Source organism: Cetorhinus maximus, chromosome 27, assembly GCF_964194155.1.
Source record: "Cetorhinus maximus chromosome 27, sCetMax3.hap1.1, whole genome shotgun sequence".
Classification (NCBI taxonomy): Eukaryota; Metazoa; Chordata; class Chondrichthyes; order Lamniformes; family Cetorhinidae; genus Cetorhinus; species Cetorhinus maximus.
The window spans coordinates 7,311,362-7,455,540 of NC_135905.1; the positions used below are offsets into that span (position 1 = coordinate 7,311,362).

Consider the following 144,179-nt stretch of genomic DNA (forward strand, 5'->3'; position numbering starts at 1 on the left):
CCCCCGATTCCTATTGACTTCAGTTTTGCTAGGACTCCTTGATGCTACACTTGGTCAAATGCTGCCTTGAGACAATGCAGCTCTCACCTCATCTCAGGAGTTCAGCTCTTTTGTCCATGTTTGAACCAAGGCGTTAATGAGGTCAGGAGCTGAGTAGCCCTGGCAGAACCTAAACTGAGCATCAATGAGCAGGTCATTGCTAAGCAAGTGCCGCTTGCTAGCACTGTTCATGACCTCTTCCATCACTTTACTGATGATCAAGAGTAGACTTGGAAATATATCACCGTTTCTTCACAGTCACTGGGTCAAAATCCTGGAACTCCATCCCTAGCAGCACTGTGGGTGTACCTGCATCACATGGACTGCAGCAGTTCAAGAAGGCAGCTCACCACCGCCTTCTCAAGGGAACTAGGGATGGGCAATAAATGCTGGACAAGCCAGCGAAGCCCACATCCCATGAATGAAAAAAAATGACTGATGGGGCAGTAATTGGCCAGGTTGGATTTGTCCTGCTTTTTGTGTACAGTTTTCCCACAAAGCCGGGTAGATGCCAGTGTTGTAGCTGTACTGGAACAGCTTGGCTAGGGGCGTGACAAGTTCTAGAGTACAAGCCTTCAGTACTATTGCTAGAATGTTGTTAGGGCCCATAGCCTTTGCAGTATCCAGTGCCTTCAACTGTTTCTTGATAACACGTGGAGTGAATCAAATTAACGGAAGACTGGCATCTGTAATGCTGGGGACCTCCAGAGGAAGTCAAAATGGATCATCCAATCTGCACTTCTGGCTGAAGATTGTTGCAAATGCTTCAGCCTTATCTATTACACTGATGTGATGGGCACCCCCATCATTGAGGATGGGGATATTTGTGGAGCCTCCTCCACCAGTGAGTTGTTTAATTGTCCCCCACCATTCATGACTGGATGTGGCAAGACTTCAGAGCTTAGATCCGATCCATTGGTTGTGGAATTGCTTAAGTAGTCCTGTGTTGTAGCTTCACCAGATTGACACCTCATTTTCAGGTATGTCTGGTGCTGCTCCTGGCATGCCCTCCTGCACTCTACATTGAACCCGGGTTGATCCCCTGCTTGCAAGGGGGAATATGCCAGGCTATGAGGTTACAGATTGTGTTTGAGTACCATTCTGCTGCTGCTGATGGCCCACAGCACCTCATGGTTGCCCAGTCTTGAGTTGCTAGATCTGTTTGAAATCTATCCCATTTAGCACAATGGTAGTGCCACACAACACGATGGAGGGTTTCCTCAATGTGAAGATGGGACTTCGTCTGCACAAGGACTGAGAGTGGTCACTTCTATGAATACTGTCATGGACAGAGACATCTGCAGCAGACAGGTTGGTGAGGATGAGGTCAAGTATATTTTTCCCTCTTGATGGCTCACTCACCACCTCCCACAGACCCAGTCTAGCAGCTATGTCCTTTAGGCATCGGCCAACTCGGTCAGTGGTGGTTCTACCAAGTCACTCTTGGTGATGGACATTGAAGACCCCACCCAGAGTACATTCTGCACCCTTGCCACTCTCAGTGCTTCCTCCAAGTGGTGTTCAACATGGAGGAGCACTGGTTCATCAGCTGAGGGAGGGTGGTACGTGGTAATCAGCAGGAGGTTCCCTTGCCCATGTTTGACCTGAGGCCATGAGACTTCATGGGGTCAGGAGTCGATGTTGAGGACTCCTCGGGCAACTCCCTCCCGACTGTATACCATTGTGTTGCCACCTCTGCTGGGTCTGTCCTGCCGATGGGTCAGGACATAACCAAGGATGGTGATGTCTGGGACATTATCCATAAGGTATGATTCCGTGAGTATGACTATGTCAGGCTGTTGCTTGACTAGTCTGCGAGACAGCTCTCCCAATTTTAGCACAGGCTCCCAGATGTTAGTAAGGAGGACTTTGCAGGGTCAACAGGACTGAGTTTGCCATTGTCGTTTCTGGTGCCTTGGTTGATGCTGGGTGGTCTGTCTGGTTCAGTTGTAGCAGTGTGATGCACCACATTAACCACATTGCTGCGGGTCTGGAGTCACATGTAGACCAGACCAGGTCTTCCCTAAAGGAAACCAGATGGATTTTTGTGACAATGATAGTTGTCATACTCACAATTACTGAGACTAGCTTTCAATAAATAAATTCCACCAGCTGCCATGGTGAGATTTGAACCCATATCCCACCACAGCATTAGTCTGGGCCTCTGGATTACTAGTCGAGTCACTTTACCACTACACCCTGTCTGTCCTTAATGTGCTCAAATGCCGAAGTAGGGCTTAAACCCACAACTTTCTGATTCAGAGGCAAGTAAGCAATCTCATGAGCCATGGATGCAAGTCACCCGTGGGAGTCTTCTGCCTCTGTCAGCATAAAACAACTCGGTAATATTCTCATTATAACATATACACAAGGTGACTAGCTGACCAATCTAGGCTGATTCAAACCCAGACTCCTGGGGTGAGAAGGTGGTGTTCAAAAATATGCTACACAGACTAAGCTTAACAAAATTCTTCAGCTCTCCAGGCCCAGCAATGAACAATGGTGATCAACTTGACTGACTCTGTGAGGCAAATAGACATGTTCAGTGAAAGTAGGTCCTTGGGGTTGAGCCACTACCTCCTATTCCTGAGGTCCTAAATGAATCACAAAAGTACAGAAGTGTGTTCCAAAGGTGCACAAGAGAGATAAAGTGCTTGCCAGTGGAACAGCCTTGACATGAAGCACACTACCACTACCTGGATTAGGCCAGAAGCTTCAGTGATGGGTAACGTAATATCGACAACAGTGGTCCATAACTGTAGCGGGTGACGGCAGTGGGGTAGATCAGCTTTCTGAATGATTAAATGAACATGTACATCTCCAAGGTGAGGGGAAGGTGGGGGTAAGCCCATGAGATTTTGAAAAGCGGCTCAGTTCCATTCAAAGGGATTGGAGTACATGAATAAACCAGTCTTGCTACCATTGTACAGGGTTTTGGTGAAGCCACATCAGGAACACTGTGGCGTGTTTTTTGTCCCCACATCTAAGAAAAGATATACTTGCACTGGAGATGGTATAGTGAAGGTTCACTAAATTGGTTCCCGAGACGAGGGGGTTGCCCTATGATGAGGGGCTGAGTAAATTGGGCTAACATTCTCTGGAGTTAAGAAGAATGAGAGGCGATCTCATTGAAACCTACAAGATTCTGAAGGGGTTTGATAGGGTGGAGGCTGAGAGACTGTTTCCACTGGTCGGGGAATTTAAAACACGGGGGCAACAGTCTCAGGTTAAGGGGCCGATCATTTCAGGCTGGGCTGAGGAGAAATTTCTTCATTCAAAGGGTTGTGAATCTTTGGAATTCTCTACCCCAGAGGGTTGTGGATGCTCCATTGTATTCAACATTTAAGGCTGGGATAGACTGATTTTTGGTATCTCAGGGAATTAAGGAATATAGGAAGCAGGCAAGAAATTAGAGTTAAAGCCCAAGATCAGCCATGATTGCATGGAATGGCGCAGCAGGCTCGATGGGCCATGTGGTCTAACCTTGCTCTGATTTCTTATGTTCTTATATTTAAAAGAAATGATCTACAGCTTTATAATCTCAAAAACCTTGCAATTAGGTCAGACTCAAATGACTTACACCACAGGGCTGCCAACTCTCCAGGACTACCCCAGAGTTTCCAAAAACTGACGAATAATCTTCTGAACACTGCCAATAAAATCATTTTTTTTTCCCCAGTTTCTTCAAACATTTTCATGTATTTAGTTCCAAAAAATATTGGAGATGGGGAACGGTAAGGCTGTTTGACTGACAGTCAAAATTGATCCAGTTGGGTAACAGAGAGTATTTTCCTTATCCAATTGGTGTGAATCTGGAGGATGGGCTAATGGTGGGAGTCTGGTGGGGCGGGTGGGAGTCTGGTGGGGCGGGGGGGTGGGGGAGAGATTAGAGGCCAAAGGTCATGCGATGAAACCTCCAGGAATATACCCAACCAGAGTTGGCAACCTTATCTTAACACCCCCTGTGTTTTAAGAATGTATACATTGGTAGTGACACTCCTCAGACCTCAGACAAGTCTTTCTACCTCAGTGGGACAGGTATCCTGGGTCTGCTATTGGATTTCAACCAGCTAACCTGTACCTTTCAGTCAAGACGTATATTTTGTTTTTCAACATCATTTTTCCTGTCAAAAGTATCATTTGTAACACACCAGTTGCTTCTGACACTTGTGTTTGAATGAGAAACTTTTTAAAGTGCATTGTGTTTTCTTTCCCTTAATTTACTCCATGCATTGCTCCGAATGACAGACACTCCCAACAGATCACAGCAATCCCACATGCCCAACTGGCATTGCCAACTCTCCAGGATTGGCTTGGAGTCTCCAGGAATCGAAGATCAGTCTCCAGGACACTGCTGTGTGCAACCCTGGAGAAAAATCATCGGGACGTTAAAAAAGATGTGTTTTTCTTTCGTTTTCTTTGAACATTTCTCTTTACCAGATACAATAATATAGAAAATGGGAAAACAGGCTGTTTGATTGACAGGCAAGCATCATCCAACTGGGTAATGAGTCTTTTTACTTTCCAATTGGCGTAGGAAGGCAGTGCGTCACAAGGATGGATGTGTTGGCCAACGAATGGCCGCAGTTGGCAACCCTATAGCCAAAAGAAGACTGCACTTGATGCGTGTGGGGAACAGAGATAGGTCTACAACACTGCAGATCTCTGACCTCCACTTCCCCCTTCAAAGGCATCTCGCTCCATGGACAACGGCAAAGTTTGTATCCTCACTGTATCAACTTTTTTACCTCTGTCCCTGCAGCGTATATGGGGGTGGGCTTGGCTAGCGCACATTGAGTGATCTTTCTGCTTTAACGGCCTGTTCTTTACAGAGTGTGGGCCGCCTCAATCCACGTTCACTTTCAGTAGTGTACCTACTGAAAGGAAAACTAGAGAGCAAGAATTAGTTTACAGTTCATGTGGGGTCTGTAAATTAACAATCGCATTCATCCTGGTTGGATAACTTTCACCAACAGAAATCTCAACTTGAACAAAGGAGTAATAGCCCAGTTGTCAAGTATAATTCAAGGTTGCTTTTCAAAGATTCCTTTAGCCACTTAAAATTATATTCATCACAATACATATTGAATTACACTGTTTAAGATTTGAAGGTTTGCATTACTAGTGAAATACTAACCGCAACGCCAATTGTTCCCAGCCCATATCCACCTCTGCTTCATTGCAGCGAATAGCCCAGCATTCTTGTTGCAAAATAGATTGTTCACAGGAGGCAAATGTGTCGTGTGGGGTGTTTTGCAATCGATGGTGCCCATTCCACAAACCATTCTTTTGTTATTTCCATATTTTGTTTGGCGTGTTTCCACTCTGGTGGGTACACAGGGAACAGAAGAGAGACCAACATGACTGAGGAGCCCAGGCTGAAGCATAGGTACCGATTTAGTGAATTGGAAATGCACCATAGACAGCAACAAGAGTACAACACAAAGAGCTGTCGATTGCCCCATTCCCTCCCGGGGGGGTGGGGGGGGGGGGGGGGGGGGAATGGAGGGGGAGGCCGCCTGGAGTGGTCTCGGGGTGGGGGGCACAGCTCAGTCAGGCCTGAGCTAAGTCAGCAGCGCCTTGTTTGAAATGTTGCTCCTTCCCAATCACCCCAAGGCTGCAGTGTTTGTAACACGAGGGCGTGTTACAGTTACACACACAACTCATGTCCACTACCGTTAACAATCACATCTTCTGATGACTGATTCGGTGTCTCAGGGTGGACATTTGAAGGCTGGATTTTGCTCAGAATTGGGTGGTGTTGCCCCCCCATGTGGCCTGCACCTGGCAAACTCCAACCCACCCCGGTTAAGTGTAAGATTGCAAGGTAAAAGTTACATAACCGGGATCCGTACAAGATCCTTGGTTTAATTCACTGAGGAGTGCAGGACAAAAGTAAATAAGTTATGCTAAATCTTTATGGTTGGGCCGCAGCTGGAGTGTTGCATCCAATTCTGTGCACTGTAAAGCCCCTCCCTCCCCTGGGTCTAGATTCTGCCTGGATTCTAGTCTTACTCTGGGTACACAATGACACAGAACAACCCTGTGGCTTAATCAAGCATTTTGTTATTGAGGAATACAATTCACTACAGGTATGCTCACAAAACTGGTTACTGGCCTTCCTGTGTGCTAGAGGCCGTCCCCGGATGGTCAACCGGCTGAACAAATCCTCTTCACGTCTTCAGTGGCTGACCAGGCCACTACTTCCAGCCTATGGCATTGAGACTCTTGGGCTCTTGATGTTTACAATGTGAAGCACGCCCCCTCTGGGATGTCAGATGGCAGTGGCACATAATCCCTGCTCACATTCATAGAAGTTCAACCTTGAGCTAAATAAACAACTTCAGCGCTTATACTCCCTAGTCTGCAGTATCTTTTAGAGGGTAAACAGTCTCAGTTCTTATCTTATCCAGCGCAGGGTTTTTGCTTGTGGGCTCTTTTGCCCATTAAGCAAAAAGCAGAAAAACACTTTTTCTCCGCTGTCCAACTAAGCAATCATGTTTTTTTCCTCCGTTTCTTTAGAGGGTGATGACAGAAGGATGCTTTAGTGACTGGAAGCCAGTGTCCAGTGGCGTACCACAGGGATCTGTGCTGGGTCCCCTATTATTCGTCATTTCTATAAACAACATAGATGACTATGTGGGGGGTAGGATTAGTAAGTTTGCGGATGACACAAAGATTGGCTGGGTGGTTAACAGTGAGGTTGAGTGTCTTGGGCTCAAGATATAGACAGGAAGATATAGACGGGATGGTCAAATGGGCAGATAAGTGGCAGATGGAACTTAACCCTGAAAAGTGTGAGGTGATACACTTTGGAAGGAGTAATTTGACAAGGAAGTATTCAATGAACGGCATGACACTAGGAAGTTCTGAGGAACAAAGGGACCTTGGCGTGTGTGTCCATAGATCTCTGAAGGCGGAGGGGCATGTTAATGGGGTGGTGAAAAAGGCATATGGGACACTTGCCTTTATCAATCGAGGCATAGATTACAAAGGTAGGGAGGTCATGTTGGAGTTGTATAGAACCTTGGTGAGGCCACAGCTGGAGTAATGTGTGCAGTTCTGGTCGCCACATTATAAAAAGGATGTGATTGCTCTGGAGGGAGTGCAGAGGAGATTCACCAGGATGTTGCCTGGGATGAAACATTTGAGTTATGAAGAGAGGTTGGATAGACTTGGGTTGTTTTCGTTGGAGCAGAGAAGACTGAGGGGTGACCTGATTGAGGTGTACAAGATTATGAGGGGCATGGACAGGGTGGATAGGGAGCAGCTGTTCCCCTTAGTTCAAGGGTCAGCCACGAGGGGACACAAGTTCAAGGTGAGGGGCAGGAGGTTTATGAGGGAATGTGAGGTAAAACCTTTTTACCCAGAGGGTGGTGACGGTCTGGAATGCACTGCCTGGGAGGGCGATTGAGGCGGGTTGCCTCACATCCTTTAAAAAGTACCTGGATGAGCACATGGCACGTCATAACATTCATATGGGCCAAGTGCTGGTAAATGGGATTAGGCAGGTAGATCAGGTGTTTCTCACATGCCAGTGCAGACTCGATGGGCCGAAGGGCCTCTTCTGCACTGTGAGATTCTGTGATTCAGTTATGGAGTTTTCCTCTCTTTCACCACCCTTTGTTCATCTCTGCATCCAGGACTGCCAAGTGCCATTTACAAGTATGACGATCATATCTAAAGCAACTTAATCTGCAAGCATTAGTAAAAATTAGATTAAAGGAAAACATGGGATTATAAAAAAAACTTAAAAGGACAATGGGTTGACTAAGCTGTACAGCACCTCACATTAGGATGGATGCCAAGGCATTGCAGAGGCTGCAGAGAAGGTTTATTAGAATGATGCTTGTGGAAAGACTAAAGAAATTGGGGGTGTTCTCCATAGATCAACAACAACTTATATTTATATAGCACCTTTAACATAATAAAACACTCCCAAGGTGCTTCACAGGAGTATTTTAAAACAAAGTATGACAGCGAGCCACATAAGGAGATATTAGGGCAGATGAGCAAAGAGATAGGTTTTAAGGGGGTCTTAAAAGAGGAGAGGTGGAGAGGTGTAGGGAGAAAATTCCAGAACTTGGGACCTAGGCAATTAACTGAAGGCGCGGCCACCAATGGCGCAGCAACTAAATATTGGGAATGTTCAATAGGCCAAAATTAGAGGAGCACAGATATCTCAGAGGATTGAGAGGCTGGAGGAGGTTACAGAGAGGTGAGGGGCCATGGAGGATTTTGAAAACAAGGACGAGAATTTTAAAATCAAGACTTTGCTTGACCAGGAGCCAACGTTAGGATTGCTGGCCCTCCAGGATTGGCCTGGATCTCCAAGAATTGAAGATCAATTTCCAGGGCTCTGCTGTGTGCAACCCTGGAGAAAAATTATCGGAACATTAAGATTTTTTTGGTATTCTCTTTGAACATTTCTCTTTACCAGGTATAAAGCCATTGAAAATAGAAAAAAAAAAGGCTGTTTGGCTGAGAGTCAAGCATCATCCAATTAGGTAATGAGTCTTTTTGCTTTCCAATTGGTGTAGGAAGGCAGCACATCAGAAGGATGGATGTGTTGGCCGACTAATGGCTGATGCATGGGGGCTAGTCATGTGATAAAACTTCCAGGACTACATTTAATCACAGTTGGCAACCCCAGCCATAGTAGGTCAGTGAACAGAGGGGTGATGGGGGAATGGGACTTGCTGCAAGTTAAGATGCAGGCAGATTTTTGGATGACCTCAAATTTACACAGGGTAAAATGTGGGTGACCAGCTAGAAGTGCGCGGAATTGTTGAGTTGCGGCGAAATGAAGGCATGAATGAGGAGTGAAGAGCAGAGACAATTACGGGGAGATTAGAAAGAGTTGTTCAAAATTATAGGGGGTCTCGTTAAGAGTACATAAGGATAAACTGCTTCCACTGGCGGGAGGGTAAATAAAGGACACAGAGAGTTAAGATAATTAGCAAAAAGAGCCAGGGAGCAAATAAAACATTTCCATAGTGAGTTATGTATCTTGAAGAGGGCTTTGCAGGGTCACCTCTTCCAGGATACTCCTCCTACTGTTACTGAAGAATGGGGCCCCTTCCTGCTTAATTAAGCCATAGGACAGACTAGGCACAAGGGGAAGTGACTTATAAGGAAGGATGGAGAAGAAAACGTCAGCTTAATTAGAAAGAAGGCAGGCGAATGTGACAATGAAGGGAAATTGTAGGAGGAGGGACTTAGCTGTCAATTAGAAGGGGGTGTAAGCCACAGCCCTAGGGGGATGAACCCATGGATGATGAATTGTCCATTGCAGAGAAAACTTGGCAGATTATATGTAGCTGCCTACTTAGCGGACAATAGGCCGATTGTGTGTGAGCTTACATATTTATTGGCCAAATTGCTGTTATGCTGCTCTGATAACATGCCTGCATTTTTACTGAACTAAGCCCCCTAGTGAGATCTATGCATGTGGCGAAATCCGATGCTTAAATGAACAATGAATTGTTTAAGGAAATCTATTTATTGGTGTGGTTAACCATGTTCAAACCTAAGGCATCACTCCCCTCTCCTGTAGTCTGTTTCACTGGGGATATAAATGAGTTTGAAGCTCTCTGGTCCTAAGCCGCTCCTTTGTGAACCAGTATGTTATCTATCCCTGATCACCAGTTGTTCACTTAGTTTTCGAGGATGCAGATTCCAAGGTTTTCGAACTTGTCCTGTCCCAACGGGGCCAAATATTCACATGCTTTGTCCACAATAATTTGGCAGAACTTCTGAAGAAGTGGCCTTAACGCTGAGGCTGCTGGAGTTTGGCCAGTCAATTGGGAACTCGCCACTCAGGGATCAGTCACAGGGTCTGCCCGTGCTCCCGAGCTTGAATGGTGCCTTGTGCCTTGACAATGAGATTGAGCAGAGTGCTCGAGGTACAACCTGATCACAGCTTCAGCACAGTTAACGACAGACTTAATCTCTGCTGCTTTTATAAGTGAGCTTGATGCAGCTTCATATTAGTGTCAGCACTCTTTAGATACTATACACAAAGCAGTCCACATCAACATACCATATTGAAATAAACATCGTAAATTATCTATGGCATTTACAAACAATGAGAAAGTAAAAACTTGTCACTGCATAACTGCCTGTCCCTCTATCTGTGACAGAGGTAGGGGTTGGGGGGGTGCGGTTTATGATGTTCACATGTTAATTATATATCCCTCATTTTATTAAAAGGTGGTTCCTTTCACAAACTCATTCAGAAAGGTCTCACAGATCTGTTGGCATCAAGAAAGATTTACATTTTTATAGCATCTCTCAAGTCTACTGGATGTCTAGAAGTGCTTCACAGTCATTTAAGTACTTTTTAAAGTGTAGTCACTGTCACAACGTAGGAAACACTTTGCGCACAGCAAGCTCCCACAAACAGTAAATTAACCATTTTGTAACGTTAACTGAAGAATAAATCTTGGCCAGGACGCCCCAGATAATTCCCCTGTTAGTCTCCAAAATAGTGCCACGGGATCTTTTATGGCCGCCCCACTTCAAGGCAGATGGGGCCTCGATTTAATGCCTCATCTGAAAGACAGTGAAGCACTCTCTCAGTAACGCACTGGAGTGTCAGCATCTCAGCTGAAATTCCAATAGAAAACAGTATACATCCGAAGTTTAAGTGCTTAAGTAAGATCCAAGCGTGAGTAAAGTATTTCTCCTCCATATTCTCTCGAAGATGTTGACTCACATTACAGTTTTGATTCGTGGTGTCAGTAATACTCTTCCCCCCACCCCGTCCATCCCCTCCAACCAGAGTTGCTACCCAAGTGTCAGTAAAGAGCAACGATAAGTACAAATATTGAGCATTATTGCTCAATGTTGCACATGTGTCCTCAAGGGACAGAGCAGAAGTCGAAGGTTGATGCGTGGGTGAAGGGGAGGCCAGAAACAAAGTCAGGATTTGGAAGGCTAGGCTCAGCACAGCACAATCATGATGACTTCCTTCAGTGTTCCACTGCTGTTTGTCTTAGAATCAGAACAGCCAGTATTTAAAAATCAAATAAATTTCTGCCGTCAGTCTTGGCTAGGTCTTGACTTACAATTTAGGCTGACCATAACATTATTAGTGGAGGGTTAAACCTGTGTCCCTCTACTGACTTAGCCACTGGCACAAGCTCAGATACAGAGTACCTCAAGAATGGAACTTTATTTACTTGCTTTCCAGCTGAATTACAACAATGACCACGCTTCACATGTACTTCATTGGCTGCAAAGCACTTCTGAGACGTCCTGAGGTCCTGAAAGGCATATTATTGCAAATCTGAAATAAAAACAGAAAATGGCAAAACTCAGCAGGTCTGGCTGTTTCTCTCTCCACAGATGCTGAGTTAATGTTTGGAGTGCGTATAACTCTTCAGATTTCTGAAGTAGAGTCATATGGGCTCGAAACGTTAAATCCTGATTCTCTTTCCACAGATGCTGTTAGACCTGCTGAGTTTTGCCAGCTATTTTCTGTTCTTATTTCAGATTTTCCAGCATCCGCAGTATTTCACTTTTTATCTTGCTGCAAATCGGTCTCTCTTTAGGTCACAAAAACTAGCCACCCTCTCAGGCTGGATTAGATACCTCTTTCTCTGTAATTATTGGGACTCAACAGATCCTGTGCTGGTCTTTATCACAAATACATAACAGTACGTTAAACGGTCGTTAACTCAGAAAACAGGCAAACAAACTTGACCCGATACTTGTTATGGCAGGCCACTTAGGACTGAGGTGAGGAGGAATTTCCTCAGAGTGGCGAACCTTTGGGATTCTCTGCCCCAGAGGGCTGTGGAGGCTCAGTCATTGAGTAAGTTCCAGACCAAGATCGATAGATTTCTGCAAATTAAAAACGGGGCTAGTGCAGGAAAATGGTGTTGAAGTAGAAGGTCCACCATGATCTCGCCGAATGGAGAAGCGGGCTCAAAGGGCTGAATGGCCTACTACTGCTCCTATTTCTTATGTTCGTAAATGTTTCGGTGCAGGCTAGATGCATGACATTATAGCCCTAGTCACCGAAAAGGGTGGTGGGGGGGGGGGCCCATGGGCATTGATATAGAGAACACACACAATCAAAAATTATTTAAACTGCCCATGTTAAAATATCTTTGAATACCATCCAGCAATAAGAAAGCACTTCCAAGTGTTCTTTCCCCTCATATTTTTCCTATTAAATCAATGCGACTTTGTCTGAGTTTATATTGAGACGCCAGCTTTCACAAGATCCACAAATCATCCCGTCATACAGCACCCGAGGAGGTCACTCGCCCCACCAGGTCAGTGCTGGCTCTTTCAGGGAGCTACTCAATTCGTTACACAACAAAAAAAAAAGCAAAATACTGCAGATGCTGGAAATCTGAAATAAAAATAGAAAATGCTGGCAAAACTCAGCAGGTCTGGCAGCGTCTGTGGAAAGACAAACAGTTAACGTTTCAAGTCCGTGTGACTCCTCTTCGAGCTCTGTTTTTCCAGCATTTTCTGTTTTTATTCAACCGGTTTCGCTCTTTGTGGCTCAAGTTAGTAGCACGCTCACCTTTGAATCACAAGGTTCTAGGTTTGAGCACAAAATTCAAGGCTGACACTCCACCATGCAGTACCAAGAGTGCACTGCACTGTTGGAGGAGACATTAAACCAAGGCCCCATCTACCTGGGTTGGGTGGGTGTAGAAGATCCCATGGTGCTATTTCGAAGAGAAGCAGGGGAGTTATCCTCAGTGTCCCGACCATTGTTTACCCTCAATTAACATCACAAAAAATGGATTATCTGGGCATTATAATGTAACCATTAGAATGTAAAGTAGCCACGAGATTTCCCACACCCGTGACTACACTTCAAAAAAAATTCATTTGAAATGTCTAGTGCTTGTGATAAGAACTATATAAATGCAAGTCTTACTTTCTTTATAGCCCTGGAAATTTCTCCTTTAAATGAATCCTCTTCCGTTATTGATGATGGACTGTGGAGCCAGCAGGATCCAAAACAGAACCAGGAAAGCCAAGGGTGAAGACATCCTGTTTTGTTGGAAGTAAATATTTTATTTTTTATATACGTTGACCCCATGCTTGTTCCCAGTTCATTCATACACAGTTCTTAACAATAAATGTAGGGGCGGGTTTAATGAATTAATACTCCAGGTCGCAGAGCTTTGCATGTCACCAGTGAGCATCAGGAATTTGGAGGTAAAGGGCAGCGAGCCCAGAAACAGTGAAGCAGAAAGGGAATAGAAACAGGTTGTGGACGTACCTTGAAGGGGGAAGAAGCCTTTCCAGGAGACCGTGTTGTTTAGGAAGGGTCAAATAGCACGTGCAAGTTGAACCAAGACAGGCAAGGCCCTTTGGTAAATTTGTGTGAATGGAGAAGGTGGCTGCACCAGCAAGTTAACAGGAGGCACCCAGAGGCTGTAACAGCAGCAACATTGGGGAGCAGGAGAGACGATAGCCTCGTGCATTCCTCTTTACCCCCACCCCTCCACCTCTCAGGCATGGCTAGTCTCACCTTAGGTACTGTGCCTTCAGTCTTTTTAAGGCTTGAATTCCTTTGTTAAAGCTCCCTGCCACTCCACCCAACACATCCTTCTTTGGCTTAGCATCCGTTTTTGAGTGATTACACCTCTGTGAAGCATCTTGCAAAGGCCTTCCACATCTTTTCTACGGACGCTATATAAATTCAAGTCATCATACCCTGCAGCTAATCGCTGGTTTGAAACCATGCCACTTACGCAGGTAGAGTACTTCCAAGTAAGGACACACTTTGAAACTGGACAGATAGCAAGTGCAGCTACAGCAGCAATTCAAAGTGAAAACCCCTACAAGGGAGCCACCAAGGTCTGAAATGTTACCTTTGGCGGGCAGGTGCGATTGGGGGGGAGGGGGCTAAGGAGCAGTCGGGAAACGGGCCCCCCCAAACGTGATTTCACGCTGGCCGCCCGTCAATTGGCCAGCCAGCGTGAAACACGGCCCGAAAAGTTCAGCGCTGCCGGGGCAGGGGTGGGAAGAGGGCGGGCAATGATGTTACCATGAGTGCGGGTGAGCGCTGCTAGAGAGAGCTCCCTGAAGGCAAACAGCTGCTGACCTGAAAAAGCTCAAATAAAAGTTTTTAAAAAGCTGCAAAAAAATAAAATAAAAACCCATGCATCACCATCACCTGAAAATATAGTTACTAAAAACGCTGCCCACAGATACTTATTTTTATTTTATTCCATGACGGAAATTTAATCCCGCCCTCGGATGAGGTTTGATGAAAAATGTAAAGGCCGCTTGGCTGATTCGCCAGGGAAAAAAAAAAATCGGAGACAATTGCACCGTTAATGGGCTTAATCACCCTCTTAATTGTCCACGGGCGCGCTTCCAACTTTTGCTTGCGCCCACCGAATGAAATATCACGCGCGCGGGCGCAATGACATTGGGACGCTTGCCTGACATCCTCTCGCGCGATTTTTATGCCCGATCAGGTCGGGCACGCACCCGCGGGACATAAAATTCAGCCCCAAGTGTGCCAATTACACCTCAATTAAGCCACTCCTCGGTCTCCTCCATTTCAAGGAAAACAACTCCAGTCTTTCCTCACAGGTAAAATTTTGCAGCCCTGGTTATTATTTTCTTCTCCTGAGACGGAGGGCCCTGTACCTAAAGGTGTGCAGGCTGAAACAGACCGAACGTGTGCAATCTCGACTTGCAACACCAATTCTGGGGGCAACAATGACACAGCAGCCAAGGCAAGTACACGTTGGGTTAAAATAGAAACTAGGTCAAACCCTAAAGCAAACACTTACATTTATTATTTAACAGAGTGCGCTCACGTTCATCTGTAAAATTCCCAAATCTATTTGTATATCTGGTTCATGAACTCTATTTAGAGGGCACGTCTCTTCAAACCTCACCACTGGTTTGAAGTTTCTCGGAAGTGATCGTTCTGAGCTGAGAGCAGCAATCCCGCACAACACTCCCATCCGATGTCTACCAGAGCTGCTTAAAGTCACTAGAAATCAGAAATACCAGAAACTTCAGTCCATTCGGACCATCGAGTCTGTGCTGGTCAACATAAAGCTACCCGGGCTAACCTCAATTTCTTGCGCTTGGTACAAAGCCCTGCAGTTCACAGCTCTTCCAAGTAGACATCCAAATGCTTTTTAAACATGGTGAGTGTTCCTGCCTCTACCACCCTTTCAGGCAGAGTTTTGCCAGTCACTACCACCCTCTGGGTGAAAAAGCATTTCCTCATCTCCCCTCTAATCCTCCTACCAATTACTTAAATCTATGTACCCTGGTTTTCTACCCCCCCCTCTACTAAGATACATAGATCATCCCCATTAATTCTATCTAAGCCCTTCATAATTATATGAAGGGGAGCCGGTGGTGCGGTAGTAATTCAGTGGATGAGTAATCCAGAAGCCCAGTTAATGTTCTTGAGAACAAGGGTTCAAATCCCACCAAGGCAGCTGGTAGAATTTGAATTCAATTAATAAATCTGGCATATAAAGCTAGTCTCAGTAATGGTAACCATGAAACTATCGATTGTCACAAAAACCCATCTGGTCCTTTAAGGGAGGAAATCTGCCATCCTTATCTGGCCTGGTCTACATGTGTCTCCAGATACAGAAATGTTCGATTCTCAACTGCCCTCTGTAATGGCCTAACAAGCCACTCAGTTCAAGGGCAGTGAGGGGGTGGACAAGAGATGCTAGCCTCAAACAAAAACAGAAAATGCTGGAAAAACTTAGCAGGTCTGACAATATCTGTGGAGAGAGAAACAGAGTTGATGCTTCAAGTCCATATGACCCTTCTTCAGAGCTGAAAAGCTGACCTCGCCAGCAACACCCAAATCCCACGGAAGAAGAAAGAATTATATGCACCTCAATTAAGTCAACACCCAGCCTCCTCTATTCCAAGAGAGACAGCCCCAGCTTTTTCCTCCCACCCTGGTAATATCTTCTGCACCTGCACCAGTGCAATCAATCTTTCCTGTAATGCAGTGACCAGAACTGTATGTGCACTACTCAAATCTGGCATAACCATAATTAGTGCCAATGCTAAAAGATCAAATTCCTGATCCAGTAAGTTACCTTCTTATCCAAGATGCCGGTTTGGTGAGGCAGTGGGTTAGCAGACTTCGACCCCCTCGCTTTCAGAGACCAGGGCTGGAATCCAGTCCCAATGGGAGGAACGAAAGTTGCAAGATCCTACCTGAAATCAGTTTAGTAGATTTAATCTACAAGCCCTTCATTTAGAAATGATAGAACCTTACAGTGCAGGACATGGTCATTCCACCTGTGCCAGCTCTTTGAAAGAGCAATCCAACTTAGTGCCGCTCCCAGCTTTTTCCACATAACCTTGAAAACGAATCCTCAAGTACATTTCCAATCGCCTTTTTCAATCTTATGGAATCTGCTTCTACCACCCTCGGGTAGGGTGTTAGCAAAGGTTGCAGGAGAAAAAACAATCTTTTCCTTCAATGTTTTTTTGTTTTGCTAATTATTTTTTATCTGACCTCTGGTTACCGACCCATTTGCCAGAGGTAACAGGTTGTCCCTATTTGCTCTATCAAAGCGCCCCCCCCCCCCTCATTTTGAATCATAGAATGACACAGCAGAGGGAGGAGCCATCCAGCTCATCATGTGTCAGCTCCTTATCCACTGCTAGACTCTTCATAATCCTGGGAACCCCTTCCCTTCAAATATTTATGCAAATCTCTTTTGAAAATTACGACTGGATTGTCATTGCAATTGCAATCACAATAACGGCAATATTTTTTCCCCTCATGTCACTTCTGTTCTCTTGTCCATCAACTTAAACTGTGTGCTCTAGTTACTGGCCCTTCTGTCACCAGAAACTGTATCTCACTTACTCCATCAAATTTCCTAATCATTTTGAGTGCTTCTATTATATCTCCCCCTAAATTTCTCTGTTCTTAAAGGAGAACAACCAGAGTCTCTTCACATAAGTAATATTCCTCATCCCTGGTACCATTCTAGTAAATCTCTTCTGTACCCTCTCCAAGGTTTAACACCTTCCCTGAAGTGTGGTGCCCAGAACTGAACACAATACCCTAGCTGAGGCCTAATCAGTGTTTGGTAAAGGTTTAGCATAACCACAGTGTGAAGGCAACAGTTGCACAAAAGCACTCGAGTGGTAGACGATTTCAAACTCTGCCCCAGTAATAAGGCAACATGGAGCCATTTGTGTTTGGGCCAACGAAAGTGAGGAAAATAATCCAAGAAAAATTGTTTTCCGTGAACTTCTTTAAGACAGAATCAAATGAGACATGTGCTAAAATTAAAATTATTTGTAAGGTTATATGCACACTGCACAATAGTTTGCTATTTTTGGAACAAATGTTCAAAATTAAACCGCTTTTTTTGAAAACCAGTTTATTACTTGTGGCTTGCTAGTTCTGAAGTGAAACAATACTTGGCTTTAAATTTTGAAAAACAAAAAGGAAAGCAAAGAAAAAGTGCTTTTGACTACAATGTTCTAAAAACAAACAAATATTCAGGAATAAAATTGTCTAATAAAATGTGGATGTGTCAAATTAAAATACTCTCTTGGGACTAAAACAATGGAGACAAATCTCTCCCTCTGAGTGGTGTTTGGATTATAAAAATTTGGACTGCAGAAACCCAGTATCAAATACTGACCCTTGTTGAGTTCAAATGCATCAAGTGAAGCCTGGGTGGAGGATCACGGCAGTATAGATATCATAGGGCAATCAATCATTCCAGGAACAACTACCCCCAAAACAGCTGTTGCCTCCTAGAATCAGAGTGTGAAGCCCAGAGACTGAAGGAACCAAAAAGATAGTATAAAATCAAAATACCGCACATGCTGGAAATCTGCAATAACAGAAAACGCTGAAAAATACTCAGCAGGCCAGGCAGCATCTGTGGAGAGAGAAACAGAATTAACGTTTCAGCTAATTGATCTTCCATCAGAACTCCTCCTACCAGGCATCCTAACAAATGCTATGGAGTTCCACCAGTCTTGTTCATGCTTTTTAAAGTCACATTAAATAAAAACGGTTCTGATCATTGACCTGAAATGTTAACCATTTCTCTCTCCACAGATGCTGCCATACCCAGTACCAATAGTTAAAGGAAACAGAAGGAAAAAAAATTTAAGCAGCATAGTATGATGTGAACCATACCAGCAATTACCTGTACAATGAGTGCCTTACACTAACCACACCAGAGGAACAGCGATCATTCGACACAAAGGCTCACATGGAGGGGGGAAAGAGAGAGATGGGAAGAGAAAATAACAGGTAGCTATTCCTGGAGTAGAATGAGTCGTAGGTTAGACCTTAGTATATTAAGAACAGACACAGTTAACAAGCTGTGGCCTGCTGTTACAGGACATCAAATGATGCAATTCAACGCAAACATTTAATACATCTCCTGTGTCACACATAATACTGCCACTTGCAATTCACAAGTATACCTTACTGCAACTGACAACAAAGTCTTTTTGAAGAAAATAGAGTTCAACTATATTTACAGGAGTACAAACAAAACAGTGACGAACATTACTATCATCGCACCCGATCTCAAAGTAGCAATCCCACCATCCACATGTACAGCCCTCATTGTCTCACCTTGTTAAAACTGTGGGCCAGCAGGTCTTTTAACAGCTTATCAAAACAGGTCAGAAGTCAGTTTGCATGAACCTCTGTAGAGAGAAATGTCCATCTATTTATTCCACTGTTTGATTCTCTGCCGTTTCTAGTCATGTCAGCCTTCAAGTAGTTCTGTTTTTTGTTGGTATCTTTCAATCCTGTTGACCATCTGTGTTGTCCCTTTCTCCCTCTTCTTTGGGACTGTATCTGTTAAACCTCATTTTGAGAGGCAGAAAGTCTGACTAAGAGTCTTCATTTGACACGTCAACCTGCCTTCCTCCTTGCGTACCAGTTATGGATTTCCAGCTAATTTTGTTTCAGTTACAAACCAAAGCATTTGCATCATTGGATTTTTATCATTTTCCTAAACCATAGAGTCCTGTAATGAACGGGATGGGCTTTGATATTAAAGCAAAGTACAAACTCAAAAATGCCATTATTGTTTTTAATATAAATTAGTTTAATATCTGCTAGGTGTTGCCTGCAAACGTTAGAAAAATTATACGTGCAAATAAATTCAATTTTTATTCAAATCTTGTTAACAGCACTCTAATTTTTATTTGCCAAAAACAAATCAACAGCACTGTGTAGAGTCTTACGTTAAAAAACTGAGAGGATACAAAAAAGATTCACTTTGCCAAAATGTGTTTGATATGGCAACGGAAGCAAAGAATTATGTAGCGGATCATTTTTGAGGATCGATCAAAGAGATAGACAAATGAGCTTTAAAATCACCTCACAAAATGTTTCGGTGAGGTGGCTGATAAACTTGATACAGTGCATAAAACTTGAAGGAATTTTTTTTTTTAAAAAACTACAGAGATATTGCACAACCAACCCAGTGTGGGAGCTAAGTGCAGTTGTCACTGAATCCTGTCATCAATGGTGTCAACATCTGTAAAAGCAGCAGAAAGGCAAACTTTTCACTGTGAAATAAATATACTTATAACAAGAACTTGCAATGTTAAAATAGACAAGTACTTAAAACGTTATACTACAAAGACGTAATGCACATGCCTCCTTCTTCAAAAAAGGTCCTCCTTTCCTTGGGGTTTTAGTCAAACAGTAGTGACAAGTTTTTATAAAGTGCATTCTTGAAAGATTTACTAGTGAAGCATTGTCTGCACCAAATATAAAGTTAACAAAACATCTGCATTCATTAGAAACCAAGTTCATCACAGCATAAATCTTCAGGAAATTCATTTTGTTTCTTCACACTGACAATTTACTAAAAAGAATTAAGATGCAAACTAAAAACCCACAATAGTGTTTACATAATACATAAATACCGAGCATCAATTATGTGCTTTTGATTGGCAATTTTGTCTTTCCAGACCAATGTCAAAATTAAGCAAGACAGTTAAATACTTCTTATTGTTCTTTTAGCACAGTTTGACAAGAAGATTTGCATGTAGCACTAATTGGGTCAGATTTTCGGAAGCTTTGGTGCACTAACAACAGGGTTGGTCTCCTGCAAGTATCTCCTTCCTGCTGTCTTGTAGTCATATGTGCATTCATGAGTCTCGGCATAGCGATGTGTTGCACAGAAGTTGTTTCCACACCTGCAATTTGATGAACATGATATAGGTCTTTAATGATGGGCCACTTCAGGCCCACATCACCAAACAGGCCACTTTTGAAACTGGAATCCGCTGATCATTTCGGGCCCCCACCATAGGGCAGCAGTGTCACAAAAACAACTAAAATCTGGGGGATCTTAACAAATGAAATCTGTGGTGCACTAAGCAAGCTCGTGGTCCTTGAGCAGCGAGAATGCAGGCCTCAATCCAGTCCAGATGGACTGTGTGAAAGCCTCCTCTTTCTGTGGGGTTTGGGGATCCTGTTCGTTTCATTAGTATCAGCCCAGTTTGTAAGTGAGCGCAAGGACACAGCACAAAACTGCTCTTAGTATGGGCTTGCAGAGACCACAAGGCTGCCTGGTACAGCGAATGGAAACGGCATGCTGCACAAATTGCGCTAAAGAACAAGCCTTGGCTCTCAACTAGAGGGAGCGCCAGTCTACAGTTGTCTGTACTGTATTCGAAAATGCTGGAAAGCTTCATGGTGATTCTGAATAGTTTATAGTGGGCGGATTTGCACCAATGTAATTTGCTCACTGTACACAATGGTTGGTATAACTCAGAGGGAATTAGAAAGTTTGAAATATACAAAAGGTAATACACAGAACTTGGCCAGGTGATATTTGCTCACTTACAGTCCCTCTTGTATTCAGCGCACCCTAACAAGATGCAAAATAGTGAGTAAGCACAGCTGTTTCTGCCCAAAATAAACAGAACATTTAAGACTCTACAACCTGTAACTTTAAAATTAATGCTAATGTAAATCAATGATGGTCAACAATTTTTGGCCAGTATAAGCAACTTCCCATTTTAAACATGGGCATTCTAAATGGTAGGCACGGTATCTGAAATGGAAAAACAGATGAGGGCTCATGGAGTAGGTGGTAATGTATTAGCATGGACACAGGATTGTATAAAGGGCAGGAAACAGAGAGTAGGGATAAACAGGGCATTGTCAAGTTTGCAAGCTGCAAATAGTAAATCAGTGTTCAGGCTTCAGCTATTTACAATCCTTAAGTCTTGCTACAACTGTACAGGCATTTGATGAGACAACGCCTGGAATACTGTGCATGGTTTTGGTGTCCTTTTCGAAGGAAGGATATACTTGTCTGGAGACAATGTAACTAAGGCTCACTAGATTGGTTCCTGGGGTGAGAGGGTTGTCCTATAATGAGAGGCTGAGTAAATTGGGACCATAGTCTCTGGAGTTTAGAAGAATTAGAGGTGATCTCATTGACTATGTAAGGTTCCGAGGGGACTTGACGGGATAGAATTGAATCGCTGTTTCCACTGGCTAGAACACGAGGACACAGTCTTGGGATAAGGAGTGGATTATTTAAGATTATTTAAATTTCTTCAAAGAACTCTTAATAAATTGGTTAAACGTGATTTCACTTTCACAAAACCATGCTGATTCTTCCCAATTACCTCATGTTTTTCTAAGTGCCCAGCTACAACCTCTTCAATGATTGAATCTAACACCTTCCCCATGACAGAAATCAAGCTAACTTGGCCTACAGTTTCATGTTTTCTGCCTCCCTCCACTTCTTGAATAGAGGGGTATATTTGCTACTTTACAGTCTGATGGAAACTTTCCAGAACCTAGGGAGTTTTGGAAAATTAACATCAATGCATCTACAACCTCATTAGTCACCTCTTTTAAGACCCTAGGATGAAGTCCATCAGGACCTGGAGACTTGTCAGCCCACAGCTCCATCAGTTTGCTCAGTACCACTTCCCCAGTGATTGTAATGTCACCAAGTTCCCCTCTCCCTTCCACCTCCTGATTTACAGCTATTACTGGAATGTTTTTGTATCCTCTATAGGGAAGACAGAAGCAAAATGTTTGTTCATTTCATCCACCATTTCCTTATTATCTACTATTAACTCCCCATTCTCTCTCTCGAGGACCGACACTCACTTTACCTACCCTTTTCTTGTCTAAATGCTTGTAGAAACTCTTGCTAATCGTTTTTACATTTCTAGCTAGTTTCCTCTCGTACTCTAATTTCTTTCTCCTGATTAGCCTTTTAGTCATTCTCTGTCATTCTTTATATTCTGACCAATCATCTGACCTGCCACTCATCTTTGCGCAGTTATATGCTTTTTCCTTAAGTTTGATGCTTTCCCTAACTTCTTTAGTTAACCATGGACGGTGGGTCTTCCCTTTAGAATTTTTCTTTTTAGTAGGAATTCTGAGTATTCTGAAAAATCCCCTTAAATGTCTGCCACTACTTCTCTATTGATCTATCCCCTAGCCTAATATCCCAATTAACTTCAGCTAGCTCAGCTTTTATGCCCACATAGTTGTCCCTATTTAAGTTTAAAATACTAGTCTCAGACCCACTCTTCTCCCTTTCCTACTGGGTGCAAAATTCAATCATATTGTGGTCACTGCCACCTAGGGGTGCCTTTACCATGAGGCCATAAATTAATCCTGTCACATTACACAATACTAAGGCTAATATAACCTGCTCTCTGGTTGGTTCCAGAACGTGTTGCTCTAAGAAACTCTCTCAAGAGCATTCTATGAACTCCTTATCCAGGGTACGGCTGCCAATCTGTTTTTTCCAGTTTATATGTAGATTAAAGTCACTCATAATTATTGCCATCCCTTTATCACAAGCACCCAATATTTCTTCTTGTATGCTTTGTCCTACATTGTGGTTACTATTAGGGGGCCTGTAGGCCACTCCCACTAGTGAGTTCTTTCTTCTACTATTCCTCATCGCCACCTAAACCAATTCTACATCCTGATCGCCTGAACCAAGGTCATCTCTAACTATTGCTACAAATGCCATCCGTGATTAACAGTGCTACCCCTCCACCTTTACCTAGCTTCCTATTCTTCATGAAGGTCATTTACCCCTCAATATTCAGGACCCAATCCTTGTTATCCTGCAGCCATGTCTCCGTAATAGCTATCAGATCATATTTATTTACTGCTCCATCAATTCATTTACTTTGTTATCAATGCTATGCGCATTCAGATACAAAGCCTTTAGTTTTGTCTTTTTGTGGCATCTAGTGCACACAAGATACATTATTTAAAACAATAAAACAGGCAAACTAAAGTATAATTGGTGAATATGGGGACTGCAAAGCAGCTGCTTGTACCTTTAATCTCTCCCCAGTGCATTGTGCCCAGCATTTTAAATACTTAGTAATTGTGGCTTGCATAGCCCCAACAAATTCGTAATAAATCACGAAGCAAGTTGAAGGTTTTTCACATACAAGTATTACAACGTTAACTCAAAGTCATCAGTGTTGTCAGTAACATGCTAACAGCCAATGACATGGACATCCTCCCTGTTTTTTTAGTTCCCAACTCACATAGTTCATTGTTAAATGTGTAAAAGGAAAATTATAAGTGCTGTAAGCCTGAAATAAAACCAAAAATGCTGGGCACACATAGCAGGTGTAAGGAAAGAAAATGTTGTAATATTCTGAATGAAGGGCACACATTTGAAATGTCATAACCAGTGTCTTCGCTTTATACATGCCGACTGGTCTGCTGTGCATTTCCAGCACGTTCCGCTTTTTAATTTCAGTGTCAACGTGGTATCAACGGCAACTTAACAAGATTCCAACATTCTTTGCACAGCACTGCCCAAGTCTGTCATGGAATGAGTGCTAGGTTTCTGACTTGGAATAGCATACCAAAACAAAATGTGTACCAGGGAAACACATCCACTTGGGACAGAGCATTTAACAATTGTGAATGTATTACTTGCCTGCACTCATAGCTGGTAGCCAATCCAGTTTTCTTCCCACAAAGAAAGCAGTGCTTGGCATTTTTCTTTTTTGGTTGGGTTACAGCCTTTACTGGTGGGAAATGATGTGTAGGGGTGCCTGGGACAAACAATGACCGAACATAAAATGGTATTTAAAGAACAAATTAGATTATATTATAGAGCTTTTTTTCTCTTGTAACTTCAAAAACAAAAACAGGCATGACAGAGAAGTCTGATTAGAACATGATAAACATCTGAGAAATGAATGAATGAATGCCTTGTTTCCGTTTTGAATTGGATGCTGCATACCAAAATCGTGAGAAGGCTTTACTTTGAAGCTCCCATTTACTTTAACATTTATTGGTGAAAAGCCACTCAATATAAAGTCTTCTGTGTGGAAAGTTTCAGCACCTCCTCTGAAAGGGGTAAGTCTTATTTGCTCACAACTAACAGTCATTTGGAATCAGATCCAAATGCATAGATTGAGCAAGCGTTTTCTGAATAAAAGACCAAACCTGAATGCTACCTGACTGCTTTCCGACGGGAACCAATTCAATTTTTTGTCTCAGATAGTGCTTTCAAAGACCTTTTTTTTGTTGGTGGGGGGCAGCGATGAAACTTTACAGCTTTACACTGAAAGGTCTTACTTATTCACCCCCTCCAGTGGCGTCTTCGCCCACACACCCCATTCCCCAGTTCGACTTGTATTTGTCGTAGAAAATCAGCAGCAGTTTGAGCCTCGCAAACATTAATTCTGGTTGTATGTTCTTTCACACTAAGCCAACCAAGATATTCCATAGGTACATTCTTGCTTTTTAAGGATAGTCGATAGGTGAAATGGAAGCGTGAACAGGCGATACGGGTTCACTCAACATAAAAATAGAAAATGTTGTGAATACTCAGCAGGTCAGGCAGCATTGTGAATAGAAAAACAGAGTGCTGACAATGAAGTAACCAGGAGTCTAAGCAAAGGGATCTAGGGGAACAGATTTTTTTAAAAATCACTAAAAGTAGCAAGACAGGTTAACAGGGCCATTGAAATGTGCAAACAAAACACTGGGACAAATTTCTAAGAAGTGGGTCAGGACTGAAAAGCAAAGAAGTAATGTTAAAGTGAATGTTAACATAGAATCCTGATTAGACCACACTTGGAGCACTTTGCATAGTTCTGGTCTCCATATTATATAAAGATCATCAAGGCACGGAGAAGGTGTGAAAAATATTCACAAGGATAATTCCAGAACTGAGGGGTTATATCTATCAGGAAGATTGAACAGGCTGGGGCTCTATTCTCTAGAAGAGAGAAGGCAGAGAGGTGAACTATATAATTCATATGAACGGGGAAGCCTTTGTACAGGTACAGAACTTCAAATCCGGCTATTTGAAAACCAGACATTTTTTATATAAGCAGGCCATGCAACAATTGGATGAGTGAAAAAAAAACTTACTGGCTTGTTTGGGGAGTTGCTGCATTATCGGTTTTGATACACTCTACCTGCAGTTCAATGTCGAGGTTTACAATCGAGATGAACTGATAGAGGTCTTTAAGATTAAGACACAGAGATGTTTCCACTTGTGGGGTAACCAAAACTAGAAGCCCTAAATATATGAGAGTCACTAAATGAATCTAATGGGAATTTCAGGAGAAATTTCTTTACCTACGGACTGATAAGAATGTGGAACTTTTTACTAGAAGTAGTTGAGATGAATAGCACAAATGCATTTAAGGGGGAGCTAGATAAGTTCATGAGAGAGAAATAAATAGAAGGGTATGCTGGACTGAGACTCAATACTTAAATTGTTTTCTGTCTGGTGCATTGAATAAAAGTGTAGGAGGAAACCTTATGGAGTATAAACACTGACATGGGCCTGTTGGGCCAAATGGCCCGGTGATGTACGTTCTATGTAAAAAAAAGAAACCTTGCCACAAGGTGATAATAGGCAGAGAGCGAGACTCATTGCATCTATGTATATAGGAGGGTGTCTCCTAGCCTAAAATGGGGAGAAATAGCACAAAATGAAAATGATCCAGCAAGAAATCAAAGTCATGTCACTTTAGCAAGCTTACCTATTCGTCTTCCTATTGTAGTGGGTCTGCAGGTCGCACAAAGTCCAAGGGGAGACTAAGTGAAGGAAAGTAGAATATTTGGTATATTAAACATATAATAGAAATTAAAGATATAATAAACTATGGTATATGAAGTACAGTGATTAAGGTGCCGCTCACCTCGACAGGTAATTATAGCTCTTCCCTTTGGTATTGTTTTAGGGCAGAAAACATATCTTCGTAACTTTGGAAAAAGGTTCCCAGAGGGTTAATCACACAAACTGGAAATATTAAAATTTGTGGAGGAAGTTGCCAAAACCATTTACTCAACATGAAAAGAATAGGATTACTCTGCCTGTTTCACCCTTTTCTCCACTTCACTCTGTAAATAAATATTTCTTCCTTAGCCTTTGTGACTTTCCAAGTCATGCACTACCCTGGCTCAGATTTTGCTGGAGTGGGACATCTCACTGTGTGGCCTGTTTGTTATCTTACTTTCCTCACCCATCAGTTCTGAAAGCTTTTCGTGCTGCAAGTTGCTACAAGTGCAAGCGGATAATGGCACAGTGAGAGCAAGGTCTAGGACCTTGGCAGGCAAATGGACCAAGAGCTCATCCCCTTAACCAATGAAATTTAAAGATACAGAAAGAAATTGAGGAACAATGGAGAAGGAAATAGAGTGAATTAAAGTCACATTAGGAAAGAGAAATAAAGAGAAGGAAAGAAAGAATAGATTTAGAGAAAAAGAAGGAAGGGACAAGGCAATGAGTTCTTTAAAAAATTTGAAACCTCTAGGAACAGCTTACCACCTGCAGGACTGAGGCGCCACACTTGAGATGTTCCCTGTCTAGTGCATAGATGTTGAGGGACATAGTAGGAATATAAACCTGCTCACGAGAAAGGTCCTCAAGCCATTAAATACCAGCTCTAATTTTTTGCAGGGAATTTAATCTGTTTCAACATGACAACTGCGGAAATTTCTTGAAACTCTTGAGGAAGTTGAGAGAAGAGTTCATCAAGTTACAAGGTTAACAGCAGAGCAGCACAGAGTGTGCAACAATTCGTCGCAATTCTCAACTCGCACTGTATCTCTTTCTCGCCACAAATTGCTGGACTATTTATACGGTAATATGCTGCATGCAGTAAAATTATAGGGTACACTACACAATACTGGAAGATTAACCATTGAACAGTTTTGCTGATTTTCTCAACATTTTCTCCTTTCCTCCTGTGCAAGGGCCCAGAACAGTGATAAACCTATTCCATCAACAAAAGGTATCTGGCTACTCGTCCACGTGCTCGAGATTTTTCTTTGAGCTGAGAGTTGATTTGGTTCTAAGCCAGTGATGTTGCATTTTTGCACCTTTCACAAGGTAAAAAGATTCCATTTTGCAAAACAAAAGCATTCCTCTTCCCCCTCCCTACAGAAAGGCTGGAGTGAAACTCAAATTAGGATTCAAGTCCTACAAAGCTTATATAATTTTTAAATAAAAGTGAAGTGTATTCTACCTTCTATACAAAAATATCCTCAAGCTATCCCACCTAATTAGGAGCTTAACTCGTCAAAGCAGCACAGATACACTAGCGCAGAAAGGGTCTTCTAGGGAGCTGCACTAGATATTGGGTCTTAAACCAGTGCTTAAGTGTGTTCTGAAAAGTCATTTCTCTCTATGCACAATGTACTTACTCCAAAATTTATGCAGAATAAACAAACTGGAAACTACAAAATAGTTACACAAGTGTGTGAAAAAGTGCAGGCTGAGATATAGGCTTGGAGTGTATGATGCTTACTCTCATGTTTGTGTATTGTTTGAAAGTAATTTATTTAATGTGTCTGCAAAGCTTCTGACACAAAAGGAGGTGTATTTCACAGCATGAGGGGACTGCAATGCGGAATACTTTTAATTTTTTACAATACTTGGTGTGTCCTGGTGGATTATGTTTGTTCTGACAGTCCCCTCTTCCACACTGCTACTTCCATCTACCCAACTCATTACCTAACCCTATCCCACACCCTTTTGCTGAGGTTACTGCTTCACTTGGATTGTTTGACCTCAGTGCACACAATCTGCAACATTCTCACTGCTAATCACTATTGTATCGTGATGTGCACGCTCTTTGATAAGCCAGACAAAGTCTTTCCTTCCACCGTTCCCCCTCGATTCTTCATACAGCTTTTCTCTGTTATGAAAGTCCAAGCAATAGTTACCACTTAATCCTTCATACACTCTATCCCCTCACAGCAACTTTTAGTGGCTGCTTCAACGAAATAAGAAGTCAGTGGTTCTCTAAACTAAATCAGTCCTGGTCTTCATAATCCTTCAACAGCTTCTCCCAAGCCTGCGGCCTCTACCACCTGGAACAGCAAAGGCAGCATGCCCACGGGAACAACACCACCACCAACTCCATGTTCCCCTCCAAGTCATAACCATTCTGACTTGAAAATATATCGTCATTCCTTCACTATCGCTGAGTCAAAATCCTAAAACTGGCTTCCTAACAGCACTGGGGGTGTACCTACACCACATGGACAGCAGTGTTTCAAGGCAGTGGCTCACCACCACCTTCTCAAGGACAGGCAATAAATGCTGGCCCGACCAGCTGTAAATCGATTGTCCTACCATACTCCTCCTCATCCTCAATCCCTCACAACGTTGAAATCAAGACTCATTAATTAGTGTATCACTAATTTCTTTCCCCAGGAGCTCTCAACTGTGGGACTCCTGGCCAACCACAACTTTGTTTTCACCCACGATCTTCAGTCCAAGCTTATCAGCCGACCACAACAGAAATTCTACTTTTTCCTGCTCCCTTACCTCCTCACCAAGCTGGGTGGTATCCTGCACCCATGGGTCTTCACCTCAATTTCTCAAAATTATGGAACATTACATTACAGCTATAGACAGCTGGATTGGAAGCTCTGCTTCAGTTTTTGTTCCTGAAATGACAACTATATAAGTTTGCAGGAGGTGTGTACAGTGGTACTTTTGGCTCTAGCTTAGTTGTCAGACCAATGGCTTTGATCAGTTGCTAGTCTTGGTGTCAAGTGGGGCTGCAACTTTGGTTTCAAAGCCTTGGTTTGAACTTTCTTTGGCAGGGGGGGGGTGGGGGGGGGATGGTTTCAAATGAGCTCCTGGGCTCCACATACCAATCTAATGGTGCAGAAACACACGTATATCATCTCAATGGGAATGGCATTTTCTAAAAACTAAACTGTATTTCAGGGAGAGGAATGTAAAGTCCTGCTCATTTAAAAACAACTTCTCAGCCACCGAAAGGACGACTGAGATAAGCCCCCTCTCTAACTTTGGCACACTGTTCACGATTCAGTGCCCCCAAGTGTACTCTCAGCGATTGAATTGTCTACCATCTTCCAATGGCAGTGTTTTATACAGACATTCAAAGTGTCTTTCACAAACAGAGCTGCAGTTACTGCTTTGTGGATCCCTATCCCCAATTTGGAATAGAGGGGGAACAGAAGTTCTGGGTCATTTAAGCTGGGAAGCAGTTTTGTAGAGAAAATTGATAATTCAATTGAAGAGCATTGTAAAATCCATCAGCAATTTAAAAACTTGAGTAAAACAGTTAATCAAAGCAAAACTGCACTGATTAAAAAATGATAATCACCAGAGGGAGATGTGAAATCATATCATAGTCACCTAAAGAGCACATTATATAGTCATAGGCTATTAATCGAAACATTTAAAAGATGGGATAAGTTTACTTACAGAGTTATCATGAACTTAACATATAGTGCATCACCCAAACTGCTCAGGAAACCAGAAATCAAATGTAAAGTGAAAATTCTACGAGTTAAATTCACCACTGAGGCCAAAGTATAATTCGTCATTTGACTAACCAGTATGGGCACAATATGGCACTGTACATTGGGCACAAGATCACCAATAAACTTTTATTGCATTAGTCTTTCAGATTACCACTCATCTTTACACTGGTTTTTTGATACGCAAATTTGGGAGAGCAATTTAGGTTAGACTCTATAGTTTCTTCAAATTAATTGCCAAAATAGTAGTGGAATTCACTTACAACAAATGTATTTGAAACCCGATCCGGTGAAGGAATGCTTCTAAAAATCTCTTCATGAAAATTTTGAACACCAGCAGGTAGCACAATTCCAGATGTCCGCTGTCTGCTTGTCCCACAGTTACTCTGTACGCTATCCCTGGATGTGCTCCGTGCCAGCGAAGCAAGCATTCCAATGTCTTTCGGACAGCCCACAGGCTCCTTTTCTGCTTTGTTTGCCATCTCGGTCACCTCAGTTTTCAAAATTATATCCGCTTTCTTCCCGGGGGAATCTACTTTGAGTCCTCGAAACCTGCCCGCCTTTGACAGTGAAACACTGGGGAAACCACCACCGTCCTGAGCTGAGTGCAGTAACTGTTGTGAAGCAGGAGGTCTCAGGCTATTTATGTCAAATGTCTTTGGGGGTCTTTGAGTTGGAAGGGCAATTAAAGAACTATGAGAGACTGGTTCGGGATAGCGGGTCGGCGACATGACCTTTTCCTTCTTCGGAATCAACTCAGCAAGACTAGATTTTTCAGACTCCATTGGAACATACCCCAGCATGTTTGGAAAAACTGGTCTGATAGCACTTGGTTCCACAGCATCCCTTTCTGCAGGCTTAGCCTCTACCTTGGTCTGTTCATATAGAGAAGTGTTAAGTCCGATTTCACTCAGTAGGTTGGCCTCTTCTGCTCGATCAGCGTCTACAGACAAGGCAAGGACACTTGCAGCATCGTCAGGTACCCTTTTCTCTTCTGAGAGGCTCGCTTCTGTAATGGGGGATTTTAGCCGTGAGCCACCTGCCACGCAATCTGTTACAAAATCTGTGCAAATAGTCGGAGCTTCCCTGAAGTCCTGAGAAATAAGTGGCGGAAGCATGTTCTGCTGCCGCGAGTTTCTCATTTCTCCCCGCAGAACCATGCCCGGCGTCGGGATTGCACTCTGGAGCAAAGGGGTCAAGTCGGCGTTTTCATCATCCTTCAGCAGGAAGCTGTTAGAAGACGATGGAGCTAGGCTAACGCCAGAAGCAAAATTGGGGCTCAGTACATTATGGTACGAAAGCGTTGGATCACCAACGGGAGGTAGACACAGCGAGTGATTGAGAGACTGCCCGTTGTGAGGGAGAACCCGGAAGAGGCGGTGACGAGCTGCGGTGATCGAACTGCTGGTAGGTCTGGGTGCCACTGGAGGCCTTGGCTTCACCTTGGCAATCTTCTTGGGCTTTGTGGGAAGATGGCAAATAAGGTTATACACAATCACTGAAAAATCTATTTTCCCCAAGAGTATTAAATTAGGAGCCATTTCAAGGAGTGATTTAAAAAAAGTTATATTCTTAGCTTAAAAAATATGCTTTCATCTGCAGGGATCTCCCAACCTCACCAGTTGGATGAAAAACATCTAGAAACGTTCATTTGTTGCTATAATTATAACATTGCGTAAAGCTTTGAAAGATTTTCCTTGTCAGCTAAACTTGAGAGGTTTTCAACAATGTTGGTCCTAAGCGTTCAAATGGATGCCACACGGGAAGATTTACTAAAAATGAACTACAGGGAAAAAAGAATTTAATTGGGATTTTTTGGTAAATACCAGCTGATCTCCTAGAGAATTGCTCGTGGACATTTTAAAACTTCATTGTAGTTGCTCCTTCAGTTTTCCCTCCCCCACCACCCCCCCCCACCCCCGAGATGCTTCCTGCTCCATCTTTAAGATTTCCATTCCATGTACATTTTCATCAGCTACATCTTCTAGGCTGTGGCTCACTAATTTATTTCCTTCTCTCCCATCTCTCTTTCTTGCCAAATCTTGTTTTTCCACTTCCTCCCAGCTTTTCTTTCCCCAGCCATTAACTCAACCTTTCCCCTTCTCTTTTCTCGTTCTCTCCTTTCTAATTATATCTCATTTTATAGAGTCATAGAGATCTACAGCACAGAAAAAGGCCCTTCGGCCCATCGAGTCTGCGCAGGTCAAACAAGTACCTAACTATTCTAATCCCATTTTCCAGCACTAGGCCCATAGCCTTGTATGCCATGGCATCGCAAGTGCACATCCAAGTACTTTTTAAATGTTACGAGGGTTTCTGCCTCTACCATCTTTTCAGGCAGTGAGTTTCAGATTCCCACACTCTAGGTGAAAAAGTTCTTCTTCACATCCCCTCTAAACCTCCTGCCCCTTACCTTAAATCTATGCCCCCTGGTTATTGATCCCTCTACCAAGGGGAAAAGTTCCTTCCTGTCTACCTTATCTATGCCCCTCATAATTTTATACACTTCAATCATGTCCCCCCCTTAATCTCCTCTGCTCCAGGGAAAATAACCCTAGTCTATCCAATCTCTCCTCATAACTAAAACTCTCCAGCCCAGGCAACATCCTGGTAAATCTCCTCTGCACTCTCTCTAGTGCAATCACATCTTTCCTATGATGCGGATTCCAGAACTGCACGCAATACTCTCACTGTGGCCTAACCAACGTTTTATACAGTTCCAGCATAACCTCCCTGCTCTTATATTCTATGCCTCAGCTAATAAAGACAAGTATCCCATATACCTTCTTAACCACCTTATCTACCTGTCCCGCTACCTTAAGGGACCGGTGGACATGCACACCAAGGTCCCTCTGATCCTTGGTACTTCCCAGGATCCTACCATTCATCATGTATTCCCGTGCCTTGTTTGTCCTGCCCAGGTGCATCACCTCACACTTATCTGGATTAAATTCCATTTGCCACTGATCAGCCCATCTATATCCTCCTGTAATCTAAGGCTATCCTCCTCACTATTTATCACTCCACCAAGTTTCGTGTCATCTGCGAACTTACTGTTAAACCCTCCTACGTTCAAGTCTAAATCATTTATATATATATATATATATATATATATACACACCACAAACAGCAAGGGAACCAACACCAATCCCTGTGGAACCCCACTGGACACAGGCATCCAGTCACAAAAACACCCCTCGACCATCACCCTCTGCTTCCTGCCACTCAGCCAATTCTGGATCCAATTTGCTAAATTGCCTTGGATCCCATGGGCTCTTACCTTCGTTATCAGTCTCCCATACAGGACCTTATCAAAAGCCTTGCTGAAGTCCAAGTCGACTACATCAAATGCATTGCCCTCATCTACACACCTGGTCACCTCTTCGAAAAATTCAATCAAATTGATCAGACATGACCTCCCCTTAACAAAACCATACTGACCGTCCTTGATTAATCCCTGCCTCTCCAAGTGTAGATTAATTCTGTCCCTCAGAATTGCTTCCAATAGTTTCCCCACCACTGAGGTTAGACTGACTGGCCTGTAGTTCCCTGGTTTATCCCTTCCTCCCTTCTTGAATAACGGTACCACAGTGGCTGTCCTCCAGTCCTCTGGCATCTCTCCTGTGGCCAGAGAGGTATTGAAAATTATTGCCAGCGCCCCTGCTATCTCCTCCCTTGCCTCACTCAACAGCCTGGGGTACATTTCATCCAGGCCTGGAGATTTATCTACTTTTAAGCCTGCCAGACCACTTAGAACCTCCTCTCTTTCTATGCTAATTTCTTTAATTATATCAGTCCTTCTGCCTGATTTCCATACCCATGTCGTCCCTCTCACTTATGAACACCAATGCAAAATATTCATTTAGAACCCGACTTACATCTTCCGGCTCCACACACAAATTACCACTATGGTCCTTAATGAGCCCTACTCTTTCCTAGTTATCCTCTTACGTTTCTCTCTCAATGCTGAACAGGAACTCACACATGCACTGGACAACATGTACAAGAGTGGTGGTGGAGTGAGGTATTAAACTGGTACATGTGTGGGGAGTAATCCAGAGGCCCAGACTAATGCTCTGGGGACACACATTCAAATCCCACTATGGCACCTGGAATTCAAATCCAACTAATGGAATCTGGTGACCATGAAACTATCAACTGTCATTAAGACCCATCTGGGTCACTAATGTCCTTTAGGGAAGAAAATCTGTCAGCCTTACCCAGTCTGACCTGCATGTGACTCCAGACCCAGAGCAATGTGGTTGAATCTGAACTGCCCTCTGAAATGATCTAGCAAGCCATTCGGTTCAAGGGTAATTAGGGATGGGTAACAAATGCTGGCCTTGCTAATGACGCCCCCATCCCACGAAAGAAAAAACGATGTAGGGCAGCAAGAAACAGTGTGATGGAAAAGTTCACTGATCAATCTTAACTTTGGGAAGGCAGCAGAGTGAAGGCCCTCCTGTGTCGTGCTTTATTAATGTTGCATATTTCATTTTTAATGGATATGCAATGAAATCACATAGAAACAACCAAAATCACTTACTTTAAAAAAAAGTGAGGTGATTGAGACATTTGGAGTGAGAAGTACATGGTTTGTTTCTGTTTTGAGATTGTGAAATTTGAGCCAAACACCGTGTTACACACCTTACGGAAACACCGAACAGTCACAGTACATACAAAACTTCTACTTAAGGTAGGTTTAAATAGTACAGCCAAATTATACTCAGTCATTTCCAATATCCCCGCAGCATGATTACAGTAACATTGGTGGTTTGAGTCTCTTACTCCTTGAGCTAAACTTTGTGTTTTAAATTAAAGAGGTGAAAAGGTTTTTTTTTTTAAAAAGCAGCTAACATTTAACGGATTTAGGAACCTTGTGAAAAATCAAATCGGAGCAAAGTATGGAAGACTCTTAGAATAAGAAATGGGGTGCAGTTTGATAGTTGCTTAATGCTCAGCATCATTGATAACATAAGAACATGTGCCACTTAAATCTCAAGAAATGCTTAAAACCTCAAATTGTTTGTGTTACAGGAGAAAATCTAGAGTCAAAATGCTTCTATCTACAGAGCTAGAACAGGTCTGTATGAATCAAATGGCCACTTCTGCATTTGTCAGCTACATTCTTGCCTTAAATTCTCTTCTCAAGGGTTGCAAAACGACGGGAATGGGAAATGGTCAAGTTGAGGTTTACTTGCTAGACCTAGACTATTCCATTCCAATCCTGTCCTGGAGACAACCCTCTTCCATTCCATCAGAACTTATCGACTCCAATAAACTCCAGAATTTAATAACTCGAATGAGAAACAGAAATCATTCGCCTGAAGGTGGCGTCACCTGCTGGGCACAACCCTTCAATGTCCTTCAATGTCCAAGAATCTATTCACTGCCAAGTTAGCTATGTTGGGCAGAGTGTTAGAATGGTCTTCAGCGCCCCGGAGGTGAGCTGTGGAAAATAAGCACACTCGCACCTCTGACCACTGTCTAGCATCTCACTGCTGAAAGTGCACTGCTATGTATCTGATAAAGACAAAACTTCAAACTTGGCTGCAATGCTATGGTGGAACAGCCAGCAGTCACACTCTAAGCTCCCACATGAAGATTAGATACTTGGGAAAGGCAATGCGCTCAGGAAAAGAACATTGATAGATGGGGTGGGGAAGTAAATTCAGCTATAACCTTTCATCTGCTGTTTTGACATTTCATCCTCTGCTTCATGTCTATAACTGAAAAAGTTAATCCTTATGCACCAATACACCTTGTTTCTCTATTCTTTTTCGCTAATTTTTAGCAACTCCACCTTTATCCGCTTCTCCTCTTTATCTCTTTTCCTTTATACCCGTTTCTAATTTCCTGCATATAGACTTCCTAACTCCTTATTCAATTAGCACCTTTCCCCACCTTTTGTTTCATTTCATCTTTGTTTTTGCCACTTCAAGGCTTACCATTCATTTTCTTTACCATGGAACCGACACTAAATAAAATTATGACCATTCGGCTCAAGCATGCCGAAACCAGGAGGCAAGCAATGACCTATGGTTAACTACAAGATATTAAGTTAGCCTAGCTTCAGGCATATCTATCCAAAGCACAAAAAGGAAGACACAATAATCAATAACTATAATATTTCTAAAAGGGTTCAAAAGCTCGAATAACTAACCGGTTCTCTTAAATCAGGGCTACAGGCACAGAGGACATGGTACAGCAAGCTTTCAACAATACCTTTTTACTAAGATTCATATTTTCCATCTTTGCTTTCAGCAGCTTCATTTTGTTCATAGTAATTGAATTCTCAAGTATCTGCTGCCCAGATGGAGATTCCTCAGATTCATCTTCATCATCTGCATAGAGGTTGAACACTGAACCTCCACTTAAATCAGAAAAATAAAACATTTTTTTTTAAAAATTAACCTGCAACAGACACAGAAAACAAATTACAAAAGTCTTTCACGTCCATTTAGTTTGTACAGGAAAGCTCTATAAAATCCAGCACGGTGCAGGAATTGCAACCTTAAGCTTCTATGTTCGAATCTCACGTTTGAAACGGAACTAAGTAAAGCTGGTTGTTTGTGGCCTTGCATCAGAAAATGAATATGTTGGACTGTCAGAAAAATCCAACTGCTTTACTAATGCAAGGGCAACCCCCTACACATGACTCCAGTGCCACACTGGGGCCAGTAGGGACAGTCAATCAGTACCCCCTTACCAGTGTCACCCACATACATTTTTAAAAAGCATAACGCATTTATAATTCTGCCCGTCCCAAAACACTCATTCAATTTTCATAATCCCGCTCTTCCAAGGAAACCAATTCAGTGCCTGGTTACAACCAAACTTCTTCAAACTAATGCAAACAATTCAAGATATGCTTATTAAATATTACACATGACACTCATTTGTTGAATTCAGTGATATGACTTTAAAGCCTAGTTGTGTTTTATTTTTAAACATACCTCAAGGACTCGGAGAGTGGTGTTAAAGTGCCATCCCCTCGATCTACAACTCGAAAGAAATTCAATTGGTCCCCTTCACGATATACTAGAAAGGTGACTTGCTTGTTGGAAGGGATCTTATCCCAGATGTCATCCCGACTGGTTTCCATGTATTCAGCCATATCCCTACTGGGATCTTCCATTGGAACTGTAAAACATGGATTCACATCAATGAAAGCACCTTAACGCCGCACTATGCTATAGAATTACAATATTAAACACCTGTCCTGGGCTGGAACCTAGTTTAAGTCAACTTGCCTGCAAATTAATAGTTTATTTTATCAACTTTCAAGATGGATTAATCCGGATTCACCCAAAGAGATGTGCATAACTTGTAGTCTTTACTCTGTTCTGAATAAGTTTAAAATGAGCAAGGAGTCCCAGGTAATATCACGTGAGCACATCCACCACAACACGATAATAACTTAGCCAGCTCAATTTTACCCACTTCAAAGCATGAGGGAGAAATACAGAGAAGTTGCAACAGAGGACCACACCATTCATATACAATCCACACAAGATCATCTTTATTACAGTTATCTGCCCTACGAACACATCCTTTTATCCCATTTTCTTTCAGCCACCTGTCCAGTCTTGAATGTTAACAGTTTCTGCCTCAACCAGCAACCCTGGAAGTGAATTTCACAGCCTCACAACTCTGTGTAAAGAGGCTTCTCTCATTCTTTGTTTTGAATTTCATACATTTGATTTTGTCTTTATGACTCCTCAACAATCCACTACTCTATCATGTCCCACCCTTTCATAATTTTAAACATTTATCACATTATATTGTCCCATAATCAGCAGAGTTATAATACAAAAATTAATCCTTTGGGCCCCCTACCCTTAATCTTTCTTTCTATTTGTATTCTCTCATATCAGGGAGCATACTAGTGAATGTTAATCAATTCTGCCCGCTTGAGCATCCCTAATTTTAATCACTCCACTACTGGTGGTCCTTCTTTCAAATGCCTTGACCAAGCTCTGGAATTCCTTCCCTAAACCTCTCCACCTCTCTCCCTCCTCTTTTTAAGAAAAACTTACCTCTTTAATCAAGCTTTTAGTCACGTGATCTGATTTCTCCCTCTATGGCTTGGTGTCAGGGCATGTTTTATTGATATCACTTGTTAAGCACCTTGGGACCTTTTACCATGTTAAATGTGTTATATAAATTTAAGCAGTTGTTGCTGTTGAATGAGCGTTGTACCTATCTAAAGCATCAACATCCTTCCTAAAACATGGGGCCCAATACTGCACACAATACGTTAAAACTCTATCTTCAGATTTTCCAAATCTCCCACATTCCTCTGCTCAGCAACAGCATCACGTCTACTTCCACTCAGGATATAATTACTGTTTGACCAAATCATACAATGACGTACTAACACAGCAACCAAAGATTTTACACAAACAAAACAATGGCAATGCAAAGATTTAGACAATAAAGACATTTGCTTTTTTAATACCCAAAGATGTGCGTTTAGCCAGAAAGCACATTTGTCTAATTCAACATTGAAATAAATGCGTTCTGCTACTGTGGGTGCATTTGAACTGTACAAGTTGTAACTGGAGTTGCTTCAAGTGCTCCAATAACCTGATGAGTGCAAAAAGATTAATATCCAACTAAGTGTAGATGGGACTTTATCAGTAAGCAAGGCATCTAATTTTGGTTCTCTCTCTTACTTTTAGGAGTGAAGTTTCCAACTCAGAATGGAAGACCAGTTACTGGGCACTAAACTGCTACCGTATCCATCAGTACTTTAAACTAATTCTAAAATGTCAATTAAAATGAGAGTTGTTTAAAGTGCTGAACAGAATAAGGTGCAATTTTCTGACCCTAACACCAATGGACTGTGCAGTACCAAGGAAATATCGAGGTGTAAGGTATCAGTCTATGTGGTGCTTAGTTGGATTCAGGTAAAGTGGCACTCAGGCAGAGGGCCCTCCCGCTCCATGTACTTCACTCACCCACACTTAGTGTACCCTAGATTAGCATTCCAGACAAGCTCAGCTATCAGTCAGAAATTCCCAATTCCAATAGGCAAGAGGAGGTACAATCCAGCTTTGCAAATTTACTTTAACAATGTGGAGACCCAGCAGCAACTTGCAAAATGTGGCCTCCAAGCTGCTCGACATTAGTTCAGCTACTACAGGAGCGCCATGCATCTGGGGTAATGACACTCACTTGACACGTGAACTCTTTTGGCTATTGTAGAACATTCAAATCCAATGACGTCTTTGAAAATCTAGTTGACCAGCAATTCTGACTGGCTCTTGTACTTGAAGTTTGCACAAATAAGTGAGACCCTTGAACCAAACAACTATTTGCACATAAAGATTGTAACAGTGAGTGAGAATTTGTGTTCGTTTCAAATACCAGTTTGATGAAAGGCATCAAGAGCTTTGAACGAAAACATAGTGTGGACCTCACAGATGTGTAGCTATAGAAACCACAAACATGGCTAGGCTACAAGTCAAGGTCTGCTTTGAAGAAATCTTAGTGAGAGTTCCATTAAAGCCGTCAAGTGCAACCAAGTAAGGTAACTAAGTGTTAAGTAGCAACAATTATTTTGAGCATTGGGCTGATGAAGCAAAATTTGAAATTCTTGGCTCCATCAGGAGTTGTATATTGGAAAGAATGGGTTTTAAAGACAGATTATTTAAAGAAAGGAAATAGGGAAACAGGCAGCATCTGCGAAGAGAAACGGTTAACTTTTCAGGTCAATAACCTCTCATCAGAACTCTCTTGTTCTCTCCGCAAAAGCTGCCCGACCTCCTTAAGTATTTCATCATTTTCTGTTTTTTAATTCAGATTTCCAGCATTCTCAGTATTTTGCATTTAAGGAACGAATGACTTTCATGACCTCAGAATATCCCTACGTGCTTTACAGCCAATTAAGTACTTTTTGAAGTGTAGACACTGTTGCAATGTAAGAAAACACGGAAGCCAATTTGCACATAACGAGGTTCCACATACCGAAAAGCGATAATGACCAGGTAATCTGATTCTAGTTAATTAATTTGTATGGCTGGGGAAGCAATTCAATGTCAAGGCTGACAATCCATTCAACAGCTTCAGCCGATGTCGTGTAGATGGTTGTGGTGCCACCAGGAATGAATCTCTCAGGGCAAGGGTTTCAGTATATGGGTGATAGTCCGACTTTGATGGCCACCATCTCAGTTTGAGCTGCTCCTCCTGGCCACAAATACTTGAGGATGGACCAGGGCAGATGAGGATTGCCCAGATTTTCCATGGAAGATTCAAACCTGGGGCTTCACTGCTCTGGTCAGTTACCAGGTCACAGTTGGTGACGTTTGGCACACCTCACCTCCTGTCTGACCGCATCGAGAGGTGGGGCGTCAGTTCGTTGGCCGTGCAATGTGTTCCTGTAGGGACTACGGATTTCAGAGGAGTGTGTGGTGGTTTTTTTTTGAGGTTCTGTCGGTGGGAGTGCTTTGGTAACTGTCAGTTGGTGACGTGCTTTGAGGAGGATGTTTTCCCTGCGGACATCAGGAGGTTCAATGCGTGCTTGCACAGGAAGCCACTCAAGCTGCGTTGGTCTCAATGGAAGGGAAGAATGCAACATGGTCCTCCTGTTAGAAGTTTTCCAATCTGAAAATCTGCAAATACTGTCAAGGCAGCGACTGGGCCAAGCCACAGGGTTCCCGTTACAAATAGTAAAAACCCACTGCAATCCGTTTTTAGTGTTGTTGGCTGAGGGATAAATATTAGCCAGTTAATCAGGAAGAACCCTGCTGCTCTTCTTCAAAGTTGGACAATGGGAACTTTAACATACAAGGAGGCAGACAGGGTCTCAGTTTCACATTGCACCTGCAAGATGGCATCTCCAAACAGTGCAGCAATTAACTTAATACCAAAGAACTTTCAAGCAATGTGCACCTAAGTGGGATATTAAATATAATATTAATTTCTGGCACAGCACACAAGTTTAAATTTTAACACTGGATGCTTTTATTCTATTAATTAACTTCTCCATTATTTTATGTAGTTGATCAATTACTTGGTATTGATTCTATGGGGCCCAAACTCGTCAAAACCAACACTTAGTCCAGAGTCAATCTTTTGAAATTCTACAAAAGCATGAAGAGCTGAACAGCGCTCTTCTGGAACAGTCAATAGCACTGATGCTTTTAGTGGCAAAGTCAAGTTTAAAAGGAACCTTATAAGGAGGCCAGAAATCTCCCAAAATTAGCCGGTCATTCAAGATTTTTGAAGTTTAGTATTAAAAGATAACTAACTCAACCAACTACATGTTAGGTATAAGCATCAATGAAAAAGCTTTCCTTGGCACAGGAATGGCTCTGAGATGACTCTGACACTAGTCATTATTACTATTAACGAAAGGTATATAGCAAAGGTAAACATTCATGCCCCCACAAGCCTTGGTAACATGGACTAGGTGTGTCTAACAATGATAGCATTCATTAGCCGTAGCAAAATAATGTTGGGGCAACATAATTACCACTTACTGCATTTTATAAGTTCTTATCCCAGGCCACGATAGCTGCAGCAACTACTTGCAACAGCGAATCCCACAAATTGGTACGTCTTCACGTCTCAGATGGTTAGAACAGCTGAATGCCAATCATGTCACAAGGTCATCACATGACATCAATGTAATTAACAATTTTGCATGGTAGTTGTGTGTTTCAATATGAATTGCATCCAGACATTTCATAGTTTATATTTCTACGGCACTCATTATATACAAAGCAACGGTCTCAGTGTTTGACAATGCAGCGGATAGCCAGTTAGGTTGCACGAAGAAAAGGGTGAGCAGGAACAAAAGCAGGCAGGTGACATAGGTCTTCAAGGGCTTTTCAAAGGCAGTAATGGCGAGTGTTATGACCCAGCAGTTGGTAAAGCGAGTTATTTAAAAATCCCAGAGGGAAACTTTAGACTACTGTCATAAACTATATTTTTAAGTGTTATGTTTGAAATGCAGCTCTAAATTCAGGAATCAGACCACCAGTTCTCAAGAGGCTTGATATCAAAATACATGAGACATTTATTAGTTTACACAAGTTAAATATATACACATGGCTACAAATTACTACTATCATAATTTTTAACAAATTCCCAGACTAATCTCCACTCAGGCAACAGCAACCCATAGGCTTTAAGCAGACACCAGGCAAAGCCTTTTCATCTTACAAATTCAAAATGAGGTTCCTTTCACTTCGGTTCCTTTGCAGACAGTGGTAGGCTTACAGGCTTTGATCTTACATTGCCTCTGCCCTGCACACAAGAAGCTGCTATCTGTTACACTTTGCATATCTCATTGAATGTAAATTCGCATTGATCACCAGGCCCTTTGAACTCCACCTCTTCTAACAATAAAACCCTTTTCATAGTACCAATGTTATTAGTAATATAAACATTGCTTGGTCTCTGCTAGCTAGGTGCCAGATTTCACTCCCCTTCTTGACTGCTCTATTCAACAAAATGTAAATGCACTCTACCTCTCTTACATCTCAAAAGTAGTATACATCAAAGCACCTAGACTAACTGGCTTTAATCCAGTTAAGACACACCCACAGACTAAAGCTCTATTTAAAAAAAAATTCCAATAATAATATATACATTAATAGCTTCATAACAGTGAGCATGGGCTCAAGAGGGCAGAGGCGAGAGAGACAGTGGGTGGGAGATATTCAATGGTATGGGAGCCTATGGAGGCAGGCTTGGAGAGTTTAGAATACTACATACCAATATGTGCACCCAACAACAGCCCATTCAAACAGACCTGCAATGGGTGGATGGAGAAGCAATTCTCTACTAACACAAGGGAGTAACTAAATGTCCAAAGCATTGGAAATTTGACCTCATAGCTGTGTATCACTGGAACTCAACTACCTCAGCTGAACAAGTTCCAACAGCTCTCACCCATCTCTGTAAAAACTGGCCCTCTGGAGAAGAAAAGGAGTGAAAACCACATATTTCCTGCAAGTCAACAATGTCGTCACATCAACAGAAGGCTGGGGAAAGTTCACCATACATGGTTGCATTGTGCTCAATGACGGAAAAGCCAGAGAGCTATGAAGCAACAACAGGGAATGAACAATTCTATCTTCTAAGGTGCAGATGGTTGGCACTCTTTGCTTACCCCTTCTGGTATTTATAGGTCCCCCTCTCATGGCGAGCACCAGTTTAAGTGTACAACCTTCTGATATACTGCAAATAAAAAAGAGAGCAAACTGTGATAAACTGACAATGACTTCTGATGCAGTAGTTTCTTTGAAGACAGCTGCAATACTCCTGATTAAAAAAACTTAAAAGTCTAAAGCAGCATCTGTAAAAATTTACAAAGTCCACCTCCCTGCCCTAAACCCAGAGCTGCTTCGACATTGCTAAAAAAAAATGTAGCACAGAACAGACGCATAGTTTGTGCTGTTACACCACAGACCTCGCGGATTCCTGTAACATTATGCAAATCAGAGCCAGAAACCGAGCACAAAAGGTCAGCGGAATGACAAAATTGTTTCGCTCATCTTGGTCTCTGCTGCGACAATGTGAATCATTCACAATGCTTTAGTAATAATAAAAAAAACTTCTTATTGTGTTGGGAGTTCAGCTGGAGAGAAACCTGGAATAGGATGGGGGTGAGGTGGTAAAGAGGTTGTATTTTATTTTTAAATGTCTTCAACTTACTTGTAGTCATGTAAACAGTATTCATCCTCCAGTTCCAGGTTGTTCCAGATCAGATGTTGCTGTACTATGGGAATACCTACAGAAAAATAGACACATTCCATTAAATACAAAGTATATTAGATGTCAAGGTAAAATATTCACAATTCATTTAATTCATTAAAACAGCTGTGACCACAACATCGGAAATGATGGAGGCAGGCCCTGTTGACCTTGTAAAGTCTTCCTCACTAACATCTGGGGATTGGTGTCAAGGTCGGGAACAACAGCCTGATCAAGCACACAGAATCATTGCCACTAGCGAACTCCCATCCTCCTCCATCCCTGGGTGTGCCCCTTTCTTCACTGGTAGAAGAGGCAGCACAGTGATATGCAAATCAAGTGGGAGTGACTCCAGGAATTCTCAACATTGACTCCAGGTGCTCTACGGTCTCGTGGCTTCAGCTCAAAGAAGAACAATGTTATGGACAGGGCACAGGCAAACTGAACTCCTTTATTTTTCTCGCCATCTGTCTGCAAGCAAAGGTGTTTTAATTTTTGAAATAGATTGTGACGACGTATTTCCCCAAACCCTCTGTTTGTGAAGCCAATTTTAAACTGACTTGCAGCAAACTCTCTTTAGCATTAAATCAGATGTATTGTTTATTCATACCCAGGGGATGGTCATCGCAATTACACACACACGGAGAATGAAAAGTGTCTTACAACTGGGAACAATTTGGAACAAAAAATAAACAAAGATAGGAATATTAATTCACGTGAATGTTAGAGTCCAGAATGCCAGGGTCCAGTGAGGGTTCCTTCACGTAGGAGTTAAAGTTCAGGCGGGTTCAGCTGGCTGAAAGCAGGGAGTTGCTGAATTCCTTCAAAGTTGGTGACGACACAGCAGGATAAGGTTGGTATACTGAGACTTGGTCCGCTCTACAAGTGATGTCAGGAATCTTCTAGAGAACCAATAGAGGTTTAGACTTGAGGCAGGCTTTGTTGTCAGCCTGGAGTCCTGCTTTGGTGTTGACAGGCTGGATGTTAACAGCAGACTGCCCTGGGGGTCCAGGAATGTAACATTAAAATTTTCCAAAGGAGCCAAGATCATGTGGTGCTGCCCAATGATGAGTCAATTACAGGTTAATAACCAGTTTCTGTGTCTCTGGTCAAAATCCATTGTTCACCCGAGGAGACAGATGACGCTATTAGCACCCCCGCAAGTATAGCGAGTTTCGGTGGCTCTCTCTTTGTTCTAGGTTCAGGCTAGGGAGACAGACCGTCTGCTGCTCCCTTGTTTCATTGATTGTATTGGGTCCACACAAAGATAGATGTGAGATTCCAAAATGATGAGGGATGAACTTTATCTTAAAATTACTGTTGGAAATTTCCAGAACTGTAGAAATGGTTTTGGTCCAGCAAAGTCAATTTTTACATAAGCAGAAAGTAAGGTTTAATTTAAACAGTTTATGATCTCTTTCAAATCTTATGGACATGACAACAAGAACACCTCCTGCCAATTACCACCTACCACATTCCTTCAGCTGATGAATCAGTGCTCCTCTATGTTGAACATGGAAGAAGTGCCAAGGGCACAGAATGTAATGAGTGGGGGACATCAGTATCCATCACCAAGAGCACCATGGTAGTTCCCCTACCAACTGAACTGGTCAAGTCATGAAGGACAAAGCAGCCTGACAGGGCCAGCAGCAAACGGTGAGTGAACCAACATGAGCAAATACCTGCTTGACCTCACTCTTGCCAATCTACCTGCCGCGTTTATCCATGACGATGTTGGCAAGAGTGACCACTACACAATGCTTGCAGAGGCCAAGTACTGTTTTCACAGTTTTTATTTTATTCATTCATGGGATGTAGGCTTCACTGGCTGGGCCAGCATTTAATGCCCATCCCTAGTTGCCCTTGAGAAGGTGGTGGCAAGCTGGCTTTTTGGACCGCTGCAGTCCATGTGGTGTAGGTACACCCACAGTGCTGTTTGGGGGTTGGGGGGGCGGGGGGGGAGTTCCAGGATTTTCACCCAGCGACAGCGAAGGAACGGCGATATATTTCCAAGTCAGGATGGTGACTGACTTGGAGGGGAACTTCCAGGTAGTGGTGTTCCCATCTATCTGCTGCCCTTGTCCTTCTAGGTGGTAGTCATGGGTTTGGAAGGTGCTGCCAAAGGAGCCTTGGTGAATTCCTGCAGTGCATCTTGTAGATGGTACACACTGCTACTACTGTGCATTGGTGGTGGAGGGAGTGAATGTTTGTGGATGTGGTGCCAATCAAGCAGACTGCTTTGTCCTGGACGGTGTCCAGCTTCTTCAGTGTTGTTGGAGCTACACTCATCCAGGGAAGTGGGGAGTATTCCATCACACTCTTGACTTGTGCCTTGTAGATGGTGGGCAGGCTTTGGGGAGTCAGGGGGTGAGTTACTCGTCGCATGATTCCTAACCTCTGACCTGCTCTTGTAGCCACAGTAGCTATATGGCTAGTCCAGTTCAGTTTCTGGTCAATGGTAACCCCCAGGATGTTGATAGGGAGGGATTCAGTGATGATAATGCCAGTGAATGTCAAGGGGCGATGGTTGGATTCTCTCTTGTTGGAGGTGGTCATTGCCTGACAGTTGTGTGGCGTTCCTTGTGTTACTTTCCACTTGTCAGCCCAAGCTTGGATATTGTCCAGGTCTTGCTGCATTTGGACGTGGACTGTTTCAGTATCTAAGTCGTCGTGAATGGTGCTGAACATTTGTACAATCATCAGCCAACATCCCCACTTCTGACCTTATGATGAAAGGAAGGCCATTGATGAAGCAGCTGAAGATGGTTGGGCCTAGGACACTACCCTGAGGAACTCCTGCAGTGATGTCCTGGAGCTGACATGACTGACCTCCAACAACCACAACCATCCTCCTTTGTGCTAGATATGACTCCAACCAGGAGAGTTTTTCCCCTGATTCCCTTTGACTCCAGTTTTGCTAGGGCTCCTTGATGCCACACTCGGTCAAATGCTGCCTTGATGTCAAGGGCAGTCACTCTTACCTCAGGAGTTCAGCTCTTTTGTCCATGTTTGAACCAAGGCTGTAATGAGGTCAGGAGCTGAGTAGCCCTGGCAGAACCCAAACTGGACACCAGTGAGGTTATTGCTAAGCAAGTGCCGCTTGAAAGCACTGTTGATGACCCCTTCCATTACGTTACTGATGATCGAGAGTAGACTGATGGGGTGGTAATTGGCTGGGTTGGATTTGTCCTGCTTTTTGTTTACAGGACATACCTGGGCAATTTTCCACATAGCTGGGTAAGTGCCAGTGTTGTAGCTGTACTGGAAAAGCTTGGTTAGGTGCGCAGCAAGTTCTGGAACACAAGTCTTCAGTACTATTGCTGGAATATTGTCAGGGCCCATAGCCTTTGCACTATCCAGTGCCTTCAGCCGTTTCTTGATATCACGTGGAGTGAATCGAATTGGTTGAAGACTGGCAACTGGGATACTGGGGACCACCGGAGGAGGCCAAGGTGGATCATCCACTAGGCACTTCTGGCTGAAGATTGTTGTGAATGCTTCAGCTTTATCTTTGGCACTGCTATGCTGGGCTCCTCCATCATTGAGGATAGGAATATTTGTGCAGCCAATGAGGGCATATTTCATAGTGTCCTGCTGCACCATCCCCATGCCAATTGGGATAGACTCAAAACAAGCCTAGCAGTTCAAAACTACATACCGCGAGGTATTGTGAGCCATCAGCAACAGCGGAAATACCTCATGGCCCAGCATATCCCTCATTCCTCCATCACTGTAGAAGAGCATGCCAGGAGCAGCACCAGGTTTATTTGAAAATAAGATGCTAACTCAATGAAGCTACAATTCAGGACAATATGTATACTATAAACAGAGCCATGCGATCCTACAGCCAACATATCAGCTCGGCAGTCCTGCTGCACCCAGTCATGAAGGGTGGTGAACATTTAAGGATGCCCACTGGAGACCAGGCAAGAAAATGGAGTTGAAGCCCAAGATCAGCCAAGATTGTATCAAATGGTGGAGCAGGCTCAACAGGACAGATGGTCTAGTCTTGCTCCTATTTCTTGTGCTCCTCAACTTCAACGATGAGTGCAAATTGATCATTTGAGTGCAAAAGACAAGGCAGCTGAAGTGTTTGCAACCACCTTCAGCCAAAAACATCGAGTGGATGATCCTTCTTGGATACCACCGTCACAGATGCCAGTCTTCATTCAATTTGATTCACACTGCAAGATATGAAGAAACACTGGACACAACAAAGGCTCAGGTCCCAAAACCATCATGGTTGAAGTACTGAAGACCTGTACTCCAGAACTTGCGCATCTCTACTCAAGTTGTTCCAGTACAGCTACAACACTGGAAAATGTTGATATTTCTAATAACCTGCATGCTGACGCTCAGTTTTGGTTTCACCAAGGGCACTCAGCTCCAGACAGGGTTAAAGCCTTGATATGAACATGGACAGAAGATTTGAATCCCAGAAATGAAGCCACAGTGATCACCATTGGCATCAAGATAGCATTTGACCAAGTGTGGTATCAAGGGACCCTAGGAAAACTGGAGCCAATGGGGATTGGGGGAAAACAAACTTTTCAATTTGTTGAAGGATAATCATCTTAGATTGCAGGAGTTCCTCCGAACAGTGTCCTAGGTTTAAGAACATTAATTTGCTTCAATGACCTTCCTTCCATCATAAGGTCAAAAGTGGGCTTTTCCTTATGAATCAGCTCCATTTGCTACCCTTCAGACACTGAAGCAGTCCATGCCCACATACAACAAGAACTGGACAACATCAAGGTTTGGGCTAATAGGCATGTAACATTTGTGCCATACAAGTGCCTGGCAATGGTCATCTCTAACGAGAATCCAACCACTAACCAACCACCTTGACATCCAATAGCAGCACCATCACTGAATTATCCACGATCAACACCTTGGGGGTTACCATTGACCAGAAACCAAACTGGTGCAACCACAAATTCTGTGGCAACAAGAAAAGGTTAGAGGCTGGGTACTTTGTAGCAATCAATCACTCAAAGCCTCTCCAACACCTACAAGGCACAAATCAGGAGTGCGACCGAATAACCTTTACATACTTGCATGGATACAGCTGCAACAATGTTCAAGGAGCTCAAGACCATCCAGGACAAAGCGCTTGATCTGCATGCAGCCCATCCACCACTTCAAACATAAACTCCCACAATCACCAGCATACTGTGGCTGCAGTGTGCACTACTACCCATAGGATATACTGCACAAACTCATTAAGGCTTCTTCAACAGTACCTCCAAAACCTGCAACTTCCACCACCTAGAAGGGCAAGGAGAACAAGTGCACGGGAACACCCCCACCTCCAAGTCACACTGCATCCTGACTTGGACATATGTTACCATTTCCTCATCACCACTCATTCAAAGCCCTGGAACTCCCTACCTAACCACACTGTGGAAGCAGCTTCACCACATGGTTCAAAGCAGCAGCTTACTACCACCTTCTAATGGGTAATCAGGGATGGGCAGTAAATGCCAGCGCTGGCAGCAATGCCCACAGCCCGAGAATTAAATCTTTTAAAAACCTGACTATAGACTACTGTCCTTACAATAGACACACAGCTAGATAGAAACCTCTGCCGTAAAATGCAAATTAATTCTTCGGGAACGCAAACGATAATTAAGCTGTGCTTGAAATGCATGTAAGTTTGCAAATATTGAGTGAGCCATAAATGATGAAAACAGGACACTAGGTTGCAAAGGCTATGGCGCAGGTTTTGTGGGTAGTGGCCATCCAACAGCACCCACCATTTGTTCTGGTTCCAGAGACGCACAGATTTTGTGGCCTTTTGCAAGACATTGGACACGTCATTGCACGATCCAGCGTATCACCCACTTCTGGAGATCTGTGGCCTGTGTGAGCAGGGCAAGCAGCAAGTGTGTCTTAACCAGAGTGAAGAATCCTCACTAAGGAGACACAATCTAAGCCAGAAAGCGCAAACTGAAACATATAATTCAATGTAAAAATCACGTACAGAAAGAGAAGATATAAAAGACCTCAGGAAAGTTAAAATAATTTTAATTTCTTTTTACATGTCCACCAATAATTAAAATCCGAAGGAGTGAGACTGGATACTTTTAAATATAAATTTTCAGTGCCAGATGGGTTGTTTGGTGGTAACTGTGACTCATCACACCATTAAAAATTCGCCTACGTAATCCTAAATAAGTCAGGTTTTCGGGTATTCTGAACCACGAACTACAATTCTTTTAGCCAGACCTGTGCTCTCAGTCTCACTCTGCTTGCTTTCCCATCTGCTATCGATATACCTTTTTGAAAATTTTTTTTTTTCAAATCGTTGCCCCCAAAAGCAAACAGACGCTTGCAATCAATCATATTTACAGACCAGTACTTTGCTGGCAATCCTGGAAAGAATGAGAAAACCCCACGCACAATTGTATTTAAAATTGCAAAGAGTGCGCTCTCTCTCCATTTGCATTGTCATGGGGGGTGGTGCAGGGAAACAGCATTTTGGTTGAAGGCTAATTTAAGTTACAGATGAAATTAACAAAGCTCCAGCAACAAACCAGAAATTAAAATAACACAAGCCAAAAAAAAAAACAGCCCAGGCTGGGAGGGAGGAGGGCAATGCATAAAGATGCAGCATAACAGTACAGCCACCCGGCTGTGAGAGCGCAAAGAGGAAACAACACAACGTTTTTTTTTAATTCGTTCATGGGATGTGGGCGTCACTGGCATTTGTTGCCCATCCCTAACTGCCCTTGTTCAGAGGACATTTAAGAGTCAACCACATTGCTGTGAGTCTGGAGTCGCATGTAGGCCAAACCAGGTAAGGACAGCAGATTTCCTTCCCTGAAGGGCATCAGAGAGCCAGATGGGCTTTTACAATAATCGACAATGGTTTCATGGTCATCATTCGACTTTTAATTCCAGATTTTTATAGAATTCAAATTCCACCATCTGCCGTGGCCAGGTTCGAACCCGGAGCATTACCCTGGGTCTCTGGATTACTAGTCCAGCGACAATACCACTACGCCATCACCTCCCCCAGGGGAGGACTACCTTTCTTTCAATATTTTGCATTTTTCATACCCATCTTTGATTTTAAGGGCAAATTTGTCCACTGTCCCCATGTATTATGAACCCTGCAATTCCCTTTTCAATCCCTTGATTTACCCTGCCTCCACCACCCTATCAGGCAGTGCATTCCACATCCTATCCACTTGCTGCATACAAAAGTTTTTCCTCATGTCGCTATTGCTTCTTTTGCCAATCACCTTCAATCTTGTCCCTCTGGTTCTCAATGCTTCCACCAGTGGGAACAGTTTCTCCTTATCTACTCCATCCAGACCCCTCACAATTTGGAATACCTTCAAATCTCCTCTCTGTTAATTCATTTGGAAGCCAGATGGTGAAGTAGGGAACCAGATGCCAATCATTTACTTAATACTAGATTTATTTACAGAATGCGATATTACACGTCTGCCACCCTAACCAACACCAATTGTCTCAGAAGTCTCTCTTCATATGTGCTCAAGATACTTGATCATTCAATGCTCTTCACCTGTGTATTCTTAACCTTCATATGATTAACATACTATTAACACTCTGAACCTTCTCTTCTCCAAGGAGACCAGTCTCAGGTTCTCCAATTTATCTACATAACTGAAGTCCCTCATCCCTGGAGCTATTCTTGTCTATCTTTCCTGTACTATTCTAATGCCTTCACATCCTTCCTGTGGCGTGGTGCCCAGAACTGAACACAATGGGTCCAAACCAGTGTTTTACACAGGTTTAACATAGCTTTCTTGCTTTTGTACTCCATGCCCCTATTTATAAAGCTCAGGTTTCCAGATGCTTTATTAATCACTCTCTCAACCTGCCCTGTCGCCTTCAGTGATTTGTGCACATGTATACCATAACCTCTTTAGAATTGCATCCTTTATTTTATATTGTCTCTCTGTTGGGTAGGGAGTTCCAGCATTTGGACCCAGCAACGATGAAGAAACAGCTAATATTATTCCAAGTCAGGATGGTGTGTGACTTGGATGGGAACCTGAAGGTCGTGGTCTATGTGCCTGCTGCCCTTCTCCTTCTCGGTGATAAAGGCTGCGAGTTTGGGAGGTGTGCTGAAGAATGGTGATGGCACTGGATGTAAAGGGGAGGCTAGACCCTCTCTTGCTCTCTTGCTGAGGATACTCATTGCCTGACACTTGTGTAGCGAGAGTGCTCCTTGCCATTTACCAGCCCAAACTTGAGTGAAGCAGGCACAAACTGCTTCATTATCTGAGAACTGGGAATGGAACTGAACATTGTGCAAGCAGCATCAGCCTCATTTCGAACCTTATGATGGAGAAAAAAAGTCATTGATGAAGCAGCCTACGACACTGCCTGAGGAACTCCTGCAGTGATGTCCTATAGCTGAGATCTTTGATCTCTAACAACCATCTTCCTATGTGCTAGATATGACCCCAGCCAATGGAAAACTTAACCCATGATTTTCATTGACTTCACGTATATTAGGATTACATGGTGCCACAGGTGGTCAAATGTTGGTTCGAGGTCAAACGCAGTCACATTCAGCTCAGAATTCAGCTCCTTCGTCCATGTTTGGACCAAAGTAATAATGAGGTCTGCAGCAAAGTAATATGCACTGAGCAGTCAACAGGGTACTGGTGAGAAAATACTGCTTGTTAGCACTGTCAGTGACAGTTTCCATCACTTTGCTGATGTTTGAGAGCATCAACCACACAGAAATCTGGAAAGTACCACGCAATGAAAAAGGCAGGCTGTTCAAAATTTCCAGCATAATGCAATAACTCCTTTGAAAATGTAAACTGGCCATGGACAAAAAAGTAGCGTTCAGAAGAGTTTGCAGCCCATCCAGCACAAAGAAAATTTACAGGGTACATTGATTGAGTGTTGGCTGATGGGACAGTGATTGGATTTGCTTTTTGTAGACAGGATAAACCGGAGAATTTTCGATTTTTGTAGAGTGGATGCCAGTCTTGCAGCTGTACTGGATCAGCTTGGCGAGAGATGTGGCTGGTTCTGGAGCACAAGTCTTCAGTACTGGAGCTGGAGTGTTGTTGGGACTCAGACTTTCCTGTACTCACTGCACTTCACTGGTCTTGATATCACGTGGAATTAAACTGGCTAAAGACTGGCATATGTGATGGTAAGGGTCTTAGGAAGGATCATCCACTCAGCACTTCTAGCTGAAGATGGCTGTGGGCATTACAGCTTTGTCTTTTGCACTTACAAGCCAGTGATTTTCACAGAGCCTCCTCCTCCCTTCAGCTGTTTAATTATCCACCACAATTTACAGCTGGATATGGCAGGATTGCAGCACTTTGATCTGATCCATTGGTTATGGGATTGCTTAGCTCTGTCTGTAGCAAGCTGCTTCTGTTGTCTGGCATGCATAGAGACCGGTGTTATAGCTTCATGAGATTAGCACCTCTTTTAGGTACACCTGGTGATGCTTCTGGCATGCTCTCTTACACTCCTCATTGAATCAGGGTTGATGCCCTGGCTTGATGGTAACCGCAGGCTGAGCAATATGCTGGACCATGAGGTTACGGATTGTGATGAAATACAATTCTGCTGCTGCTGATGGCCCAGAGTGCCTCATGGATACACAGTTTTGAGCTGCTAGGGCTGTTCTGTATCTCTCTCATTTAGCAAAGCAGTTGCGCCTTGCAATAAGATGGGAGGGCAGCCTGAGTGAGAAAATGGGACTTCCTCTCCACATGATCTGGCATAGATGCAATGAGCAAACTGGCCTCCTGTATCATTCTATGATACAAGTCTGGGGTTTTCTGTGCTCCAAATCTGGATTTTGGGGGTTCCAGGTATCGAATGGTCCATCTCCAGGTTGTGGAGAATCCAGGTGTATATTTTGTAGGCTCAGAGTCTAGATTTTGTGGGTTTTGGGTCCAGGTTTTAACATGATCCACATTCGTATTTCAGATGTGTCTTGAGTTTTGCTTGTCCCTAATGGGGGTTTAGGAGATTAGCGTCCATGTTTTGGGTATCCAAATAAGGGTTTGGGGGTCTGCATTTTGAGGGCCTTGGTCCAGGCTTTGGTGGGCAGAGCCATTTCCTACTCCCTTCAAAACAGCCTCCTTTATTTATCAGAAACTTATCAGCCATGATTGAATGGTGGAGCAGACTCGATGGGCCGAATGGCCTAATTTCTGCTCCTATGTCTTATGATCCTCTCAAAGTGATTGGTGCGACCTACCAGAATAACTGCTCCAGCTTCTCCAATCAAAGGTTCCCTCTCTCCCTCACTGCTCCTCCAATTCAGTCTCTTAAGGAACAAGAAGAGCAAGAGGGAGAGAACCTGCAATTGAAGAAGCTGGAGTAATGAGCATGGGAGAGCCAGAATCCGTGATTAGATGAGCAGCTCCTCACAGATTCTGTCTCTCCCATATATGAGGGCGGCTTTTTCTCATTTGTCACTCCCATCATTGATTTTTCACGGGCTTTTAGGGGGCTTGAAGGCAAATTCGCCCGCTGCCCCCATTTATTTTGAACCCTGCCAACTACATGAGCCCTTATTCTGTGTATTAACCTCCTGTGTGACACCTTATCGAATGCCTTTCAGAAATCAGGTATACTACATCTGCTGATTCTCCTTTACCAACCTTACTAGTTACTTCCTCAAAAAACTAATAAATTTGTCAAACAGGATTTCCCTTTCGTAAAACCATGTTGACTTGTTCTAATCATATGATGCTTTCCTAAGTGCATTGTTAAAACTTCCTTAAAAATAGATTCCAGCACGTTCCTGGTGACTAATGTCAGACTAACTGGCCTGTAGTTCCCCTATGTTCTCTCTCTCTTCTATCTTGAATATCGGTGTTACATTTGCTAACCTCAAATCTGCCGGGACTGTTCCAGAATCTAGGGAATTTTGGAAAAACACAGCCAGCACATCCAATACCTCTGCAGGTACCTCTTTTATGACCCGATGATGAAGGCCATCAGGCCCTGGGGAGGCAAGGGTCTACATTGATTTGGTCTTTGTGATGTCCTGAAATGGTTTCGATTGTCTGAGGTCAAAGAGGAATTTCTCCAGAGTATTTTTCACTTACTGACCGAGGTTTTTCTCTTTTTGTCTCCCCTGTGTTTGTAACAAAACCTGTGTGTGTGGAGATTTATCACCTACCTAGCCATTACCAAATGACCAAAGATTCACAAAACATCAATTCTAAGGCATTATCCAGTCTTGAACGAGAAATAAACTGGTGCAAATCTTTCTTAGGAAAGGTCTGCAAAAATGCAACCTGCCAGATACACAAATTCAAACCAAGAGCATTTGATCAAATTAATGGGGGGGGGGGGGGGACAAAAAAAGTCACCTGTACCTTCTAGTCTTTGAATTTTGGCCTTCACAGAAATCACCGTCTCGAAAGGAGACACTCGGAGTTCAAAACAAGTTCCTGTGAGCGTTTCAATGAAAAGTTCCATTGTCTCATAAAACGGGAGTTTATAGCTTAACGGCCCAGAATTGTCCTCATTAAAGAAGGGAGGTTCCTTTTTGTTTTCCATTTTAACTCATCAAGAAACTTCAAAGGGCAGCTTATGATGAAAGTTGTTCCCACGACAGCTGCAGACCGAAATCACATTTAAACAGCAGTCGAGGCTGGCTAATGATGATCATGACCAAGCACTCGGTCTGGTGGCAAAAGAAAGAAACAAGAACACAATTATTTATTGTGAACATTAATCGCCATTCCTGAGTTACTATGCACAATTCTCAGACAAATGCAACAGACCAAATTACTAATAATCAAATGTGACAACATTCAAATTCTCAAATATTAAGTTGAAAATAAAACTATACTTGTCTATTAATTCCATTCTGCAGAATTGAAGTCAATGTGTAACAGCAATGTATTACAGAAGCAAATTTATACTTACAAAGGCTCTTTGGCACAATCGCAATTAAACACACACTTATTGAGCAAAGTATAAGTGAGATACATTTCGCTAGCAGCGCTAGTAATCAAAAGAACAATACTGCTAAATCCAAAATCAAATGGGAGACATAACCAATAGCAATTTTTTTGACAAGCTCGCTCCCCAGACTTGAACCGAGAGCTGCCAGGACCGCAAGACATGCATACACAGGAACCGGGAAAAGTGTCACTGCGAGAAACACACACACACGCTGAAACCGGGAGCACTGTCAGTGTGAGACACACATAAACACTGAAACCAGGAGCACCGTCAGCGTGAGACACACATAAACACTGAAACCAGGAGCACCGTCAGTGTGAGACACACATAAACACTGAAACCAGGAGCACCGTCAGTGTGAGACACACATAAACACTGAAACCGGGAGCACCGTCAGTGTGAGACACACAAACACTGAAACCAGGAGCACCGTCAGTGTGAGACACACATAAACACTGAAACCAGGAGCACCGTCAGTGTGAGACACACATAAACACTGAAACCAGGAGCACCGTCAGTGTGAGACACACATAAACACTGAAACCAGGAGCACCGTCAGTGTGAGACACACATAAACACTGAAAACGGGAACACTGTCAGTACCAGGCACACACACACGGAAACTGGGAGCACTGTCAGTGTGAGAGACACACACACACACACACACACACACACGCTGAAACCGGGAGCACTGTCAGTGCTAGGCACACACACACACACACACGCGGAAACTGGGAGCACTGTCAGTGTGAGAGAGACACACACACACACATGCTGAAACCGGGAGCACTGCCAGTGTGAGACACAAACACGCTGAAACCAGGAGAAATGTCAATATGAGAGACACAAACACGTGTTGAAACCGGGAGCACCTAGTGTGTGTGTGAGAGAGAGAGAGAGAGAGAGACACACACACACACACACACACACACACACACACAGAAACAGGCGGCATTGTCATTGTGAGAGATACACACACACACTGAAACCCAGCACAGTGCCAATGTGAGACACACACAGTGAAGCTGGGAGGACTGTCAGTGTGAGACACACACAGTGAAACCTGGAGCACTGACAACGTGAGAGACACACACGCACTGAAACTCGGAGCACTGTCAGTGTGAGACACACACGCACTGAAACTCGGAGCACTGTCAGTGTGAGAGACACACGCGCACTGAAACTCGGAGCACTGTCAGTGTGAGAGACACACGCGCACTGAAACTCGGAGCACTGTCAGTGTGAGAGAGACACACTGAAACTCGGAGCACTGTCAGTGTGAGAGACACACGCACACTGAAACTCGGAGCACTGTCAGTGTGAGACACACACACACACACCGAAACTCGGAGCACTGTCAGTGTGAGACACACACACACACACCGAAACTCGGAGCACTGTCAGTGTGAGACACACACACACACACACACACTGAAACTCGGAGCACTTCAGTGTGAGACACACACACACTGAAACTCGGAGCACTGTCAGTGTGAGAGACACACTGTGAAACCGGGAGCGCTGTCAGTGTGAGACACACACTGTGAAACCGGGAGCGCTGTCAGCGTGAGTGACACACAAAGGCACTGAAACCGGGAGCACTGTCAGTGTGTGAGACATACACACATACACATACTGAAATTGGGAGCACTGTCAGTGTGAGAGACACACAAATGCACTGAAACCGGGAGCACTGTCAGTGTGAGACACACACATACTGAAACTCGGAGCACTGTCAGTGTGAGACACACACACACACACACACACACACACACACACACACACACAGAGTAAAGAAGCTATTAATGTATATAATATTATTGGAAAATATTTTTCTTTTGAAACAGAGGTTTAGTCTGTGGGTGTGTCTTAACTAGAATAAAGCCAGCTAGACCGGGTGCTTTGATATGTATTAGTTTTCATATGTAAGAAAGATAGCGTGCATTTGCATTTTTTTGAATAGAGCATTCAAGAAGTGGGGTGAAAACTGCCATCCAGCGAGCAGGTACCAAGCAATATGTTTATATTGCTAATAAAACTGGTACAATGAAAGGGGTTCTATTGTAAAAGGTGGAGTTCAAAGAGGCTGGTGATACTATAAGAATTTACATTCAACGAGCGGTGCTAGATATAACTTCAGCAATTTTGTGTATGCAGGGCAGAGGCAATGTGAGATCAAAAGGCAGCTGTCAGCCTACCACTGTGTCTGCAAGGAACCAAAGTGAAAGGAACTTCATTTTGATTTTGTAAGGTGAAAATGCTATGCCTGGTGTCTGGTTAAGTGTATGGGTTGCTGTTACCTTAATGGAGGTTAGTTTGGGAATTTGTTAAAAGTTATGTATATATATATTTATGTATAAGAGACAGAGGCTAGTCAATCCTTAATGTTGATAGTGATATTTGTTCTTCAAAGGGAGTGTTGCAGGAGAAGGTAATAACAAGTGGGATTCATGGAGATGCGAAATCTTTTTAGTTGTGGAAGGCAAATTTAAAGAGCAAGTGGAAGACAGGTGAAGTTATAATTGGAGTGATGGAAAAATTGCCCATTTCAAGGGTTCAATTTATTCTGGGTAACAATATCACTGGATTGCAAATGCAGGTGATGCCTGTGGTAGCTGAGCAGCCTGTAGAAGTGTTTTCAACAGAGGTGTTACAGAAGGAACATCCTGGATTGTTTCCTGATTGTGTTATAATGAGATCAAAGGCCCATAGGGAAGAGCAACGCAAACAAGATAAGCAGGCAGTTCAAAGACAAGAAGGTGGTGTCGAAATCCAATTAGCTGGCACTGTGCTTGATAACACTGTTCAGGAGGAAGGAATGCAGGGCAATTCGGTTGAAATGTTTAACTCAAAGGGGTTAGTGGAGTTACAGAAATATGATTTGCAATTAGAACAGTTATATAAGAAAGCTTATTCAAAAACCAAAGTAAAATGTATTCCAGTATGTTATTATTTTCGGGAAGGTATTTGGATGAGAAAATGGAAGTCGGATCATGTCTCAGCAAATGAAAGCTGGAGGGAGATGCATCAGATTGTTACCCCATTAGGGTGCAGAAATGAGATTCTGAGGATTGCTCATGAAATTCCAATAGGGGGACATTTAGGAATTAGGAAAACACAGGAAAAGATAGAGGTTTTTTTTGGCCAGGATTGCATAAGGGTTTGGTCAAATTCTGCAGAACCTGTTTTTCATATTGGCAGGTACCGTTGTCGGAGAGAGCAAAGGAGATATCAGCTTTTGTAACACCAAGTGGACTATATCAGTTTAAAGTCATGCCATTTGGTACGAAGAATGCACCGGGTCTAAGCAATTGTGCGGTTTATATTGATGATCTAGTTGTTTTCAGTCAGACGTGGGAGGAGCATTTACAGCATCTGGAATAATTATTTACTCGACTACAAGAAGCTAATGAACTTGATTAAACATGAATTTGCAAAAGCTTAAGTTACATGTCTAAGCCATACCATTGGACATGGTAAGGTGGTTCTGAGAGATGCGAAAGTCAAGGCTAGCGTGGATTTCCCAGTGCCTACAACAGGATGAGAAATTTTGAGATTCCTGCGCATGAGTGGGTTTTACTGGAAATTTGTACCAAATTTCAGCCAAGTGGTTGCTCCACTGACTCAAGTATTAAAAAAACAAGTAGTTTCAATGGTCACAGGAGTGGCAGAAGTCACTAGATAGACTTTGAACTTGGTGTTAGCATTGCAGCATTTTGAAATTTATGTTACAAAAAATTCATCAGAAACAATTGTTTATACAGACTATAATGCTTAGAAGTTTTTGGACAAATTTCAAGACAAAAATGCAAGACTTTTGAGATGGAGTCTATTATTATAACCATTCAATCTACGTATCATACATATTGCTCAAAGAGAAAATCTGTTTGAGGATGCATACGGAAAATATTTTTCTTTTAAAATAGAGGTTTCGTCTGTGGGTGTGTCTTAATTGGATTAAAGCCAGCTAGTCTGGGTGCTTTGATGTGTACCAGTTTTTATATGTGAGAGAGATAGCGTGCATTTGCATTTTTTGAAGAGACTATTCAAGAAGTGGGGTGAAAACTACCACCTAGCTAGCAGATATCAAGCAATTTGTTTATATTGCTAATAAAATTGGTACTATGAGAAGGGTTTTATTGTAAAAGGTGAGTTCAAAGAGGCTGGTGATACTATGAGAATTTACATTCAACGAGCGGTGCTAGATATAACTTCAGCAATTTTGTGTATGCAGGGCAGAGGCAATGTGAGATCAAAAGAAAGCTGTCAGCCTACCACTGTGTCTGCAAGGAACCAAAATGAAAGGAACTTCATTTTGAATTTGTAAGATGAAAATGCTATGCCTGGTTAAATCTGGTGGTCTGATTCCTGAAATTAAAGTCGCATCTCTATGATAACACTTAAAATTATAGGTTATGACAGTTGTTTAAAGTTTTCCCTCTGGGATTTTTAAATAACTCAACACACACACGGACGCACACACAAAGAAAAAGGCAGCACTGTCAGCGTGAGAGTGACACAGACACACACACAGACACCAGGAGGACTGTCAGTGTGAGACACACACAAACCAGGAGCACTGTCAAGTGTGTGGCACACATACAGAGGCTAAAGCAGGAGCACTGTCAATAGGAAGGACACACACACCCTGAAACCGGGAGCGCTGTCAATAAGAGAGACACACACACACACACACAATGAAACCGGGAGCAAAGTCAGTTCGAGACACACACACACAGAAACCCGGAGCACAGTCAGTGAGACACACACACACAAAAACCCGGAGCACAGTCAGAGAGACACACAGACGCACACACACTGAAACATGGAGCACCGTCAATGTGACACACAGACACACACACTGAAACTGGGATCATTGACACTGAGAGACACCTGCACACACACACGCTGAAGCCAAGCGCACTGTGAGCATGAGACACACACACACGAACACGCTGAAACTGGGAGCACTGTCAGTGTACAAGACACACTGAAACCAAGAGCACTGTCAGTGTGAGACACACACACCGAGGTCGGGAGCACAGTGTGAGACACACACGCTGAAGCCGGGAGCGCGGTCAGTGGGTGAGGCACACACACCGAAACCGGCAGCGCGGTCAGTGGGTGAGGCACACACACCGAAACCGGCAGCGCGGTCAGTGGGTGAGGCACACACACCGAAACCGGCAGCGCGGTCAGTGGGTGAGGCACACACACCGAAACCGGCAGCGCGGTCAGTGGGTGAGGCGCACACACCAAAACCGGCAGCACGGTCAGTGTGAGAGGCGCACACACCGAAACCGGCAGCACGGTCAGTGGGTGAGGCGCACACGCCGAAACCGGCAGCACGGTCAGTGGGTGAGGCGCACACGCCGAAACCGGCAGCACGGTCAGTGGGTGAGGCGCACACGCCGAAACCGGCAGCACGGTCAGTGGGTGAGGCGCACACACCAAAACCGGCAGCACGGTCAGTGGGTGAGGCGCACACGCCGAAACCGGCAGCACGGTCAGTGGGTGAGGCGCACACGCCGAAACCGGCAGCACGGTCAGTGGGTGAGGCGCACACGCCGAAACCGGCAGCACGGTCAGTGGGTGAGGCGCACACACCAAAACCGGCAGCACGGTCAGTGGGTGAGGCGCACACACCAAAACCGGCAGCACGGTCAGTGGGTGAGGCGCACACGCCGAAACCGGCAGCACGGTCAGTGGGTGAGGCGCACACCCCGAAACCGGCAGCACGGTCAGTGGGTGAGGCGCACACACCAAAACTGGCAGCATGGTCAGTGGGTGAGGCGCACACACCAAAACCGGCAGCACGGTCAGTGGGTGAGGCGCACACACCAAAACCGGCAGCATGGTCAGTGGGTGAGGCGCACACACCAAAACCGGCAGCATGGTCAGTGGGTGAGGCGCACACCCCGAAACCAGGAGCACGGTCAGTGTGAAGTACACACAAAAACAGAAACCGGGAGCACTGTCAGTATGTGAGACACACACCAACACAACCAGGAGTATTGTCAAGTGCACGAGACACACACACACACACACACCCTGAAACTGGGGCCACAGTCAGTTTGTGAGAGAGAGAGAGAGAGAGAGACAAACACACACACACACGGAGCACATTCAGTGTGGGATTGACACACACACACTGAAACCAGGAGCACTGTCAGTGAGAGAGACATACCTGCCTGGTTCCACTCAGCTATCCGGTTGCAGCCAGATACTCAGCTGGAATTAAACCCACTCCTCTTTCTGGTGATCACCAAGGATCTATCCATGGCCCACTAATTCTCAACTACATGCTGCCCTTTCAGCAACATCATCCAAAAACACCACCTCAGATTCCACAGGTACACGGATGACAGCCAGCTCCAAGTGACCTGCTCCACTCACCTACATCTGTCACACTGTTTATCCATGTACTGGATGAGCAGAAATTTCCAATTAAATAGTCAAAAAAAGAGTGAAGCCATTATCGTCGGACCTCACCACAAACCATGTTCCCTAGCCAGAGACTTCATCCCTCTCCCTGGCTGCTGCCTGCGGCTCAATCAGGCCATTTGCATCTTTTGTGTCATATTTGACCCCCAGAGGAGCTTCTGCCCACATATTTGTGCCATCACAAAGACCACCTATTCAACCTCAGTAACATCACCCAGCTCCAATGTGGCCTAACCCATCTGTGTTTATTTGTTCTTTAATGGGCATTTATTGCCCATCTCTAATTGCCCTTGAGAAGGTGGTGGTGAGCCGCCATCTTGAACCCCATGTGGTGTAGGTAAACCCACAGTGCTGTTAGCGATGGAGTTCCAGGATTTTGACCCAACAACAGTAAAGGAATGGCAATATAGTTCAAGTCAGGATAGTGTGGGGCTTGGAGGGGAACACCAGTACCCATGCATCTGCTGTCCTTGTCCTTCTAGGTAATAAAGGTCATGGGTATGGAAGGTCCTGTCAAAGGACCCTTGCTGAGTTGCTGCAGCACATCTTGGAGATGGTGCACACCGCTGACACTGTGCATCAGTGATGAAAGGAGTGAATGTTGAAGGTGGTGAATGGGGTGCCAATCAAGCGGCTGCTTTGTCATGGATGGTGTCAATCTTCTCGAGTGCTGTTGGAGCTGTAATCATCCAGGCAGGTAGGGAGTATTTCATCACACTCCTGACTTGTGCCTTATACATGGTGGACAGAATTTGGGGAGTCAGTAGGTGAGTTACTTGCTACAGAATTCCCAGCCTCTAGCCTGCTCTTGTAACCACAGTATTTATAAGGCTGGTCCAGTTCAGTTACCGGTCAGTATTAAACCCCAGGATGTTGATTGTGAAACCCTCGTCCATTCCTTTGTTACTCTTGACTAGTTAATTCCAGTGCTCTCCTGGTTGGCCCACAATCTTTGACCATAATACTGAGCTCATCCAAAACTATAATGCCTGTATCCTACCTCACACTAAGTCCCGTTCACCATCACCCCAATGCTCACTGACCAACATTGGCTCCGGTATCAGTATCAGTGAGACACACACCCTTCCCTCTCCCAGGGGGATCAGTATCAGTGAGACACACACACTCCCCTCCCCCAGGGGGATCAGTATCAGTGAGACACACACTCTCCCCTCCCCCAGGGGGATCAGTATCAGTGAGACACACACCCTCCCCTCCCCCCAGGGGGATCAGTATCAGTGAGACACACACACCCTCCCATCCCCCAGGGGGATCAGTATCAGTGAGACACACACACCCTCCCCTACCCCAGGGGGATCAGTATCAGTGAGACACACACTCTCCCCTCCCCCAGGGGGATCAGTATCAGTGAGACACACACCCTCCCCTCCCCCAGGGGGATCAGTATCAGTGAGACACACACCCTCCCCTCCCCCAGGGGGATCAGTATCAGTGAGACACACACACTCCCCTCCCCCAGGGGGATCAGTATCAGTGAGACACACACTCTCCCCTCCCCCAGGGGGATCAGTATCAGTGAGACACACACCCTCCCCTCCCCCAGGGGGATCAGTATCAGTGAGACACACACACCCTCCCATCCCCCAGGGGGATCAGTATCAGTGAGACACACACCCTCCCCTCCCCCCAGGGGGATCAGTATCAGTGAGACACACACACTCCCCTCCCCCAGGGGGATCAGTATCAGTGAGACACACACCCTCCCCTCCCCCAGGGGGATCAGTATCAGTGAGACACACACACCCTCCCCTCCCCCAGGGGGATCAGTATCAGTGAGACACACACACTCCCCTCCCCCAGGGAGGGATCAATATCAGTGAGACACACACCCTCCCCTCCCCCAGGGGGGGATCAATATCAGTGAGACACATACATTCCCCTCCCCCAGGGGGATCAGTATCGATGTGACCGTCCCCTCACTCACCGGGCTCCATCGCCCGCCGCTCCCTCACATCCTTGGGCTCGGCTTCTCACTCAAGCGCCCCTCCCGCTGCCGCTGAAACCAACCCTGCTGCCGGCAGGCTGGGGAGGGAGGGCGGGCGGGCGGGGGGGGGTTGGGGACAAACTTTGTGACGGCGGCATAACGGACGGCTCAGCCGACCTATCAGAGCGCAGGGAACATTCCGTCTGGAACGTCAGCGCCAGTGCCAGCCAATGGGGAGCGGCGCTGAGGTGGAGGAGGCGGGACGGCCCGCGTGCCGGGGCCCGGATGTTGCCGCTCATCTCCAACAACAATGAGCACGTGACCTGGGCAGGCCCCGCCCCCCATCACCTCCCCCAAATCATGAAGCCCCCAATAGACCCAAATCACAGCCACATGGAGCCCCCAATGGACCCAAATCACAGCCACATGGAGCCCCCAATGGACCCAAATCACAGCCACATGGAGCCCAATGGACCTAAATCACAGCCACATGAAGCCCCCAATAGACCCAAATCACAGCCACATGGAGCCCCCAATGGACCCAAATCACAGCCACATGGAGCCCCCAATAGACCCAAATCACAGCCACATGAAGCCCCCAATGGACCCAAATCACAGCCACATGGAGCCCCCAATGGACCCAAATCACAGCCACATGGAGCCCCCAATGGACTCAAATCACAACCACAAGGAGCCCCCAATGGAGCCAAATCACAACCACATGGAGCCCAATGGACCCAAATCACAGCCACATGGAGCCCAATGGACCCAAATCACAGCCACATGGAGCCCAATGGACCTAAATCACAGCCACATGGAGCCCAATGGACCCAAATCACAGCCACATGGAGCCCCCAATGGACTCAAATCACAACCACATGGAGCCCAATGGACCCAAATCACAGCCACATGGAGCCCAATGGACCTAAATCACAGCCACATGGAGCCCAATGGACCCAAATCACAGCCACATGGAGCCCAATGGACCTAAATCACAGCCACATGGAGCCCCCAATGGACCCAAATCACAGCCACATGGAGTCCCCAATGGACCCAAATCACAGCCACATGGAGCCCCCAATGGACCCAAATCACAGCCACATGGAGCCCCCAATAGACCCAAATCACAGCCACATGGAGCCCCAATGGTCCTCACTCACACCCTCTGTAAACAGCAGAGCTAGGGTCAGTAGCCGATGGCAGGTACTGTCGCTCCCCTCAGGGCCCAATGCAGCCTGATTCACTGATTAGAAGAACCTGCTGCAAAACAGAGACCCCAACAAAAACCCTGGTGTCCTGATTAATATTTATCTCTCAGCCAACACTATTTAAATAGATTAATTGGAGCAGACTTTGCTGAAAAATTAGGGCATATGAATGATGCTCACCATTACTCTAAGTGCAAACCAGCTAGCGGTCTGTGATGAGGAAGTGTTACCCCATGACTTGTGAAACATCACGGTTTCTGGTCAATTTGTGCCGCTCATAAGAACATAAAAAATAGCAGGCGTAGACCACACAGCATGTTATGCTTGTTCCACCATTCCATATGATCATGGCCCATCTTGGGCTTCATACCTTCCTGTCCGCTCCCCATTCCTCCACTGGGGCATCTTCTGCTTGACCCTCCCCATGATATTTATCAAGTTGCTGCACTTGCACGTCCATTAAACTCGCTGTAGTCTTTTTAAAAAGCCAGGATCTGGCAAGGACAAGGGATAGAGCTGAGAAAGAGCACCAGAAGGTGAACAGAAATGAATTTTTTTGCCAGATCCCACAAATAGAAATGATATAATGACCACATAATCTGTTTCAGTGGCTTTGGTTGAGGAATACATATTGACCAGGAGTAGGCTCCTCTTTTTCCAATAGCGCAAGATCTTCACTGAGAGGACAGACAGATGGAGACAAGGAGATTTTTTTTTCTCTCTGAGGGCCATGAGTCTATGGAACTTGTCTTCCCCAGATAGAAGTGGAGGCAGAGTCATTGAATATTTTTAAGGCAGAGATGGATAGAATCTTGACTAACAAGAGAATCAAAGGGTATCGGCGGTAGGCAAGAAAGTGGAGCTGAGGCCATGGTCAGATCAGCCATGATCTTATTGAATGGTGGAGCAGGCTCGAGGGACTGAAGAGCCTACCTCCTGCTCCTAATTCGTATGTACATTTGTTTGTATGGCAGAACCTTGGGCTTAACATCTCAACCGAAAGAGGGTACAATCAACAGTTTCTTAGTACTGCACCAAGGTGTCAGCCTTCAACATGTGCACAAATCTCTGGGTTGGGACATGAAACCACACACTTATTACGCAAGCAATGAGCCACAGCTGACACTTGCTCATGCATAAAGTCAAGCCAGCAGAGCAGATGAAATTTTGTAGGAAGGAAATTATGCATTTTTATACTGTACAAGGTCTAATAATGGATCTTAGAGTTTTACTGAAGTAACAAATCTCCATCAATGACAATTTAAATTTCTGGAGTAAAAGACAGCACTGATTAGTTTATATGACACTTTGAGCACATTTGTATGTCCATCTAATTGCTGCAGACAGGCAGTGGTGGTGGCCTAGTGGTATTATCACTGGACTGGTAATCCAGAGACCCAGGGTAATGCTCTGGGGACTCTGGTTCAAATCCCACCACATGGAATTAAAAAGTCTACTAAAGACCATGAAACCATTGTCGTAAAAACCCATCTGGTTCACTAACGTCCTTTAGAGAAGGAAATCTGCCATCCTTAACTGGTCTGGTCTACATGTTACTCCAGACCAATTGCAATGTGGTTGACTTTTAAATGGCCTAGGTAGCCAGCCACTTAGTTGTATCAAACCGTTTTTAAAAAAGCCTAAAAGGAATGCAACCGGACAGACCACCCAGCGTCACCCTAGGCACTGGAAACGCAAAGTGCCAAAATTGGGAGAGCTATCTCACAGACTAGCCAAGCAACAGCCTGATATAGACATCCTCATGGAATCATACCTTACAGATAGCGTCCCAGACATCACCATCACCATCACCATCCCTGTCGGTGGGACAGGACATACCCAGCAGAGGTGGCAGCACAGTTACACTCTGTTAAGTAAAACACGCAGGTTTTAAAAGACTCAGGCAAAGTAACACGATACCCTGAACAGTTGAATTCAGAGTGAGTTTTCTTCACTTCAGTTCCTGTAGGCGGCAACAAGGCTTAGAGGCTTTTCACACTTGTTAGATCTTAGAATGCCTTTCTCTTACATATCACCCCATCTCCTTTAAACAGGTTTCTCCCTTTTTAATGTAAATATCATTGTCCCAATATGTCTTTTCAACTCTACTTTTCTAATAATAAAAATCTTGCATTGTACCAATTTTGTCAGTAAGCTTTGAGAAAAATAAACACACTGTTTGGCTTCTTCTGGCTAAGTGCAACATTTCACCACCTCCCTGGTTTATCTAAAAATGCAAATTTTCCTTTTACACCTCACATTCTAAAACTTCAGCCATATTTACCTATTTAACATTTCAAACCAAGCTTCTCTTCTGACACATCAAAGCCTTCAGACCAGCTATCTTTATTTCAATTAAGTCCCACACACAGACAAACACTATTCCTACCTCACAATAAATTCCAATAACATTGTGAAAATTATATTTTCCTGACACCCCCTTACTAATTTAATTAAACTTATAATTTAATAATTTAAGTCATAATTTAAAAAGATGGCTTAATGTTCTTAACCCATCTTACATTACCTGCTATACTTATTACACTATTACATTATCAGGTGCATGCATTAATGTAACAATATATATATATACAAATCCTTGGTATCAACACAAATCATTCTAGTCCAGTGTCCAGGTTTTAAATGTCCAATTTTCCCTTCAAGCTCTTGACTATGCATCTGCAATCAGATTTTCTCATCCAGCCCCATGTATAATCTCTAGATTAAATGGTTGCAGTAATAAACTCTGTCTGAATAGACTTGCACTTCAATCTTGAAATTTGTCCAGAAACTTTAAAGGATTGTGGTCTGGAAAACAATTGTTTCTGACGAATTGTTTGCAATGTAAATTTCAAAATGCTGCAATGCTAACACCAGACCCAAAGTTTCCTTTTTGATCGTTGAATATCTTCTCTGTTGTACATTCAACTTTCATGAAAAATACCCTATCAGTTTTTCAATTCCAGTGTCATCTTCTTGTTAACAGTACAGCCCCAATGCCTATATCGCTTGCGTCAACGGCCAACTTAAATTGCTTGGCATAATTGGGTACTGCCAAAACTGGTGTTGTAGCTAATACAGTCTTCAAACTGTCAAATGCCTTCTGACACTCCTGTGTCCATTGAAACTTCTTGTTCAATTTTAATAGTTCAGTCAATGGAGCAACCACACTGCTAAAATTTGGCACAAATTTCCAGTAAAACCCACTCACGCCCAGAGATCTCAAAACTGCTTTTCTTCTATCTTGAGTATTTTTTAAATAATTTACTTCACACTGATTCTTTTCAATCCTGTAAGGACCATCATCATAAAGGCAATCATTTGCCTTTAATGATTCACCCAATACTGGTAATAGAATTAACACTTTCTCCCCAGCAAAAAAACTACGAGGTGTAGCTTTCCTGTCTGCCCTCACTTTCATCACTTGCTGTGATAAATTTAAATTGTTCCCCAGCCAACTCTCATGTGCTGTCCAATCTTTTTCTGACATTTGATAAATAATCCAGGACAGTAGTTTCTGAATTTTCACCCAGCAATTTCTCATGAACCAATTTCAGTGGTCCCCTTACCTCATGACCACAAACTAGTTCAAAAGGACTAAAACCAGTCGATGCATTAGAAGCGTCCCTAATAGTAAATAGCAAGATTGGAATTCCCTTATCCTAATCCTGTGGATAATCCTGACTATATGCCCTCATCATAGTTTTTGGAGTTTGATGTCACTTCTACCCTCAGAACTGTCCTTTTTATTCTGAAATAAACTTCCTGCGAATTTCCACCTACTCTTCTTCCCTGACTACCCACTTTCCTTTCACCTTCCCACTTTCTATCCTTCTCTGATTTAAAAGGGTGATGAGAAAAAGGTTTAGCTCTATGAACTAACTCAATCATCAGCTATTTCTGCTATTCGTCTTAGCATTTCAACCCTCTGTTCCTCCACAGGCTCTCACGACTGAAGGAATTGAATCTTTAAATTCTTCCAAAAGAATTACCCCTCTAAGAGCTGCATATGTCATCTCTATCTTTAATGCCTGTATTCACTGGTCAAAATTACTTTGTTTTACTCTTTCAAACTCAATATAAGTTTGCCAGGGCTGTTTTCTCATATTACTAAATTTTTGCCTGTATGCCTCAAGAACCAACACACGTACACTCAAAATAGTCTGTTCTTTTTTTAACCACATCACAGTTCACCGACATTTCTTCTGACAATGAAGCATAAACCTCATGTGCTCTACCCACCAACCTGGATTGTAACAATAATGTCCAGTTTTCCTGTGGCCATATCATCTTCGTTATCTTCTCAAATGAAATAAAGAATGCTCCAACATCTCTTTCCTCAAATTTTGAAAGAGCTTGTACAAATGTAAACACCTCGCCACTGGGTTCTGATCTGGAAATAAGTCCTTCCTCTCCTCCTATTGTCTCTTTTTTAACTGCCAGCATTTTAAGCTGGAATTCTCTGTCTTGCTTTCTCCTTCCTGCCTTTTTGCCTGTTCCCTTTGAAATGCCCTTTCCCTCTCCTTTTCCCGCTGCCTCTAGCTCAAGTTTTTTCATTTGCAACTGAATTTGAGCCCATTCCAATGAATCACCCCTTGGAGAACCTGGTCTCTCAGGTATTCCTTCCAACAAGGAGTGCAAGGAGGACTCTGGGACAGGCAGTCAGCAGCACCTAGAAAGTGAGAGAGGAGGACCTGTTTCTACCTGTCAGCCGAAGTGTGATGTCAAAGGAAAACAGGTAGGTGATTGGTGGGTATCTCTTCCGTGTCTCTTTTGATTGACCAAGTGGTTTAAATCAGGAGACGTATTACAACTGAAGAGCACAGTTAAGAAATTCACTTTTAAAATATTTAACATCCAAATTAATTTATTAAACAGAGATGGCTAGGCAGGTAATGTGTTGCAGCTGTTGTATGTGGGAGCTGATGGATGCCGGTGCGACCCGTGGTGGTATCCACAGCAAGTGTTGGCTGCTCGAGGAACTTTGGCTGAGTTGATGAGCTGGAGTCTGAGCTGTGGACCCTGCGACACATCAGGGAGGAGGAGAGTTACCTGGGCACTGTTTCAGGAGACAGTCGCACACCTTAGATTAATTACATCAAATTTGGCCCCTGGCCAGGTACAGGAGGGTGTGACTGCAAGTGAGGCAGGTATGGGGATCCAAAATTTAGCTTTGGAGGAGCCTCAGCCAGTGCCCTTGTCCAATAGGTACAAGGTTCTTGCTTTCGGTGTGGACGAGGGCACGGACTGCAGAGAAGATGAGCAAACTGACCACCGCACCGTGGTATAGAGCGCCATTCAAGTGGGGCGAGAAAAGAGAAATGTAATAGTAATAGGGGATAGCATAGTTAGGGGGATAAATACTGTTCTCTGCAGCAAAGACAGAGAGTGCCAAAGGCTGTGTTGCCTGGACATCTCTTTTGGGCTGCAGGGGAGCTTGGAGTGGGAGAGGAAGAATCCACATAGGTACCCATGACATAGGTAGGACTGGGAAAGAGGTTCTGCTGAGGGACTACGAGCAGCTCAGGGCTAAATTAAAAGGCAATTTGCATATGACTCAGGTAGTAATCCAGAGATTACCACATTTGTGGTTCTGCTTTTTAATTTAGCCCTGAGCTGCTAAATCAAGGATCAGTCTTAAGGCCTCAATTATTTACTATCTATGTTAATGACTTGGAGAAGGGGCAGAGTGTAATGTATCCAAATTTGCCGACAATACAAAAATAGGTGGGAGGGCATGTTGTGAGAAGGAATCTGCAAGGGGATATAGACAGGTTGAGAGAGTGGGCAAAAACTTGGCAGATGGAGTTTAAATGTAGGAAAGTGTGAGGTCATGCACTTTGGTAGGAAGAATCGAAAGGCAGACTATTATTTAAACAGAGAGAGACTCTAAAAAAAAGTGCAGCCCAGAGGGATCTGGGTGTTCTTGTGCAAAAAGTTAGCATGCAGGTGCAGCAAGTAACTAAGGTGGCAAATGGAATTTTGGCCTGTATTGCTAGGGGGTTGGAGTTTAAAAATAGGGAAGTCTTGTTACAATTGTACAGGATGTTGGTGAGGCCACACCTGGAATACTGTGTACAGTTTTGGTTCCCGTATTTAAGAAAGGACATACTGGCATTGGAGGCAGTTCAAAAGAGATTCACTAGGCTGACTCCTGGGATGAAGGTGTGGACTTATCAAGAACGGCTAAACAGGTTAGGCCTTTATTCATTAGAATTTAGAAGAATGAGGGGTGATCTTATTGAAACGTACAAGATTCTGAGGGGGCTTGACAGGGTAGATGTTAAGATGTTTCTACTAGTGGGGGAATCACAAACTCGGGGACAGTTACAGAATAAGGGGACACTCATTTGAAACTGAGATGAGAGGGAATTTCTTCTCTAAGGGTAGTGAACATCTGGAATTCTCTATCTCAGAGTTGTGGAGGGTAGATCACAAAGTATTTAAAGGGGAGGTAGATAGATTTTAGAAATATCGGGGAGTTGAGGGCTATGAGGAGCTGGCACGAAAGAGGAGTTGAGGCCTGGGGCAGATCAGCCATGATCTTATTGAATGGTGGGGCAGGCTTGAGGGGCTGAAGGGCCTACTCCTGCTCCTAGTTCTTATGTTATGTAATTTCAAATGCTGTGCTATACCCTCATGTTTGATTTTCTTACCCCTGCAGGTAACTCTAATTATAACTCATCTGCCAATTGCATTAACTTAGCTTTATTTGAGGAGGCGATGGTAGAATGGTATTATTGCTGGACTGGTAATCCAGATAACCCAGGGTAATGCTCTAGGGACCCAGGTTCGAATCCCACCACGGCAGATGGTGGAATTTGAATTGAATAAAAATCTGGAATTAAAAGTCTGATGATGACCATGAAACGCACCTATTTCCATTATTTTTAAATCTACAACTAATACATTGTTAGTCTGTCCACCCCACCCCCACTAGAGCTGTACCTTGAGTATCCTGCCATCCATTCTTAATTAGCACTTTTCTTAGATAATATCACCACCTTCAACACCTCTTTGATCCTTTTGTCTGTGACATCTTTTGATTATCTGCTCCTATCACTGCTTGCTTGTCCCCACAACCACCCCACCCTCAACTTCTCTCTCCCCCCGCCCCCCCACCTTAAACCAGCTTATATTTCACCCCTCTCCTAACTATACTTCAGTTCTGTTGAAGGTTCATGTTGTCTCGAAACGTCAACTCTTTTCTTCTCCACCAATGCTGCCAGACCTGCTGAGTTTTTCCAGGTAATTCTGTTTTTGTTTTGGATTTCCAGCATCCGCAGTAGCTTTTTGTTTTTATGAAACCATTGTCGATTGTTGTAAAAACCCATCTGGTTCACGAATGTCCTTTAGGGAAGGAAATCTGCCGTCCTTGCTTGGCCTGGCCTACACGTGACTCCAGACCCACAACAATGTGGTTGACTCTGAAACGCCCTAGCAAGCCACTCAGTTGTATCAAACCGCTACAAAGTCACAAAATAGGAATGAAACCGGACAGGCCACCCAGCATCAGCCTAGGCACCGGAAATGACAATGGCAATCTCAACCCTGTCAGCCCTGCAAAGTCCTCCTTACTAACATCTGGGGGCTAGTGCCAAAATGGGTAGAGCTGTCTCACAGACTAGCCAAGCAACAGCCTGACATAGACATAGTCATCCTCACGGAATCATACCTTACAGATAATTTCCCAGACACTGTCATCTCCATCCCTGGGTATGTCCTGTCCCACCGGCAGGACAGACCCAGCAGATGTGGTGGCACAGTGATATACAGTCGGGAGGGAGTTGCCAAGAGTCCTCAACATAGACTCCGGTCCCCTTGAAGTCTCATGGCATCAGGTCAAACATGGGCAAGGAAACGTCCTGCTGATTACCACATACTGCATACCACCCCCGACCCTCAGCTGATGAATCAGTGCTCCTCCATGTTGAACACCACTTGGAGGAAGCACTGAAGGTGGCAAGGGTGCAGAATGTACTCTTGGTCGGGGTGAGGGGAGGGTGGGGGGTGGCGGTGGCGGGGACACTTCAATGTCCATCACCAAGAGTGGCTTGATAGCACCATTACTGACCGAGCTGGCCAGGTCCTAAATGACATAGCTGCTAGGCTGGGTCTGCGGCAGATGGTGAGGGAACCAACAAGAGGGAAAAACCTACTTGATCTCATCCTCACCAACTTGCCTGCCGCAAATGCATCTGTCCATGACAGTATCAGTAGGAGAAACCACCGCACAGATGTTGTGGAAACGAAGTCCTGCTTTCACATTCAGGATATCCTCCATTGTGTTGTGTGGCACGACCACCGTGATAAAAGGGATAGATTTTGAACAGATCTAGCAACTCAAGACTGGGCATCCATGAGACACTGTGGGCCATCAGCCGCAGCAGAATTGTACTCAAACACAACCTGTAACCTCATGGATGGCATATCTCCCACTCTACCATTACCATCAAGCCAGGGGATCAACCCTGGTCCAATGAAAAGTGCAGGAGGGCATGCCAGCTGTAGTACTGGACATACCTAAAAATGAGGTGTCAACTTGGTGAAGATATAACACAGGACCACTTGTATCCCAAACAGCATAAGCAGCAAGTGATAGACAGAGCTAAGTAATCCCACAACCAACGGATCAGATATAAGCTCTGCAGTCCAGCCGTGAATGGTGGGGGACAATTAAACAACTCACTGGAGGAGGAAGCTCCATAAATATCCCCATCCTCAAGGTTGGAGGAGCCCAGCACATCAGTGCAAAAGATAAGGCTGAAGCATTTGTAACAATCTTCAGCCAGAAGTGCCGAGTTGATGAACCATCTTGGCCTCCTCCGGAGGTCCCCAGCATCAGAGATGCTAGTCTTCCGCCAATTTGATTCACTCAACGTAATATCAAGAAACAGCTGAAGGCACTGGATATCGTAAAGGCTATGGGCCCTGACAATATTTCAGTAATACTACTGACGATCTGTACTTCAGAACTTGCCGTGCCCCCAGCCAAGCTGTTCCAGTACAATGACAACACTGACATCTACCCAGCTATGTGGAAAATTGCCCAGGTATGTCCTGTACACAAAAAGCAGGACGAAGGCAACCCGGCCAATTACCATTCCATCAGTCTACTCTCGATCATCAGTAAAGTAATGGAAGGGGTCATCAACGGTGCTATCAAGTGGCACTTGCTTAGCAATAACTTGTTCACTGGGTTCCACTCAGCTCCTGACCTCATTATAGCCTTGGTTCAAACATGGACAAAAAAAGAGCTGAACTCACAAGGTGAAGTGAGAGTGACTGCCCTTGATATCAAGGCCACATTTGACCAAGTGTGACATCAAGGACCCCTAGCAAAACTGGAGTCAATGGGAATCAGGGGGGAAACTCTCCACTGGTTGGAGTCAAACCTAGCACAAAGGAAGATGGTTGTGGTTCTTGGAGGTCAGTCATCTCAGCTCAACGACATCACTGCAGGAGTTCATCAGGGTAGTGTCCTCAGCCCAAGCATCTTCAGCTGCTTCATCATTGACCTTCCTTCCATTATAAGGTCAGAAATGGGGATGTTCACTGATGATTGCACAATGTTCAGCACCATTTGCGACTCCTCAGATACTGAAGCAGTCCATGTCCAAATGCAGCAAGACCTGGACAGCATCCAGGTTTGGGCTGACAAGTGGCAAGTAACAGTCGCACCACACAAGTGTCAGGCAATGACCATCTCCAACAAGAGAGAATCCAACCATCACCCCTTGATGTTCAATGGCATTACCATCGCTGAATCCCCCACAATCAACATCCTGAGGGTTACCATTGACCAGAAACTGAACTGGACTAGCCATATAAATACCATGGTTATAAGAGCAGGTCAGAAGCTAGGAATTGTGTGATGAGTAACTCACCTCCTTACTCCCCAAAGCCTGTCCACCATCTACATGGCACAAGTCAGGAGTGTGATGGAATACTCTCCACTTGCCTGGATGAGTGCAGCTCCAACAACACTCAAGAAGCTTGACACCATCCAGGAAAAAGCAGCCCGCTTGATTGGCACCACATCTGCAAACATCAACTCCCTCCACCACCAATACACAGTAACAGCTACAAGATGCACTGCAGGAATTCACCAAGGGTCCTTCGACAGCACATTCCAAACCCACGACTACCATCTAGAAGGACAAGGGCAGCAAATAGATAGGAACACCACCGCCTGGAAATTCCCCTCCAAGTCACTCACCATCCTGACTGGGAAATATATCGCCGTTCCTTCACTGTCGCTGGATCAAAATCCTGGAACTCCCTTCCTAACAGCACTGTGGGTGTACCTACACCACATGGACTGCAACGGTTTTTAAAGGCAGCTCACCACCACCTTCTCAAGGGCAACTAGGGATGGGCAATAAATGCTGGCCCAGCCAGAGAAGCCCACATCCCATGAACGTGATCCCATGAATTTGCCTTTTGTAAACCAAAGTTATAACTTCAATTCCCAGAAAAGTCTTAGCAACTGCCAAAGCCATATTGCAGTCTCACCACTTAAAAAAACCTCGCACTAACTCCTGAATTCAAAGTGCTTCTCATACTCAACCTTAAGATTCACCAACTCCAAACCAATCCAGGAATTTCAAATATATTCCCGCAAAGAACCGCCAATTTTGTTATGGCCCATCGGATGGTAAATGCTGAACTGTTCAAATCCCAGAGGGAGACTTGAAAAAACTGCTATAACTATTTTACAATTTGTATTTATTTCGAGATGCATGCCTTGGATTTAGTAATAAGACCACCAAGTCTTATAGGTTTCTTACAAAAATTAAACCTTTATTAATAAAAGAAATGATTTTAAGCACATACATAGGTTTACAAATTACTACTACGATAACTCCTGGCTCCCCTAGTTAATCTAACTCCCAGATACACCTCCGGTTAAGGCAACAGTAAAACACATAGATTTTAAAAGACTCAGGCAAAGTAACATGATACCCTGAACAGTCGAATTCAAGGTGAGTTTTCTTCACTTCAGTTCATATAGACAGCAACTTGAGGCCTAAAGGCTGGAGGCTTTTCACGCTTGTTAGATCTTAGAATTCCTTTCTCTTACACATCACCTCATCTCCTTTATACAGGTTTCTCCCTTTTTAATGTAAATATCATTGTCCCAATATGTCTTTTCAACTCTACTTTTCTAATAATAAAAATCTTTCATAGTATCATTTTTATCAGTAAGCTTTGAGAAAAATAAACACACTGTTTGGCTTCTTCTGGCTAAGTGCAACATTTCACCACCTCTTTTGAAATTCAAATGACTCTGGTTTATCTAAAAATGTGAATTCTCCCTTTATACCTCATATTCCAAAACTTCAGTCATCTTTACCTACTTAACATTTCAAACCTAGCTTCTTGACACATCAAAGCCTTCAGACCAGCTGTCTTTAATTCAATTAACACTCACAAACACATTCCTGCCTTATGATAAATTCCAATAACATTCTGAAATTATATTTTCCTGACAAGCTTGACACAGAACCAATCTGTTTGTCCATGACCAGATTTGACTCATCCACCTTAATACCCAGTTCTTTCTTCTGCTGGTGATGCTACATCACTGAAAAAGAGAGAGACAGGCTATCAAAGCTTTTCATCTTGCACTCATCAGGATAGCTCACAAAAAATTACCAACAGTAACAAGGGAACAACAACAACTTATACTGCATGAGAAGAGTGCGCTGATTGGTTGGCAAGTGGACTCCGATTGGTGGAACGTTGCCTTGGGGAATGCAGCATGGATCAGTTAACTGACCAACTTGGCTCAAATTCAAGCCACGCAGGTCAACTCTGATTGGTCAGGGCATTGCCCCAGGGAATGAACCAGGGAATAACTGTTCCCTAAGCTTTTGCTCAGTTTAAAAAAGTACAATGTGTACACACGTTCCTTCTGTCTGCAAAGGACAGGGCCCTGTGTGTGAATATATGTGGCTCCTAGCGTGTGTAAGTGAGCCACGCTATGAGCCAAAATGACAGCCTTAGATTGGTTTTCTGTGTAATTCTTAGCATAATCAGTCCAGCTATCTTGCTGAGTGCAAGATGAAAAGCTTTGATAGCATGTCTCTTTTTCTCAGCAGCACAAGTTCTATATATACCAAACGATTATTTAATACTACATCAATATCATCCCTGAGGGTTAAGGACAATAGCAAACTTCTTTTCACAATGTGAAAGACCTTTGACCTCCTGCTTCAATGACTTCCATCCAAGGTCAAGAACTCTTAGACTTTGTTTTGTTGCCGAGATTGAGGCTCAGCTGCCTTGGCTATCATTCTTCCCCAATCTTGACTTCCAATCATTCTGTAGATTCTCATCTCCCTCAGGGACTCATTTCCATTCATTTTCTCACAGACTTAACTCTTACTTCATCAATCCATTCCCAAACTCCTAACCACTTCAATTCATCTCATTATTCACTATGTCAACAGGTCCCTTTCCTTGGGCTCCACTCATCCATGCCACAAACCCTCCTTATCTTTATAAACCTTTAACCATTCCACACTAGTGCCCCATTTTTAACTAACCTTTACTCACCAAGGACCCTGAATGCATCTTCAGCAACCTGCTTTTTCATACACTGTTCCAATCACTTTCACCCATTATCTAAAAAAAAAATGTAGTTTTAAATTGTGAATACATCCTAGAAGCCTCATCATTTTAACTACCGCTTCAAGACATTGGACATGAACCTTAGAGTGCTGTACCGTACCATCCAGATCTTTCTTTCACCACTGGCTTCAATTCTGCGCTGGGGGTGTATATATACAATTAGCATTAGTCCTCCCATGTGTGTAACACTATTCTTTTAAGTTGATCAGTTGCCAGCCATGGGCCCATTTCCTCAACCCATTGAGATCTGCCCATAGCTGAACATTCCTACAGTTCTGACTCTTGCATTTAAGCCACACACAAACCTACTGATCACTTCCCCCAACATCTGCATCCAAGTCATTAATAAAAACAGTAAAGTTGCTAAAGTCCTAAAATCAACCGGTACGAGACACCACCTGGTAATGTGTACACATTGGTAATGTGTAACCAAATCTATTGTCAACATCCTGTGCAGTGTCAGCCAATTCTTAATCCATTGAGCAGGATATTACCGTCTCCATCTTGTGAACTATCTTCTTGCTGTACCTTTACTAGAGCTTTCTAAAGGTCCAGATAGGTGATGTCTACTGCGTTACTTCCATCTACTCACCTGATGACTTCAAAAAAATTCTACCAAATTTGTAAGGCGCAACCTTCTTTTCTGAAAACTGCATTTCCTCAGTGAAGCCTTCTCTGTCTAACTGGTCTTAAGGAATTCCTAACTATACCATTGAACATTTTACTGATTCCAGGCTATGCTAATGGGCCTATAGTTAACCAGCTTTATTGCATCACCTTTAGCTGTACTGCTTTCAGGTGGCCTTCTCCTCAATAGCATCATTAAAATGACATCAGTATTGCTGAAAAAAAAAAAAATTTTGTTGAAACTTTTCATCTTGCACTCATCAGGATAATTCGCAAGAATGTAAAGAGAACAACAATTTATACTGTATGAGAAGAGTGCCGATTGGTTGGAAAGTGGACTCTGATTGGTAGAGGCGTTGCAATGGCATAACAACATCTCTACCAGAGTCCACTTGCTAACCAATCAACACTATTCTCATACGATATAAACTGTTGCTCCCTTTACATTAGCAATACTCAAGTTCTATACTACCAAACGATATGACACTGGGTGTAGTACTGCAAGTAGTGCTCCCCAACAGCACTGTGGGTGTGCACCGACATCAGATAGACTGCAGCAGTTCAAGGCAGCAGCTCAGAACCACCTTCACAAGGGTAATTAGGGATGGGCAATAAATGCTCTCATCCCAAAAATGAATAAAAAGCAATACACATTTATAACCTTAAGATCTTGTTCAAAATCACCAGCCTCCAATCCTTAAGTACCAACCAGACCTAAAAGCCATACCCATTAAAGACATGACCTGTAGTGTTTTTGATGAAGAAATGCCTGTACTGTCATTTTGTGATGAAGGCCAAAGCAGTAAAGGTGCATGGAGTTTGGGGGCAGGAAGAGAGCAACAGCTAACCAGAGGCCACGGGAAGGAATGGGGCGAACTTTAAAACTGCAGTAATGAAAAGCTTAAGTTTAATTGGTGGAAGCTCTGAAGCTCAGATGGGATGTTCCCCATTATTGAATAACCAGCCAACACAAATATGGACGTTCACAGATGTTGAATGGCCACTTGGGTCACCATGGTGTCCTTAGAGTTGTACTCCATCAAGGAGGAGCAGAAAAAGCCAATGACTGACTTCCGCGCCAATGGTTTTTATTGGTCCTAATACCGGAAGATAACTGGATTGCTGTCTGGCTTCTACTGCTTGTCCCATTCAATATGCGCACGAATACAGTTGCATCAACCAATAAACCTCTACAACTTCATTCCAAATCCATTTCTGGAACTCCTCAGCTTTTATTTTGAAGATAGTCATTTTTGAGACATTCAACTGTGGATGGGAAAATCATAGCTAATCCTGACCTACATGGAATTTATAATGCAGAAACAGACCATTTGACCCAGCGCGTCTATACGCACTCTACATCACCCAATCCCATCACCGTATCCTTTTCATTACTTTCTCCCTCACGTACTCATCTAGCTTCCCCGTCCACAGGGCAGAGTGTTCCACTTCCTAACCAAACTGTCCTCATCCCAGAGTTCACAGGTACACTTCCAGCAGATGTCAGCAGGCAGGAATCAGGCAAGGGAGCCCTGATTGAGATCAGCACAAACAGGGGGACTGAACTAGACATTTCTGCATCCGACAGACTCAATCGCAGACTACATATAGACTCCTTGAAGTCTGCATTAGCAGTCAGTAGTGCTCATGATTAAAGAAGCATGTTTGTTTATAGTTTAACCGCCATGTTATTCAAAGTATCTTCATTTGGTGCAGTGCAACACTCCCTGTGTCAAACAGTTAAAAATGTTCTCTATCTTTCCCCCCTCTCCTCCCTGTAATTCTATAACAGTGCTCTTCGCCAAATCTTGTGGCCCAAAAGCTTGACTTGGATCAAAAAGCTTAACTTGAATCAAAGGATCAAAAATGTCCTCAGCTTTGCTATCACCGAGGCAGCTGGTTGTTTCTCTGCCCATATGCAAGAAGATAAATCTCAAAAGAAATACAACCCAAAGACCAAGCAAACACTTCCTAGAAAATGCTGGACATGAATTAGATTTATTGCAAAGCTTTGTCACTGTGCAGTTTCATTTTTCTGAGTAATTCAAACTCAAGACAGGATTAAACAGAGTAATTCAAACTCAAAACAGGATTAAACAGAACCAAAGTGTGAAGGGAACAGATACAACAGCAATTTGATGATCTCAACACAATGATCTCAATAAATGCCATAAAATCTATTGTAAGCCTCTGTAAGCCTGCAATGAACTTATTTATGAACCATGTCTTTCATTTCAGGAGAACTATTTACATTATATTGCACTGATCTTATTAATGCTTCCCGTCTGGAAACTTGGAACAGTTCACGAGAAAAAACCTCAAACCTGATGTCACAAAAATTTACAGGTGAATTTAATAAAATTCAATGAGCAAAGATCATCAGATGAATGACAAACCCAAGTGACTGGCTTTTAGATGAGGTGCTTAAAGCTCAATGTTAAAACCTTCCATCGTTACACAAACTGAGTTGAGAAAGAATTCTCACATATATATTTTTTTTTAAAAATCGAGGATGATGATTGGAACTTGGACGAACGATACCAGATTTAATGAATAAGGAACCAACAAATGGTACAGAGTGGTGGAGAAAAAGAGAAGAAAGGATCACATCACAGGTCCAGAGTACAAAGCAAATGAGTGTGAAATGTTCAGAACCACTGTGAACATACCGTCATATCTTGAAAACAAAAAGGTAGTTGCACCCACACTGTCCCTTCCACTGAGGCAAGAGCTGAAGTCTGCATTAGCAGTCAGTAGTGCTCACGATTAAGGAAACGCGCTTTTGTTTATGGTTTAGCCACAATGTTATTCAGACAAAGTATTTCTTCATTCGGTACAATGCAACACTTCCTGTGTTAAACAGTAAAAAAAAAAGCATTCTCCATCTCCCCCACCGCCTTCTCCCTGTAATTCTATAACAGTGCTCTTCACCAAATCTTATGGCCCAAAAGCATTCAAAGGATCATCAAAAATGTCCACGGCTTTGCTACCCGGTGTGGTTGGAGCAGCAGCCTGCTTTGACTTGGTCTTGGGTTTAGATTGTTTCTTGCTACTCGCTGAGGGCATGGCAGAAGCAAAAATATCATCTGAAATAAAAGATCAAAGCAATTTAGATAAACAAAAACTCAACCCCCTGGTCCCTAGTATCTAGAAACAAAGAAGCGGCACTCAGTTGTATAACTCTTTCGCATTGTCCAACTGGTTGTATTAAAGTGGCCAATGACATCTCACTCATTCAGCAGCCTGACCTAAGAGAGTGATACAAAAAAACCTCAAAGCGAGGGAGCCCCTCGCGAGGTTACTTTAAATTGGACGAAAAGTTCGGCTCATTCTTGCAAGCAAGCAGTGAGGTAGGGAACACCTGCACATTTCCAACAACCAGCCAGCATTCAAAGATCAGAAAGCAATTTTAATTGTTCCCCACAATATACAGAAATAGCACCCAATATCGAGGCCTTGCACTACCACCAAGTTACCAGAGAATTGATAAAGTTGGTCCAGGTGAACCATTAACACCCAAACAGTGATAATTAGTAGAATAAAAGGAAGAATTGACACACAAACACAATCTGTGCTTTTAAAGGCCATGAGAAAAAGTGGGGGTTGAAACAGACAGTTGGGCAGCAGAACACAATTGAAACCAGATGGGTTAGTGGGTCCAGTGTTCTTTTCCTAATCCTGAAAGATGTGATTACCACACCAAATGCAAGTTAGTTGCTCTGCCACCTACTAGGTGGTGATGATGGTTAGCTGGGCACCTCTCATTCTTTTATTTCTGCTCACTATAGGAGGTAGATTGTGATAGGGCAGATGGGGGTCTGGCTTGATGAGCACAGTGGCATTTCCTTCATCCTTAATGTTCAAATCTTTTCCAAATGCGTCTTTAACCAGGTAAAGAAACTTTTAGAAAGAATGGAGCCGCTGTTATGAACAGTGTGCATACATACTCCCACCCTCTCACAACCCTACCCAACAGCCGCTTCCAAAGTGTTCCACTCAGGACAGATGTGTGTCCAGGGGTTTGTGTGGTACTTAGGTAGGATATCCAAGGTTGGAGGAGACGGTGGTGTAGTGGTAATATCACTGGATGAGCAATCCAGAGGCCCAAGCTAATGCTCTGAGGACGAGTTCAAATCCCACCATGGCAGCAATTAATAAATCTGGAATTGAAAGCTAGTCTTAGTATTGGTGACCATGAAACTATCACTGATTGTCAAAAACCCATCTGGTTCAGTAATGCCCTTTAGGGAAGGAAATCTGCCATCCTTACCTTGTCTGGCCTACATGTGACTGACTCCAGACCCACAGCAATGTGGTTGACTCTTAACTGCCCTCTGAAATGGCCTAGCAAGTCACTCAGTTGAAGGGTAATTAGGGATGGGCAACAAATGCTGACCTTGCCAGTGACACCCACATCCCATGAAAAAAAAGCTGAAGAGATTCATGAGGGTGATGTAAAGGATGAGAGGCTTTAGTTATGAGTAAAGACTAGAGAAAGGGTCCATTTCATTTGGAGAGAAAAAGCCAAGAGTCAATCTCACATTTGTAAAATTATAAAGAGTCCTGATAAGGTAAAAAAACCTATTTATATGGAGTCATTAACTAGAGAGCACAAGAAAGAAGGGAGAAGTTCAGAGCATTTATTTATTGATGGAGAGTGTTGTTAGAATATGGAACCATCTCACAGCAACACTAATGGGAGCAGGAACCAGGGCACATTTTAAAAGGAAGTGAATGAACATTTGAAAGCAAATTCTTTTTTAAAATGACATGAGGAAAGGACCAGTTGGAAGGCTCTTTTCACCCAGTGTAATGGGCCAACTGGTTTCCTGCAAAACATTAATGTCTCTTTCGCAGAAAGAAATGGTGAACATTTGTTTTTCAGACTGGAAGAAATCCACAGTGGTGTTCTCCAGTATTAGGACCGCTGCTCAATGACCTGGACTTGGGTATTAAGGCAATAGTTTCTAAGTTTGTAGGTGATAGAAATTCAGTCAACAGTGAGGAGGATAGTAACAAACTAAAGCGGAAACAGAGACTGGTAAAATGTGGCAGGTGAAATTTAATAGAGAATTGTGAAGTGATACATTTTGGAGAGGGAGGCTGAGGTGAGGCAATATAAAATAACTGATAAGAGTTTGTAGTAAGAGAGACCTGTGGGTGCATGTACATGTGTCTTTGAAGGTTATGAAACAACATGAAAAGACTATAGAAACCTTGACTTTATGAATAGAGGAAGAGCAAGGGAATTACACGAAACCTTTATAAAACACTGGTTAAGCGGCAGCTGCAGTACTGTGTTCAATTCTGGACACTATACTAAGAAACATGTCAAGACCAGGGAGAGGGTGCAGGTTAGATTTACTCACATGGTATCAGGGATGAGGGAATGCAGTTACTTGGAGAGGCTGGAGAAGTTGGGGTTGGTCTCCTTAGAGCAGGGATGGTTACAGGGAGGTGTCCAAAATCTAGAGCAGTTTTGACACAGTACATAAGGAGAAACAGTTTCCTGTGGCAGAAGGGTCAGTAAGTAGAGAATACAGATTCAAGGTGATTGTCAATAAAACCAGAGGTGCGTTATGATAATCTGGATATGCACTGTCTAAAGGGTGGTGGAAGCAGATTCAATATTAACATTGAAAAGAGAATTGGATAAATACTTGAAGGCAAATAAAGGGCCATGGGGAAAGAGCTGCACTAACTGGATGGCTCTGACAAGAGCCAGCAGATAACACGATAGGCCTATGAAACTATGATTCTATGCTACATCGCAGGATGTCAGGTATGCACCATTTCAACAAGAATTATATTATTTATTCTTTCATAGGATGTAGCCGTCGCTGGCAAGGCCAGCATTTGTTGTCCATCCCTAACTGCCCTTCAACTGGGTGGCTTTCTAGCTCGTTTCAGAGGGCGGTTAAGAGTTAACCACATTGCTGTGGCTCTGAAGTCACATGGAGGTCAGGCCAAGTAGGGGCAGCAGATTTCCTTCCCTAAAAGGATATGAGTGAACCAGATGGGTTTTTACGATAATCAATGATGTTTCATGGTCACCATTACCAAGAACAGCTTTCAATTCTACATTTATTAATTGAATTTAAATTCCACTAACTACTATGGTGGGATTTGTCCCCACAGCATTAGACTGGGCCTCTGGATTACTAGACTAGTGACATTACCGCTATGCCATCATCTCGCCTAATATAGCACCTTTAATAAAACATCCTAAGGGGCTTCACAGAAATGTCAACAAAGCACGATATCGAGCCACATGGCGATACTAGGTCAGATGACCAAATGTTTGGTCAAAGAGGTAGGTTTTAAGGTGTCTTAGAGGAGTGAGGTAGAAGCAGAGGGGTTTAGGGAGGCATTCCAGAGTTTCTAATCCAATAATTACATACCCATGTCATCGTCGAATATAGACTTGGTTTCCACTTTCTTTCTGCTCTTCTTCTCTTTTGGTGCTACTTTTAAATCAGCAAATATGTCGACATGATCACTAAAGAGGTCGACATCAGTGCTCCCCTCATTGCTCTTCTTGGTTAAGGTGACAGATTCCGTGGAAAACAAATCGTCCTGGAAAAGGATCATTTCAGCAGGCAATTATTTGAAAGACATTTTCCTATAAGAAAATAGGGCCGCATTATCCAGGCCCACTCAGACCGAGTCTGACCTGGGAGGGGTGGGGGGGGGCCACAGCTCTAATAGGACAACCTATGCTCACTAACTAATTTCACTAACTGGTGCATTCTCCATGGCAACACCCCCACCAATCAGAGTCCACTTGCCAACCAATCAGCACTCTCTTCTCATGCAGTATAAATTGTTGTTCCCTTTACATTTGGTGTTCTCGCGAGTTGTCCTGATGAGTGCAGGGCGAAAAGTGTCAACGCCATGCGTCTTTTTGAGCAAAACTAATTTTCTGGTTAAACCCAGTGTCTTAAAATTCAAACTTCCTCAGTGCTAAAAGACATTATTATTATTTTATGATGAATACGACGGATTCTCCCAGAAAGCTCCTGTACCATAATTATCCCTACTGTGAACCCCAGTCCAAAGGCATGACCAGGGCACATGGCCTGGCTATGAGCACATCTTCATTGGTTTCGGCCATGGCTGCTGTCCAGTGATCCATGTCTGGAGGCCAAGGGAAGCATATGGAAAAGGCCAGGGATTGGGTTAAGCTCTTGTACAAGAACGTGGCAACGTGCCAGCTACACTCAAAGGGCCACTTGGCTGAGGCAGAGAGGCTGCCAGTTCTTCAGAAACTGCTGGCAACTTGACCGACTACTTTTCAGGAAGGGAGAGGGGAGGAGGAAGAAAATAGGTCAAAAAGTTAACAGAAAAGCAGCATCGTCTGTCACTTCACGTGTCATGTAAGGCGAGAAAACAAGGTTTGCCAAACATCTATTTTTTAATCAATAAAATGCTTACCTCGAAGATATCTAGTGTTTTTGAACTCTTTTGTGCCGCTGGTTTAGTCTGCCCTAGTTTTGCTATCCCAAAAAGATCTTCACCACCTTCCTCTTCGAGGAAAGCCACCGGTTTGGGTTTCTTCACAGTCCGTTTACTGGACTGGAAAAGATCATCTTTGCTCGGTGCAAATATCGATTGGCTTGGCTCCTCCTTGGGCAAAAGGTCCTCCCGTGCCCCAGCTGCAGGACTCAGCTCCTGTGTCGAACTTGGTTTGAACAGATTGTCTGAGTTGAAGAGGTCAGAATGCACTGGCGGTTTTGCAATGGGGGCGGGGGCAGGGGCAGGGGCAGGGCCAGCACCGTCACCGGGTGAAGGCTCAGGTGGCAGTGCCCACTTTGCCATCGGCCTCTTGTCCGGATTTGGTTTTTGGGCCAGGCCTGTCGGCGAAAAGTCCGCAATACTGCTCGCGCTGTCGACTTCCAACCTCTGGTCCAAGTCTTCTACCTCGTCGGACTGCTGAGCTGCCAGTCTCCGTGCCACCCTGGTTGGAGGTCGACGTTTCTGCCCTACTCTTGCACGGCTCTACAAGAAAAAAAAAAGGACAAGCTCGAGTAAGATGAAAGCAAAATACTGGGATGCTGGAAATCTGAAATGAAAACAGAAAATGCTGCACAAGCTCAGCGGGTCTGGCAGCATCTGTGGAGAGAGAAACAGGGTTAACGTTTAGCGTCCGGGTGACTCTTCTTCAGGGCTAAAGAGAAGCAGAAATGTGATAGATTTTATGCTGTTTGAGGGGGGTGGAGCAGGTGAAGCAGGATAGAAGGTCAGCGATAGGTGGGGGCTAAGGAGAGATTGACAATGATGTCATGGACACAAGACAAAGAGTGTTAATGATGGTGCCCATGACATCTTTGTCAATCTCTCCTTAGCCCCCACCTATCGCTGACCTTCTATCCTGCTTCACCTGCTCCACCCCCCTCAAACAGCATAAAATCCATCACATTTCTGCTTCTCTTTAGCTCTGGAGAATCATACGGCATCAAAACGTTAACTGCTTCTCTCTCCACAGATACTGTCAGGTCTGCCGAGTTTTTCCCAGCATTTTCTGTTTTTATAGGCTCAAGTAATCCTGCTAAAGAAAAGGCCTTTCAGGATCCCTGTAATACCCCCAAGTACATGCAGGCTCCCTCCCCCAACAGTCTTACAGGCAACGTGCTTCCAATTCCCATACCTCCTTGTATTCCCTGATCCATGAGCATTTCCCCCCACCCCACTGATCCCCTCCCATCCCAAACCCTCGAAATGTCATGCTCTTCACAAAATAATCCAACATGCCTCATTATTTCCAATTTGAACACTGGACAACAAATACTATAGCACCCTAACTGCAAAGCAAGGCCATGCTAATTCTTCATGTTTGCCATGCAGTTAGCAACAATATATTCACTAACACATGCGCACAGCATAAACAGCATGGCACTAACACAATACTTATTCTAAACCTTATGAATGGGGCCAGTTTAATTTCCAATTTCATTTCAGTAATACATTTCACATCACACTCAATTTTATCATGTGTTTTTTTTTTGTTTGAGGTCAGCTACCCTTCTCACTCAATATTTTTGGCGTCAGGGTTTCAGGTTGCTTGCATACACGTCCCCGGTACCCTCCAGCCTCGAGAATGCTTCCGCAAACCCTGATGTCTCAGTGAATTCGGAGGAACACCTGGACTAAGAGAACTCCTGCTGCAGACACTGGCTCTACTTTTTGGCACTACAGGATTCTCACCAACATAGAAACAGGAGACCACCATTCAGCCCTCAAGCCTATTCCAGAATTCAATTCCAGATCACAGCTGATCTGCATCTTAACTCCACCTCACGCCTTGGTTCCATAACTCAATACCCTTATTAACAAAATCGATCAATCTCAATTTTGAAACGTTCCAGATTTCCAATGTTGTGTCTGAAGTGCTTCTTGGCATCTCCCCTAAAATGGCCGAGCTCTAATTTTAAGGTTGTCTCACCTTGTTTGGACTCTCCCACCAGAGGCAATAGTTCCTTTCTGCCCTATAAAATCCTTTAATCGCCTTCATAATCCCAAATAGATCACCCCTTAACCTTCATGGCTGACACTCCAGTGCATAATTGAGGGAGCGCTGCATTGTCAGAGGTGCCGTCTTTTGGAGGAGACATTAAGCCAGGCCCCCTCAGATTGACGTAAAGATCCCATGGGCACTATTCAGAAGAGCAGGGAAGTTACTCCCCATGAGCTGGCTAACATTTACCCCTCAATCACAGAAACAGACTATCTGATCATCACCAGACTGCTGTTTCTGGGAGCTTGTGGTGTGCAAATTGGCTGCCAAATTTCCTATACAACAACAGTGAAACCTTATCTAAAATGCTTCATTGGCTGTAATTGTGGAGGTCCTGTAACGGGTAACAGATGCTAGAAAAATGCAAATCCTTCTTTCTTGTATTTGAAGAAATACAAATTTAGTCTTTGCAACTTGTCCTCATAATTCAACCTTTTTAGCTCAGGTATCATCCTGGTGAATCTGTGCTGCACTCCCTTGAAGGCCAATATATCCTTCCTAAGGTGTGGTGCCCAGAGCTGAACAAGGCACAGGAGAGAAGACCAAACCCGACCTCGTTTTTGGCTTTAATTACCAAACAGTCTTATTTAACAGTAAAAGAACAAACAGTAGCAGCAGTAACACAATGCGTACACAGTTTTTGCATTATGCTAACTCCTTTAATTAAAAAAATCTTGAAACTTAGTGCTAAGCTAGATTTTTAAAAAACACTTTTCACGGATTTATCTTATATTTTTCCAGTTTTCTCGTTTCTCTTTAAAGACTTCAGATCACTTGCAGTTATTGAAATGCGGACTGATAAATATCCCAGTAAAAGTAAACCATCCTTCATGTTATTTGAATACCTTCATTTAATTCAGAAAGCTGCCAAACAAATGCAACAGAAGAAGTTACACATCCTTATTGTCTTTGAATTGATGTCTTGGCTCCTCCCTCAGCACTTAAATCACGTTGCAACTTCTGTAAATGAACTTCACTTCTATACTCATGTCGAGACAATTAAAACACAAAGCTAAACGTTTAATCAAAATGCTCGACTTTTGCCACATCTTACCTTATTAACATTGGTCAAAGTGTTCGCCTGCATCGGTTGATCGAAACTCACACTGGCGCCGTCACTCACAGCTGGTCCTGAAGCTGAAGATGTGGCCTCACTCAAAGGCGAGCCAGGTGGAGATGAAGGTGACACTGACCCAGATGTCACAACGGCAACTTTGGGTGAAGCTCCAGGCAGGAGGCTCGCTGGGTTAATCGCCAAGTTTGCCTAAGAGAGAGGAAAATTAGGGAACCTTGGACGTAACCAGATATGAAATTACAAAACTGAAATCAAAAGAGAGAGGGGAATAGGAGGAAACAAGACAAGCATGTGCATACTGTTATTGCTGTATAGTTAAAAGCTGTCTGAAGTCTTATTAGTTTTTAAGCAGTGAAGATTTGATAGCTATTTAATATTCAATAACTGATCCACAAGGAACTGTTTCCAAAGCCTGTTGTCCTTTGTGCACCAACTCAAACATGCAGCTTTATATTCAGCTGGGAAGGATTTTACAAAGTTCACTGTTTGCTGCTGCGCTTTACTTGGAGCAGACAGAACGCACAGAGCAGTGATGCTGCAGAGGCTGCAGAAGAGAAGCAAAGTCCAACTCAAACTGTCAAGTCACAAATCCGCTGCCTATATACAAATCTCTGCTATTCAGGGGCTCCGAATTTCGCTGGTCACCCATCTTAAGCTCGTTTCCTCCTCGCGATCAATGCTAACCAAACAACGGCCACTCGAGAGTCAAGAACACCCCCAAGGCCAACACGAGGTGTTAACCGATATGCGTTCCTAGATTCTGTGCCATTCTCTCTAGTTGGCAAAGACACCACCCAATGTAGGACTAAACTGCTTAGACCAGGAGATTCTTGACCCAAATCCCAGCTTGTGGCAAGATAGCGGGGTTCAGCTGCAGCAGCCGTTCAGGTACTGCAATTAGCCTCAGTGTCCCTGCGCTAATAGAGATAGGGGAGAGTAAATCAATAGGCGCCCCCCATCAGAAAGTGCACACAAGTTGACTGGGTGAGAAGAACGGGATCAGTCTTGGCTGTAACAACCGTCAAACAATCTTCAACAACATCTTGGGTGAGATACTAGAGCAGCCATTAAACTACACCCCAACAGCATTGGAAAGGCCTAAAAAAAGACAAAACCCCGAGTGATCCCAGAATTCCCAACGTGCACAGCCGGAGTGTGTCAGCCATGGTTGAATGGATAGCACTCTTACCCGAGAGTCAAAAAGATTCCAGATTCAAGTCCCATCCCAGCGCTTGAGCACAAAGATCTAGTGTCTGATGCTCAGTGTAGTACTGAAGAAGTGCTGCACTGCTGGAGGTACCTTTTTTCAGATGAGGGCGGATGTAAAAGATCTCACGGCACCATTTTGAAGGGGGGGGGTTGGTGGAGAGGAGTTCTCCGTGGTGTACTGGCCCATGTTTAAATCAATTGACATCTCAAAAACAGATGATGACCTGGTCATTATCACACTGATGTCTGAGAGGGTTTGTTCTGCGCATTTGGGTGCCATGTTACCTACATTTCAACAGTGACTAAGGGCGGAATTTTACAGCCCCCCCCCACCACCCCCACCCCGGGATGTTCCTGCCCTGCTGCGATGTGACCATAAAATTCTGCCCTACCGTTCAAAAAGTACTTCACTGGCTGTAAGGCACTTTGAGAAGTCCAGTGGTCGTGTAAAGCGCAATATAAATGCAAATCCATCTTTCCAAAAGCTGGTGAGTCAGGTCTGGTTTACTCCCAAAAGGCAGCCAGTTCAAAACTTTCATTTTTATTCCCTTCCCCGAGCACCCATTTATACCCGGCTTCCCTCGACTTGACAGTTGTAAGCTGCTGATGCGAGTACAGTGAGGACAGACTTGGGCATGTCTCCTGTTTACACTGCTCAGCGCCAACACGAGACAGCATGCGGAGGACAGGTTTCTGAAGTCGACGTAACATCAAAAAGCAAGAAGTGGAGAGGTGGAAAAAGAAGAATTTTATTAATCCCGAGATAAAATAAAGTTACAAAAACAGTTACTTGGAGTTTTCCAATCCGAGAGGAAGGTCCTTTTGTTTTAATGGGACCTGTGTTGGTGAGTTTCTGTGGATGGGGGTGGGGGTGGAAAAATCGGGAGATTAAAATCAGTCAGTTAGTCAGCTTCAATACCAAACATCAAACACTGGGCAAAAATGCCAAACACTGAATTGTTCTGTGCCACTATAGTACACATTTTTATGATATTTGTGAATACCCATTGTCATCACAAAGATCTGCAGCAGTGCTGCAGCTTACATGATTTGTAACACTTGCTCAGTTACTTGTGTGTTGCGCTGGTGTGCTGAAGGTTACCTGGAAGTGTAAACCCACATCACCAGGGGTGACAGCAAAACAAAGGTTTATGTTGCTTCACCTGGGGAAACACGCAAAGTGGCGCCTGTCTGCATTCAAAACCTAAAGAAACATGAAGCGTCCTTACTTCCTTCTCCTCTGGTCTCTGTTTGTTCAGTGCTCCATCTCGTGCTTCCTTGGGATGCTCACTGGCTTTGGTGGCGGTAACCTGCGAAATCCCTGTTCCTTTAAGCATTGGCTTCTTTCAAAATGGAAGAAAAAAAGAGGGAGGCGGGGGGTCATTACAGGTGTCCTTTGCTGCAATTCAGTTCCTACGTGGCAGGGCCAGGTCACCTGGGCTACTGGATTCCTGAACCTTGCATGACTGTCTTAAGGGGATTTCTTTTCGCTGAAATAGCTGCAGTTCCACAGCTCACTATACCTTGCCTTCACGAAGGAGAGGGTGCGGTTAAGCAATGGACCATCAGTGGATGTGGTAGCCCTATTGCCTGGATAGGGCAGGCTCGATGGCCTTATATTAAACCTTCTTTTCGTTATGTTTGTAAATGCCAAGAATTACCTTTTGTGCCACAGGTGGCTTCTTAGGAACAGCCACGAAGAGATCCTCATCTACACTGTCTTCAAAGATACTGGCGGTGGACGAAGCTGCCTTCGCGGACTGTGCCTTCACATGGAAATAAAAATTGAAATGTCAGCAATGAAACTTGCGAATTATTTAAAACCTACCCAGTTTATGCCAATTGACTCTCGGCTGGTTTGTGGGGACTCAATCCGCACCACACAGCAGTTTTAAACTCACCAGCACATCACTGTGATTGGCCCAATATCACTTAGGCGACAGGTTCCAATATCAGAATTGTTACAGCGCGGAAGGCCATTCAGCCCACCATGACGGCACTGGCTCCCCAAATAAGCAAATTTCCTTCGTGTCATTCCCTCCCCTTCTCGCCGTAACCCTGCACATTCTTCCTTTTCAGATAAGTCTACTTCCTTTTTGAATGCCTCAAATGAGCCTGTCTCCACCACACTCTCAGGCAGTGCATCCAGACCGTAAACACTGGCTGCACGAAATAGTGTTTTTCTCATATCACTTTTGCTTCTTTTACCAATTACTTTAAATCTGCGCCCCCTCGTTCTCAATCCTTTCACGAGTGGAAACAGTTTCTCCCAATCTACTCTGTCCAAACCCCTCATGGTTTTGAGCACCTCTACCAAATCTCATCTCAGTTGTCTTTTTCACCCAAGGGAAACAGTCCCAACTTCTGGGATCTACCTTCACAACTGAAGTTCCTTATCTCTGGAATCATTCTTGTGAATCTCCTCCGTAGTCTCTCCAATGTCTTCACATCCTTCCTAAAGTGCAGCGCCCAGAACTAGACACAGTACTCCAGCTGGAGGCCGAGCTAGTGTCTTATACAAGTTCCTTATACAAGCTCAACATAACCTCCTTGCTCTTGTACTCTTCTGTCCCTATTAATGAAGTCTAGGATACTGTATGCTTTATTAACTGTGCTTTCAACCTGTCCTGCCGCCTTCAATGCTTAATGCACATATAAACCCTAGTCCCTCTGCTCCTGCACCCCCTTTAGATTTGTACTCTATTTCATATTGTCGCTCCAAGTTCTTCCTACCAAAATGAACCACTTCACATCTCGCCGCATTGAACTTCGTCTGCCACCCGCCCACCCATTCCTCCGACTTTTCTATGTCCTTTTGAAGTTCTACATTATCCTCCTCACAGCTCACAACGTTTCCAAGTTTTGTATTATCCACAAACTTTCAAACGGTGCTCTGTGAACCAAGGTCTTAATATACTTCAGGAAAAGCAAGGGTCCCAACACTAACTCCTGGGGAACACCACTACAAACCTTCCTCCAGCAGGAAAAACATCCATTAACCACTATTCTCTGTTTCCTGTCACTCAGCTAATTCCGCCCCCATGTTGCTACTTTCCTTTTTATTCCATGAACTATAACTTTGCTCACAAGTCTGTTGTGCAGCTTTGCATTAAACGCTTTTTGGAAGTCCATGTACACCATGTCAACAGCATTGCCCTCAACAATCCTCTCTGTTGCCTTCAAGAACGTTCAGCAAGTTAAACACAATTTTCCTTTAAAAAAATCCATGTTGACTTTCCTTAATTAACACACATTTGTCCATGTGACTATTAATTTTGTCCCAAGTTGCTGTTTCTAGAAGTTTCCCCACCACCGAAGTTAAACTGACCGGCCTGTAGTTGCTGAGCTTATCTTTACACCCTTTGTTGGACATTTGCAATTCTCCACTCCTCTGGGACCATTTGAGTCTAAGGAAGACTGAAGCCTTATGGCCAATGCTGCCGCAATTTCCACTCCCCGTATCCTTGGATACATCTCAGCTGGTCCCTCTTCTTTATCAACTTTAAGTACAGACATAAAAGCAAAAAACTACTGCGGATGCTGGAAATCCAAAACAAAAACAGAATTACCTGGAAAAACTCAGCAGGTCTGGCAGCATCGGTGGAGAAGAAAAAAGTTGACGTTTCAAGTCCTCATGACCCTTCAGCAGAACTGAGTATAGTTAGGAGAGAGGTGAAATATAAGCTGGTTTAAGGTGGGGGGGTGGGGGGAGAGAATTTGGGTGGGGGGGGGGGGGGGTTGTGGTTGTAGGGACAAGCAAGCAGCGATAGGAGCAGATAATCAAAAGATGTCACAGACAAAAGGAACAAAGGGGTGTTGAAGGTGGTGATATTATCTAAGGAAATGTGCTGTAAGTACAGACAGTCGATCCAATACCTACCTACCTCCTAACCAATATTAAACCTATCCAGTGCATAAATAACCTATTTCACCATGGCCTGGGTAGCACCTTCTTCCTTGGTAAAGACAGATGCAAAGTATTCATTTAACACCTCAGCCATACCCTCTGCCTCCATGTGTAAATCCCCTTTGAGTGTCTAATTGGCCCTACTCCTCCTTTTACTATCTATATGCCTACAGAAGACTTTTATGTTAGCTGCCAGTCTCTTTTCATACTCCCTCTTCGCTTCTCTCATTTGCTTTTTCACCTCCCCTCTGAACCTTCTATATTCAGCCTGGTTCAGCTGCTGGGTAGCAGGGAAATAAATGGAAAATCACAGAGGTACTTTTATCCCATCAGTCCATTCGGGGGTTCCGATCTGAAGAGGCCTGTGCTGTACGGTAACCTGCAACACACCTTCCTGCCGATCAATAAAAGTTAACCTCGGGGCCATTTCATTTGTTTCATTCCCACTGCACAGATGAAATAGTGTTCATTTTGAAAAGCTTGTTTTAATCCATTTTGCAGTTTAACATCTGAGAGAACATAACAGGGAATCCCAAGGTCTTCTATAAGCTTGTACATAATAAAAGGGTAGTAAAAGAAAGAGAAGGGCCGGTTAGGGACAAAGAAGGGAGCTTGCACGTGGAGGTAGGAAAAATAGCGGAGGTGTTGAACTAGTGCTTTGCATCTGTCTTTACAAAAGGAAGAACTTGCTAACCAGGCCAAGGTGAGAGAGGTGGTAACTGGTACACCGGAAGAGCTTCCAATTGAGAGTAAGGTAGTGTTGGAAAGGCTATCTTTACTTAAAATAGATAAGGTACCAGGACCAGATGAGATGCATCCAAGGGCGCTGAGGGAAATGAGAGTGGAAATTGCAGAGGCACCAGTGATAATCTTCCAGTCTTTAGACACAGGGGAGGTGCCAGATGACTGGAGAACTGTGAATATTACACCCTTGTTCAAAAAGGGGTGCAAACATAAACTACAGGCCAGTCAGTTCGGCCTCAGTGGTAGAGGAACTTTTGAAAACTATTGTACAGGATAAAAATCAATAATCACTTAGACAAGAGCAGCATAATTAAGAAAAACAAGCATGGATTCATCAAGGGAAAATCACGTGTAAGTAACTTGGAGTTTTTTGAGTTGGTAACAAGGAAGGTTGATAAAGAAAATGCTGTTGATGAGGTCTATGTGGATTTTCAAAAGGCATTTGAGACGGTGCCACATGCCAGTCTTGGGAGCAAGATTCTAGGTCATGGAATAAAAAGGAAAGTAGGCACTTGGATAAGAAATTGGCTGAGTGACAGGAAACAAAGTAGTGATAAATGGTTGTTTTTCAGATTGAAGAAAGGTCTGTAGTGGGGTTCCTCAGGGGTCAGTGTTGGGACCCTTGCTCTTCTCGATATATATCAATGACCTAGACTGTGGTGTGCCGGGCATGATTTCAAAATTTGCAGATAATACGAAGATTGGAAATGTTGTCAACTGTGATGGGGATAGTCTTGAATTTCAAAAGGACAGACCTGTTGGTAGATTGGGCAGACAAGTGGCAGATGAAGTTCAATGCAGAGAAGTATGAGGTGATTCATTTTGGCAGAAAAGATATGGTGAAACAATATGAAATAAAGGGAGAGCCTCTAAGGAAGCTGCAAGCACAGAGGGACCTCAGTGTATTCGTACATAGGTCATTGAAGATGATAGGGCATGTTGAGAGAGCAGTTAATAAAGCATATAGTATCTTAGGCTTTATTAATAGGGGAATTGAGTACAAGGGTGAGGTGGTCATGTTGAACTTGTATAAGACACTAGTTAGGCCTTATCTTCAGTACTGCATCCAGTTCTGGAATCCATAGTTGAGGAAGGATGTGAAGGCATTGGAGAGAGTACAGAGGAGATTCACAAGAATGATTCCTGGGATGAGGAACTGTAGCTATGAAGATAGATTGGAGAGTTTGGGACTATTTTCCTTGGAGAAAAGGCGGCTGAGAGGAGACTTGTTGGAGGTATTCAAGATCCTGAGGGGCATGGATAGGGTAAATAGTGAGAAACTGTTCCCACTCAAGAGAGCATCACGAACTAGAGGGGCACAGATTCAAAATAATTGGCAAAAGGAGTAAATGTGATGGGAGGAAAATTTTTTTCACCCAGAGGGTGGTTGGAGTCTGGAACAAACTTCCTGAAAGGGTGGTGGAGGCAGGTTCGATCGAGGTATTCAAAAGGGAATTGGATTGCTACCTGAAAAGAGAGAATGTGCAAGGTTACGGGGATAAGGCAGGGGAGCGGGACTCGATGGAACGCTCTTTCAGAGAGCCAGTACAGACCCGATGGGCAAACAGCCTCCTTCTGCATTGTAAAGATACCATGATACTGTGAGAAGCACCCGACTTCAAAAGCAGATTAAAATGGTAGCTGGCTAGGAATACCAGTTGTAAAGAATTCCAATGAAGCTTCTAACTAAAATGTTTATCCCTTTATCACATTACCCATTCCACCATCTATTTCCAGCATTTTACTGGAGATTTCCAGCAGTTACTTTTTTTATTACCTTTGAGGTGAACAGATTGTCAGCTCCATCGAAGAGATCGCTGCTCGGAAGCTCCACGGCTTTGGTCTGAGGTGCAGGTGGAGAGTTATCCGGAGGCTTTATCCCTGACTTTTTAACCTGCCACATAAGCCCAGAGTCAGGAGGCATGAACAGAGCTTTCCTTTATATCAGTTTGATATTATTTCAGGTTAACTCTGGAATACTTCGGAAGCTGCCTCGTAATATGAGGCCCAGAGAAGTGAACCAGCACCTAAAGGCCATCATGACACTCAGAAATCGAACCCGCAACTCCTATCCGTCTAACCTTGGCCCTAACTCACCCACAGTGTGAAGTGCCAAGAGGGGAGGCGCTCAGCTCCGCAATCACCGTGACTACGCTGCAGTGTGGAACTGCAACATTAGGAGCATCAACAAGCACAACTCCCATCACATTAGATTCTCACATGTTGCAAGCCCACAGCACAGTACACTGCGGGCAGGATGGACTTATCTCCTAGGCTGGTGGACCTGCTCCATGAGCCAGGCACCTGCTTTTGGTGATGCATCAAGAGGGTCACCCAGTTAACAGCCGAGTTTAGAGCTCACCTCTGGTTTCAGGGCATCAGCGAAGAGGTCGACATCTGGGTCATTGTCCTTCTGCTGGTGTTGACTGAACAGCAGCTCCTCATCCTGGAACACCCTGGTACTAACACCACTCTCGGGAAGCTGAAGGGGGGAAAAAATAAATGATTTTGGGGTGGCCGGATGTTAAACACTAATTCTCAAGAAATCTTTTACACTGCACTTTACCTTTTCATCGTTAACCAGGCTGCACTGATTGAGCGTACCCTCCAGATTTTCCTCATCCTCTTCATCAAACAGGCTCACAACAGGGTTCAGATTGCTCTGTAATTCCTCCTGCAAACCTGTGACACTCTGTCCAAACAGACCATCACTTTCCTGGGTAGTGACACCCTGAGAGTCCAGCTGAAAATGTTAGAACATAAACACAATCTGAATGCTACACATTGCATTAGTTTGTAGCAAGATTCTGAAATCCATTACCAACGGTAACTTACACTGTAGTGCTAAATTCAATTGAATAAATTATGAAATTAAAATTTACCAGCTACCAGAATTTAGGAAGAGTTGGCCATTCAGCCCCCTTCAGCCTGTTCTGCCATTCAATTAGATCAAAACTGTATCTTAACTTCATGTACCTGCTTTGGTTCTGCAAACCTTAACACAACTGTCTAGCAAAAATCTATAAATTTCAGTTCAAAAATTTTCAGTTGACCTCCTCCTGCCTCAACAGCTTTTTGGGTGGAGAGTTCCAGATTTCCATTTCCCTTTGTGTGAGAGAGGGCTTCCTGACATCATCCCTGGCCAGTCTGGTTCTGATTTTAAAGGTTCTGTTTTCCTTACCCTGAGCTCCCTCACCACAGGAAATAGTTTCTCTCTCCAATTACTCCGTTAACTTCTTAGCTGGATGAATCTCGATTATGCCACCCCTTGGGTCTTCCTTGAGGGTCTACATGGGTAGTCTACACAACCTGTCCTCCTAATTTAACCCTTCCAGCCCCTGTGTCATTCTGGTAACAACCGTGTAAAATAGTGCCCTCTTCCTCTTTGCACCTGGCTCTCTCTACCCGCCACACCACAAATCCAACCATTGCTGGTAAGGAATGCAGACAAGCCAATCGCAGCCTAAAGCAAGCAACACAATCTGAATGGGTCAAGCAGCATCAGGTCAGGGGTCCCTAAAATGCCCAACCACCATGTGTTTTTCCATCCAACCTCTAATTTAAAGCGGACCTAAGTTACCAACTCAGTTTGACCAGACTACTTCTATTTATGGTGCCCTCCTTTTCATTTGTAGCGATGCCTGACCAGGGGGCCATTCAACTATCAGTAAAAATGCAACTGGCTCCTAAACGCCCAACAGGAAAGGAAATCTGCCACCCTTCCTCGGTTTGGCCTGTGATTCCAGACCCATTCCCAGCAGGACCGACTCCTAGCTGCCCCGACTGGTCCAGTGAGCTTCTCCGTTATATCAAACTGATATCTGCAGCAACTCAAGGCAGCAGCTCACAGCTACACGCGAAAAAAAAACTCACATTTATATAGCACCTTTCGTAAGCACCAGGTGTCCAAAGCTCTTTACAGCTAATGAAACACTTTTGAAGACTAGTCACTGTTCTAACATTGGAAACAGAGTGCGCACAGCAGGCTCCCACAAACAGCAAGATGATAATGGCCAGGTCATCCATTTTTTTGGGATAAATATTGATCAGGACACCGGAGATAACTGCCTTGCTCTTCCTCAAAATTGTGCCATGGGATCTTTCATGTCCCTCCGAGGGGGCAGATGGGGCCTCGTTTTAACATCTCATCCAAAAGACAGCACCTCTGACAATGCAGCACATTCTCAGTACAACACTAGAGAGTGTAAACCTTGTTTTTGTGCTCACGTCCTGGAGTGGGACTTGAACACAATCTTGGTGATTCTGAAGTGAGCATGCTACCAGCTGACACTCGCGCACTTTTCAGGGTAATTAATGATGTGCAGTAAACACTGGCCTTACCAGTAACGCCCACGTCAACAAAATAATCTGCAGGGAAGTATTTTGACGTACCACTTTTGTGTTACTTTGTTGTTCAATCCCAGCGAAGAGACGAGTTGTTCCCTCCGGCATCGGTTCTGCACCAACCCCTTGCCCCAGTTGCCTCTTCCCATCAAACTCCTCAACAGAGTCGCTGTCCACAATCTTGCTGAAGAGCAATGAGTCCTGGGGAAGAGCAGCTGGCTTCTGTCAAAACAGAAATGAGCACAAAGCAGCCAAGAACTTCAGTTCCACAAAGAAAACACTGCACAAAGCAACGAGTGCATTAAAAAAAAACCCCTGCCCCACCCACAATATCCTAGCTCACATCAAGTCCCATTCACCCTAACTCCTGCTCACTAACCTACAGTGGCTCCCAGTTCGACAATGCCTTCAGTTTAAAACTCTCACTGTTTTGTTCATGTCCCACCTGGCCACATTCCTCCCATCTCTAGCCTCCTCCAACCTTACAACCCCTCAGAGATCCCTGCGTTCCTCCAATTCTCATTTCCTGTACATCCACTTCCTTTATTTCGCCAGTGCGGATATGCATTCGGCTCCAAAATTCCCACCCGACACTTCTAAACCGCACTGTAAAACCTCCTCTAATGACCAAGCTTTTGGCCACCTGTTCTAATAGCTCCCTATGTGACAAAATTGTCTTGAAAAATACCAAAACGTTTTTATTCTGCTAAAGCTGCGACACAAAAGTGCCCATTCCTTTCGGATAAACCTAGACAGCAAATTCTGCAGGCTATTCGAGACAATGAAAGAACTTGCAATTCTATAACACCATTAACAAGCACAGGAGATCCCAAAACACTTTGTGGCCAATTAAGCACTTTTTGAAGTGTAATCACTGATGTGGGGAGGTCTTGTGGCGCAGTGGTAACGTCCTTGCCTCTGAGCCAGAAGCTCTGGGTTCAAGTCCCACATCAGGGCTTGATGGCCATGGAAGACATGTTCCTAACGTGGCCGAACAGGTTTTGATTCAGCCTGTAAATCCTCCCACGTAAGGGCTTCAGGCAGTAAGAGCGGGAGAGTTTCCTGGTCAGCTATACCGCAGAAGGCAACGGGAAAACCACTGCAGTAATTTGCCAAGCATCATCATGGGCCAATCCAATGGAACTCCATGGTCGCCAACGGCCTCTTAGGGCATGGTAACTGGAGGAGGGTAGTCACTGTTGTAGCATACAGAAATGATGGTGTGCTTAGTGGTGGCAGCAGCAAAGATTCCTTTCCTGCTCTCACTGTCCACTCAAGCGCACTTATATAATGCTCCCCGGGCACCAGGTTGATTTGCTCCTTCCTTATTTGCAAGCCTGTTGCAGCATGTTTACAAGGGCTCTCATCTGAGACCAGTCAACTCAACACCAGGTCCAGTGTCCACTCAGATCTCAGTGGTCTGTACAGTTCAGCTCCAGAGCAGGCAACAATGAGTGTTTTTTTTTTATTAATAGTGAATGAAAACACAAAAGGGGACATTTTACTGCCAACTGTACCACAAAGCACGTTGATCCTAATACCTGAGGAGCAGATTTGTTGGCTACTGGCTTCGATGCAAAAAGATCACCATCATCATCTTCAAACAAAAGCGACACTTTCTGGGATTTCTTCTGACTAGACAGGGAAGGAAAGAGATTACAATAACTACAGAAGACGTGCAGAAACTTCTGTTAATGGTTTGAGCCCTTTCAATGTATTCAAAATCCGAGCCTATGCCATCTTTCTCAAACACATCTAACCTCCGAGCACAGAGCAAGAAATGGGAAAGAAAACTGTGGGTGAGGGAGGGTTGTGGAAGGGGCGTAGTGCATCTTTAAACATTAAAATGTATGCTTTGTACATTCTCAACATTTCACATCCATGCTGCTTATATTAAGAGAATCAAGTTTCTGAAATGGAGCTAAGTTTAGCTAGAAGTGAATGAACTCAATGTTCAGGCTGCAGAACAGCTTTTAAATAGATGATGACAACACACACAGCACACAAAAGGGTTAGCTTCTCATGATCAAACGGTCAATGTTTCCATGCATCTGAACTTCACAGGTATAGTTTCCACACTGATAGCTATGCGTGTGGCTTGTTTTAGGTTATACCAGAAGACTACTCGTCATAAAGGAGAACGGAAAACCACTGTGTCTGAACTTAACCTGTGAGATCACCGAGGTATTTTTGGAAAGCTTCATCAATCATCGCGGGCATTTACCAACTGACAAGTTAACATCCAAGCTATTCTGGGGGCAGTACAAATATTGAAATACACCATATATACAAGATATTTCCTGTGCATTAAGTAACTCTCTACCTCTCTTCCCTCCTTTTAAGATGGTCCTTTGAACAAGCTTTTGGGCATTTGCCTGCTCAATGTCAAATTTTGTTCATTAACGCTCTTAGGTACCTTAGATAGCTTACAATGATAAAGGCTCTATATAAATACAAGCTGTTATTGTACACCCAGTAAACCATTCCCTCTACAGCTACACAACATTTGTGCACTCAAGCATGGAGCTCTTTCTGTAACCCTCCGAAATGTTTGCTCTCCAACATTTTGCACCCCACCCCATCGAGTGCGCCAGGTCCCAGTCTGCGCCCGAAGCAGTGCACTCTCTCTGCAGTTTTGAGACCTTAAATTTGGGGGAAAGGCAAACGTAATTGCACACTGGCTGGATCAGATGACCACAGATGAATTCTAGGCCTGTACAGGCTCTCTTGGATGGTTTTGGTCCTTTCATCGATTCTCGGCTCCGCACTTAGAAAAGCACCATACATCTCTACCAAGTGCAACTTGTCTCATTTACCTCTGCGTCCCTCTGTGTGCTTTTAGAATGCTGCGTACGCTTGGTCTCACCTTTCCTTCTGAGTCACGCCAAATAAATCATCCTCTTCATTATAGTCATCGAACAGACTGGTCTTTTTCGGTGCTCTCGGGGCTGCAGCGGCCTTGGACGTCACTTGTTTTCTCAAAGATGGCTGTGCAGCCTCACTGTCCACAGCACATTCTGCCACAGGTGCCTGCAGTCCCGAACTTTGCCATTCATCCTACAAAACAGGAAACGCCCCATGAAGCAGCAGCTTTTGGCAATGACAATATTTGCAAAGAAAGAGATGTATTGAAGTGCTGGAACACGTTTGAGTTGACTTGGAATAGGTGATTCTGCCTAGATGCTGTCGTTGATGGCATTTGAACCAAGAGGTAATGGGGCGGCGATGGGTGGTGGGGGGGGGGGGGGGGGGTTAATTTCCATTTTCAGCGCCTTTGACATAGAAAAATCAACTGGAGAGGTGCAAAGATTTACTGGAATAGTACCAAGCTTGAGGGATTTCAGTTATGTGGAGAGACTAGAGATTGTTCTCCTAAGAGCAGAGAATGCGGATGGGAGATTTGATGGAGGTATTTAAAATCATGGGAGTTTTAATTGAGTAAATAGTAATCATTGAATCACAGAAAGTTTATGGCACAGAAGGAGATCACTTGGCCCATCGGGTCTGTTCCGGCTGAAAAACGAGCCACCCAGCCTAACCCCACTTTCCAGCATTTGGTCTCTAGCCCTGAAGGTTACAGCACTTGAGGTGCATATCCAGACACCTTTTAAATGAGTTGAAGGTTTCTGCCTCTACCACTCTTTCAGGCAGAGAGTTCCAGACCCCCACAACCCTCTGGGTAAAACATTTTTCATCTCCCCTCTAATCTTTCTACCAATCACTTTAAATCTATGCCCTCTAGTCACTGACCTTTCTGCTAAAGTAAATAGGCCCTTCCTACCCACTCTATCCAGGCCCCTCACAATTTTGTACATCTCAATCAAATCTCCTCTCAGCCTCCTCTGTTCCAAGGAATACAACCCCAGCCCATCCAACCTTTCCTCATCGCTGCAATTTTCCAGTCCTGGCAACATCCTTGTAAATCTCCTCTGTTCCCTCTCTAATGTGATTACATCAATTCTGTAATGAGGTGACCAGAACTGCACACAGTGCTCAAGTTGTGGCCTAACTAACGTTTTATTTAGTTCCAGCATAACCTCCCTGCTCTTATATTCTATACCTCGGCTCATAAATGAAAGGATTCTATATGCCTTCTTAACCGCCTTATCGACCTGTCCTGTTACCTTCAGGGATCTGTGGACATTCACTCCCAAGGGGTCTCACTTTCTCTACTCCTCTCAGTATCCTCCCATTTATTGTGTAATTCTTTGCCTTGTTTGACCTCCCCAATTGCATCACCTCACGCTTCTCTGGACTGAATTCCATTTGCCACTTTTCTGCCCACCTGATCAGTCCAAAATAAGGAGAAAGTGTTTCATTGGACTGTCAGTAAGTAGAGGACACAGATATTAGATAAGCAGCAAAGAAAATCGAGTTTGGGGGGGGGCAGGGGCTGATGATGAGGAAAATTGTTTTCACGTTGCGAGTTGTTCCACTCTGGAATACACTGCCTAAGATGGTGGTGGAAGCAGATTTGATAGTAAGATTTGAAAAGGAAATTGTTTGAACGTTTGAAAAGGGAAAAAAACAAAGTTATTGCAAGGCTAGGGGAAAGGGTGGGCAAGTTGGGCTCATTGGTAGCTCTTTTAAAGAACTGGTACAGGTATGCTGGGTCAAACCGCCTCCTTCTGTGCTGTGTGATACCATGATAACAGTTTGTGTAGCAGCAAGGTGACCACTGAATAGGTCAGGAATGCAGTATGGTGAACAGGTTTAGGGAGGGAGCTCCAGAGCGCGCAAGTGAGATACTGAAGGCTCTGTCACGATGGCAGGATCAGGGAACACTCATCCTAACAGAACTGGAAGAGCAACCCGGGACATGGGTTAGAGATATAGCAGGGAGAGAAAGCACGGAGGAAGCTGAGGATGGAGATTTCGAGGTCGAAATGCTTCGGAATGAAAACCCAATTAAAAAAAAACACAAGAACATGTTGATAGGATAGTGGGACTGTGGCTAGGATACAAAGCTCCAGGTAAATTAGTTTATAGGGATCAAAATTTGGGAGGCCAGCAAAGGAGGCATTGGAGAGAGAAGGATTAGGGTGTCAAAAGTACGATGGCAACTTCAGCAGCAGTGAGGGCAAGATGGGCAATATCCAGAAGTAGAAGCAGGTAATGTCAGTGATGCACTTGATGTGGAATTTGTGGCTCAGGATCAAGGGACATCCCTAATGTTACACTTGTGAATTGGGTAAGCATTCAAAGACGACAGGAAGAAGAGTCATACAGACTCGAAACATCAACTCTCTCTCTCTCTCCACAGATGTTGCCAGATGTGCTGAATTTTTCCAGCATTTTCTGTTTTTATTTCAGGACTCTTTGGAAGATGTGCGTAGATTTTCCCAAACCCCTTACCATGTCATCACTGTCAAACAATGCAGTGGATTTCGATCTGCTGGTTGGAGGTTTAGGTTCATGCGATTGCTGCGATTTCTTTGCTGCAGCAATATCCTTTGCAAGAGCAGGACTGAAGAGATCGCCCTACAAAACCCAGCAAAAACAGACAGACACTCAGGAGAAGGTATCAAAACCCTTCAACATGCCCAGACATACACCATTGCATACAGAAGATAAGCCAAATAGTTACTGCATACTGTAGCCTTCTAAATTCCAGGGAATACAATCCTAGTTTATGTAATCTTGCCTCATAATTTAACCCTTGGGAATCCAGGTATAATTCTGTTAAATGCACACTTAAGTGACCAATAAATCCTTTCTAAGGTGTGGTGCCCAGGACTGCTCCCAGTACTCCAGGCGTGATATAGCTGAAGCATGACTTCTAGTCCTTGTATTCTGGACCTCTACATATAAAGACCAGCAAACAATTAGCCTTCTTGATTAAAATATGAACATGTAAAGAAAATAATGTTCTTTTTACCTGGATCCAGAAGTCATGCAGCATCTCCACTATTTCCAGCTTCTCACCACGTACAAAGTCCTCTGCTCTATCTTTTTTAGGTCCAAAGCAGATGACCTTACATTTGGCTGCATTGAAATCTATTTGCCCATTCACTTCAATCTATTTCTTTGCAATAATACATGTCCATCTACATTACCTAATAAATAGTTGAGGCCCCAACACGGATCATTGCACGAAACCACACCATATCCTGCCAATTAGAGTACCTGACCATTATCCCTCCTCTCTCTCTCCAATTTCCTAATCAGGTCAACAATTTGCCTTCAATTCCATGAGTTATGACATTAACTAACAGTCTCTTATGAGGAACTCTATCAAATGCCTTCTGGAAGTCCATATAAACAACATTCACAGGTATTATCCAGTTACATTCACAGGTATTATCCAGTTACCATTCAAGTCACCACTTCAAAAAATTCAAATCAGATTCATCAGACATGGCCTCCTCTTTATAAATTTCTGATCTCTCCAATCAGCTGAAAATTTTCAAGGTCGTTTGGTAGTACAGAACTTGAGAGATGAGCTACCGCGTGATATATATGACAAAGTTCATCCTCACGGTTTGCTACGTCCACATATGTACGGGCTGCCCAAGACACACAAAAATTATGTTCTTTTACACCCTATGACCAGTTCTGCACAACGTGAATTGGCCAAATGGTTGGGGGAATTGTTACAACCAGTTTTGATCAACGTTTCCACATACACGGTGAAGGACTCCTTCACATTTGCGAAGGCCATACAGGACTTGCATATGGATACCAATGCCGTGTCCTTGTGCTCATTTGACATTGCAAACCTATTTACCAATGTTCCACTTAAGGAAGCCAAAGATATTTGTGCTGCAGTACTATATCATAGCGATCTAGACCCGCCACCACTATGTGGATCAGTTTTCATTGAACTTATGAACTCTGAACTCACACTGTTGAGTTCAGTTTTATTGACACCATGTTTGCCCAAATAGATGTTGTTGCCATGGGATCCCCTCTAGGCCCAGCTCTCGCAAACATCTTTGTTGGGTTCCACGAGAAACGTGTCTGCGATAGAGTGACACCCAACTTCCTACCCCTCACATATTTCTGATATATGGATGATATGTTTGCTATATTTAAATCCGCAGCTGCATGTAACAAGTTCCTTACATGTCTTAATGGGGCCCGTCCTGCGCTCAAATTCACCAACGAAATGCAGCAGTCAAATGAACTCCTCCTTCCTTAACGTACCAGTTGAGAAATCTGCCAAGGCTTCTCTGCCACAGGCTACCACAAGCCTACCTGGTCAATATAAGCGTTGGGATTCTTACAGTTCCACGGCTATAAGATTGCTCTTATAAGCGGCCTTGTAAATAGGACCCCGAGTCATTTGCTCACCATGCAAGCTTGATGCTGAAATAGGGCACATCAAAGGCAACCTCCAGGATAATGGCTGCCCTGATCAGATCATTTCACGCTGTATATCACACAAACTCATGAACAGGCCTAATGCCAACACTTTCAGCCCTGAAAAGTGCCCAGTCCACCTCAGATTACCCTGGAAGGCCAAGGTATCTCAAACATTTGAACAACAGGTGAAGCTAGCTGTTTCACGCTGCTACTATGCATTAGCAACACAAGTGGTATTCACCACTAACAGGATGCTGCCATCAAGCCAAAAAGATGTTCTGCCTATCACATAAATGAGTAATGTGGTATATGAATTTCAGTGCCAGTGTGATGCTAGGTATGTAGATCGTACATCCCAAAGACTGGTGGATCATATCAAACATCATGTCCCAGCCACTGTTCACAATAGGCAAGGTACAGGTTGTACCCAGCCAGCCTGTGTTTGCAAAACTCAAAACAGTGTACAACATTAGGTGTGATTCCGTGACTGGACAACATTTGCTAAATAATCCTCAGTGTGCTAAGAATTACGATGACAACCAATTTAAGATTGTCAGATGGGCTCGCAGTGTGGCGCATGTGTGTGTACTGGAAGCTACATATATAAATACACAGGGGCCCTGTTCTTTGCAGGCAGAAAGAACATGGACACACATTACAGCCATTCGCTGACTCATTCCTCAGGGCAATGCCTTGACCAATCGGGGTCAAGCTGCCTGGTTTAAATTTCAAACAATGCTTGGCAGTTAACTGTCAGTCAACATCACTGCTGCATTCTCCATGGCAACGCCTCTACCAGAGTCCACTTGCCAACCAGAACTCTCTTTACATACAGTATAAATTGTTGTTTTCCCCTTATATTGGTATTCTTGAAGTCCTGATGAGTGCAAGGTGAAAAGCTTAGACATGTCCCTTTTCTCAGCAATTTTCAATGTGTTCAGACACTATCCATAATTATAGATTCTAGTCATTTCCAAACTACTGATGTGAGGCTACCTGGTGTATAATTACTTGGCTTGGCTCTCATTTCTTACTGAAATCTAAAGAAGCAATTCCAGAATCAAGAGAACTTTTAAATTACGGCATCGCCAATGTTCGTGCCTGCTTTTTTTTAAAAAAAAATCCTGGGATGGAAACCATCTGGGGATGTTGTTGGTCTTTAATGTCTCCATTATTGTTATAACCCTTACATTAATTTTGGTGAGTCTTTGACCTACAGCCAGTCTACTCAACCTCTCCTCACATGGCAATTCCGTCATCTCAGGAATCAGTCCCGTGAACTTTCATTGCCCTCCTAAGGCAAATAAACCCTTTCTTAGGAATGGACATCAAAACTGGACATAGTACTCAAAGTGTGGTCTCACCAAGGACCTATATAATTAGAGTAAGACGTTTTTGACTCTTTGTACTCCAATCCCTTTGTAATAAAGGCTAACATGCAATTTGCTTTCTCAATTGTTTGCTGTAACTACATGATTCATGTGCAAGGACACTCAGGTCCCTCTGAATACCAACATTATCCAATCTCTCGCTATTTGAAAAATACTCTGCTTTTCTATATTTCTTAGCAGAGTAGATAACTTCCTATTTCTGCACATTATATTCCATTTGCCATATTCTTGACCACCTGCCTATATCTATTTGCCACCTCTTTACGCCCTCCTCAAAAGGTCACTTTCCCTCCTAATCTTGTATCGTCAGCAAGCTTAGATATATTAGATGAGGGGAGCGTCCCCTCATCTACGTCATGAATATAGATGGTACTAGCCCAAGCCCTGAACCTTCCTGTACCCCGTTAGTTACAGCCTGCCAACATGCAAGTGATCCATTTATTCCTACCGTGTTTTTTATCCATTAAACAATCGCCAACCCATGTTAATATCTTCCCCCAATCTCATGAGTCCTAATTTTGAGTAATAGCCTCTTGTGCAGCACTCTCTCCAACATTTGTGAAAATCGAAATATACGATACCCACTGGTTCCCCCTTATCTAACCTGCTAGTTACAACCTCAAAGCATTCTAGCAGGTTTGTCAAGCATGATTTCCCTCTCATAAATCCCTGTTGATTCTGCCAAATCATATGATTTCTGAAGTGCCCCATTACTACGTCCCTAACAATTGAATCTAACATTCAGCCTACCACTGATGTCGTATCATCTGGCCGACAGTTCCAAGTTTTCTCCCTTCCTCCTTTCTTGAGTTTGCTACCTTGTAATCTACGGGGACAATTCTAAAATCAGAGAATTCAGGAAGATCAAAACTAATGCATCTGCCATCTCTGCAGCCACCTTCTTTAAAATCCTAGGATGTAGGCTATGAGGTCCAGGGGATTTGTTAGTTTTTTAGTCTCATGAATTTCTCCAGTACTATTTCTTTGCTAACACCATTTCTAGGGATAGACACAAGCAGAGAGTCAACTGAAAAGACAAAATATGCATGAGTACATTGGGTACTATGTTATTGGTTGAGGACATGAAGGCATTTGGGAACAAATCAGTCTATCAAGGGCAATGGACAATGACTTGAATCCTGGAGAAATGAGGATGAATGAATGAAAACTCCCCTGCCCCATTACACTAAGGATATGGTGTACCATGAATAAACTCTGGCCCACAAAGTCCAACGAGTGAGGTAGAATCCATAAGACAATAGAAGAATAGGATTAATAGCATTGAATAAATAACCTTTCCTCACTCCGTTCATGTGGGAACTAGAAGAAGTGATAATATTATAAATGAGGTGAACACAGCTGCAACAGAGCAGCAGTGTGGGTTAGAAATTACATTGCAGCACAGAAGAAGATTCACTGTCATTACTGCCAACCAGGGCTGCTCCATTCAGTGTTCAGTCCAGAGTGTATAATTAGTTTAGAAATTTACTACATAAAATTCACAGGAAAATCTGACCGAATGACTCAAGTTACCTGTGAGAGAAAGAACTTTTCCTCCTGCCTCTTCCCCCATCCCCCCCCCCCCAAGGCCAAACTCTGTTGTACACGGAGACCGACATAATTATCTCATCATTGTCACCTTCTCAATAATGCACAAAACGCAACACAGACGGGAAGGAGAGAGAAATAAACAGAAAGTGAGAAGATAGAAAAAGAAAGTGACGGTGAGTGAGAGGGACGCAAAGAAAAAGACAAAGATAAATTACAGGGGCTAAGAAAAGCCGTACTTCTTACTGAGGTGAGAGGATTGATTAGAAGTTAGTCCACAAAACCTGTTCTTATAGTTTACAAATGACAAATTGAAATCTTCAACGAGATCCTCTTCTGACTCCCTTCCTGGTACCTCTGGAGATTAATTCATTAAGAAAGTGCTACTCTGGTTTATAAGATTGCACAATGCTCAAAGCAGGAATTTTTTTTTTTTAAATTACAGAATTAACAAAAAATTACCTCATCATCATCACCAAAGAATGAGATTGGAATCTGATTGGATCTGATCTGGCCTAAGGATTGCTTTGATTGGTGTCTTTTTGTGTCCTTGTTTGAAGAGAATAGATCCTGTTACGGACAAGAAGGAGTTAGAGGCAGGCGAAGATCCTGTTGAGAGGCTGAACCTGCACAACAACAACTCTTGCGCATCCTTCCAAACTCAATTTCATCCAAGAGTGTGAATGCAAAACACACTAAATGACAAAAAGGGTTATTGGTACTTTACCTGCACCATATGACGATCCAAGATTTGATCCCCATTCTGTATCAAGGTAGCTGATCCCAGCTGCAGTGCAACTGGCCTTGTTATTTCGGCGAAGGGAAAATTCAGGCAGGAGTCCCACGTCTGACTGCAACCTGGTAACTCTACCGGCAAGTCTGCAGGCGAATTCGGGGCAGGATCTGGCATTGTTGGAACACACTGGGAGCGGATTAGGATGCTAATTGAAAACAGGCTGCTGGCACTCATCATTGAGAGCTCACAAGAGTTGGTCTGATACGAGGGGGTAACCAGCCCTTGTGGGATTGTACACCAGCAAATAAGGGAAAGTGGTGAGGAAAAAAATAAAGTCACGAATCTACCAAATCCCGAATTTCATTCGGATCAAGCTTAAAAAATCCAGCATGGAACAACTGAGCTGAGTATTCTAGACGTACACAGCAACCTTCAACATCCAGCTTAATTTTCATTCAACAAAGACTGAAGAGTATTTGGCACAAAGTTTTACTTGTGATTTTTCTGCCTGGGCCTGTAACTTGCACCTCATGTGCTGACGGTTGCTGTAGGAGGCCAGATTCATCTAACAAGGCGGATTTTATTTAAAAAATCTATTTCAGCAAAGTAGGAGACTAGAAGCTTCTGCCTATAGAAATACGCAGCAGATATAAATAGCACGGTCATGGAATTATCAGGTAACTGCTTGTAAAATTCATGGGGCATCAATGGGCTTGTGCAGTCGGCACCATACCAAAAACGTTGCAGTCTCTGCATCACTTCCCTTACCCGAGGCTCGTCGTCATCAGAGAAGAGACCAGAGCTGGTCTGGGACTTGTCGGCAAGTTGGGGAGAGGATTCCAATACTTCAGAGTGTGGCTCTGCGTTCTTGAAAACACAACCAAAAGCATATTCAGTATCCCCAACAGCTCAATTCCCATCAAGGTGTCTCTTCCCCCCCGCAACCACCCCAGCAGCTCTACCACCCACCCCATCCTCCGCTTTCCTTCATTCTTTACCCACAGGATAGTTCCAGCATCAGAGCCTCCCATCCAAGCGGAGAGCAATTTTCAGCAGAAAACTTTTTTTAAAAAAATGTATAAAGTGACACATTATGCATGGCTCAAGATGATAAATATGGAATGGAAACAACGTTAAAGTCGACCAGTATTTGCACTTCACACTTACCGTATAATTCTAACACACTAACTCACCTGCTGCACTCCCGGCTTCTCTTTGGCTGGTTTTGGCGTGACAAAGAGCCCACTGTCCTCACTGTCATCAAAGAGACCTGCGGCCAGTATGGGGTCAGTCGTAGCTAACGAAAATTAGAAAGGCAGAAACGTTGATGCAAAGACTTTGCCAAACCACAGAAAAAACAAATCAGGAGTCACACAGGCTGTGACTAAGTCCGAAATTATTAAAACGTCCAAAGCCTTCTTTCCTACAAAGGCAAAGGTTTCAAATTCCACTATTAGCTCATGGCAGAGTCTGGATCACGTGCACTCTCCTCCTCCTTGCTGAGTATTCCTAAATATTCAGCAAACCAGGATCGGCTGCACTTCCAAATGATGAGGTGTGGTCTTCAGAAGCAATCTGCACAATCTCGTGCCACAGTGTTCAGAGAGAGTTCCAACCACACTCCAGCAGGGGCTGTACAGAGCAGTATCACATGTGCTATTGAATGTTACCATTAGGTTGATGATAGCCTGACCAACATCTGGTTTTGATCGCACCTCCCAAATTTGTGACCTCTACCACCCGGAAGGATAAAAGCAGCAGGTGCACGAGAACACCACCAACTCCAAGCTCCCTTTCCAAGTGTCACACCATCCAACTTGTACAAATATCGTAGCTCCTTCATCACCGATGGGTCAAAGTCCTGGAGCTCCCTATCCAGCAGAACTGTGGGAGTAACATCACTAGTTGGACTGCAGTGGTCCAAGGAAGTAACCATTAGTTTCTCAGAGCAACAAGGGATAGGCAATAACTACCAGCCTTACCAGCAATACCCACATCCGAGGAGTGAATTTAAATCAGATGAGATTTTTTTTTTGCCAGTGAGTGCATGATTTACTCCCATACATAATCCAACAGAAGGTCTGAGTGCACCAATGCTGAGGCCTCAGGTGCTATTCCGGACCCTTCACCAGGAATGAATCCAAACAATAGCTCGAGGGCCCAACGTTTCTTGGGGTTTCTGCTACTCAACATTTTTGAGGAAGGCAACCTTGACCACAAGAGTATTGTGGGAAATACATAGCGATAATAGACAGAGCAGGCCCTGAGAAAACCTGTAGTAAACTTTGTTAATTAGACAGCTGAATGTGTTAAGCAGAAGATAAGCGTTATCAAACAACAGCAAGCCTTCAAACTCTTCCTTTAGAAAATGCAGAGCAGGGAGGCATGAACTGTCGTGTTTGCGAAAGGCGCAAAAGCATGTTGGAACTGAAAATAAACTCTTAAATTAAAACAAATTAAACACAAATCTGCCTCACAGCAATTGCCCACGGCCCCAACGGAGCAGATAAATGTGATTTATACCAATGTGGCGACAAGAATCACTTGACAGGTGGGGTTGGAGGGGACGTCAAAGACAGGCCAGGGCTCTGGCCGAGGTTTCTTCACTGGCGCAGCAGTGCTTCTGCATTCACCAACAGTCCATGCCCTGGACTGACCCAGTTTTATTCCTGAATGAACCAAGTCCAAAGTACGGGTCAAGCACCAATAATCTTTGTCCGATCGACTGCATCAGGGACAAGATTCAGTTGCCATAAGAGGCAGCAATTTATAAAACACGGTGCAAAGGAATAGTGGCGTTGCAGGGCACCTGTATGTCAGTCCGAATACTTTAATAATTCGATTTCCCTTCTTGTTGTAGCTCTTACAACAATAATCTGTGATTGTACAGCATCTTTAAAATAGCGCAACACCCCAAGGTGTGTCACAGGAGTAGCTATTAAACAGAAGTATAACACCAAACAACATAAAGAGATATTAGGACAGGTGACCAAAAGCTTGGTGAGAGAGATAGGTTTTAAGGAGCATCTTGGGGGAGGAGGGAAGTGGAGAGGCTGCCTCCTTACATCACCTCTTAAGGTTCCACGAAGCACAGTTCACGGGTTTCACTGCTACGGGTCTGTGGGTGTAGTGGGGAAAAATGGGGAAGGTTCTATTCTAAAACTAGCTTTAAACAAATGTGGCTACAGGCGCCCGACTGAGCTTAAAGGCAGGCTCCGGATTTACCAGCGGTTGAGGTTTTCACACTTGATCCAAATAAATCGTCATCTTCCTCATCATCGAACAGTCCTCCAGCGTCAGCTGGTTCTCGAACAGGCGAGGCTCTTGTCACTTTGGCTCTTGTCACTTTGGCTTTCTCGTCGTGTTCTCTCTTCGAAATCACATTGGTCACAAATAAATCTCCACCTAAAAAGGGGAATCAAAACAGTCACAAAGTGATCCCCCGAACAGAGACATAAGCAAAATTTATATATAAAGGCGCATAGCTAGAAATTAAAAACTGAAGGCACTGGAAATACTCAGCAGTTTCGACAGCCAGTGGTAGAGAGGAGTTAGGAAGAAGATTCTCCACCTCGAAACATTAATCCTCCTTTTCCATAATTTTCAGTTTCTTTTGGACTTCTGACCTTTGTTACTTTTCTTTCTACCTCAGCAGAAGCACTCTTTGTACAAGGTGAGATTTTATGATTCCTGTTATGCACGGGAATATTAAAGGGAACTCGGCTGTGGAACGAGTGGAATGGCACGCTGATCTCCGCAGCCAATTTCTGGATAATGGCCCAGGTCCTCCGGCCTCTGGATGGTCACACACCGGAGGTACCCCGGAAGGTGCACTGGTGGACCCCCTCAGAAGTCCCCATGCGCTGACTACGCGGCAATTGCCCAGGAAGTTTCAACTTCAAACGGGCAATTCCCCTGCGTCTGGAACCCTCCGAAAATCTAAGTTAAAGGCACAGACTTCGGATGGTTCTGCCTCACTTAGTGGAATAGTTACCCAGGAAACATTAGAAGCATCCTGGGTAACTATACTACTGACACCTCCAAACCAACCCCCCACCCACCACCATTGGACCCTGACCACCCTCCCCACATCCCTAGGGCTACCACTCTAGCCCCTCGCCCACTTACCTTACACACTTGCCTTCTGTCTATTGTTTCTCATAGCAGCTTTGGGACATCTAAACTTGCTGCAATGTGACAGCTAGTGCCCTAAAGGGCTTGGCTTCTCCCAAAACGCCTACACTACAAAGGAAGGACTCAGGAGCAGGTATGCTCCATATTTCTGAGAGGTCCTGGTTCCGAAGTCTGAACGAGAAACGTGCAGCTCCAGCACAACCTAAGTAAATAGGAGAAGATTGCAATCCGATGGTGATTGCCGCTGCTTGGAAGATTCTGCCCAAACTCTCCTGGATCTACTAAGCTCTGCGCCAGGAGTGCAAACTCTGCTCTATCATCCAAGTGTAACCATGGGGTAAGAAGCATTTTCTGACCCCAGAGACTGGTCAAAGCGTTGTACAGTTATTCTTTTCGCTTTTTCTCCTTCCACCTGAAAGCCACTAGTTTGAAATTGGGCTGAGCTTCCAGAGACAGTTGCTCCTAGAGTCTCCCTCCAAACTGCCAATCTCGATCTGCAAGTCTAGACAGTGCCAAGCCATTCAACCATGATGTGAGATATCCCAGACAGACAGGAAATATTTGTTGTGAGTTTGAAGTGCAAGTAAGCTCCACTACGTTCATGTACAGAGAGTAAATTGCATAAAAAGTCTCCAGCCTTGGGCTGAATAAATGTGTGCGCTCACACCCCCACACACGCATGCACACACCCACACACAGGCACACGCACGCACACACCCACACACAGGCACACGCACGCACACACCCACACACAGGCACACGCACACACAGGCACACGCGCGCACACACAGGCACACGCGCGCACACACAGGCACACGCGCGCACACACCCACACACACAGGCACACCAACACACAGGCACACGCGCGCGCACGCACACACAGGCACACGCGCGCGCACGCACACACAGGCACACGCGCGCGCACGCACACACAGGCACACGCGCGCGCACGCACACACAGGCACACGCGCGCGCACGCACACACAGGCACACGCGCGCGCACGCACACACGCGCGCGCACGCACACACGCGCGCGCACGCACACACAGGCACACGCGCGCGCACGCACACAGGCACACGCGCGCGCACGCACACAGGCACACGCGCGCGCGCACACAGGCACACGCGCGCGCACGCACACACAGGCACACGCGCGCGCACGCACACACAGGCACACGCGCGCGCACGCACACACAGGCACACGCGCGCGCACGCACACACAGGCACACGCGCGCGCACGCACACACAGGCACACGCGCGCGCACGCACACACAGGCACACGCGCGCGCACGCACACACAGGCACACACGCACACACAGGCACACGCACGCGCACGCACACACAGGCACACGCGTGCGCACGCACACACACAGGCACACGCGCGCACACACCCACACACACAGGCACACCAACACACAGGCACACGCGCGCTCACACCCACACACACAGGCACACGCACGTACACACCCACACACACACGCACGTACACACCCAGGCACACGGAAGACTGCTCAGTATTGGTGCATTTGTTATTGATTACAGAAGACCTACCCGGGTAAATAGAAACTGCTCCAACTGGTACTTTTTTCCCAGATTTTCTTGCAGCAGGTTCTGATTTTGAAAGTGAAGAAAACGGTTTAAAAATGGGAAAATAATCAAAAGAAGCCAATACAACCCCAGACTCAAAATAGTTTTTTTACTTCTTTCAGACGGTGAAATGGTTACCACTTTTGAAACTGGGCTCACTTAGCTTGATCTCCGGAGAACAGGCCTCTGCAGTGGCTGCGCAGAGCACGTTAAGGAGCATCAGTGTCAAAATGTCCTCAAACCAACAACTTTCCTGGGATTTTTCAATCCACAAGAGACGCACCCTGAGGTAAACGACTGACAATATCTTGGAGCGTAGCCACAAGAAAGCAAGAATGCGAAAGAATCAGAGGGAGTGAAAGCAGTCAAAACACAAGCTACAGTTCCAGCCACAAAGTACAGGCGTCACCAGTTATGTTCTGTTATGGCAGGCAGCCACCTTTAGCAGGAAATTAATGCCAACTAATTGCCATTACCACAGGTGTCAATCGCAAATGCACCATTTATAATGTACTAAATGCACCAGCTATTTCAGGAAGACTATACTGCTCTAATTGCAGTTCACACCATTAAGTGCGGTTACTTTGGATACCAACCCTGCCCTCCTAACCACCTCCAATCAACAAACATTATTCAGTGGTATTCTTAATCAGGTGGTGATGTTTGAGAAGCGCTCCTCCTTTTACTGCCCACTTTGTTTAACAGGCAAACCAGGCCAGCACCAACATACCTGCTGCAAGCGGTGAGCACTGTACTCCCGATAAGCAGCAACACGGTGAAGTACTTTAACACAGTACAAGCAGAGTGTCATTTTTGTGCCAGCACCCCACCAGGTTTAGTGCAGAGCTCTCGAAGACCAGGTTAGTAAGCAACCCACCCATGGGGTCCCCATCATTAGGTCTCAGGGCCTGATGACGTAGCCGAGAGGAAGCAGTTTGATTAAATCTAACTCAGCAACCGAAATGTTATAAACATACACCAACTCGGAGGAAAAGCAAATTATTTTAAAGCTCTCAGCGACCCTCCCGCAACCTACATTCCATTACTTCTCAGCATCAAGGTCGGTTTAATGCTGCACAATCTAACGCTGGACGCGCTGTGTAGTTTTACTAGAGCTCGATTAAAACATGTACCATTTAGGAATATTCATTTCTTTTTGGGAAAAAAAAAATCACCATTTTAAATCCTTGTTCCCAACACTCCATGCCACTCACCATTACTAACCACGGGTTTGGCTTCCCTCCCTTTGTCAACTTCCTCCTTTGGTGCCTCAGCAAAAAGGTCAGCCTGGAAAAGAAAGCAGCATTCTTGTGGATTAAATTGCAGTTTTAACGTGGCAGCTTTGGGACCGAGGTTTCAATCCAGCCCTTGACCCCCCCCCCCCCAAACCCCACCCCAACAGCCCAGGGGTCAAATGAGCCGAGTGATAACCAGAAGCCCTCACTGATTTATGCAACATCAGCCAAGGCAGGAATGGAGGCACGACAAATTATCAAGTAGCCACGGAATAGATGCAGCGTAGAAGGCAGCCATTTGCCTTGTTGTATCCACGCAGCTCCCTGCAAGAACTCAACAAGTCTGACTCCCACGCCTTTTCCGTATATCTCTGCAAGCTCTTCTCTCTTCAGATAATTATCCAATTCCCACCCCCCTTGAAAGCCACGATTGAATCTGACTCCACCACACTCTCAGGCACTGCATTCCAGATCCTAACCACTCAGTGCAGGTTCTTCCTCATGTCGCCATTGCTTCTTTTGCCAATCACCTTGAATCAGTGCGCTTTGGTTCTTAATCCTTCCGCCAATGGAAATTTTCACGCCATCTACTCTGTCCAGACACCTCATGACTTTGTACACCTCCATCAAATCTACTCTTTATCTTTTCTTCCCTTTGAAAATTGACCCCAGCTTCCCCAATCTAAGTAAGCGAAGTTCCTCATCCCTGGAATTATTCTTGTGAATCTTTTCTGCACCCTCTCTAATGCCTTCACGTCCTTCCTCAAGCATGGTGCCCAGAATTGGGCATGATACTCCACTTAAGGCCAAACCAGTGTTTTATGCAGGTTGTATCATAACTTCCTTTTTTGCACGCTGTACCTTTCTTTATAAATCCTTGGCAGGATCCCACCTGCTGGGGGATTGGAGTTCAGAGAAACCCTGGGGAAGTGCAAGCTTAGTGAGGCTACAAGTCTGCAAAAGAATTGGGTGTGTGCTAGCAACTAGAGGCAGGAGTGCAGCTTTGTGAATCCCGTGCAATGCAATCTCAGGAGGACAGATTGAACCATTGGGAGGTGAGCAGTCATGGAGGCAGTCCAAGCCGGAGTGGCTTGAGGGAATTCCGAGGCTAAATCTTCCAAAGTGAAGTGCTGAAATCCTTTGTGAGGAAGACAGAATTTTAACGAGATATTGTGACTCTCAGTGGTCACTGACATCAGGGTGGGGGTTGCTGAGGGATCTGTGGGATCTGACTTGGTCATATCTGTTAGCATGCAGCATTGCGTTCGACCATAGTTTGCCTGTTCATTCATATTTATCTCATGCTAATTCTGAATGTTAAGAGTTTAAGATAGATTTTGTAGATTGAATAGTAAGGTCAGAAAAGTAAAACAAAGTTTATTTTGTTTAAAACCATGAAATCCTGACGCTTTTTTCTCCTAGTGGGTAACTGGGATTCAAACTTTGTCTACTTTAAGCAAAAGTCACTGGTCCCTAACCGTATTGTAACAAACCTTTATTTTATATTTTTGTGTGTGTGTCTCGGGGTAGGGGGAGGGATGTAGGGAAGAGAAAGCTCGAGTCCTTTGATCATTGAAAGGGAGGGGTGGGCGGTAGGAGTTGGCACGGCAACCGGAGGGGAAAAAGAGGAGGGGGCACACACAATTATGTAACATGCTGACATCACCCAAGGTCAGAGGCAAACAGCAGCCGGTTGAACATGTAAGAGAGCGGCAGCACTGATGGAGCTGGACCCCCAGCATGTCAGTGAAATCGGGGGGAGCAACAAAAAACTGAGAAGCAAAAGTCTGCCTAATTTCATCGAACTGCAGGGAACCGGCTCCAACACAGTTTCTAGTGGGAATGAGTTTACACCAAATTGTCCACAGTTTTGTAGTAACAGATTAAACTAGCACACAAGCTCAGCCACCACTTGGTCCCAGGGTGCTGAACAATTCATATTTAGCAAGTCCTTCTCTCAGAGACACACACACACGAGCATTCACCAGTTAACTTGTGTCACAGAAATCGCAAATAATTTTCAATAATATCTGGATTCTATGGCTTAAACTTCTAAACAGCAACATCTCAGCACCAACCTCGTCATCGTCAAAGAGACCCTTCCCTCCGCTGAAGAGGCCACTTTTGCTGTAAAATGGAGAATAATCGTCATCTTCATCGGCATTCTCAGGCGTGAATAAGTTCTCATCGTCGTCTGATACAGGAAAGAAAAAAGTGTGCTGTATGAGTGGTCATAAACATTCCAGTGAAGTGCTGTCCAAACTGGAATGAACACCCAAAATAATGACAGATTCTATTCACCGAAACATGGGTTATGTCTGGAGAGGGTATTTTATGCTGCCCTGGGTGAAGTTCTTGTGGATACGAGTCTGTTACATGCGATGGGAACAACTTGGTGACAAATTAAGAATAGCACACAAGCAGCACCATGACACTGAAAACTCACTGCTATAAAATTCTTCAGTCCACCTCCATCGAACACTGTAGTATTGGTTAGTAAAGGTAATGGCAATACAAGCAGTGGCTAACCCTGGAAAGTAGCAGTGAGAGAGTTCTTAACATAACAGAGCCTAACTAGCTCCATCACTGCAGCTGCATCCTGTTGTGTTTTGTTGCACTTTAGGCCACCTACTCTGTGCCCCCTATCACAACAGCTTACTTAATGTTGCTCTTAAGGCAGAGAATAGTTGTCTTCCCTCCCACCTCCATTAAACATAGACCACTATAACCACAACACATGCTATACCAGTACTTGGGCCTCAGCAAACAGTAACCAACTCCAACCGAGCTTTTCCAACGTAGTTAGTCTGTAAATGCAAATAGGTTCTGTCTTCAGTATCCCAAGCGCGGACACTGAAGAATAGGTTCCAATTTATGTTTCTGTGTCAGGTACCCGTCCTCAGAATAGCGTTCCCTTTTCTCAAAAATGTTAATCTACTGTTAAGTGATGAGTAATACATCTCCTGAATCCCTAAAGTCTGTCCACCGTCTACAAGGCACAAGTCATGAATGTGAGGGGAATATTATCCACTTGCCTGGATGAGTCCAGCTCGAATAACTCAAAAAGCTCGACACCATTCAGGACAAAGCAGCCCACTTGAAGCTAAACATTCCCAGCCTCCACCACTGGTGCACAATGTGTACTATCTACGTAATGGACTGCAGCAACTTGCCAAGGTGCATTTGACAGCACCTTCCAAACTCATGACATCCACCACCTAGAAGAACAAGGGCAGCAGCCACAGGGGGAATACCACCACCTACAAGTTCCCCTCCAACTCTTAGACCATCCTGACTTGGAACTATATTTCCGTTTCTTCATTGTCACTGGGTCAAAACACTGGAACTCCCTTCCTAACAGCACTCGGGGAGTAGCTTCACCACGTTCAAGGTAGTAGCTCATTGTCACCTTCAAGTAAAATTAGGGGAGGCCAATAAATGCAGATCCAGCCACTCTCTCCTATATCCCATGAACAATCTCTTTTTAAAAAAAAGCAAAGTTTCAGCACAAATATTTTTTCCTGTACTTTCCTTGATCAAGATAGCAAACGGGATTGACACAAACATATGAATTAGGAGTAGGCCATTCGGCCCCTTGAGCCTGCTCCACCATTCAATAAGATCATGGTGGATCTGACTGCGGCCTCAATTCCACATTCCGCCTAACCCCGATAACCTTCGACTCCCTTATTAGATTCTTGACCATCCATCTCTGCCTTAAAAATATTCATTGACCCTGCCACCACTGCTCTCTTCCCCAGAGAGTTCCAAAGATTCGCAACCCTCAGAAAAAATTTCTCATCTCCATCTTAAATGGGAAACCCATTATTTTTAAGCAGTGTCCCCACATTCTAGTCTCTCCCATAAGGGGAAACATCCTCTCAGCATCCACCCTGTCAAACCCCCTCAGGATCTTGTGTGTTTCAAAAAGGTCACCTCTCATTCTTCTAAACTCCAATGGATACAGGCCCAACCTTTCCTCATAAGATAACCACTCGCTCCCCCCCACCATCCCAGTCAAGTGAACCTTCTCTGAACTGCTACAATGCATTTGTATCCTCTCTTAAACAAAAGGAGCCCGAAATTGTACACAGTACTCCAGACGGAGACTTACACACCCTGTACAACTGCGGCAAAGCACACCTACTTTTATATTCCATTCCCCTTTGCAATAAACGACAGGGTTCCATTTGCCTTCCTAATCACTTGCTGTGCCTGCATACTAACTTTTCCTGACCCAAATGACCCACCCTCCCTGCAACGGCAGTTCCTGGTCAGGTTTGTTTCTCCCTTCAGCAGTCTGAAACAACAGGGGCTCTTCACTCTAACAGCATCAAAAGCACTGGCTCCCACTTGCCGATTCTAATTCGCATGCAGCATAAAATTCAGCGGCAGCTTTTTGTTAAACCCACAACCAAGTTGTTTTACGTTTTAGATTCTTGTGTTTCTGGCAGAACGTCTAAAAAAAAAAATAAATGTTTTCAACGTCTCATAACCCCACTGGGAACGTGTAAGAATACTTTTCGCCTGTTCTATGTTCCGTCCAAAACACACTTTACATTCAAACAAAAGCATCTCTAATAGTTAAAAATCACAAGCTTTGTGACTGGACTTGGTGCTCCTTTTCTGAAAGTACGCTGGCAACACCCACCTTCACCTGGCCGCCACCTCTCTTGACCCCTCCACTAAACTGTTGCACCGTTTGGCCAACATTCAGCGCTGGACGAGCAGTAACTTCCTCTAACAAAGTATCGAGGAGGCGAAAGCCATGGCAGAGTCTGAATCGGACAATTTATCACCTTGATGTCGTATTCGATCCCTAGGTCAGCTTCCGACCACATATTAAATGCCAAAAAGGCAGCCTATTTCTACCGATATAACATCTAACAACAACCCTGCCTCAGCTCGTCTGCAGCTGAAATCCACATTCATACCTTTGTTGCCTCTAGACTTGACTATTCCAGTGCTCTCCCATCCAGCCTCCCACTCCCATAAACATGGTTAGAAAATACCCTGCTGCCTGAATCCTAACTCGTGCTAAATCCCGTTCACCCATCACCCCTGTGCTCACTGACCCACATCGACTCCCGGTTAAGCATTAAAAATTCCCATCTTTGTTTTCAAGTCCCTTCATGGTCTCACCCCTCCCTATCACTGTAATCTTTCTGCAGCCACACACTCAGATACCAGTATCTGAGCTCCTCTAATTTCAGCCTCTTGCGCACCTCTGATTTTAATCACTCCAGCTTTGGCGGCCGTGCCTTCAGCTGTCTCAGACCCAAGCTCTGGAATTTCCTCCCTAAATCTCTCTCTCCCTTAAAACCTACCTCTTTGACCAAGCTTTTGGGCACCTGCCCTAATATCCTTACGTAGCTCGGTGTTAAATTTTGATCGATAACACTCGTGAAGCGTCTTGGGATGCTGTGCATTAAAGCTGCTGCTGTTTACTTTTCCTTTTTGACTCTTTGCTGGGTTCCAGAAGCTTCCACTGACCCTTTATCTGCCTAAGTGGTGACTATATGTAAGCTGTGATGGCAGCTTATGGGGAGATGGTGGCGTAGTGGTAATATCATTGGACTAGTAATCCCAAGGCCCAGGCTAATGCTCTGAGGACAGGGTTCAAATCCCACCACAGCAGCTGGTGGAATTTAAATTCAATTAATAAATCTGGAATATAAAGTTAGTCTCAGTAATGGTCCATGAAACTATCAATTGCGGTAAAAACCCACCTAGTTCACTAATGCCCTTTAGGGAAGGAAACCTTACGTGGTCTGGACTATATGTGACTCTAGACCCGCAACAATGTGGTTGACCCTTAACTTGACCACGGAAATGACCTAGCAACTCAGCCGAACAGTTCAACAACTGCTGGCCTTGCCAGCAACGCCCACATCCCAAGAAAGAATTTTTTAAAAGGCTGTGCAACTAACTGTTATTAGTGGCAATACCAAACACCCATAGCTGTAGTTCTGGGAGGAGCCATGAGACAGGAACAGGATCCATAATGCTGACCAATTCACCCCCACCCCGATCAGAGAAAGGGGGGGGGGGCAAATTCTAGCATCGTTATCATTGCCGTGACAGGGGTCAACCAACTCAGCGTAAATCAGTGGCCTAGCATGGGAACATTCTGGAAAACATTGGTTAGCCATCAGGGGAATCCCCAACCAAACCCTGTTAACGTGACCAAGCACAGAGTGAGTTTCCGGTTCAGTCAGTCTCTACGCATTAACGCTCAGCCAAAATCTTCCAGTCAGAGTCAACTGTTCCCAATCTTATTTCTTACCCTGGCGTTTAACCTTTTGAGTTTCTTTTTTGACCTTTACCCGGTTCTTCTTTGCCGAGCCTCCCGAAGTCAGCACTGTGGAACAACGATTAAAAATAAGATTCAGAACAAGATTCGGAACCACGTGCAGTGCAGGAGAAACGGGTCACAAATAAAGAAACACGTCGTTTCACAGCACCGGCCCTCGCCACTCCCCCAAAACCACCAGTAATTACCCGCGCTCTCTTCGTCTTGTATCTTGGAGCTTTCCCCTTGAATCCGTGCTGCTAGTTCTTCAGCGAAGGAGGTTTGTCCCATCTTTTTCTGCAGTGAAAAGGTGAAGATGTCACCAATGAAAGATGTCCCTTTCAAGTTACTCTCACCAATACAATTTCATCAGGCACCAAAGAGCTCCTCACCGGACTCGTCAATTCCCCATCATCGTCATCCTCTTTCTCAGACTCATGAAATAAATCGGAATCGTCATCTTCATCCTCATCACTGATCAGATGCTGTTTCTACAACAACAACAACAACCGGCATTTATATGGCACCTTAAATGCAGTATAACACATCACAGCACTGCACGGACAAAATTTGACACTGGAGCACATAAAGAGATATTAAGGACGGGTAGCCAAAAGCTTGGTCAAAGTGGTAGGGTTTTAAGAAGCGTCTTGAAGGAGGCGAGAGAGGGAGAGGGGCAATAAAGTCCGGGGTGGGGGGGGCATTCCAGAACTGAAGGCATGGTTGGCGCTGGTGGAGTGCTGAGATTCAGAGTTGTGCAAGGTGCCGGAAGTGGAGCAGCACAGATCTTGGCTGCTTGGATGTTAGCAATAGGGAGTAGCAGGCCATTGGGGAGGATTTGCAAACAAGGAAGAGAATTTTAAAATCAAGGCTTTTACAGAATAAAATAATTCCAAGACACTGCTTAAAAAGATCAATAGCTGCTTGAGAACGATTACACATATTTTAAATGAGCATCCTGTGATTGCACGATCCTACTGTTAGATTTGCTTTATTGCTCAATGCAGGTCTGTCTTTATTATGCAAGTGTGCTTTCCAACTTAGGAAACATAATTCCAGCTCATTAAATATAAGTCTACTATAACCCTAAGGTTTCATGTGTACCCTCACCTGCCCTCAGACAGCAGACATGAGCACAGGCCATGCTGCGGGTGCCGTGAAACTCATTAGATAGGCCTGTAGGGGTTTCTGCAGCACGTCTGCCCCAGATCACGTGACCGCGCAGTGTAACTGTTGTGAGGAGAACAGGAAGTACGGGACTGTGTCTTGTTACCCAATGTCACACCACACAGCGAGATGGCTTTTCTATGCCGCAAGATATGAATTTTCTCAACTTTGCTGAAGGTGCTGACTCATTGAAGAGAATAAGCCCACAGATGGCAAGTGCTTTCAAACAGGATTCAGAATATAGTGTGATCAAGAGATCAAGAGCACAAGCTGACCTTTGCCCCTTCTTCACGTGGGATGGAGGAGGTCAAGAGTAGCTGCTGCCCCAGCTGAGGCCAGTTCACTCAGCACAGACCGAGCCCCCAACCCGAGCTTCTATGTACACAGTTTGGTACTCGTCCCAGTGTATTTTACCCCACTAAGCCAACAGGGAAGGTCAGAGCGAGCTTAAAATATAATAAGCCCTTTTAAGATCTTAATGTAGCTAAAACATGAATCAAATAAAACTCAATTGTAATTTAAAAAAAAAAGGTTCATTCCTCTTGAAACAAGTCACAGGAATGAATAGCTCCATAGCTTTAAACCCATCCAGGATAAATACGTACTTGGACCGATTTTGGTGGTTTCTGCTCATCGTCTTCGCTTTCATCAATAAAGTCATCCCCGGATTCCTGTATCAGTTGCACAGAACAAGCCAAAACAGTGACTAAAGTTTTTCTGCCATTCTCACTCTCACAAACACACTTCAGTGATTAGGCTTGACAGTTGGTTAAGGTGTTTCACAATCAGGCAAAAATGGCTTAGGCAATAACATAAGCACCTTTAACATATTAAGATGTTGCCAAGCGCTTAATAGGAACATTATAAAATGAAAGTCGACACTGAGCCACATAAGGAGCTATTAGGTCTGATGAGCAAAAGCTTAGTTAACGAGGTAGGCTTTAAGAAGTGTCTTAAAGGAGGAAAGCGAGGTAGAGAGGTGCAGGAACAGAATTACAGAGCTCAAGGCCTAGGCAACTGAAGGTACAGCCACCAATGGAATGATTTTTTTTGTTTACTCTTTCATGGAACATGGGCGTCACTGACAAGGCCAACGTTTGTTGCTCATCGCTAACTGTCCTTGAACTGAGTGGCTTGCCACACCATTTCACAGGGTAGTTAACAGTCGACCACATTACTATGGGTTTGGAGTCACATGTAGTTCAGGCCAGGTAAGGACGGCAAATTTCCTTCCCTAAATGACATTAGTGAACCAGATGGGTTTTTACGACAATCGATGGTAGCTTCATGGTCATCATTACAGAGACTAGCTCTCAATTCCAGGTTTGTTAATTGAATCTAAATTCCAACAGCTGCCCTCATGGGGTTCAGACCCATGTCTCCAGAGCATTAGTCTGGGCTGTTGGATTGCTAGTCCAGTGACATTATCACTATGCCACCACCTCTCCAATATTTTAAAAATCAGGGAAGGGCAAGAGGCCAGAATTAGAACAGCGTAGATATCTTGGTGGGCTGTGGGGCTGGAGGTGATTACAGAGACAGGGAGTAGCAAAGCAATGGAGGGATTTGAACAAGGATGAGAATTTCAAAATCAATATATTACTTGACTGGGAGCCAAAGTAGGTCAGCGAGCACAGGAGTGACGGGGGAAAATGGGACTTGGTGCGTGTTAAGACATTCAAGATATTTAGCTATGCAGGAAATAACCTGATGTGACCGCGGGAAAATATTACAGCACAGGAGGCAGCTATTCAACTTCGTTTCATCTGTGGTCAAGGTTAGTATAAACTCTACAGTTGCTTGTACTTTACAAAATGTTAGTGCCCATGCAGCAAGACTTCAAAGCGAATGAGGACACAACACCCCTTTACTGAGCACACAGTTGGCACACAGCTGGAGAGCACAGATCTTGCTCAAGGTCAACTCACCTGAGTAAGCACACTGGAGAACAGGGAAGGGGAGGTGGGAGGAAGTTGCAAAAATGTCTGATCAACAATATCAGAACCTTAGGATTAACAGTTTGAGCAGGCAAAGCACTGGGCTATGCTGAGCTAGGATGTTTCTGTAACTTAACCCTGGAGTTGGAAGGTGAAAGTTCAAGTGGGTGCATCCTTTTGGTCAACCACCTGCAGTGGGCCACGATGCAGAAAGGGACCACAACCATAGCATGATACCAGCAAGGTGACCGAGATAGCTCCCGAGCCCCGCTGGCCCGATCACACGTTCCATACAGACACTGATAATCGCTTCTCAATAAGCCTGTTCCTTTCTGCTCACCTCCTCCTTTTCCTCCTCGCTTTCAATAACACTGCCATGTTCACTGTCCACAGACTCTGCGCAAAACAGGGAAATAAATTAGAAAAATCACACAGCAGGGAAATCAGGGACATGAAAAGCTTGAGCTCTCAGGGTTGCATTAAGGAGAGGGGAATGTTTTAAAACAGGAATTGAGGAGAAGGCGGTCAAAATTTTCTCGTGAAGGAAGTGGTTTAAACAAAAATAATTTTCAATTTCCCTTTGCCAACTTTCATCCCAATTTCCCATCCCCCGAAAGATGCGACTCTTGACCGTTCAATATGGCCTTGTATGGGAAAAGGGATGCAGGGAGGGAATGTGACAGTCAATCTCAAATCTGTCCCCACGGGTACACTTCCAGCAGGAGTTACCAGACTGTGATCCCTTACTTTGAGCTACCCCACTGCTAGCCCAGAATCCAAGCTGGGCTGTCCCTGGTCTAGGCAGGTCCTTGACACATGAACAGAGCCAGTTCTGCTGATCAACCACTGCTTGATGAGGCCAATCGTTAACGACAGAGTATCAGAGCTGGTGCCAGACACAATAAAGTGGAACAAGCAGAGCAGCCACCTGCACCAAGAATTACCCCTTCAACTCTTGCTCCACCAACACAAGGTATCTTCAATGCTGGGGAAGGGAATACTCTCCCATTGCAGGAACACGCAGGTCAGGATTAGCACATGGTCAAGCTGCCCGCCACTCTACCCCCACTACAGTAGCATAGTGATCTTACTGGGGCCGACTTAATTATCCAGGGGGGGAAATTTAAATTCAATTAAACAAAGCCGGGAATAAAACGTCATCAGTAATGGTGACCACAAAACTACTAGGTAGCCACAAAAACCAAATTCACTGGTTCACCAAGTGTCCTTTAGGGAAGGAAATCCGCTGTCTGCAGCCTCTCTGGCCAACATGGAGGCCAGGCCCACAGCAATGCGGTTGATTCTTAACCGTCCTTTGAAATAGCTGAACAAGCTACTCTGTTTTATTCAAGACGGCTCACGACCACCTTCAAGGGCAATCAGGAATGGGGCAATAAATCTGGCCTTGCCACCGACACCCACATCCCATGAGTGAATAAAAAGAAAAAGTCAGCTTCACATCTCACTCCTGCCCATGGCATTGCCCAGCAACTGTGAATCTAATACCGACAAATATTGAGCTAGTGCAACTGGCCCTAAGAATGGATTTTGGACTGCTCTAACTTATTTCATCTCTCGATCACAGGGAGCAGGAGAGATTTGCAAAAATCTGGGTGGGGTTTAATTCTCACTCTCCCTCCCTCCCTCAGTACAGAACCTTAGACGTTTTCACAACAGTCACAGGACAGTACACTGGCTCTAATGGACCAGATCAACCAGAGGTCTCAAACTGTCCTTCTCATTTCTTTTTAGGTACTGATTCAACAGTTCGATTTTATTCAGAAACCCAGCAATTTTTAATAAAAATCAATACAGCTTTATGGTCTATATCACTGCAAGATTACAGAGGATGGAGCCGCGGGATACAAGACATGGGCTCTGGGATCCACCAAATCTCAAGATCGCTTCTAAATAATTTCACATTAACTGCCTGTTGCTTTATACTCGATGATCAATAGGAATATTCCTGTCTATATCACGGTTCCCTAGAACAGATTTTCTTTTTATGGACTGACGGAGGGTTTAAAGGGTTGATAGCCTAGTCAAGGGTGAAGGCCTCAGACAGATTTGTGTGTGGTACATGTAAATATATAAAAGGAGATGTTTGTGCAGAGCCAGCCTGCTGTCCAGGTGGATAAAGGACACAATGATGCTGGTCCCAGACACTCCTTTACTTTTCAGTAACTTGTGATGCTGTGAGCCAGGCCTTGGGGAGCAATGAATGTTGCACTTATAACCGGCTCATTTAATAAAATGATTAATTCTTGAATGCGTCAGAGCAATAAAAAGGGAGAATCGCTGAGCATCTCACTCTGTAATGATTGTTTTTACATCGGTTTTTGCAACACATTTCACTTCAATTCTGCACATTAGCCTAATGCTTGGGAAATGATTCATCAGCCAGCCCATACAACTCGGTCATGGGCTGCCTGTTTTCAAACAGCATTGCAAGTCAGAGGCATTTGATTTTATACAAAGAGCTTGACAGATACTTTTTTAAAATTCTTTCATGGGGTGTGGGCATCACTAATCCCCAATCGTTCTCGAACTGGGTGTCATTTCAGAGGGGAAGTTAAGAGTCAATCACATTGCTGTGGTTTGGAGTCACATGTAGGCCAGACCAGGTAAAGACGGCAGGTTTCCTTCCCTAAAGGGCATTAATGAACCAGATGGGTTTTTACAACAATTGGTGATAGTTTCACGGTCTCTATTACCGACACTAGCTTTCAATTCCAGATTTTATTAATTAAATTTAAATTTCTCCAGCTGCCCGCAGTGAGATTTGAATCCACCCCCCCAAGCACATCTACCTGGGCCTCTGGATTACTCGTCTAGTGACATTACCACTAAGCCACCATGTCTCCTGAGTGGCAACACTGGAATGTGATCCTGATGTAAAAGCACATTTCCTGATATAATTCTGGGTTAAATAAGAGACAGGCTGAAAACATTAAGCTATAAAACTTCCTGCTTTAAGACTGTAAATCACCTCTTCAAATCGTCGACTCTGCATTTGCATCGCCCCATTTAGTCCACAAATATGAACATTAAACTTCAAAGTGTTCAGATCGACTGATTTAATGTTTCAGCAAATTTTCAGACATGAGAAAGGGAATCCCAATTCATCATTGTAAGATACCACAAAGAATGGAGATTTAAATATTTACCTAATTGGGAAAGAAGGTTCGATAGTCGTATTGCAGTTATGGACCATTTTAAAGTTGTCAAAACCATGTACATGCTCTTCATAAATGCACATGCTAACGTTACATGAAGTATGAAGGAGTCTTTCTGGATAAACTTTGTGATGGACAATACCACGTGTACTCTGGCTCACACAGCACAGACGCAGACCAAATCAACCAATCATGTCTATGCCAGCTCTTTAACTATTTTTTTTTTCCTGCACAAAAATTAGTTATACTCATGTTATAAGGGGTCCTTGGAATTTTTATAACATGGGGCGGGGGAGCCTCAGAAATAAAAAAAAAAGGTTGGCATAGGAGACAACCCTCTCCTCTCTGTGTATCACAGCAAGACGTTCAACTCCAACTGGAGCATCGTCATGCCTCACATTCGGCAGATCGTGGTAATCCAAAATCGATGTTTATATTTCCCAGTCTGCAGCAGACTCGCCAATTCTGGGTTTTTATAACAGGAGGCATTTGCACGTGGATAGATTGTTAGCCTGGCTCCAGGACAGGGACGCACTGCTTTCAGTCTGGCTCCTTTAACTTACCATCCGTGTGGCTTGGGGTGGCTCTGCTCAGAGTTATGCTCCTGGCAACATACATAGCTTTCGGAACATAGGGACATGCAAACCTTCCCATCACATCGCATGGCAGTCCTGTGGGAAGATGCTGCACTTCCCAACTACTCTTCAACACAAGTGACCACATCTACCACACAGAACATCTCGACCGTCTCTTTCCTAATCATCACCACCTGCTCTCAAAAGGTACCTTCTCACATGCAGTTTCACCTTACATGCCCCAAAACTGTTTGGATCCTTTCCTCCACTATCTGCTCAGTCAAGTTTATTTTTAAATCTGAAAACCCCCCACATCCAGACGGTCATAAAGACCCCGGTCTTTTCCCTCCGGACCACGGTCTGTTGAACTTTCCCTGCCTCCACCGAACCCTGAATTTCTCACATGCCCTCCTCCCACCAGTCTCCATATTTCAGCAAACAAGCCAGTTAACCCCCAGAACTCTGCGACTCCAGTCATTTTGCACACCAATTCCTGAAACAGCTGCCACCAGTCTTTGAAAGCTCTGTTGGCTGTGTGCGCCAGTACATCAATTTAAAGACCCTACCCCCACCATGACAGTGCACACCGTCAAGCAATTGCCAGCAATTGCTTACCCTCCTCCCCCGCTAACTTCAGATGACTGCTTGTTCCTCACTCTATCAGATGCCGAGCTCTCAGTCACCGATTCCCATCCTCTGCAATTCTATCGTAAAATACACCACCTGGCTAACTCTGACCCAACCTTTCAGCTCCTCCTCGACTTCTCCGTTCCTGCTCAGCAGGCAACATCTCCCCTTTTGTGAAGCTCTCCAGTGCTCCTGTACGTGAAATTCAATATGTAAACGTAAAATGGCCTGTAGCTTATTATTTCCTAACTGGCACAGCTTATGTTCTCTTTACTGTGAAACAGGGTACCAACCTATGAGGTTTGATGCATGGGTGACAAAGACATTTTTGCATAGAACACATCATCAGGGACTAGCAGACATGAGCAGGGCACTCTGCCATGGACCATATGGTCCCTTTTGACCTTTGATTTCAGTACCTTCACTGGAGAGGTCACCCAGGCCGACATCCTCCTCCTCCATAAACTGCTGAGAGCCAATGATATACGGCAGGGGCCTGTCAATGTACAGATCCTGGAATCAACAAAATCAAACCATGCACATGTAACTGTTAATGCATTTAAAGAGAAATCACCAATTTCATTCCTCCCTTGGGCACAATTAGGCTAAGCAGCCACGGGGTGAGGGAGACTCGACCCATCTTAATGGTTAGATGGAACTTTAAACATTTCATAATCCAGGCTGACAGTCCAGTGTAGTACTGAGGGAGTGCTGCACTGTCAGAAAGTGGTGTCATTTGGATGAGATGTTAAACCATGGCCCAATCTGCCTTCTCGGGTAGACATAAAAGATCCCCTGGCCAATACATTACCCTCAATCAACATCACTAAAACTGATTACCTAGCCATTGTCACATGGCTGTTTGTGGGAGCTTGCTGTGCGCAAATTGGCTGTTTCCTACATGACAATAGTGACTGCAATGCAAAACTAATTCATTGGCCGCCAAAGCGTTTTTGGGCCTCTGAGGTTGCGAAGAACACTATAGAAATGCAAGTTCTTTCTTTCTTTTCTGAAGAAAACATCCATGGTGGCAAAAGCCCAGGCCTACCTGTTCCCATGGGACTGGTAAATGATGGCACATTCAGTGCAGGGGAGAGAGTGGGTATCCAGTCACCAATGGTCCACATCCTGGCATGAAGCTATGTCAAGTATCTAAAGGGCTCAAGTCATGAGTAGAATGTAATGCTCACCATTTTCCCTCGACAGCTATAATAGTGAAGAAGTTTAACATCTCCCAGGATAGAGCAGGCCACCCGATCAATGCCCCACCACTGGACTCAGTCTCTACCCTGCTCAAGTTACTGGGACACTGAGGCTGCAGTACGGGTGATCCCCATGGCTTGGTCAGATAGTCGCTATTCTTTCATCGTCACTGGGACCATGCCTTGGCATTCCTCACCCAGCAGCAGAGTATCACCACACGGGCCCACCACCTACTTTCCATGGAAAACTAAGGACGGGTCAAGAAATACAACTTTCCCAGTGTCGCTCACATGCCCAGAACAAACTTACAAAACTTTTTTTCACCTGAAGAGGATCGTTAGCGGGAGTGCTGATCCCTCTCTGAATGGGCATCAATAAAGAGGCAAAAAAGCTGAACTTCATGGACTGCAGCGGTTCAGCAGGGCAGCTCACCACCACCTTCTCAAGGGCAATTAGGGGTAGGCAATAAATGCTGGTCCAGCCAGCGGCACCCACATCCCATGAATGAATAGTCGTGGAAAGAGATGTTAAATTATCTGAAACCATAAAATATTAGTATGGCCAAGCTTATGCCCGAAGATTGTTTGTGGGGTGGTGAGGAGCAGTGAAACATACAAATTATTCTATTCTAACACCCTCCTACCCCCACTATTCTGCTCTATTTAATTATTATTGAAGAAACTGGCATCAATCACTCAAAATGAAAGGCACAGAAGGGACCCTAAGGAGGATGATTACATAGAATTTAAATGAGCAATGAATCAGTGTCTACATCAAAGCATCCTTTAAAGTTCTTGCAGCATATATAATAGCAACTCCCAAAAAGGGAACTGGGTAAACACTTGAAAAGGAAACATTTGCGGGGCTACAGGGAAAGGATTAGGGCAGTGGTAGACTAATTGGCTAGCACTTTCAGGCATAATAAAATCCCCTTCAGTGTGGATGCCCATTTGGGAAAGCAAGACACGCAGTGAGAGCAAGATGAAGGAAAAAAGGGGAGAAGAGGAAAAAAGCATCTATCCAAAGCAAATTTGCCACAGCTGCCAAAACTCCAGAATACGGGAGAATGAGGTGTCAGTGTCCCGGCTCAGCAGCAGCAACCTCACCTTTCTTTAATATTCTTTCATGGGATGTGGGCGTCGCTGGCTGGGCCAGCATTTATTGCCCATTCCTAATTGCCCTTGAGAAGGTGGTGGTGAGCTGCCTTCTTGAACCGCTGCAGTCCATGTGGTGCAAGTACGCCCACAGTGCTGTTGGGGAGGAAGTTTCAGGGTTTTGACCCAGCGACAGTGAAGGAGCGGCGATATATTTCCAAGTCAGGATGGTGTGTAGCTTGGTAGAGGTGGTGAAGTTCCCATGCGTCTGCTGCCCTTACCCAGATCGTGGGTTTGGAAGGTGCTGACTAAGAAGCCTTGGTGAGTTGCTGACCGGAGTCAGGAGTTCATGGTTTCAAACTCCTCTAGAGATACGAGTATGTAATCTCGAGTGAAAACTTCAGAACAGTACTGAGGGAGTGCTGCACTGTCAGAAATGGCATCCCCCCATCTTTCCCCTCAGGTGCATGTAAAAGGTTTCACAGCACTATTTGAGGAAGAGCAGACAGTGTTCCTACACAGTGTTCTGACCAATATTTAGCCTTCAAATCGTCACTAAATCGGTTATTTACCTCACTCTTCTTTTGCAAATTAGCTGCAGTATTTCCCTACAGTGGCTACACTTAACAAGCACTTCAATGGATTTTAAATATTTTGGGATTCCTGAGGTTAGGGTAATACGTACACAATATTCTTCCTTCTTATTGGAGGACACGTGTGAAACAGAATCATTCTAGGTTTTACTATTTTGCCTGCAGTGACTCAGCGGATTGCAACAGGGGCAGTGCTAGGTTGTTAAAGTTGGCCTCATTGCCTCCTGCTTTGAGAAGGCAGGGCTAGGGGGGTGGGGAAAAAAAAGCCACTTCTCCTGGCCCAGGATTCCGGTTGGAAAATACACACGTGACATTTAGGTGGCAACAGCATCAGGTTACCCTGTGCTGCTTCCTCGCTTTCCACCTCACGCACAACCCCAGCCACGTGGTTCACACACTCACTAATAATGGGCCATTAGTGTCTATAGGGGCCCATAATACCTGAGCAAGTTCCAGCTTTTTACAAAAGTGACTACACTTTAAAAAGTGCCTAGCTGGCTGTGAAACACTTTGGGATGTTATGGCTTCATAAAAGGTGCTATATAAATGCAAATCTTTCTATAAGTCAACAGCGTTAGGAAAGAGAGAAAGCAGCAGAGATGTAAAGAAAAACCAAGATATGGCGACCTAATTTGTAGCTAACGCATTCCCAATCTCGCGAGGGAGTCAGGTTGACGAGGTTGAATTAAACGAATAATGACTCGATCTCCTTCCCCCTCATTCACGCCCCGTCAACCGCGTCTGCCTCCATTCACCTTGGGTTCCAGCAGGTGTTCGACCCTTTCATTCGTTTCCTCATCCTCCGAGTCCGAGTTTCCAGCCTTGATGTCCAGTTGTTCGAAGGCGGAGTCCAGCACTCTCAGTCCATGGTGCACGGCTTCCTGGACCTTGGGGATCAGCTCCGCCTCCTTCTGCTCCCGCGTTTTCTCCTGCACAAAACAAACAAACATCGGAGATAACACTTCAGGGCCACAGTGGAAAAACTGGGTCAGTATCCAAACTGACATCCAAACGCACGCCGTTGCTCAAAGAATATCGCAGCTCTACATTCCAGGTAACCTGGTAACAGCTGGAAACAGCTTGGCTGTACCGCAAGATAAAACAATTCTCAAAGTTACCCTTTTTTTGCCAGCTGGATGTTGGTTTTGTATATCTGAGCACTAAAGAGCCCCACATCTGCAAACGTTCTACAAGAGGGTCACGCAACAGTTAAGAGCAGGCAGGAATAGGAACCCTGACTGATTTATCTCAACGTCTAGCCCCAGGGGCACTAATGACAACTGCAACTACTTATGGCTGTGCCGGCTCAAATCAGATTACCGCAGTCTGTACTGGGTCAGCAGAACAGAGACCAATGTGTGGCTCGAGTAAACACTAACAGCCCAAAACTTAAAACTAAAAAAAAAAAATTAGAACTTGAGAATTCACACAGTCACGATCTGGTTAAATGGTTCACAGTTACATACCGGCTCAATTGGTTTCCCTCCACTCTCTGGTTTAGCTGCCTCTTCCACTTCTTCATCATACACTCTCTGCAACAAAAAATAAAACCCACAGTTTGCTTCCACATTTCAGCAAAGGCAATGTTCTCTTTCACTGCTTCTGTGGCAGAGAACCCTCAAATCAAAATATTAATTAAGCACCAGCTAATGTTGCCCAGGGATATACTAATTGCTGACTCAAGGGACTGCAGAGCAAAACAAATGTGTTCTGAGTTATCCGGATTCGATTAAAAGCTTCCTGTCTGCTGACTGTCAGTGAAGTGACATTGGACGGTTCCTATTGTGGCAAAACATAAAACCACCTGCAATTAGCAAACGCGGGCACCATCGGATGGTCAGCATGAAAATGCCCCACCAGTGTTGTGAATTGCAGGGGCAGAGTAGAGGGGGCTTTACTCTGCTTCTTACCCAGCTATAATCATGTACTGTATGTGCTCAAAGATGACCAATGCTGCTCCATGCATCAGTGCCAAGATCCATCACCTAGATTAGTACAAAGAAATTACTAATTTCTCTCGGGACCTGCTCTAACCAACTAAGTGAACAATCTAGAACCTGAGACGAAGCAGACACAAAACATTTATTCCAATAAATGCAAAAATACTGCAGATGCTGAAAATCTGAAACAAAAACAAAAACTACTGGAAAAACTCAGCAGGTCTGACGGTATCTGTAGAGAGAAAGACAAGAGTTAACATTTCAAGACCGTATGACTCTTCTTCAGAACTGTTCTGAGGTAGAGTCATACGGATGTGCTGTACCACCCCGCAGGAGTTATCTGAGCATCGATGTCCATGCTTACAATGGTCAGCCTCATTATTAAACAGCTACTTACACAGGTTTCTACCAAATCACTCACGGTCACCCTATTTTGAAACTTATAAGTATTAACAGTGGTGAATGGTAATTATTTTATAGAGTTTCCAGTGTACTGCAGAGGCGTTTACACAATGGCCTGTGGGGCGCTTCCACTCCTGGTTTCTTCTGTTTGGTGCGCCCAGAGGTTTGGAAATGGTTGCTGTTCGATTGGTGAATAAATTCTACATCAGAACATCAAGGCCTGTCAGCGTCCAGAACACCAGATTTGGACAAAGTCAATGGTTTTAAACTTTAGATGCCCAATTGAGCTCAACACTACACACGTAAAAGAGTCCACCAACAAAAGATGCTGCAGAAAGTAAAGTAATGGTTTCTGAAACGCTTGAATGTTTCTTTGCAACAGGCATATAGTAATATTAATATTTAATATTAAATACACACTAGCACTACAACTGTGGGGAAAGGGCATGCAGTGGCATAGTGGTATTGGCACTGGACTAGTATTGCAGAGACCCAGGGTAATGCATCAGGGGATGCGGGTTCGAATGGCGAAATTTGAACTCAGTAAAAATCTGGAATTAAAAGTCTGATGATGACCACGAAACCATTGTTGATTGGTTCACCAATGTCCTTCAGAGAAGGAAATCTGCTGTCCTTACGCAGTCTGGCATACATTTGACTCCAGCAGTGTGGTTGACTCTGAACAAGGGCAATAAATGCTTGCCTAGCCAGTGACACCAACATTGTCATTACCACTAGGCCATAATCTGGAGAATCACATTACAACAATGGAAAACCTCCGTTCTGGGTACCAGCGTCAGAAAGTTAAGCAAATAACTTCAAACTGAGACATTGAAATGATTGGAGGATTTGACAGGGTAGATGGAAAGAAACTATTTCCTCTGGCGGCAAACCCAGAACAAGGGGGGCACAACTTGAAAACGAGAGCAAGACCGTTCAGGGGCGATATCACAGAGCACTTCTTCACACAAAACCTAATGGAAATCTGGAACGCCCCCTCCTCCCCTCCAAAGCAGCTTTTGCGGCCGGGGATCCATTGAAAAATTCGAGACTGCGATCGATTTTGTTTGGATTAACGACACGGAACCAAGGCGGACAGATGAAACCTAGATGGAGATCAGCCGGACATAAGAAATAGGAGCAGGACTATATTGGGCCTGCTGCACCATTCAATACGATCATGGCTGATCTTGGGCTTCAACTCCACTTACCCACCCACGCCCCATATCCCTTAATTCCGAGACACTAAAAAATCTGTCTATCCCAGCCTTAAACATATTCAACGATGGAGCATCCACAACCCTCTGAGGTAGAGAATTCCAAAGATTCACAACTTTTTTGAGTAAAGTAATCTCTCCTCACCTCAGTCCCAGATGATCGGCCCCCATACCCTGAGACTGGGCCCCCGTGTTTTAAATTCCTCGACCAGCAGAAACAATCTTTCAGCGTCTACCCTGTCAAGACCCTTCAGAATTTTGTCGGTTGCAGCGAGATCATCTCTCATTCTTTTAAACTCCAGAGAATACAGGCCCAATTAACTCAGCCCCTCATCATAAGAAAACCCCCTCATGCCAGGGACCGTGGTCTAATTAAATAGTGAAACAGGGTCAAGGGGGCCGAACGGCCTCCTCCAGTTCCTACGTTAGTATCAAGCAGTCCCAGATCAGGTGCAGCACAGCTTAGATACAGAGTAAAGTTCTCCATCATTCTCTATCCAACATTACCTGTTTGGGTTGGTGTTTATTCCACCTCTTTGAAATTCAATGGGAGGGGAAATGACTTACACTGGCTTGTCTTAGCTGTCCTTAATTTCACGCTGTGCACTCTTACCCTCTGCTCTTTTGAAAGTTTATTTTATTTCCGAAATAAAACAGTCAAGGCACTGCCGCATCTCAGATATTTCTGACGATTTTTCAGGAGAGAGATTTCCCACGAAGGAGGCAGCAGTATTTCCAGACTTTGCACCAAGTAGTATACTGGTTGAGAGAGAGAACACCAGCAGCAAGATTCCAGCTTATTGCCCCTTGCATTCACCTCCCCCCCACCCCACCTGCCCAAACTCAAAAATAAATAAATTTAACTGAGTTCATTACACCAAACCAAATGCTTTCTTGTCTTTATTCTTTCGTGGGATGTGGGCATCGCTGGCAAGACCAGGTATGGGTTTGCTGCCCATACCTAATCGCCCTTGAACTGAGTGGCTTGCTCGGCCATTCCAGAGGGCAGTTAAAAGTCAACCACGTTGCTGTGGGTCTGGAGTCACATGTAGGCCAGGCTGGGGTTAAGGACGGCAGATTTCCTTCCCTAAAGGACATTAGTTAAACAGATGGACTTTTACAACAATCGTCGATAGTTTCATGGTCACGGTCACTAAGACTAGCTTCGTATTCCAGATTTATTTTACCGAATTTAAATCCCACCAGCCCTGTTGGGATTTGAACCTAGAGCATTAGCCTGGGCCTCCAGATTACTCAACCAGCGTCATTACCACTCTGCCATCATCTGGAGATTGACATTAGAAAGTGATGGAATGGGTCCCAGCCAGGAGAAAACTGTGAAGAAGCAAAGGAATATATTCAGGAAACCCAGACAAAAGGGTGACAATGCTCAGACGTTTCTATGAGCCAGAAGAGGTGAGCGCGCGATGGAAAGGGCTACTTCCAGCCTGGCCATGCCAGCTGCATTAACAAACATTAGCACTTGACTGCATTAGGGGCACGATTTCTTTTTAAGCCAACTGTTTAGCTGGCTGCAGCAATTATCATCAGGCTTTAATACGATCCATTATCTTTGAGGCAATTGGGCTCCCCGATCCCCTCCCCATTAACCCCCCAGTTCCAAACCGCTCCCCCAGACCATAGAACACTACAGCACAGAAAAACAGGCCATTCGGCCCTTCTAGTCTGTGCCGAAATATTATTCCGCTAGTCCCATTGACCTGCACCCAGTCCATAACCCTCCAGACCTCTCTCATCCATGTATCTATCCAATTTATTCTTAAAACTTAAGAGTGAGCCCGCATTTACGACGTCAGATGGCAGCTCGTTCCACACACTCACCACTCTGAGTGAAGAAGTTCCCTCTAATGTTCCCCCTAAACCTTTCCCCTTTCACGCTAAAGCCATGTGCTCTTGTGTTTATCTCTCCTAATCTAAGTGGAAAGAGCCTACTCGCATTTACTCTGTCTATGCCCCTCATAATTTTGTAAACTTCTATCAAATCTCCCCTCATTCTTCTACATTCCAAGGAATAAAGTCCTAACCTGTTTAATCTTTCCCTGTAACTCAACTCCTTAAGACCCGGCAACATCCTAGTAAATCTTCTCTGCACTCTCTCAATCTTACTGATATCCTTCCTGTAGTTAGGCGACCAGAACTGCACACAATACTCCAAAGTTGGCCTCACCAATGTCTTATACAACCTCACCATAACATCCCAACTCCTATACTCAGTTCTTTGATTTATGAAGGCCAGTATGCCAAAAGCTTTCTTTACAACCTTGTCTACCTGTGACGCCACTTTCAGGAAATTATGTATCTGAACGCCCAGATCCCTTTGTTCCTCCGCACTCCTCAGTGCCCTACCATTTACTGTGTATGTCCTACCTTGGTTTGTCCTTCCAAAATGCAACACCTCACACTTTTCTGCATTAAATTCCATCTGCCATTTTCTGGCCCATTTTACCAGTTGGTCCAGATCCCTCTGCAAGCTTTGAAAGCCTTCCTCGCTGTCCACAACGCCACCAATCTTAGTGTCATCAGCAAACCATGCAGACTGTCCCACCATCAACCTGACGCGGGCTCGTGGCAGCGAGGAAACCAGCAAATACGCCCCATACTCACATTTTCGATGAACTGAATGTTTGACAGCATCAGGAAATCGTTGAAAACATTGTGGAGGCGGGAGTCTGTGGCCTTCGTGTGCTGGATCAGGCCGTCGAGTTGCTTCTCAATCTCGTGGGTGCGGGACAGCATCCGCTGTGAGAAATCTTGCAGAAACAGAAGCAGCTGTCGGCAAAAAAATATATAAAACAGTCACCGTTTATACGTGCAAATGGACATGGAGTCACCAAGGCCGTATAAAATATCTAGTCTCAAAGTGGTACTTGTTGCGCCTCCTTACCAGGTAGATCCCACCGTGAACTGCCTTCCTCCACCCTCATCAAAGCAACCACCACCACCCCCAAAGTGGACACCGTTGATGCCAAGGCCTTAAAACTCTTCAAACGATTTGTTGCCGCTTACAACCAAACTCAAACTGTTGGGTTGGAGTTTATTCTTTCAGGGAATGTGGGCGTCGCTGGCCAGGTCAGCACTTGTTGTCCGTCTCCAATTGCCCTTGAATGGGGCAGCTTGCTAGCCCATTCCAGAGGGCAGTTAAGAGTCAACCAGATTGCTGAGTGTCTGGAGTCACATGTAGGCCAGGCCAGGTAAGGACAGCAGATTTCCTTCCCTATAGGACATCAGTGAACCAGATGGCTTATTAGGACAATTGACAACGGTTTCGCGATCACCCTTACTGAGCTTTTCAATTCCAGGTTTTATTAATTGACATTAAATTCCACCAGCTGCCTTGGTGACATTTGAACACATGTAGCCGGAGCATTAGCCTGGGCCTCTGGAATACTGCTGCAGTGACATTACCACCACATCACTGTCTCCGGCATCAGCAACACAAACAACAGAACGTTTCCCTTGCCCTTCCCCAAGCCTGCGTTGCAACGCTCTCTAGCAGCGGCTCAGAGTCCAGTGAGGGAAACAATGGCAACAGCAGCTCAACCAAAATGATCAAAGGGCATCCACTAATTTGCCGATATATTCTGCTAACGTTTTTAATCTGACTGAATATGCGGAAGCTGCTTAGTGGCTGGTTTTCACCACCCCCCCTACCAAGGACCAACACTTGCTGCGTTTGATTCCACAGGGTGCAGCAGCATGCCGATATCTCACCCCACTGATACTTCGCCATGCTAGAACCTAAAGAAATCAGCAGCCCGTCAACATGGAGAACGTCACAGCAGTTCACATCCAGTGGCCCCGCAGGTTCTCCGGCAGAGGGTCACTCGATGGCAATCAATTCCAACCAACAGTCACTCTCATTGCATATTGAACTGGGACTAATGATCGAATTTTCAACAAGAACTCAGGAAAAAGAAAGTTTGTTGAACCGAAGGCTCTGGTCCATCATTTGACGCGGTGCATTAGGGATTAGTTTAAGGCCAGAGTAAAATATATTAAACACAAGCTCCCTTTACAGCATTTAACCTGGAGGTACAAGCCTCAGATGTATAAAAATGTCCAAGATCATTGGACAAGAGAATCAGACCAACAGTAATTATTTTCGGATAGAAATGCAAACGTTTAAGGATTAGATCAATGGGTTAGTTTTGTCAATTGTCTATTGCTTAATTATATTCAGGGGGCTGGACATTAACTGGGGATTCACTTGTGCTCCTACCTATCCATATACAGGAGCAGACCATAAGTATGGTTGCTGGGCCAGGAGATGCATGTTTGTAATGCGTATCTCCGTAAATTAAATCTCATCAAGTGTGTAAAGATTAGGTGTCAGTTGCATGTCCTTGCTTTCTGGATTAAAACAAGTTCATTCTAATGCTAGTCCAGGCTGTCTAAACTTTGGTAAACAAATCAGAATGTCAGTTTACTGCACTAGAACCAATACTGACTAAATTTTCACTGACTGGCACACCACCCTTGAGAAAGAGGTACATTTACCAGAAATTGTGCCCATTAAATCTGGCAAGGATCAGTACAAGGCAAACTGCAGCCTCAATATTTTCATTCTGAATGTAAGAAGCAGGATCATGGTTAGACTGCACCTCTTGTTGAAATGGGCAATAAATCTAAAAGTAAAATACTGCAGACGCTGCCAGGCCTGCTGAGTTTTTCCAACATTTTTCTGTTTCTGTGGGCAATAAATCTGCCTGCTTTAGCAAAGAAAGCAAAACACGCCACACTAGGGCACCATAAAGCACAAGGGCACAACAGCACTGTTGGGGGGAAAGACAGTGGTAATGTCACTGGGCTGGTAATCCAGAAGCCCAGGCTAATGCTCTGGGGACATGGGTTCAAATCCCACCGTAGCGGCTGGTGGAATTTAAATTCAATTAATAAATCTGGAATTTCAAGTTAGTTGTATGGTCACCATTACTGAGACCATCATCGATTGTCGTAAAAACCTATCAGGTTCGCTAATGTCCTTTAGGGAAGGAAACCTGCTGTCCTTACCTGGTCTGGCCTACATGTGATTCTAGACCCACAGCAATGTGATTGACCCATAACGGCTCTCTGAAACGGCCTAGCAAGCCACTCAGCTCAAGGGCAAATAGGGATGGGCAACAAATGCTGACCTTGGCAGCGACGCCCACATCCCATGAAAGAATAAATAAGCACGCAATCAGGAACGTACGGCGCAGGAGTCAAGCAGCAGTCCCTTTTAAGGTGGCACAGCAATTTTAAAAGGGACAAGCACAGGTAGAAGCCTAGATGGCCACTCAAGCATTCTCTTCCAAAGAAGTAGAGGTGAGCGCCATATGCAAGAGATGTAGGAAAACCAGAAATAGTCACAATGACTGCAGCATAACTCTTGCACATTACATAATAAATGCAGCCAAAGGAAGATACAGAAGTTATGCTTCTATTATTACGGTGAACTGCTATGGTTGTACTTACCCCAGCATCCGCACCAAGGGACCAAGTTCCACTGGCTTTGTGGATTTCTTCCAAAGTCCATGGTCGCTCCCAGACAGGCTCAGCCTCACAGCCGTTCTGTGCAAGAGTGTCGTTAACTGTCGCTGAGGGCCCATTCATCTATCACAGGAGAACAAGTCGTTAGCATACCACGCACACAGGAACTGACGGTTTGAAGGCAATGACAACACAACACAGCAGTTTTGGGACCCAAAAGGAAACATGTGACAGGGTGAGAGTACATAGAGCAATTAAGATTCACAACGCTGCCCTTTGTCTGTTATGAATTAGGCTGGTCCCGCTACTTGCTTTAACTGCACAGAGGAATCTACTCCTGGTTATGTGCTAATGAGACCATGCGAAAGGACATTTTTGCAATGTAATTTTATAATGGCTGTCTGCTGCATTTAAAAATGTTGTCCAATAGAAATCATTGACCATCTGCTGACTGACTACAGTGACACGGGTTTTGGTATATGGTATGAAGATGACCTTCTAGCATGGTCTTAGTTAAGCTTGTCCGTGGATTCCTCCAAGAACCTAAAGCAGGCAGTTGCACCAATCTAATAATTAAAAGGCAAGAAGGGGCCTTGTGAATATGAGAGAGAGAGAGAATTGGCATTGTTAACCCAAAACATGAGGGGTTCGACCTGCAATGCCATCGTTCCTTCTAATTGAGCGTTGAGAGATGAATCAGCTGAGCACACTTTGGATATTTGTGAATTAAAGTCAATTACTATCAACTTGCATTTACAGGACGCCTTTAACGGGGTAAGATTCCGAATATGCTTCACATGGGGTATTATCAGACAAAAATTGATGCTGTCACGCAGGGAGATATTGAAACAGGAGACCGAAAGCTTGATCAAAGAGGTCAGTTTTAAGGAGAAAAGAGACAGAGAGATGGACACAAGAATATAACAAACAGGAGGCGTAGACCACACGGTCCATTGAGCCTACTGCAATGTGATCTTGAGCTTTAACTCCAATTTCCCACCTGTTCCCTATATCGCTCAACTCCCGGAGACACCAAAAATATGTCTGTCCCAGCCTTTAAATGTATCCAGACAATTCTTTGGCAGAGAATTCCAAAGATTCGCAACCCTTTGTGGAGTAATTTCTCGACATCTCAGTCCGAAATGACCGGCCCCTTATCCTGAGACCGTGCTCCCGTGTTTTAGATTCTCTGACCAGCGGAGACAATCTCTCAGCATTCACCCCCTATCAAGCCCCCTCCGAAACAAAAACAAAAATAGCTGGAAAAACTCAGCAGGTCTGACAGCATCTGCGGAGGGGGATACAGTTAACGTTTCAAGTCCGTGTGACTCTTCATCAGAACAGGGGTATTACTCCGAAGTTTGAAGGTTTCAATGAGATTGCCTTATTCTTCTAAATTACAGATAATATAAGCCCAATTTACTCAGCGT

At 44.3% G+C, this 144,179-nt stretch overlaps 2 protein-coding genes across 12 annotated transcripts in view; both read right to left on the minus strand.

Annotated features, from left to right (window-relative positions):
- Nucleotides 1–19,190: 19,190 nt before the first annotated feature.
- zfand4 (zinc finger, AN1-type domain 4) lies at nucleotides 19,191–63,940 on the minus strand. Of its 2 annotated transcripts, XM_078530613.1 has the most exons (10): nucleotides 63,837–63,940; nucleotides 54,853–55,163; nucleotides 43,469–43,544; nucleotides 42,924–42,991; nucleotides 36,757–36,943; nucleotides 36,026–36,173; nucleotides 30,064–31,260; nucleotides 26,038–26,092; nucleotides 23,970–24,087; nucleotides 19,191–20,217 (listed from the first exon to the last, which is right to left on the minus strand). In XM_078530613.1, exons 2-10 carry the CDS (start codon nucleotides 55,034–55,036, stop codon nucleotides 20,082–20,084), a joined length of 2,169 nt encoding a protein of 722 aa, XP_078386739.1. In that variant the 5' UTR covers nucleotides 55,037–55,163; nucleotides 63,837–63,940; the 3' UTR covers nucleotides 19,191–20,081. The 2 variants fall into 2 exon arrangements, with proteins under 2 accessions (XP_078386739.1, XP_078386740.1); XM_078530614.1 differs by lacking the exon at nucleotides 23,970–24,087.
- Nucleotides 63,941–80,286: 16,346 nt separating this feature from the next.
- washc2c (WASH complex subunit 2C) overlaps nucleotides 80,287–144,179 on the minus strand; it is a 67,574-nt gene continuing 3,681 nt past the window's right edge. The window contains exons 3-33 of one of the 10 annotated variants that reach the window (XM_078530617.1): nucleotides 142,735–142,872; nucleotides 139,885–140,049; nucleotides 135,167–135,232; nucleotides 134,456–134,629; nucleotides 131,230–131,323; nucleotides 126,773–126,828; nucleotides 125,101–125,166; nucleotides 123,721–123,819; nucleotides 123,538–123,625; nucleotides 123,323–123,397; nucleotides 119,115–119,230; nucleotides 117,016–117,088; nucleotides 115,766–115,825; nucleotides 113,306–113,485; nucleotides 111,274–111,377; nucleotides 110,849–110,947; nucleotides 109,807–109,914; nucleotides 104,456–104,581; nucleotides 101,967–102,157; nucleotides 100,642–100,735; nucleotides 99,149–99,322; nucleotides 97,323–97,499; nucleotides 97,119–97,238; nucleotides 96,534–96,650; nucleotides 91,767–91,871; nucleotides 91,335–91,448; nucleotides 90,896–90,958; nucleotides 88,876–89,085; nucleotides 85,742–86,305; nucleotides 84,709–84,883; nucleotides 80,287–81,393 (exon numbers count right to left, since the gene is read on the minus strand). In XM_078530617.1, the coding sequence (XP_078386743.1) occupies nucleotides 81,245–81,393; nucleotides 84,709–84,883; nucleotides 85,742–86,305; nucleotides 88,876–89,085; nucleotides 90,896–90,958; nucleotides 91,335–91,448; nucleotides 91,767–91,871; nucleotides 96,534–96,650; nucleotides 97,119–97,238; nucleotides 97,323–97,499; nucleotides 99,149–99,322; nucleotides 100,642–100,735; nucleotides 101,967–102,157; nucleotides 104,456–104,581; nucleotides 109,807–109,914; nucleotides 110,849–110,947; nucleotides 111,274–111,377; nucleotides 113,306–113,485; nucleotides 115,766–115,825; nucleotides 117,016–117,088; nucleotides 119,115–119,230; nucleotides 123,323–123,397; nucleotides 123,538–123,625; nucleotides 123,721–123,819; nucleotides 125,101–125,166; nucleotides 126,773–126,828; nucleotides 131,230–131,323; nucleotides 134,456–134,629; nucleotides 135,167–135,232; nucleotides 139,885–140,049; nucleotides 142,735–142,872 (4,140 nt within the window). In that variant the 3' untranslated portion in view covers nucleotides 80,287–81,244. The remainder of the gene's footprint in view (nucleotides 81,394–84,708; nucleotides 84,884–85,741; nucleotides 86,306–88,875; nucleotides 89,086–90,895; nucleotides 90,959–91,334; nucleotides 91,449–91,766; nucleotides 91,872–96,533; nucleotides 96,651–97,118; nucleotides 97,239–97,322; nucleotides 97,500–99,148; nucleotides 99,323–100,641; nucleotides 100,736–101,966; nucleotides 102,158–104,455; nucleotides 104,582–109,806; nucleotides 109,915–110,848; nucleotides 110,948–111,273; nucleotides 111,378–113,305; nucleotides 113,486–115,765; nucleotides 115,826–117,015; nucleotides 117,089–119,114; nucleotides 119,231–123,322; nucleotides 123,398–123,537; nucleotides 123,626–123,720; nucleotides 123,820–125,100; nucleotides 125,167–126,772; nucleotides 126,829–131,229; nucleotides 131,324–134,455; nucleotides 134,630–135,166; nucleotides 135,233–139,884; nucleotides 140,050–142,734; nucleotides 142,873–144,179) is intronic. The other 9 variants (XM_078530618.1, XM_078530620.1, XM_078530623.1 and 6 more) reach the window with 9 other exon arrangements.

Coding starts and splice junctions, on each gene's coding strand:
- zfand4 (XM_078530613.1), bottom strand. CDS start 55,036: ATGGAAAACAAAAAGGAACCTCCCTTCTTTAATGAGGACAATTCTGGG. Junction 42,992..43,468: donor TACTGTTTACATGACTACAA/GTAAGTTGAAGA, acceptor TTTTATTTGCAG/TATATCAGAAGGTTGTACAC. Junction 20,218..23,969: donor GCTACCAGCTATGAGTGCAG/GCAAGTAATACA, acceptor ATCAAATTGCAG/GTGTGGAAACAACTTCTGTG.